General features: G+C 44.1%; 4 protein-coding genes and 2 long non-coding RNA genes across 20 annotated transcripts; 4 read left to right on the top strand and 2 right to left on the bottom strand.

The window, feature by feature from the left end:
* Window positions 1-42,258: 42,258 nt before the first annotated feature.
* Window positions 42,259-55,423, top strand: Znf24 (zinc finger protein 24). 7 transcript variants are annotated; one of them, XM_037197008.1, is made up of 4 exons: window positions 42,259-42,391; window positions 48,746-49,248; window positions 49,937-50,081; window positions 52,960-55,423. In XM_037197008.1, exons 2-4 carry the CDS (start codon window positions 48,829-48,831, stop codon window positions 53,496-53,498), a joined length of 1,104 nt encoding a protein of 367 aa, XP_037052903.1. In that variant the 5' UTR covers window positions 42,259-42,391; window positions 48,746-48,828; the 3' UTR covers window positions 53,499-55,423. The 7 variants fall into 7 exon arrangements, with proteins under 7 accessions (XP_037052903.1, XP_028743515.1, XP_028743519.1 ...); XM_028887682.2 differs by lacking the exon at window positions 42,259-42,391 and adding an exon at window positions 44,669-44,690; XM_028887686.2 differs by lacking the exon at window positions 42,259-42,391 and adding an exon at window positions 45,630-45,718 and having other exon boundaries at window positions 52,963-55,423.
* Window positions 55,424-65,176: 9,753 nt separating this feature from the next.
* Window positions 65,177-91,477, bottom strand: LOC114705695 (zinc finger protein 271). 3 transcript variants are annotated; one of them, XM_028887730.2, is made up of 3 exons: window positions 91,243-91,477; window positions 90,677-90,892; window positions 65,177-69,009 (listed from the first exon to the last, which is right to left on the bottom strand). In XM_028887730.2, exons 2-3 carry the CDS (start codon window positions 90,726-90,728, stop codon window positions 67,310-67,312), a joined length of 1,752 nt encoding a protein of 583 aa, XP_028743563.1. In that variant the 5' UTR covers window positions 90,729-90,892; window positions 91,243-91,477; the 3' UTR covers window positions 65,177-67,309. The 3 variants fall into 3 exon arrangements, with proteins under 3 accessions (XP_028743563.1, XP_028743564.1, XP_028743565.1); XM_028887731.2 differs by having other exon boundaries at window positions 90,677-90,853; XM_028887732.2 differs by lacking the exons at window positions 90,677-90,892; window positions 91,243-91,477 and adding an exon at window positions 89,599-89,634.
* A 2,830-nt stretch (window positions 91,478-94,307) lies between these two features.
* On the top strand, window positions 94,308-109,877 carry Zscan30 (zinc finger and SCAN domain containing 30). 5 transcript variants are annotated; one of them, XM_037197005.1, is made up of 4 exons: window positions 94,308-94,361; window positions 98,564-100,524; window positions 100,796-100,970; window positions 105,549-108,113. In XM_037197005.1, exons 2-4 carry the CDS (start codon window positions 100,111-100,113, stop codon window positions 106,490-106,492), a joined length of 1,533 nt encoding a protein of 510 aa, XP_037052900.1. In that variant the 5' UTR covers window positions 94,308-94,361; window positions 98,564-100,110; the 3' UTR covers window positions 106,493-108,113. The 5 variants fall into 5 exon arrangements, 4 of the variants coding, with proteins under 4 accessions (XP_037052900.1, XP_037052901.1, XP_028743568.1 ...); XM_037197006.1 differs by having other exon boundaries at window positions 94,312-94,361; window positions 100,096-100,524; XM_028887735.2 differs by having other exon boundaries at window positions 94,322-94,361; window positions 100,046-100,524.
* Window positions 109,878-110,941: 1,064 nt separating this feature from the next.
* Window positions 110,942-118,063, bottom strand: Znf397 (zinc finger protein 397). 3 transcript variants are annotated; one of them, XM_037197002.1, is made up of 4 exons: window positions 117,860-118,063; window positions 115,733-116,186; window positions 115,391-115,532; window positions 110,942-112,888 (listed from the first exon to the last, which is right to left on the bottom strand). In XM_037197002.1, exons 2-4 carry the CDS (start codon window positions 116,141-116,143, stop codon window positions 111,858-111,860), a joined length of 1,584 nt encoding a protein of 527 aa, XP_037052897.1. In that variant the 5' UTR covers window positions 116,144-116,186; window positions 117,860-118,063; the 3' UTR covers window positions 110,942-111,857. The 3 variants fall into 3 exon arrangements, with proteins under 3 accessions (XP_037052897.1, XP_028743566.1, XP_028743567.1); XM_028887733.2 differs by having other exon boundaries at window positions 117,829-118,062; XM_028887734.2 differs by lacking the exon at window positions 117,860-118,063 and adding an exon at window positions 117,637-117,810.
* Window positions 118,064-118,138: 75 nt separating this feature from the next.
* Window positions 118,139-121,733, top strand: LOC119086247. The gene is made up of 2 exons (XR_005089472.1): window positions 118,139-118,369; window positions 120,977-121,733. It is a non-coding gene; the product is annotated as an uncharacterized LOC119086247 (long non-coding RNA).
* A 3,333-nt stretch (window positions 121,734-125,066) lies between these two features.
* Window positions 125,067-134,839, top strand: LOC119086246. Its single transcript, XR_005089471.1, has 4 exons — window positions 125,067-125,139; window positions 125,298-126,455; window positions 127,056-127,094; window positions 134,775-134,839. It is a non-coding gene; the product is annotated as an uncharacterized LOC119086246 (long non-coding RNA).
* Window positions 134,840-142,609: the final 7,770 nt, after the last annotated feature.

Genomic DNA, 142,609 nt, shown 5'->3' with positions numbered 1-142,609 from the left:
AAATAAATTTGTTAGGGGGAGGATCTGTAACCTGAAAAGGTTTTCTTTCTGTTTAAAATGGTGTCGGACCATTCTATCACCATGTATTTAAAATGGCTGCACTCTCATCATCGACGGTGGAAGACACAGGAAGAGGAATGGCGTCTCAAAGCACCAGAAGAAACAATTGTCCGCCAAATAAATTCATAGCAGCAAACGTAACCTTCAAACACAGTCTCAGATAAAGAAAGAACGAAATATGATATTGCTGACAGTCCTGACTTAACTGCCCCACCAAGCAATTCTAGAAGAAGTCTTTCAGTGTGACAGTCAGCTTGCTGACATTGTAACAGTGCCACCGAGGTGATAACTTACAAGCAGACAAGGTGTTGTGATTGGCAGTTTCCTCCGGGCCTGCCATGACCATGGGCCATCATTGGAGCAGAGGTTGCTGTGGTAACCTTTGATGGTACAGCCATGGCAACCAGAAATGCATAGCAATGCAAAGACAGTGTGGTCTATGTGGTGGTGATGGGACACTATCACTCTCCTTTAGAAGGTGGGGACCCCTTGACCCTTCCTGCCCCTCAGCTGCACATGATCCTGGGGAGCTCTGGAGTAGGGGGAAGTTAACTGAAGGGGGGTCCTGCTGATGTGAGAAGACTCAGTGGGTGAAGTACTTGAAAGCGTGAGGGCCTGGGTTCTGAACCCCAATGTCCACATAAAATCTGGATGTGGCAGCGCAAGTCTCCAAGTGTAGCCCTGGTTTGTTGGAGAACTATTGAGCCTGGGGATGCAGAAATGGTGAGCTTCAGGTGCCATGAGAGACCCTGCCTCAAAAACCAAGGTGGGGAGTGATAGAGGAGGATGCCTGACATCAACCTCTGGCCTCCACCCATGCATGCAGGCATGAATAAATGCAAATGCACATACATGTGCACATACCATACATATGTGCATACATGCACAAAGAAAAAGACCAAAACAGTACAAGATGTGTACGCTAAGAAGTAGAAAATGTTGTGAGAAAAATCAAAGGCCTAAATAAGTAGAGAAACATTTTGTCTATGAGGATTTTAAAAGCACTGGTATTAAAATGGTAGTTAGCGGGCAGTGGTGGCAACATTCACCAGCTCAGGGGGCTGAATCATCAAGGTGTGAATTTGAGGCAAGCATAGGCTACATGGAGAGACCCTGTCTCAAAGCAAAAATGCAGGCACCACTAAAATGTCCTGTAGAGTTAGCAGAGTCCTAATCAAAGTCCTAACAGGGTTCTTGATTCGATTGACAACCCAATCCCAAATGCACATGAAGTGCAAAGGATCTACAATACTAGTTAAAGTGCTTTGTGAGAAGGAAATCAAATTTGGAAGACTCCTTGTAGGTACTCAGGCACTACAGCTGGATGCAGTGGCTTGCACTTGTAATCACAGCGCTTGGGAGGCAAAGGCAGGAGGAGCGTTTTAAGTGGAAGGCCAGCCCGGTCTAAATTCCTTCCCTCATAAAAACAGAACAAAAGAAACTCCAAAGCTGTGCTAACTGAGACAGTGGGGATGTGAACGGAAAGACAGCCATGTAGCTCAATGGAGCATAGAGATCATGCATCCAGGGAAGCATACTGGCCAGTTGACAAGTCAGAAATTGGAATGGCAAGATGGCTGAGCGCTTGACATCAGGCTGAGTTCAAACCTTGGGTTCCCGTGGTAGAAGGAGAGAGAGCTGACTCCCATAACTTGTTCTCAGACTTCACTGAGACGTGTGCATGCCCCAGTCTCTCTCTCACACGCGCAGTTAATTATTTTTAATTAAGAAAGAGATTAACCTGTATATTTATCATCAATTAATTTTTAATAAAATGGTAAGGTAGTTCGGTTGATAAAGATTAGCCTTCCACAAATCGCTGGGAAAATGAAAATTGAATATCCTTAAGTTGGAAAATTCAATTAGACCCCTCAAGATATATATGAACATTGACCCTAAATGTGCCAAGGGCTTAAGAGTAAAAATTGTGAAACATCTAGGAGAAAACACTGCAGAAAAATCTTTGCAATTTGGGATTAAGTATATAATTCTTCAATAGCATTTGAAATGCACATCATAGTACAAGCATAAATAAATAAAAAATAAAAGAAATAAAACCAAGATTTAAACTTTTGCTTTTCAGTCAATCAGCTCAAGAAAGGATCTGAAGATGTAGCCTAGTTAACTAGTTCAGAGTCTTTGTAGCTTGACCAAGACCCCGAGTTTACTCCCTAGTGTACATAAATCAGGCATGGCGGTTCACACCTACAAGCAAAACACTGGGGATGTGGAGACAGGAAGATCCGAATTTCAAGGTCATCTTCATCCTGAGCTACAGGAGACTGAAAAGAAAACAAATAAACAAGCAAGCAAACAAAAAACATATGAAGGCAAACTACAAACTATGAGAGATATTTATAAATTTTGTGCAACAATGAGAAATATTGATAAATCTATGTCATAAGGGATTTGTACCCAAAATATATAAAGATCTGGAGAGCTGCCTCAGTAATTAAGAGCAGTGCCTGCTCTTGCAGAGGACCTGAGTTTGGTTCCCAGCACACACAAGATGGCTCACAACTGCCCGTAAACCCAGCTACAGGGGATCAGTACCTTCTTCCGGCCTGCACACGCTGAATGCACATGGTACACATGTATGTATGAAGGCACACACTCATACACATCTTTTTTAAAAAAAGATCTCTTACAACTTAACAGTTTGTAAGTCAAATAACTCAATCTGAGAATAAGCCAAAGCTTTTCACAGGGGTTTCACTAATGGTGATATTCAAATGACTAGAGAAGTGTGCGGCAGCATACAAGTCTGAATGTTCAGAACATCTAGGGGTTGGCTCAACAGGTGGCGGGAGCTGGGGGTAGGGTTGTCTTGCTGTCCTAGAATCTGTGATGCCTGAGTCAAATCTCTGAGCAGCCAATGGGGTAGGAACAGCATTAGTGGACTACATTCACTGCTGGTAGCCATGACGTTCTGTCTTTTTCAGAGCATATTGTCGCCATGTCATTGGAACCTCATTCACAGAGTGGATAAACTTGTTCTCAAGACCGCCCTTCCCTGGCCACCTGACTGCCTCTTTACATCCCTCTCATAGCCTACCAATCCCCTGAGTGGCAGTGGCCCAGCCTTTGCCTGCCGTTCCTGGGAAGTTGAGTTGTACCCGGTTGGAACTGAATATTTCCATTCTTCTGATCTAGTTCTGTGAAATGAAAAGCTGTGTCCTGTCACCCTGTCATGTCTTACAGAGGAAAGAAAAGAGAGAGAAGTGAAAACGTTTTCCACAACATTTACGAGCAGTCCATAGCTGGGACTCGTAAAAGGCAGCACACAGCCACAGGAGCCAAGAATGAGAGGGAAGTGTGGTTTTCTGAGCTTTGCTGAATAGGAGGAATTTCTCTTGTGGAGCAACTTGCTTGGAACTAGAGAGAAGTGCAGCTGAGACATGTGATTCTCATTACCAGCTACAGCCTTTCAGACAGGACACAGAAATAATTGGACACATTTCTATTTTAATTGTTACTCTTCGGCTTTTAAAGAAATGACCAGTGGAAACCTGCAAGCCACTACAAAGCTCCATTTCAGAGTCCCTGGATTTTGGCCTGGCATGGGTCTCCTTCAGCAGGGCCATGGTCACAAGCCACAATTGCTGCTTGCGGTTACAGTCCTAAAAATTTCACCCAAACAAAGATGAACCCATCAATCTCTCTGTGTGTCTCTGGCCTTTCCATTTCTCTCCTTGCCTGTTACATTTATCCTTTTAGGGTACATAAAAACTTTTATATTTCCCCAACATCTCCCCAAACAAGAAAACAGGGACAGGAGCCTCATGATGGATGAGGGTAGAGTACAGAGCACACACAGTATTCCGTTTTTGTGACTGCTCAGTGTCCAGAATGGCTCTCCATCCTGTCTAGAGTTCCAGGCTCAGGAACAGTCATGAATCTTGAAAAGTGAGTCAAATCAGGACACAGGCCCCCGTGAAGCCCAACAGCAGAGATGAGACCCTATTGCTGAACCTCACTGGATCCAGGTGCCTCCCTTTCTTCCTGTCAGTGGTAACAAGGATGCAGGCGTAGTTCCACATGTCAATCACAGCAGCCGAGGGCATCCCTTTGGTTTCTAGGAACTGTGACTCAGGTAAGACCATATCCTTGGCTTCAACGTAGCAAAGAATGTCAGAGTGAGCCAGTGTGAATTAGAGATGGGGTTCGTTAAAAGAAACAGAACTGGTGAAGGGACCCCAGACACCCATGAGCTCCTCCCTGTCTCCGGACTCCCTAAAGACAGCCTACACAGGGCAAGAGCTGAGCTAGCTTTTCTTCAGAAGTCAAGTGAATAAACAGTAGGTGCCCAGTCTGTGTGAGAGGCACAATCTCCAGTAGACAATAGGAGTTGAGATGAGAGAGGCATGCGCCCCAGCGTTGGGCTTGCATCCACTCACCCCGCAATCACATGGCGTCTTCACTCACTCCACTTCCACAGTTCCTCAAGAAGTCATCTTCGCTCATGTCTAGTTTCGTTTCTGCTGTTGTGAAAGACTGACCAAAAGCAATGTAGAGGAGGAAATGGGTGATTTGGGTTACAATTCCAGAAAACAGCCCAGCCTTTTGAGGAATTCGAGGCAGGGACTCGGGCAGCTCTTCCTATCACATCCACATGTGGGGACCAGAGAGCAGCAGCCGCATCTGAGCAGTCTGCTCTCGCTCTCAGTCAGCTCTCTGCACTCTTACACAGCTCAGAGCCCAGCTCAGGGAGTGGTGACCCCACATTTAGTGTGGGGTTTCCTACCTCAACTAAAAGTCAAGACAACCCCCACAGACCAGCTATAGGACGACCTCATCTAGGCTGTCCTTCATTCAAACTCTCCTCTGGGTGATTCAAGATTGTGGCAAGTTGATATTTAAAACTAGCCACCACAGTATGGAAATAGAACACTTTTTAGATGGTTCCCTTATGTAAATAAAAGCATGAAGCACGCGTGGACACACTCCTACACATCAAGACACAAACAGCGAAGCATTGCTAGGCAGTAAAACAAAATACCAAGATTTAAATTGGCTTTTTTTGCATTTATTTGATGTGTGTATGTGTGTGTGTGTGTGTGTGTGTGTGTGTGTGTGTGTGTGTGTGTGTGTGTTTATGGAGGTCAGAGGACAGCTTGTAGAAGTCAGTTCTCTCTTTCTACCGTGTGGGTCCTGGGAATCAAACCCAGATCCTCAAGGCTTGGCAGCACGTGCCTCTACCACTGAACCACTTTACCAGCCCCAAATACTAAGATTGTGTCACATTAATAACACAGCTATTATATACTGTAGAAATGCAAGAGTGGGGAATATCAGAGGGATAGTGTCGGGAAATGATTTCCAAATTAGCCATGACATCAAGAAGGTTCGGCAAATGGAGAAGCAGCAGCAAGTGTAGATGACTGTGGGTGAGTAGATGTCAGTTACGGCTGCAAATGGGCGGTCTTTGAGCAAACAAACCCTGGCTTACAAAAAGTCGTTTCATGCTTAGGAATGACTCCTGAGATCTGTGCGTGATCCATCCAACAAGTGTGTCTGCTGCTGCTTCGTCCTTTCGCTTGTCTTCCTTCCAGATATCCCACAACACTGGGGAATGGCAAATTTCATGTGTTCGGAGTTATTAGGAGAGATCTGAAAGAAGGGACGGGGTTGTGGTAGACAGAACTCTAAAGATGTTCACAACCTAACCTCTGGAACATGAGACTCTCAGTGAGTTCCTCATTCTTCTTGTTGCACTGGGAAAATACAGGACAGAAGCCACTTGGGAAAGAGAATCTTTATTTTAGCTCACACTTTAAGGAACTACAGTCCATGGTGACAGGAAAGACTTTGGTACAGACTGGGAAGGCGTGATGACAAGGAAGGCATGGTGACAGACAGGAAAGGTGTGGTGACAGGCAGCTCCATGACAATGCAAGAGTATAAAGTGACCGGTCACACTGTGATGTCAGTCAGGAGGCAAGGAGAGACTGGGGTGAGAGGCGGAGCCTAGCTGTAAACCTCAAGACCGTCACCCAAGTAACCTACTTCCTTCAGCCATGCTTCATGCCCTAAAGTTTCCACAGCCTTCCTGAAAGGGCTATTAGGAAGGTAAGACTGTGTAGACAGAAGAAATGCTTACACACATAATTAATAGTTTAGGTAGAGGAGATGTTACATATATTAAATAAGAACACAGGGCCATAGAAGAAGCAATTAAAAAAACAAAAAAACAGGAGAACTCTCTAATGAATTCTAATGAATTAAAAATACAGTAGGAGAAACTAAAGATTCAACAGTGCTTCAGGAAATAAGGTCAGAAAGGTCTTTAGGAAGTACAAAAGGAAACTGGCAGACCGACTGACAGACGACAGGAGGAAGGGAAAGAACAGAAAGTTAGCAGTTATGGGCCTGGTGAGACAAAGGTGCTGGCCAGTAACCGATGACCCGAGTTTCAGCCCCAGGACTCACTCAGTGGAGGAGAAAACCAGCTCCCATGAGTTGTCCTCTAACCTGGACGCATGCGCTGTGGATGAACCCAACTGTGAACGCATGCGGGGAGGAAGGCAGGACAGCAGCAACCAGTGGGAGAGCTTCTGGCCACCAGTGTCTGCACAAGTGAAATCTTAAAGGAAAGGCAAGAGATGGAGAAACTTGAATCCTAGACATTAGATACATAAAGAAAACAAAACCAAGGGAAACCATTCCATTAATGAAAATATCTTTAAAAAAAACCTCTCTTCTTTAATTAATTTTTTTCATACAATATATTTTGACCACATTCTTTTTCCCTCCCCCAACTCTTTCCAGATACTCCGTGACTCCCTATCTACCCAAGTTCATAATCTCCTTCTCTCTATAAAAAAATCAAAACAAACAAAAACCCCAATAAGACGAAAAAAGAAGAAAAAAAGACAGTGAAAGCAAAACAAAAAGTGCACACACACACTCACACACACACACAGTGTGGAGCCCGTTTCTGTTGGCCAACTGGTCCTGTGCGCAGGACTTGGCCTAGAGTGCAGCTGGTATACTCGGTGACACCCCATCGGGAGAAACTGATACTTCCTTTCCCGGTAGGTCAATTACACATAGCTTCTTGGTTAGGACTGTGACTTTGTGGCAACTCCCCCTTCTTGTGCTGGGATTTTGTGTGGTCTTGCACATGCTGTCACAGTCTCTGTGAGTTCATAGTGCATCAATCCTGTTATGTCTGGAAGATACTGTTTCCTTGGAGTCATTCACCATCTCGGGCTCTTACAATCTTTCTGCCTCTTCTTCCATATAGGCCCCTGGGTCTTCAGGGGAGGGTTTGATGAAGATATAATGCTAATGGCTCCCAGGTTTCTCATTCTCTGCACATTGCCCAGGTGTGGATCTCTGTGTTAATTACCACCTACTAGAAGAAGACACTTCTCTGATGGGGGTTGAGCAATGCTCTCACCTATGGGTATGGCAGTATGTCATTAAGAGTCATTTTAGCCAGTGGCGGCGGCGGTGGCGGCGGCGGCGGCGGCGGCAGCACACGCCTTTAATCCCAGCACTCAAGAGGCAGAGGCAGGCAGATCTTTGTGAGTTCAAAGCCAGCCTGGTCTACAGAGTGAGTTCCAGGAAAGGCACAAAGCTACACAGAGAAACCCTGTCTCGAAAAACTAAAAGAGAGAGAGAGAGAGAGAGAGAGAGAGAGAGAGAGAGAGAGAGAGAGAGAGAGAGTCATTTTATTGCTATGTTCCTTTAGCAGAATAGTAGTAGTTTTTCCCCTAGGTCCATAACCTGTTTAGCCTCAGGTTCTTGGCCAAGTTAGCAGCATTAGGCATGGATTTCATGTTCTGGAGTGGGCCTTAAATCTACGCAGAAGAAGGTGGTTTCTCCCACAACATTTGTACCACTGTTGCGCCAATCTATCTTGCAGGCCATTCACTGCTGTAGGTTGAAGGATTTGTAGCTTGGTGATACTGATGATTACCTTTCTCTTCTGGTAGTGCGCAGAATACCTTCGAGCATCGTGAAAGCTGGTCAGTATGAGTGAAGCTTCTAGCCGGGCACCAGCTTGTTTTTCCACGTTTTTTGATGACATAAGAAAGTGATATCTTCAGCACTAGGGCCTCACCATCAGGTTGTGGGGAGTAGCCAACAGGCTTGGAAATTGCTTGTACTGTTTCTGGGGGGTGTCTATGGGAATCTTTGGCCAAAGACTCAACAAGGTGTAACCCACTCCTGACTCTGAAAGTTACTTGGGGGTGTAAGATGTCCAGTTGATGCATTGCCCACCCACTCCAATTATGTGGTGACTCCATTTAATTTTCTTTTTTATATGTTTCTATTTTAGAAAGCTTCTACAGTGGTAGGTTTTCATATGGGTTCCTTCCTTCCTTCCTTCTTTCTTTTTCTTTTCTTTTGGTTTGTTTTTGAGACAGGAAGTCACTCTGTAGACCAGGCTGGACTTGAGCTCACAGAGATCTGCCTACCTCTGTCTCCTGAGTGCTGGGATTAAAGGCGTGCACCACCATGCCTGGCTTCCATATGGGTTCCAAAAGGCCTCTAGTATTGGTTGCTCTCCCCACATTCTTTCCTTTACTCTTCTCTCCCATCCACTTCCTTATTTAATCTTTGTATTCTAGTTTCTCCCTAGTCTCTACATAACACTATACTCTATTTCCCCTTGCTTGGAAGTTTTCCTCCCCCACCTAACCTGATTCTTTACTAACTACTTAACCCCAGTGATTATTCTGATTGAAGCACAGATACCTGAAGCTTAAAAAAATAATATATAGAATATTTGTCTTTTGGGTCTGGGTTACCTCACTCAAGATGACTGTTTCTAGCTTTATCCATCTATATACAAATTTCAATTTTTTTAACAGCCGAATAATATCCCATTGAGTAAATGTGCCACATTTTGTTATTCATTCATCAGTTGATGGACATCTAGGCTGTTTCCAGTTTCTGCCTATTGTGAACAGAGAAGCAATGAATATGGATGAGCAAGCATCCCCACAGGGATGTGTAGAGTCCTTTTGGGTATATGCCCAAGAGTGGTATAGCTCAATTTTCTGGTAGGCTGTTTTTCAACTTTTTAAGGAACTTCCACACTGATTTCCACAGTGTCTAACCAGTTTGCACTCCCAGCAGCAGTGAATAAGTGTCCCCTCCCCTGAGTCCTCCCCAGCAGGTGCTCTCATTTCTTTCCTTGGTCTTAGTCATCTCAGGGTAAGATGAAATCTCAAAGTAGTTTTAATTTGCATTTCCTTGATGTCTGAAAACCTTGAACATTTTAGAAGTGTTTCTCAGCCTTTTGTGTTTCATCTTTTGAGAACTTTGTTTAGTTCTGTACTGTATTTTTTTTAAATTGGGTTATTTGCTTTCTTGATGTTCAGGGTTTTTTTTTCTTTATATATTCTAGAAACTAACCCTCTATCAGATGCATAATTGATAAAGTTTTTCCCATCCTGTAGGCTGCAGCTTTGCTCGAATGATGGTGTCTTTGTCGTACAGAAGCTTTTTAGCTTTGTGACATCCCATGTATTAATTGTTGGCCAACACAGACCACAGCTTTGGCAGGACCACAGACCCAGGCATTGCCTTCGTCAGCAGCTTGGGGCCAATGTCACAGTGGCCCTGGGTGGCAGCATAGGCATCCAGATCAGTATGGGCCCAGTGGCAGCATGGCTCTCAAACACCAACCTGGTCTCAGGAGGCAGCAGCTCAGACCCCAGACATCCACAGGGTCTTTGATGGTAGGTAACAGGTGCCACTGATATCAACACAGACTCTGGCTGCTATAGCACCATGGATCCAGACATGGCCCTTGGCAGCAGCCTGGGCCCTGACATCACATGGTCCCAGGTGACAGCATTGGCCACTCAGATCAGCATGACCCCTGCAGTGACATGGCCCTTGGACACTAACATGGATACAGGTAGTGGCCCCGGGCATCCATGTGGCCTTTGGTGGCAACATGGGCCATGGACATCGACACAGACCCTGGCTGAAGCAGGACCCATACATGGTCCTTGGCAGCAGCCTGGGCCCAGACATCATCATGGTCCTGGGTGGCAGTGCAGACCACCCACATCAGCTTCTTCCTCACCGCCTTTGCCTCCTCAATCACACCTCTCTTCACAGCACACGACCCTCTCCTCTTCTCTTTCTCTCCCATTTCTCCACCATATAATTGCTCGTTCTAATTGTGCCCAGTGGGTCTATGGGTGTCCTCCACCTCCCCAGACCAAGCAGGGCCGGGTGGGCCCCAGATCCTGTTTTCTAATCCTATCTGTTAGTGTCTTTTTACTGGAGAATTGAGATCATTAATATTAGTGTCTACTAATTCCTGTTACTTTCTTGTGGTGCTATGGGTTCCCCACTTCGATCAATTGTTCTGAGATTATTTATTTCTTGTGTCCTCTTAGGGGTGGTGAATCTTCTCTTCAGACTGAAGTTTTCCTTCTAGCACCTTATGTAGAGTTGGATTGCTGTACAGAAATTGCTTAGAATTGCTTTTATCATGAAATGCTTTTCTTTCTCTGCCAATTGCTGGGTATAGTAGTTTGGGCTGGCATCTATGGCTTCTCAGACTTTGTGGAGCATCCATCTAGGCCTTTCTGGCTTCCCGAGTCTCCACTGAAAAGTCAGCTGCTATTCTAATGGGCCTGCTTTATATATGACCTGGTCTTTCTCCCTTCCAGATTTTAATTGCCTTTCCTTGTCCTGTCCATTCAGTGTTTTGATTATCATGGGGAATTTCTTTTCTGGCCCTGCCTATTTGATGTTCTATGAGCTTTTTGTATCATTTATGTTTATCATTTTGTTAAAAATATTTTCTGTGCCTTTGACCTACGTTTCTTCTCCTTTCTCTATACCTATTATTTGTAGGTTTGGTCTTTGGTCTTTTCATAGTGTGCCAGCTTTCTTGGAGTTTGGTTATTTTTTTTTTTTTTTTTAGATTTAGATTTGTCTTTGATTGAGATATCCATTTTTTCTACCTTGTTTTCAAGACCTAACATTCTCTCTTGTTTTTTAATCTGTTGGTGAGGCTTACCTTGGAGGTTTTTTTGTTTGATAGTCTTAAGTTTTTTGTTCCCAGCTTTTTTTCAGCTTGGGTTTTCTTTAGTGATTCTATTTCATTGTTAAATTCTACTTTCGTATCTTGAGTCATATTTATTATTTAATTCTACTCTTTGTATTTTCAAGATCTTCCTGAAAGCATTTATCCTTATCCTCTTTAAGGTCCTTGAACATCTTCATAATTGCACTTTTGAAGTCCTTGCCTTCTGCTCCGGGTCATTTGTTTTCTCCTGCTACACCAGGCTCCTTCCTTTGACGGAGGCGCATGGTCTTGGTCATTCACCTTTGTTTTTTGCACTGGGGTCTAGGCATCTGGACTTAGGGCATTTTAAGTGTTTCTACGTATAGAAATCTGGCCTTGCCTTTTTGGGTGGGTGTTCTCTGGTTCTTTGGCTGCCCACTCTGGGTCCTGTCAAGTGTGGCAGCTGTGAGGACCCTGTTACTGAGCTGTTTTCTGTGGTTTGTCAGGGACTCACAAAGGAGCAAAGATGGTCTAGGAGAAAGGATGGAAGGGGAGGCAGGGGAAACTTGAGTCTGCATTAAGAGGCCCCGTCACAAACATGGTCAGCACAGCAGTGTAGGATTCTTCTGCCCTGTCTCTGGGGAAGGGCCACATATGAACAGACATGGGCATGAACAAGACTCCTTTCTGGAAACAATGTAAGCAAGAAAACATGAAACATATCTTTAATTTTGTATAAATCAGTCAATCTACAGTCCCTTATTCAACAAACTATCTTTCAAAACAGAAGACAAAGCAAAGCTGTTTTTCAAATTAAAATAGAAGGAATCCATCACCAGAAAACTCATATTACAAGAAGCATTTGAGGAAGTCCTGCAGACAGGACAATAACATCGGACAGAGAATTGGATTTCCTCAAAGAAATGAGAGTTAGGAACAGCAATTCTATGAGGAACTAGAAAGATGGTTTTTATATTTTAAATCTCACACAAAGATAATGGGCTGCTTAAAGCAAAAGCAATAACCGTATGTTGTTGGGTTTAGAGGTAAAACCTAAGACAACACTATTACAAAGACCTGGAGGGGAGAGATTCTTGCAAGATATATGGGTAATATAACATAATTTGGTACATTAAAGATGGATACTGTAACCCTAAAGCAAGACAAAAATAATATAACAAAGAGTGACCTTCAATGAAGCAACAGATAAGATGAGATCATAAAATATAATCAGCAGCAAATACGGCAGAAAAGAGGGCAGAGAAACAAAGAACAGGGTACACACAGGAACTAAACGCCAGGATGAACGATTTCAACACAGCTACATCAGTAGTCATGGGCAGTGAGCATGCTCAGATTATCGGGTTGGACTTTTAAAAAGCAGCCCTTGGTTATATGTTACCTGTTAAAAAAATGCAACTTCATTATAAAGACATGTGTGCACTAAGACACGTATAATTATCCATTACCAGATAGCTGAGTCAATTTGATAATGAAGCAAGGAAGGGCAAGTTGTCCTAACAATTACCCATAAATGCTTCAGAAGAGTGGTGTCAATAGAGGGTGGCCGGTACAGGAGCAGGCAGATGGAGATGACGAGTGTACGACACAGAACTGAAATGTGCCTTGGTGTGACTGGAGCTTTATGACCTTTCTAAAAGTGCTCCCACGCTCTGGAAGGAAAGGAGGCATTGTTTCGTAAGTAGACTGCCTTCCATCTGGGTAAAGTGAAGTAAGTTTTACTTGACACTGTGTATAAATGGGAACACTGATCAGATTAAAGAACTAAAAATTGAAGGCAACACTTAAAAATTATAGAAGATTCTGGGGAATTATGAGTGTGTGTGTGTGTGTGTGTGTGTGTGTGTGTGTGTGTGTGTGTGAGCGTGTGCACCCATTTGTGTGTGTGCAGAGGCCAGACAGCACTGGGGTCCTTCTCCATCATGCTCTGCTGTATTCCCTTGAGAGAGGGTCTCTCCCTGAATCCAGAGTCCGCCATTGTTCAGCTCTGCAGAGTGGCCGGATCTCAGAAATCCCCCTGTCCCTGTCTTGCGGTACTAGTGCTACAGGTGTCCATGGCCACACCCAGTTTTTCTGTGGGTTCTGGGCAGCTCTCACAGCACATATGCTCACCCGCCAAGCCACTCCCTCAGCCTGCTGGGGAACAGCCTGGTAAAATTGAACTTGGTAGAAAGTCCATCCTGCAGAAGACCATGACCCCTAAAATGCCGATCACAGAGAAAAAAATTAAGGGTTTCTGCTTTACAAAAGGTGCAGTAGACCGAGTCATTGGACAGTTGACAGAAGATATTTGGGGTGAAGATCTGTGGCAAAAACCTGACAAAGGACCAATATATAGACCCCGAACTGTCCGAGATGACAGCAGCTGGACACCCATTGTTAGTGACATTTACCTTTATGTCCTGAAGTGTCACGGCACAGGTGTCTGGGTTCATGCGATTCCGTGAAAAGAAGACTCAGCGGCACCTTAAGAATGAATCTAGCCTTTCTCAGCCTCTAAGGACTGAAACACTTTCCCTTTGCCCAGGGCATTTTTATTTTTCTCAATATTTACACTTTAGCAAGTTGATTTCCATATGCTCAAAACAACCTGAAAGGAGCTCCCCAAAATACAATGCCAAAGGGCAAATTCCTCAATTGTTCAGGTACCCCAGCTTTCTGGGTTTCCTGAACCAGGTTTTGCACAGGCTTTGTATCCTTGGGAGACTCTCAGACAAGATTCACATAGGGCAATCAGAGAAACCAAAGGTATCGGTTAAACAACAGATGGATTAGGGCTGGCTAGGTGCTGCTCTCTGGAGCCGGGCCAGTGCAGCTCAGCAGGAATACAGCCACACGTTTAAGCTGTTGGAAATTAAAATAATATTTAAAAACCCAGTTCCTCAGTCACATCGTCCACATTTCCAGCACTCTATAACTGCTTGTGGCAGTGTGTGCCATGTTTAAATGTGCAAACGCATTTCCATAACTGTTAGCTGTATGTAACAGAAGTGTTCTACGACATGCAGGGATATTTTATAGAACAAGAAAAAAAAAAGATAAGGAACCCATTAGGACAATGGGCAGTGGACAAAAGAGACCCCGACAGTTAGAAATGCACTCCTATCCCTATAATACTGACTAAGCTGAAAGCTGGGCAACATCCAGTGCTCAGTTTGTAAAAATGAAGCTTCCTGCATTGACAGTAGCAACACGGAATGGTCTGGCTGTTCTGGAAACACTTGTCGCTGTCCACTTCGACTAAATGGGTGTATACACCCGTGGCACTGATGTCCCTTTGTGAATCCCTTTCTTATTGCATACAACCATCAGAAGAAGAGCTCTTACTAAGTTAATAGAGAAAGTTTTTTGTTTCGGTTCATGTGTATTTTGTTTGTTTGCTTGCTTTTTTAAAATTCTTGTGACAGTTTCTTGCATTTATAGAATGAATTTTATTCATCCATTCCGCACTCTTACCTCCTTCTTTCTACCATCGAGGCCTTTCTTCTCCCCAGCAGCTCCCTCTCCCACTTTCCTGTCTTCCTTTTGTATGTGACCCACTAAGTTTAATTCGAGATGCTCGAATAAGTGTGAGCGGAAGGTTATTTACAGGGTAGGCAATACAACAGCAGCTAGACCACTGAAGACAGTGATCTCCCCGTGTAGTACGAATTCCAGCTGGTCTCAGTAATACCAATCCTGAGTCAGATAGAGGGGTAAATGCTGAAAGATCAGAGATGTAAAACAGCCAGTCACCTCTGACCTCTACAATTCCTCAGCCTGAAATAGGGGGGGCTCCTGTCTCCTCCCGCTTTATATTCCTCTCTCTGCCTTATCACTTCCTGTCTTCACCTCCCTAGTGCTAGAATTAAAGGCGTGTGCCTTCCCAAGTACTGGGATCAAAGGCATGAGATCCCAAGTGCTGGGATTAAAGGTGTGTGCCACCACTGCCTAGCTTGTATGGCTAATTAGTGGCTAGCACTCTGATCTCCAGGCAAGCTTTATTTGTCAGAGCACAAACAAAATATCATCACATTCCTACTGCCAGACTGCCCCCCCCCCCCCGCCAAAGTTTAAGAAAGCATTAATCGCTAATAGACCCTCAGGGAGAGATTGGAACTCACAGCTCCTCTCCCACTCCTGATGAAATATTGATGAGCTACAGTCCTATGCAGGTCTTGTGTGGATAACCACCATTGGAGTGAATTACAATGTGCAATGGCTATATCACATCCAGAAGACAACCTTTTGCTCCACATCTTCTAACCCCTGGATCTTCTATTCTTTACACCCTGAGCCTCAGAGAAGATCATATAGATGCCCCATTTATATTATTCTGCCATCACTTATTCCACCATCACATTCTAGCCAGGTTTCTGTATTAACCATCACCCCCCTACAATTAGAAGTTTCTCTGATGAAGGCTGAGTATAGGACTAATCTATAGATATAAACATAAATATCTAGAAGGCAGTTTGATGACCATGACCATTTAACAAAGCAATGGTATTAAGTCCCCTTCCCAGGGTGTATGGCCTCCCAACCACAGGCTCACGACCATCTTTATAGAACTAGGCATGAATTCACTCCTGTGGAGCGGACCTCAAATCCAATCATAAAGCAGTTGTTACATCCATAACAACCCTACCACTATTGCGCCATACGGTACAACCTGCCTGGCAGTTTGGTATTGTGGCTGCAGGATTTACAGCTGGATAAGACTGTGGACAATATTTTCCCCACAGCATCCTACACAGCACCTTCTGATAATATGAAAACTAGCCCATAGGGGAGAAGCTTCTAGCTGGTTTCATTGATTTTTCTGTCCTGTGATAAAAGTCTGCAGCGTTTTCAGCAAAGGCCTTTCCTGTCTAGTTCTGGGGGAGAGCCAAGAGCAATGGCAGTGGCCTGTACGGTTTTGGAGGCCCCTGGGGTCTCCCTAACTGTTGCACTTTTTTTGGTTTGGATACATTGTCTCCCTAAGTAGCCCTGGCTTGCCTTATAGTCACTGGATAGCCTAAGATGTCCTCAAACTCATGATAACCGCCCCCACCTCAGCTTCTTAGGTGCTAGGATTATATGCATGCCCCCACGATGCCCAGTTTATGACTGAAATGTGAAATCACCAAATGCTAAAGCTGAGAAATCCTAAAGAAACTAACTCCTACCCAAACCAAAAATCTTTAGGGAGGTGAACAAAATGGAAACGATTGGGAATATGGGTTTCAGTCTAGTAAACCAGATTTCAGGATCCTAAGAGCACTATTGATGTAACTTGAGACACCCACTAAAGAACACCATGGATTTTTCTTTAAAGACTCGTAAATTATGTAAGGGTGTATACCAGACACATGGGAGCAGTACTGCAGAGGAGCCAAGCCAACAGAAGGGCCCCTCAGAGATGAGGGAAACAAAGCAGTTCAGAGGTCATGTGAGCTGCTGCGGACAGTATGTGAATGCCTGAGGAACATCTGCCCTCATGGTGACCGATGGAGGAAGGCTATGGTGAACAGAAGTTCATGCGTAGAAGGAAGAAAATCAAAGGTCAGCGTGTGGAAGTGACCTTGAAGGGGAACCAACTGGCTTTCTCTTCTCTATGGATGTCTCCTGCTTGCCCCAGAGGCGCAAGTGAAAGTGGAAATGAGGTTCCTGTGACTGGAGTCTTTCAAAATGGCAACTTAATAATACTTCCTCTCGAGGGAGCAAAAGTCCAGTCCAGGCTGAACCCGACATCTGTCTAGGGTTCGAAGCACTCCGAGTAAGGAAAGGAGACATCGTAGGACCAAGCAATACTTTATGAGGAAGTGAGACTGCCTCTGGCTAGGAAATCCCATCAAGGAGCAAGCTGGAGACACTGTGGAAGCTCTTCGATACCCCATTGCCTGTAGATGCAGACTCATCCCCATCTTGCCTCCACTGTCCTTCCCACCCCCCTCCCAGTACCAGGAGCTCCGCCTCCTCCAAGCTGACACACTCAGTGTTCCAGCCATTGGCAAGTTTCCTCTCTTTTGCTGAGAAGCATCTCCCAAAACTCCTTTAGACGCCTGCTCACTGCCCTCCCGCCTCCTGAGACCTTTTCAAACTCTCCGGTCCTTCATGAATACCGCTTATGACCTGCTGGAGCACACACGTCCAGAGTGTTCGTCACTTTGTGTTTTCATTGTTACAGGCATGCTATTGTCTTCCAGAGCCTGTTGTTTCTGCCGAGAAGTCAGCTATGAGTCAGTGGCTTAATTTTTAAATTCTTATCTGTTTATTTGTTATTATTATTATGTGTGTGTGCATAAGTGCCTTGGTGCATTGTAGAGATCAGAGAACAGCATTGGGGAGTCAGTTCTTGCCTTCCACTGTGGGGTGCAGATCGTTATGTTTGTGAACTACGTGCTTTTGCCTTCTGAGGCCCTTGCTGGCCTATGTTTAAATAAAATCTTTTTATGTGCATTGCGTGTGGCGTGTGCTCACAGTGTGTGTTCAGGTGCATGCACGTGTACGTGTGTGCCTGTGTGGAGGCTTGAGGCCAATGCCAATAGTTCTCTCTCTCCATCTTATTCACCCAGGCAAGGACTCCCAACTGAACCCAGAGCTCACTAATACAGTTCCAGGGATCCCCTGCCTCCTCCTTCCAGTTTCTGGGATTACAGGGGACTACCACACCCCACCCAGCATTTACATAGCGCTCTAATGTTTTCTCTAACTTTAAATCAACTATAAACTCTTGAAATGGGGCTTCTGCCTCACCTCATTGCTCCTCATCTCAGATTCCTTCCCATAGTTCCTTTGTGGTTGCGTTTGCTGAGATTTGAGATTCTCTTCTGACCCATCAGATGCTCATTCATTTCTTCCTCAAATGTCTACTCTTCCATATCCACAGTTATTGAATTCATCTTTGATTTTTTTTCAAATAACCCTCATCTTTCGTTCTTTAAAGATCACAACAAGCAATTATTTTAGAGTCAGCTTTTCCCTCTGGATTCCTGCTGGTTTTTAGGCGCTGTGAAGGAGCTGGAGGAAATAATTTGCTTCCCTCATCCCAAGGTCAATGGTTGTGCTGCTCATGTCCAGGTCCCCGAGAACCATTGTTTTCTATGTTTTGTCTGTCCTCCCTGCCTCATGGGGGGGGGGGCTGCTTCCTGTGGGAGGGTAAACATAGTCTCCTTTTTTACCTTGGTTAGGAGCAAAGGTCTACTTTTCTTTTGAAACATAACTTATGTGGGCTGGAGAGATGGCTCAGTCAGAAAAATGCTTGTCACACAAGCGTGAGGACCTGAGTTTGATCCCCAGAACCCGCTTAAAAAGAAAGTCAGGTAGAGGGGGTCACTTACAATCTCAGGCTGGAGAAACAGAGACAGACAGACCCCTGGGGCTCACTGGCCAGCCAGCCTGACCTACTTGGTGAGTGCCTGATAAAAGTGAAAGACCCTATCTCAAAAACAAAAACAACCAAGCAGGCTGGGCTTAGTGATGCATGCTTTTAGTTCCAGCATCCCAGCACTTAGGAAGGCTGAGGCAGGCAGATCCCTGTGAGTTTGAGGCCAGGCTGGTCTACAGAGTGAGTTCTGGGACAGCCAGGACTACTCGGTGAGACCTTGTCTCAAAACAAAAACAAACAAAAACAGAAAACAAAGAATCAACAAGATAAACTGAACCAGAGAAACAATAGCCAATGTCTTCTGGCCTCCAAGGGCATGTGCGCGTGCGCGCGGGCGGGCACACACACACACACACACACACACACACACACACACACATACACACATACACTTTGTGTTTTTTAGCTTGGAGAGTTACATTTATTGTGTTCTAATGTTGGTTAACTCAAATGCTCATTTCCACTTTCTTGGAGACATGGGCATTTCATTATATTTTAACTAAGACAGCGACCACCCCGAAAGTCTCCTTAGTAGATTCTATTGTGCAAGATGTGCCCAATTCTTCTAAGCTCCCCGTCTTTGCCTGTAGTCAGTGCCGGCCAGACTTCAGGGCCTCTTTCCCGGTAGCTGGGGACAACTTTCTGCTGCTGTCCTTAGTCCTCAGATATTGTCACCATAGCTGGCTTCCCCTGAAGCAGGTATGGTCACATGGGCCATGTCCACCCACAGTCACCAGCTGTCTGTCCACAGAAGCCCTGGGCTCTGTACAAACCTTGGGGCTCTGGAAGATTTTGACATACGTTTTAAAACCCAGCCTCGTTATCTTTTGGGTGTTTGTGGATTTCTAAAACCAGTCTGCATTTATCCAAAGCTGTTTCTCCATTTTTCTCCTCTTTCTCTATTCCCACCCCCTGGTCAGCAGTGTTTCCATGATCTCCAGCTTCCTTGCTGCTCAGCCAGACTCTCTGGGGTGTCCACTCCGCCCCATGGGCACCGTGGTATGCCTATGGCCAGTGTCATCAACGGTGTCATTAGAGGCGGACACTTGTGTGAGCCCCTGCCCATAGGCTAACTCGCTGTCACATCGGTGTTGACAAGCTACAGCCAGGAAGCTGCTAAGCCAGAGCAGACTTTCCGTCCTGCTCGAACCTCACCCATCAGAGACACGCCCTCCTGCGGGCATTGCTCCATTCCTCCCTGCCCTCTCTCACAGACTTCTTCTGGAACAGTCTGTGCTTGCTCCCTTCACAGCCTCACACCTGGCCCCATGTTGATCTAGCTTCGGCAGGGCACGCTCAGCCTCCCCGCGCGTCTCCCAGCCCTTCAAGTCTCATCTTGCTTGTAGATGCAGAACCACCCTCTCCTCTTCCTGGGCCTTCTCCATCCTCGGTCTGACCTCTCCCTGCTCGGGTGTTAGTCCGTAGGGCTTTGTCCTGATCCCTTGCAGGGGAACCCACAGCTCCAGTGGCTTTGATGACTGCAGTCTGATGGAGGTATACATCAAAGAAAGAGACAACTTTGTAATCAAGGGAGTATACCAGATCCTGTATTAAACCCCGGGAGGATTTCTGTGGAAGAGAATCAAGCCAGCTGAACAAGAATGGCATGAGGACACACCTGTCGCTCCTGGGCGTGGCATCTGAACGCTGACAAGTCAGTAGTGGCTTGCGTATCCGGAATATGCAAGGCAGGTTCCCACGGTCAGATTAGTATACAACTGGTATTTCATGCAAATGCAGAGTAATCCATCAAATCAGGGAGCTGGATGAGAGCCCACTGTCTCAAAATGCTGAGACCATTCAGATGTATCTGTTGTCACTGACTTTACATGCGTGTCTGTGGACAGTAAGCTGCCCTTCTTCTTCAGCTGCTGGTCTAAACAGTCTCAGCTGGGAATCCTCCTTCCTGCCAAGACTCTACACTCCTTCCCAGCTACGTTTGAAGTCACTTTACCAAGGAACTTATCCACGGTCCCATGTGTGAGCATCCGAGGACTCCTCGTCATTCTCCTGTGACTCTAGTGACTCACGGACAAGCCTTCCCCTACCACTCTGTAGGCTTCTTGAAGGCAGGTCGGGTCCCTCACAGCAGCCATAGAAGCGCTGACCACTGGCCACTGAACGAGTGCCTCTGACAGATAAGCCTGGAGATTCCTGAGGAAGGTGGCAATGCTTGCAAGACGGATGGCAAGACTTGGGGCAGCTCACCCACCAGAGAGGCCTGGTGTGACAACCTGGCAGCCACCGAACTAGGCAGACCATTTCCTGAAGAGAAGAGGCCAGGGGAGAGCGGTCCAGGCTGTCCCTGTCCCGGACTGCACCGCATTCTGCCAACAGACTGGAGGCATCAGCGATGTGAAGACGAGGAGAAGGGGGTGATCCATTTATACAGCTCAAGTAACGGCCCAGGCCAACTCAGAGTGTGGGGAGGAGGCACCTCAGGCTTAACGTTCTGATCGTTCCAGCCATCCAGGTGCCTTTCAGATCTGTTTCTCCTTCCTTCTGCTAGAGCTTCTGGAAACTTCTGTGGCCGCAACTCCTCCTGTGCCCGAGTCTGCTCACCCCCCTTGTTCCACAGCAACGTTTGCACCTGCCCTCCGTATGCCGGCACACCAGCCGCTTTCCCTAAAATCCTTTCTCGGCCATGTTCAGTTCTTTTCTAGATCAATGGTTATAGGCTGTAGCTGGGTCACAAGCCAGTTTTTAGACGCATCCTTTGTTTTGTTTGCGGCAGTACTGGGAACCAAACCCAGGGCCTCGTGGGCCTTGTGCTTATGAGGCGAGCACTCTACCACTGAGCTAAATCCCTGGCAGCGTCCTTTATGTTGTAAAGATACTCTTTTTTTTCTTTCTTTCTCCCTTCCTTCTTTCAAAAAACAAGTCTCTCTGTGGAGCCCAGGCTGGCCTTGAACCCACGATTCTCTATTTTAGGATGTAGCGCTAGCTATCGATCAGCCCAAACTGAGCCAAGTGTCGCTCCCACTGGAAACGCTGCCAGGCTTGGGTGTGTGCCCAGAGAGGTTTTGCTGCCTCCTGCTTGCCGCCGTTCAAAGCGGGAAGGCCGTGGAAGGCCGTGGAAGGCCAGGAGACAGAACTGTCAGAGAGGATGAAGTGGCTATCTGGTCAGGACTTGGCATCAGTGAGGGGCCAGCCTCTCCATCGGGCCCAAAAAACTTGCCCATCGTCAGGCTGCGCAAGATTTTGCTACAAAGTAGAAATGGAGCAGGTAGCTTGTAGCAGCCAGCAGGCTGTCATCCTCAGATCCTGTCAATAACCAGAAATCTGAATGTGAGCAGGTGATACAGACACCTGTGACATGGCTGTGCACCAGTTGCCTACGGCTGTCTCCCCAGATGGTGGCCTCCTATACAACCCATGAACAGAAGAGGCGCCATTGCTCTTTCAACAGAGAGGGACTAAGGACCAAGGTGTTACAATGATGGACTCCCCAGAGGAGGAGGATCCGAGGTAGGGACTCCCAAGAGACCAGAAGCCAGAGCCAGCTCGGGGTCAGAGCCCTCGTCCCCTTGGGGCGTCAGGGACTGGTGCTGAGGAGGAGCCTCGGGCTATCTGCCAAACTGCTGGCAGCGGCCCGCCCAGCCCTCTCCAGGATGGGCAGCTATACAACATAAAGCCCTCGGGGAAGGGGAGTGTGGAAACCTCAGGCTCAGCAGTCACTGGAACAGAGCCAAGGACAGTGCGCCCCTTCTCCTCCGTCTCCTTCTCTACTTTCCCCAGGTTCTTCAGACTGCAGTCTGTAAACCAACACATTTGACAAAAGACCACAAGGAGAGCCCGGGAGAACGTTCTTTTCCCCTGAGGCGGTTTCACCTGAGTTTCACCAAGGAGGAAATAGTGATAATTGTGGTGACAGGCACATGTTTGCAGCAAGCGTGAGACTCGACGGCACCGTGGGTTTCTCAGGACAGTCTGGAGAGCTGACACCAGCATTTCCCGAAAAAGGAAACAGGTTCACTTGCCTGGGGTGGCCTTGGCAGAAAGGGGCAGCCCCAGGGGAAACCACAGCCCATGTGACGCCTGCTCCCTGTGCTATGACTCTGCCCTGCAGACAAGCTTAATGGGAGGAATCTTCTAGAAGCGTGTCGGGGGTCTGAAAGATAGAAAGCTACATGGCTGTGCTTTCTGTTGCTTTGTGGTATCAGACTGACTTTCAAGAATGGGGCCTGAAGAGCAGGCAGCGTAAGAAATGATGGAGGCAAAAAAAGACTGTGTCCACTGTGTCCACTGGGTCCAGGAGGGTTTCCTGGGTCCCAAGGGCCAGACCGCTTTGGGGTCCTCTGACCAGCTGACAGATGCGAGACGAGGGCAGGAAGGACAGCAATCCTGGAGCAGGAGATTCAAAAAAATAAAGGCCCAGAGGGCCATGGTGGCTCAGGCTTTAATCCCAGAAATTTGAGAGGCAGAAGCAGGAGGATTTTTGTGAGTTTGAAGCCAGCCTGGTCTACAAAGTGAGTTGAGTCCCATGACAGCCAGGGCTACATAGTGAGACCCTGTCTTAAAATAGCTTAACAAAACAAAACAAAACAAAAAAAGGCTTAGAGAGCAGAGAGTCTTCAGGGAAAAAATAACAAAGACCAGAAGAGGCATTTGCAGGACCTGGACTAGAGGGAGTCTGGCTTGATCTTTGAGACTCACTCCCACCACACACACACACACACACACACACACACACACACAGAGAGAGAGAGAGAGAGAGAGAGAGAGAGAGAGAGAGAGAGAGAGAGAGAGAGGCAGACAGACAGACACAGAGAGACAGACAGAGGGAGAGAGTGATCATAGGGGAAGGCCTGAGAAACAAACAGATGCCTAAGTAGAAATTTTCCTGAGCACAAAAAATAACCACTGTGTAGAGAGGAGGGCAGAGCACAGCCTGCAGGAGGCCATAAGTTAGGGGAGGGTGGAGGGAGGGCAGGCAGGGAGGGGCATGTGAAGATCACAGAGTGTATGGGAACAGAGCAGACATGTGGGCGAAAAGAAGGTTCTGTTTTGTGTTAGGTGAATTGGGAAGGGGTGTTGAAGGACTTGAAGAGAGAGACCTCAGAGTCTGCCCAGTGTTGGAGGCAGTCTTGGCAAAGAAACCTCATCTCTTTCATCAGCTGCCCACAAGGCTAGTGAGTGATTGCCCACATTCCCACAGCCACCCTGGGCCTTCAACACTCCCCAGACTGGCTTTCTCATGGGCATCTAACTCATCTTTGATGTCTCATCCAAACACACTGCTGATGTGCTACGGAGTCCACATCCCTCTTTAGCTCCCTGTCTCTCTTCCAGCACCGTTAACCCATTGCTTTTGAGACATGTCCTCCAAGTGTGTCCCTTGAAAATCTTTATTCTGGTGTCTTGTGTATGCTAGGCAAGTGCTCTCCCACTGAGCTACACCCTAGGTCCATTGCATCCATCTTCTGTCTGATTACTGTAGACAGGGCTCTGAACTGTCTTGTTCATCGGGGTACCCTTTGTGTGTCCACTGTTTACGTAGGGTTGGGGAGAGGTGAGCCCTTTCCATAGCCATCCTAAGGGTGACAACCAATGCTCCTCCATTAGATGGCTTAGACGGGCGTTGTGGTCTGAGTGTGAAATGTTCTCTGTAGACTCAAGTGTTTGACCCCTTGCTCCCCAGCTGGTGGCTCTCTTTAGGAAGGTCGTTTTCAGGAGGCAGATCCTTGCTGGAGAAAGTGGGTTATTAGAAGCAGGCATTGGATCTTCATAACCTGTTCAAGCTCTCTTTTTCCTGTGTGTAGACGCAATGTGGCCAGCCAGCCTTCTGCTCCACCACGTCCTCCCTGTCTGCTGTCATGGCTGCCCTGCCGTGATGGACTGTATCCCTCTGGAGCTGTAAGCCAAAGTAAACTCTTGAGTTTCTTTTGTTAGGGTGGTTTTATCGCCATAACAAGCAAGTAGCTAAGACTACAGTTAACAAGAGCCGAGAATGATACATTTTGTTCGATCAAAGTTTTATATGACCCAAAAGCCCTCAGAAATGAACACCCAGGACAGATAGAACTATTTTATTAATATTTTTAAAGTGTGTGTGTGTGTGTGTGTGTGTAGTATGTAACTACATTAGTGTGACAGTGTTTCTGGTTTTTGGTTGAGACAGGGTCTCATTTAACCCAGGCTGGCCTGAAACTTGCCAAGTAGCTGAGGCTGGCCCTGATGTTCCTTACGCTACCTTCCAAGTGCTGGATTCCAGGCGGGCACCACCACGGCTGGCTGGCTGGAGCTAGTGGGACAGAGCATGGAAAAGCCCAGAAAAGCTCCTGTTAAAATTCTTCCTGGCCTCCCAGTGCAGCACTACTTCTGCTCGGGCTTACGCCAGGAGCTTCTGGAATACAGGTTCAAGTGGGGAAGGAAGGAAGCAGCCTTTCCAGATTTCATGGCTTGCATTTGAGTGAAGGGCTCCCAGTGTCTACCACCCACCCTGGGCACGAGGGACCCTGGTTTCAAGGATGCAGTCAACTGGAGGGCAGAGGGTGAGGGAAACTGCTTCTGAGAGCTTCCAAACCCCTCCAGCTCCAAGTGCCTCACACGCTCACGTTCCCTGCCTTGAGTGGCATTTGTTCCTCTTCCCGTTAATACTAAAGTGAAGTGATTCATTTTAAACTTGAAAAAAAAAAGATGCTGAGAACAAGAAAATTTCTGGGGGAAAAAAGGTCTAGGAATGTGGTACACATGAGATCTAAGACAGACCCAGTTACAGGAATCGGAAGAATGGGTATGCTGAAAATCAAAGGAAAAAGAGATCAGTGGAGGCGAGGAGCAGCCACCCAAACAGACAGGACCGCTCTGAGGGCGTGAGGATGACATTTCCAGTCAGCGGTGGAAGGAGGTGGTGGTTCAGCACTGGTGTCAGGACGGACGGGCCTTTAGAACGACATGGTGGCTAGGGTCAGTGGTAGAGAGCGCTTGCCTGGCATGCAGGAAGCTCTGGGCCCGGCCTCCCGCACCACAATCAATAAACAGATAAATAAATACATAAACAAAATTGAAAAATGAATAAAAAGCATGTGTTCATGTTTTGTTCTTTATATCAAAGATTATTACAAGGAATTATAAAATGTAGAAAAAATTTTCAACTATGTTTTAATTATGTATAGTGGGAAAGTATTTCCAGGGACTCCAAGTAAACAAGAAACTATAAAGAAAAAGACAGAGACACGAAGACTGAAATAATATCAACCTTTAATTTCATAAGAAATAATACTGAACAGTGGTGGGGGGCGCTGCAGAAACGGCTCAGTGGTTAAAAGTGCTTGTTTATCTTACAGAGGACCCATGCTTGATTCCCGGCGCCCACACGATGGTTCACACCACTATAATTCCAGTTCCAGAGGATCTGATGCCCTTTTCTAGCCTCCACAGGCACCAGGCATACAAGGGATACACAGATATACATGCAGGCAAAAACACTCACACATAAAATAAAAGGAATAAACCGAATTTAAATTCTTTTTTAAAAAACTAAAAAGTAACAGTTTTAGAAGCCAGCCAGCTTCTCCTCCACTGCCTTGCTCTGCCGTGGAGATAACAATTTGGCCACAGTTTTCAAAAAAGAAAAAAAAAAACTTCACAAATTTCAAAATACAAATAAAGACTCTCACAATACATGACAAATGCTGGTTCATGTGTGCATCAGTGTCTTTAAGATTACTGTAACCCACCGGGCGGTGGCGCACTCCTTTAATCCTAGCACTTGGGAGGCAGAGGCAAGTGGATCCCTGAGTTAAAGACCAGCCTGGTCTACAGAGTGAGTTCTGGGACAGCCGGGGCTACACAGAGAAACCCTGTGTTGAAAAACAAACAAGAACAAAAACAAAACAAAACAACAAAAAATAAAAACAAAACAAACAAACACTTTATAATGCAGAGCTAGTAAACAGCTCCTGAACAGACTCAACACCAGTGGGCCGTACACATATGTCGTTATCAGTAGACTTTAACTAAATACAGATGTCACTAAGGAGATAACAACAGCTGTGCATATGTGTGCGCGTGTGCATGTGCATTTGCACACTTTTGAACTCAGAGGCCAGATGCTGGTGACAGCCGTCTTCCTCAGTTGCCCTCCACCCTAGTTGTTGATGCTGGGTCTCTCTCTCTCACACTCCTTCTCTGCACGTGGACTTCAGCGCTTCAGCTAGACTCCCAGAGGTTCAGCTAGAAACCCCAGAGATCCCCCTGCCTCCAGCCCTTACCACTATATAGGCCTGCAGCCCTACATAGCTTCTTATATACGTGTTGGGGACCAAATCCAGTTCCTCAGGCTTGTATGGCAAGCACTTTACCAAGTGAGCCGGCTCCCAAGGCCCACCATCAATTTTTATAGTCAGACTGAAGGCTAATATACAAGAATGCTCATGGTGGCACAGCCTATAAAGGCTAATCATTAATTGATGTGTGACCCCACATCTGGGTGTAGAACTAGACAAACAGAAATGGAATTTGGAACAGATGTGCACTCCCGTGTCCACTGCAGAAACGGTCTCAAAAGCAATCTGAACGTGTAGTAACAGATGAAGGGATGAAGGGAGTGTAGTATATTTGCACCCTGGATGGAAATCCTGCCATGTGCTATAACATGCACGAACCTTAAGTCATCGTGTAAACTAAAATAAGCCAGTCACAGAGTCGGATGCTGTGGGACTCCACGTCAGTGAGGTAAAGTCAAGTCTTAGCACAGTGGTGGCCACCAGAGCTGGGGAGGCTGAAAAAGATGCTTTTGGGGGCCTCCAACATCTGTTGTCTTTTTCTTTCACTGAAATGAGTTTTATCAGTGTATATTAGTTACACATAAGAAAGGGTGCCATTGTACCATCTCATCCATACATACAATGCCCTTTGGTCATTGTGCCCTTCCATAACCCTTTCCTGTCCCACCGACCCCTCCCCTTCCCAATAGCCTCCCATGTACTTCTCTGTCTCCGCCCGAACCTCCAGAAACTCCACCTACGAGAGAAAACATATTTGCTTTTTCTGCCTGGCTTATTGTGCTTAACATGATGATCCCTAGATCAATCCATTTCCCTGCAGGCAGCACAGTTTCTTCACCGCAGAGTACTGCTCGTATTCCTCTGTATCCCGGACAGCAGTCTGCTTTATTCAAGCCATGGTAGAAAGTCCTCCATACTTATTCCTCCAGATGGAGCTCAACAAGCCGGAGTCAGAGCCGGCATTAGACAGCGGCAGTCTACACATCGTTACAACCATAGGTCATTTATCTCCGTAACCGGACGAGTGTGAAAACAGCCACGATTAAACATGTGCGTGCAGATTTCTCTGTTGTAGTCTACCTTTGAATCCTTTGGGTAAATACTTTGAAGAGGTGTAGCTAGAGCATGTGATATTTGGGAATAGCATTTTTCTGAGCCCTAACATTAAGACAACATGCTCACGACAGTCTGTGGTGATACATGCCTTTAATCCCGGCCCTTGGGAGGCAGAGGCAAAGGGATCCCTGTAAATTCTAGGCCAGTCTGGTCTATATAGTGAGTTCCAGGCTAGCCAGGCATACATGGTAAGACCCTGTCACAAAAACAAAACAAATTCACACAAAACAACAACAATTTGTCAAGTCCACCAAAATGGAAGTAGGAGGTAGGTAGAGTGCAGCTTAAGGAATCCAGTTGAAAACTTTCATTCGGTTTCTGCCCTCTAGTGGACAAAAGGACAAATGCGCTGTTTGTCTCGGATCCTGTTCTGTCCTTTTAACTACAGTACATGCGTACTTACTATGGTTCTACAAATATTCTCTACAAGTTAACCGTGTCGGTTTCACTCCTGACATCGCTGCCCTGCGTTTTCAGAACAAGTTCCACCCCTGTATTCTTTCAGCCTCTCAACTCTTCTTCACAGTTCGTATTTCCACTTTAAAGGACCCCCGGAGGACCCCCCTGGGTCCACCGGATAATCCCAGGTGTCCCTTGCCTTAAGGTCAGTTCACTAGCAAGTGTCGTTCTGTCTTCGAGCTTAAAGCGCCACACCCAGAGGTGGACCACACTTTCCATCTTCACAGGTTTGAATTTCATCTTTCAGTTTGTCTCCACAGAACCAGTACAACCTGAAACTGCCTTCAAGTAAGAAATAAGAGGCGGGGGTGGGGGTGGGGGTGGGGATGTGTTGGGGGAGTGGAATGTTTCCTTTGGTCAAAAGTAAAAGTCTTCCCCACAAAGCTCTCTGGATTTTTTTCAATGTGTTCTCGTTGGTAAAATCAAGTCTCTTTGCTAGCCCTGGCTGCTAGTGTGGTTTAAATATGCAAATGTTGGCCAGGTGGTGGTGGTGCACCCTGTAATCCTAGCTCTTGGGGGGCAGAGGCGGGTGGATCTCGGCTTCTTTGCGCCAACACTCACTGGTGTCACCAGAGAGGTCCACTTCTACATTCATGTCAAAGACAATTTTGTTTTGTTTTTTGAGAAAAGGTTTCTCTGTGTAACGGTCCTGGCTGTCCTGGAACTCTCTTTGTAGACCAGGCTGGCCCTGAACTCAGAAATCCACCTGTCTCTGTCTCCTGAGTGCTGGGATTAAAGGCATGTGTCACCACTGCCTGGCAAAGGCAAACTTTTATAACTCAAGAAAAGAACAAAAATGAAGAAATTTCTCAAAAACCTCTCCTTCTTCTTCTTCTTCTTCTTCTTCTTCTTCTTCTTCTTCTTCTTCTTCTTCTTTTTTCTTCTTCTTCTTCTTCTTTTCTTTTGGTTTTTCGAAACAGGGCTTCTCTGTGTAGTTTTGGTGCCTGTCCTGGATCTTGCTCTATAGACCAGGCTGGCCTTGAACTCACAGAGATCTGCCTGGTTCTGCCTCCCAAGTGCTAGGATTAAAGGCGTACACCACTGCCTCCTGTCTTCTTTTTTAACGGAAAAAAAAAAAAAAAAAAAACCTTTCTGTAATAAAAAGTTTTGGCTTTAAAGATTATTTATGCTCTTGGGTTAAAAAAACAATTTGGAAAAACCCTGGATCTTTCTGTCTTCTGAAACAGTACCTGGAGTCGCCGACTTTAGTGGTAGAAAGGGTCCTGGCCACTTGGAACAGTGTCCACTCTCCCCTCTGAGAACATAGATCTTCTTGGGGCGACCGTTCAGTCAGTAAACTACTTGCCACAAAAGCGTGAGGCCCTGTATTTGACCTTCACTTTCAAAACTGGATATGGCAGTGTGTGCTGTAATCTCAGCACTGGGAGGGATGTGGAGCTGGGCAGGTCCCTGGGGCTTGCTAACCAGATGCTCTAGTTTATCTGGGAAGCTCTAGACCATGAGGAACTGTCTCAAAAAAAAAAACAGGAGAGCTGATATGGTACCTGAGGAACAAGGCCTAAGCACCCAACCTCTGGTTTCCACACTCCTGTGCACACACACACACACACACACCAGTTCTGGGAAAAGGGACCAGGAATGTGTGTCCCAGTCAATGAGGGTCTTCAGTAAGGGGTCTGTGGTGTTGAATAAGAATGGCCCCCATATGTCAGGCGGCGGCGGCGGCGGCGGCGGCGGCGGCGGCAGCGCACGCCTTTAATCCCAGCACTCAGGAGGCAGAGGCAGGCAGATCTCTGTGAGTTCGAGGCCAGCCTGGGCTACAGAGTGAGTTCCAGGAAAGGTGCAAAGAAAGCTACACAGAGAAACCCTGACTCAAAAAAACAAAAAACAAAACAACAAAAAGAATGGCCCCCATAGACTCATATATTTGAATGCTAAGGGAGTGGCACTATTTGGAAGGATTAGGAGATGTGGCCTTGGTGGAGGAAGTGTGTCACTGGGGTGGGCTTTGAGGTTTTGAAGGCCCATGCCAGGCCCACTGTTTCTCTTCCTGCTGCCTGTGGGTCAAGATGTAGAACTCTCAGCTCCTTCTCCAGCACCATGTCTGCCTGCATGCTGCCATGTCCCACCATGATGATAATGAACTAAACCTCTGAAACCAGTCCCAATTAAATGTTTTCCTTTATAAGAGTTGCCGTGGTCATGGTGTCTCTTCACGGTAATCGGAACCCTGACTACAGCAGGGCTCTAGCTCATTCCAGCCAGTGCCAAGGGATAGACATCTGGGGACAACTGGCACAGGAACCTCAAGACCCAGGGTAAGACAAAGTACCTGCCATGAGAAGTATGAAGTATGAGCTGGGACGCCCTGCTGCCGATGCTAAGATTGGTCCTTGTCACATATACACAGTCCAAGTTCAAGGAGGCAATAAGAAGTACCATGCCCTAAGAGTGGACGTGGAGAACTTTTCCTGGGTCCCTGAGCGTTGTACTCACAAAACAAGGATCACTGATGTTGTCTACTGCTGTGGATATCACTCTATGTAAATAAAACACTGATGGCCAATGACCAGGCAGGAGGTAGGTGGGACAAGGAGAGAGGAGAATTCTGGGAGGCGGAAGGCTGGGGGAGAGAGACTGCAGCCACCGCCAGGAGAAGAGCATGTAAAGACGCCGGGAAGCCACCAGCCACGTGGCAAGGTATAGATTTATAGAAATGGGTTAATTTAAGATAAAAGAGCAGTTAGCAAGAAGCCTGCCACGGCCATACAGTTTATAAGTGATATAAGCGTCTGAGTGATTATTTTATAAGTGGATTGTGGGACTGCGGGGCTTGGGGAACCTGGAGAGAAGCCCTCCAGCTACAAATGGCGCCCAACGGCTCGAGTTTCCACCTTAAACCTGAGAATATTTAATAACCAATTCTAAACAGAGCCAAAACCAGGTTCCTGCTTCTTGTCTCATATGAGCAGCTAGATGCCGCAAAACGCAGGTTTGAACACTGGCGGGTTCCTGGCGAGTGCGTTTGACCGGCAGTATGGCGGGAATGAGGGTCTGCCAGAGGCACATTATGCTGTGTAGTAGATTTAGTCTTTACTAGTATTTTTTTTAAAAAAAGGTTTCTGGGCTACATGCTGCTTTGATAAAAGCTTAGACCCACTATTTCTGAGACTTGATGACTCCCAGAGCTGGCGGAAAACGTACCACTGCCATGTTGGGAAGCTGAAGTGGGCGGAGCCAGCAGCCACAGCGCTGTTTCAGGCTTAGAAGGATGCAGTTTAAAGCAATAGGCTCACAAAAAGACTGATTCAGATAACATCGTTTACAATGTGTGTAAAATATACGTAGGCTTGAAAGAGACAAAAAATTAATGTAAGAAGACACGTAAAGATGAATATTACACAGACAATCTGGATTGTGTTGTCTTTGGTATTTTTAACTACAAAAAAACATTTGATCAAAAAAGATGTTGAATTAAACCAAAATGTATATTTTAAAGGTACCTTGACTTCAAAATTTGGATATAAGGATATGTTACTTTGGAAAAGAGGTTCTGCTTTGTTTCCACAGAAAGCCAGAGGCTGTGGACTTGTTCCAGATTAAGATACATCAGGTTTCACCAGCCAAGACCCCCTGAAAGGACTCCGATGACACCATGGCCCAGATGATCCAACATCCAGATCGGTTTCAAGGCAACTGGCTCAGACGATACAGCCTCACGGACTACCCATAGGTCTAAAATTTTCTTTGCGTCCCCATAAGATACAGCGCCCCCCTCCAGCAGGAAGTAGTAAGAGATGCTACGCCCAAATTCCCAAATATACCAAGCTGGCTTTAGAGGTGGAATTGGCTCACTCCCCCTCTAAACCCAGACATATTGCTTAAAAAAAAAAAAAATGGTTAAGTGATTCTTGTGTCCCAAATCAGAAGAGCCCTCTGGTGTGGGACAGAGAAAAACCAATATTTTTATTTAAAACAGGTTGATTATAAATGTGATCTCTTTCTAAAAAGAAAAGGGGATATGATATGGATATATAGGATATGGAGATGATAAGATTAAAGGGTAGATTAATGAACCTACTTTTAAAGAATAACTTGTTTAAAATGTTTTACATTGGTATAGATTTTAGTTTATGTTTAAAATGTTTTACATTGGTATAAATTTTAGTTCATTGATACAAACTTAAAGTTAATTTTGTTATACTATATATATATATATATATATTTCTATTCTTGTTTGAGGTATTATGTTTATATAACTCATTTAAAATTGTAATAGATAATTAAAAAATAGATTAATAATTAGTCATCTATGATAATCATATCTGTAGCCATGTTAGTTAAGTCTTCTAGGTATACATAGATATATTTCAGATAGATAGGTAATCTTCAAACACTTCATAGACCTGGAGAATATGGCATTTAAATAACTTAGAATTCTGTTGACGTGAGACACAATTGCTCCTGGCTGCACCAATTTGATCCCGAGAGAATGTTGGGCTTCTAAGACATTTCCATTTGGAAGTTTGTCTTCTTGGCACAAAATGGCCTACTGGGCAAAGAACTGTCCTTGCCTTGATGGCTGACAGTACAAATACAATGCTGTCCTTTCTGGACAAGCGGGACACAAGGAAAGCGACCACTGTACTCTGCCAAGACAGGGTAAGATGGTCTCTTAAAATTCCTGCTTCTAAAAATGGTCTGTCAGATACTCTAGGCCTGTAGCCAATTTGAATGCACCAACAATGCTGAGAAACATTAGGTGACTGTCCAGGCTGCCAGCTGTCTTGGTCTACTCTTGCAAGATTCCCGAAAGTTGCTTGCATCCATCTACCATTTCTCAGGTACCATTATGTTCCTTCTCAGGTCTTTGATGTGGTTGAAGACTAGATAGTCGTAATTTCCTCAGTTATGATAAAAGATAAGTTAGCTATAAAACCTTAAACTCACAAATATAAGATAGATAGGACATCTTCTTTAATATTGTAACTATAATTCTTGCTCGGTAATTGTTTTGTTATATGTAATTTTACCATGTTAAAGTTAAAACCTTCCTTTTTAAAAAAAAGAAGAAAGGGGAAGTGCTGTGGATATCACTCTATGTAAATAAAACACTGATGGCCAATGACCAGGCAGGAGGTAGGTGGGACAAGGAGAGAGGAGAATTCTGGGGAGGCGGAAGGCTGGGGGGAGAGAGACTGCAGCCACCGCCAGGAGAAGAGCATGTAAAGACGCCGGGAAGCCACCAGCCACGTGGCAAGGTATAGATTTATAGAAATGGGTTAATTTAAGATAAAAGAGCAGTTAGCAAGAAGCCTGCCACGGCCATACAGTTTATAAGTGATATAAGCGTCTGAGTGATTATTTTATAAGTGGATTGTGGGACTGCGGGGCTTGGGGAACCTGGAGAGAAGCCCTCCAGCTACAGTCTACAATGCTTCCAATAATGAGCTGGTCCTCAGCAAGACCCTGGTGAGGAACTGCGCTGTGTGCTTATCCACAGCACACCCTACCGACCGGACCTTGGTACGAATCCCACTATGCACTGTTCCTGGGCTGCAAGAAGGGAACCAAGCTGACTTCTGAGGAGGAAGAGATTTTAAACAAACAAACAAACAAAAAATCAAAGAAAATTCAAAAGAAATATGATGGGAGTAAACAGACGGCCCAAATCAGCAGTCTTCTGGAGGAGCAGTTCCGGCAGGGCAAGCTTCCTGCCTGCACTGTCTCAAGCCCAGGCCAGTGTGGCCGAGCAGATGGCTATGGGCTAGAAGGGCAAAGAGCTGGAGTTCTGTCCTAGGAAGATCAAAGCCTGAGAAGGCAAATAAACCATCATTCACAGGTCATGTAATAAAGGTGTTTATTATTCTACAAAAAAAGAAATAAAGAAAGAAAGAAAGAAAGAAAGAAAGAAAGAAAGAAAGAAAGAACAAAAGGAAGGAAGGAAGGAAGAAAGAAAGAAAGAAAGAAAGAAAGAAAGAAAGAAAGAAAGAAAGAAAGAAAGAAAGAAAGAAAGAAAAGTCAGGGCTATAGGCAGAGTGGCCCTGGTGAAGCCCTTTTCAGGCTCCTGGGACACCCCACAATCCTGAGCAAACTTTGCCCCCAAACCCTTCACCCTGCAGGGTTCTGGAAAGGAGGTCAGCCCTTGTCCAGCGGCCAGACCCCTTCTGGTGTGCAGAGGGGCGAGGCTATGAAATGCTGCCCCAGGGTGTTTACTTCTGCAGCACAGCATTGGATTATGTCGCTAGTGTTCATGAATTGACTTCCCAGATAGGAAAGGGAAATCCAGCACTTGGCTAGCTGCTCCTTGGCTAGCTGCTGTGGAAAAGAGAATTTGGAAAATGTAGGCTAATTCCACAGGAGGAGGCTTCGCTTTCCCAGAGGAAGGATGTCTCTTTCTTCCTCGATGTGTAAATTCCGAGAAAGGACTCCATCCAGGTCACAAGCACACCCATGTCACAACCAAGCAGCCCGCTTTGGCAGGGAGAACACCTTGTACTCTGTTAAGCCATATCTTGACGCTTTTAGGTGCTCAGTCTCCTTATCCTAAGATGTAGTAAGTTCTTAACGGAGCACTTCCTGGAAAAGAAAAGTGTGATGGCATGCGTAGCGGCCTTGCACTGACTCTTTTAAGTTACTTGAGGTGCTAAAGTATGTTTCCATTGAGAGGTTTGTTTGATCAGAGGGCTGGGAAGACGGCCTCACCAGCAAAAGGCTGGCTGTGCAAGTGTGAGGTCCCGCGTGCAGACCCCAGTACCTCTGTGAAAAGCCACGCCCAGCAGTTTGCCTCTGTAATTCCAGTCTGAGAGGATGGCGGGGACCCCTGGGCCTGTGGACCAGCCGCTGAGCTCCAGGTCCCGTGAGAGACTGTTTCACCTTCCAAAAACTAGGGTAGGGAGCAACTGAGGAACACTGGCCGCCACATGCCCATGCATGCATATACACACACGCAGGTGCTCCTCCTGTGTACACACACACACACACACACACACACACACACACACACACACACGAATGAACAAACAAAAATGCATCAAATGTTGCCCTTCATAGGCGGCATCTGCGTCCCAGTGAAGGTTTTACATGTTGCCGTTGTGAATGATGGTAAAAACCGAAAACTCACAGTAGCAACTGTTGTCTTCCACTTCCCAGGCAGGCTGTGTGAGGGATTTAGAGAAATCACTCCCTACGGTTGGTCCTCTGGGCTGCAAACCACAGAGGAACAAACCCGGGACAGAGGACAGGAGCTGAGCGGGAACACAGCCTGCTCGGCTCCAGCAAAGCCACTGCCAGCGACCACAGGTCTTTCTGAAATATTCCAGGAAATTTTGCTCTCCAGCTTTCTCTGGCTCTTAGGTAGATCTGAACCTCCTTCCCAAACCCTGCCAACCGGCCTTGAGACCGAAACGCATGTAGAAGGGCAGTCTGGTGCTGTGGTGCGGGAACCAAAATGGAGAGGCTGAAAGTCCCTTTCTAGGAGATACTCAGGAACTGCCACAGCACTGGGGGTTTGTCTATTTACATGTTTGACTCCTTCCCGGCGGTGTGTGTGTGTGTGTGTGTGTGTGTGTGTGTGTGTGTGTGTGTGTGTGTGTGTGTTCCTGGGGTCCACACCGAGGGCCTTCTGCACACGAGGCTTTCATTCTTCCACAGAGCGACACCCCCAGTCTCTGAGCTGCATTCCAACCCGGTTTCTTTTCTCTCATTTGCAACTTGTGAGAGTTTCATATAGTCTGATGACAGATTCATCAAGAGGTATATTTTGCAACAAATTTTCTTTCCATTTGTTTTTTTCCCCTGTTGTTTTTGTGTTTGTTTGTTTGGTTGGTTTTGTTTTTTAAGACAGGGTCTCACCATGCAACTCTTGCTGAAACTCAGAAGACCAAGCTGGCTTCAGACTCAGCGATCCAGGACTATGCCTCCTGAGTGCTGGGATTAAAGGTGTGCACCAACCCATCTGCCTCATTTGCTTCTTAATGGAGTTATTTTTAAAACTATTCTAAGATTTTTTTTTTAAATGTGTATGTGTGTTACTGGTTTGTATGTGCATGCCAACAGAAGTAAAAAAGAGAGAGCATTGACCCCTGAAGCTGGAGTTGCAGGCGCTTGGGAACCACCTGATGTGGCTGATATAGGTGCTAGGAGCTAAATTTGGTCCTCTAGGAGAGCAGCAAGTGCTCTTACCATCAAAACATCTCTCCAGCCCCTTAATGGAGTCCTTCGAGGAGCAGAATAGCATCCTTCCCACCCTGTCGTGGTTCCTCCTTGTCTCCTCTCCAGGAAATCCTTTGCCTAATCTGAGGTCATAAGATTGTTTTTACTTTGTTTTGTTTTTGTTTTTTGCTTGGTGTGGTGGCACAGGCCTTTAATCCCAGCACTCAGGAGGCAGAGGCAGGCAGATCTCTGAGTTCGAGGCCAGCCTGGTCTACAAAGTCAGTTCCAGGATAGCTAGGGCAACATAAAGAAACCCTGCCTTGAAAAACATAACAACAACAAAACCCTGAAAAACAAAAACAAATAAACAAACAAAAAACTAACAACAACAAAAAACCAACCAACTAACCAACCAAAAAAGAGTTTTAGTTTTGGGTCATTCCTGGTGTCTTGGTTTCCTTCCTATCACTGTGTGAAAACTCCAGCCCAGGAGCAGTATGGGGAGGGAAGCTTAGTTCATCTTACAGTTTATATTTATATTCAGTCCATCATGAAGGGAAGTCAAGGCAGGAATATGTGGAATTGGGAGCTGAAACAGAGACCATGGAGGAATGCTGCTTACTGGCTTGCTCCTTACGGGTCATTTGGTTTGATATACAACCAAAAACCATCTGCCTGGAAATGGCACCACCCACAGTGGGCTGGGCCCTTCTACATCGACCATTAATCAAGAAAATAGCCTACAGATTTGCCTATGGGCCAATATTACAAAGGCGTTTTCTCAGTGGCTTGTGACCAGTTGACAGAGAAACCAACCAGCACGTATATATTTGCTGTCCATTGAAAAATAATTTTTATGTAGTGTAAGGAAAGAGTCAACATTCAGTTTCTGAACCAGCATATAGCTCAGATGTTAGATTGTTTGCAGGGGCGGGGGATAAAGAAAAGAAAAGAAAGGTAGGCCAATTCACTTTCTTTTTTTTTTTTTTTTTTTTTTTTTTTGGTTTTTTCGAGACAGGGTTTCTCTGTGTAGCTTTGCGCCTTTCCTGGAGCTCACTTGGTAGCCCAGGCTGGCCTCGAACTCACAGAGATCCGCCTGCCTCTGCCTCCCGAGTGCTGGGATTAAAGGCGTGCACCACCAGCCAATTCACTTTCTAGAAGATTGCCCACTAGGAAACATTTAAAGTTTCCCTTTATAGAGGCCTAACAAGGCCAGAAAAACAGAGACCTGAAATATTAGGAGTCGGTGGAAACCTGCCCTCAGGTCGGGAAGAGGCACAGTCTTTGCACAGAATCACAGGCCAGTTTTGAACAACTGCATGGTTGGGGAAGTTTGAAGGGTTGCGTACGGTTTAAAGAGTCCTCGGACTGGTAGTACTCCCTAGTATCTGGTTAGTAGCACATAAAAGTCTTCCCTAGTGGGTTCCTTCATCCTAACCTCAGATTATTCCTGTGGGCAACTTCACATTTAGCCGAACAACCAGGTACTGTGGCACACACTTGCAGTCCCGGCTGCTCTTAGCCACCAGGTGAGTATCTGCACCTCGGCATACAGTCTTGGTTCACGGGATGGCAGAAAGGCCAGGGTTATACCATGGTATTGAAAGTGGCTGGAAACGCCCCCCAACCCCACCCCGGGAACTTCCAGAAACCTCTAAGGTGCAATGTTAAACCAATACTGCCAGGTAGCTCAGGAAGGTACTGTGCAGCAAAACTGCCTAGAACATACAGGCATCAACTGCCTAGAATACAACAGGCGTCAGTTGCCAGGGAAAGCACATGCTAGGTCCTGAAGGACTTGGCTGTATTTGCTTTATCCAGCCCGCCAATGCGGCCACTCAGTGGACGGCTCTCCTGCGCCCTCCAGTGGCACATTAGAACATTATGTCTTTTGCCACAGATGAGACTTTTGGGGTTCATTTCACTACAAAACGAGCTAAATAAATACGAATTTTAGTAAACTGTTAGTACCCTCCCCCCAATTCTGGTCTGTGTGGGACCTCGTAATGAGACTTTATTTGCAAATGTACTTCTTTTGCTTGTGGGATGAGTCCGACTGCATGGTGCCCTTTAAGAGAAGATGAGAAATTCATTCGTGGCCAGTGAGGAGAGCAGCCCATGTGAGAACAGAGGGAGAGACTGGTGTGCTGCTACAAGCCAGGGACAGACAGGATTGCTGGCAATTACCAGCAGTGCCCAAGGGGGGCCGGAAGTGAGTTCCTTCAGTTTTCAGTCTAGTGTGGCCTTTCACACCTTGATAGTGTAGACTCCCGGCGATTCTCCGAATCATGAGGTAGCATCCTCGAAGTGTTTTAAACCACCTGTACTTTGTGGTAATTTGTTGTGGTAATGTGCCCCAAATACGGCATCATTAAATGTTTATTTGTAGAGGATGAGGAGATAACTCAGTGGGCAAAGTGCTTGCACAGGCTTGAAGACCTGAGTTCTGGTCCCTATCATCCACATAACCCCAGCACTGAGGGGTTGGAGGCAGTCAGATGCCAGGAGCTCCATGGGCAGCCGATCCAGAGCAAAAGGTGAGCTCCTGGTTCAGTGAGAGAACCTGTCTCAAAATAACACACACACACCACCACCACCACCACCTCATAAAAATATTTAGCTGCAGTCTGTGATATCATCTCATCAGACCCATGACTGACAAGAAGCAAGACTTTGTGGAACTGCGCTAAAAACACAAGGTATTAGGACACCCTGAAATGCTAATGCATGTCTCCAGTTCACTGCACATCGCCGTCTTTTAGATGTGTATTTTTAGGATTGTATAAAATGTATATTCTTCATCTCTTCACTTTCAGAGTCACGAAGCCATTATGCTTTTATTATAACATGTCTAATTGCAGCCATTCTCCCAGTCACGAGGCCCTCCCCTCGTGGATTATCGTCCTCACTGACAACTATGAAATACCTAACAATCTCTGTTCAGTTTCAGACTTAACACTTTATCTCCTTTTGATATTACTTTGGGCTCCCATTACCAATAAATAAAATTTCTCATTCACTGGTGTCCAGTTCACACTCATGGTGCCATGGCTAATGGGAAACTGACTCGTTACCCATTTATTCCTCCTGTTCGTGTCCGTATCCATGTGGATCTTATATTTGCATGGATTTCGATAGAGATTAACGTGCCAGCCACCACCCAGGGGACAAAGGGATAGATGGCACAGTGACAAATGTCACATAGCTCAGCCTGACACATACGTATATAGAGAAAGTCATCTTAGGAGAGGCCATAGTTCTTTTGGAGAGAAGGAATGGATGGGGTGGTTAGTTATCCCAGAAATAGAGAACAGGAGAACCAGAGGTGAGGGATGCGTGCAATCTGTTAAAGGTGCCTGCGAAACAAGTAATGGCATTTGGTGTCAGTCGGTTCCGTAGAGAATTCAAGCAAAAGGTCAGACTCGAGATTCACGTTAGACCTCATTAGTCATTAAAGAGACTAATTGTGGCGGAATTGACGAGCTAGCTCCCAGGGAACCCACAGTATGACAGGTGCAGGAACCAAAGGTGCGGTGGGACACACCTGAGGGATTGCAGAACAGGACAATCAGCTGGGTCGGAGTGGTCGGCAGAGGAGCCAAATGAGAGTGGAGAAATACAGACAATGGCTGGAGGGCCTGGGGATGTGTCTCCGGCAGCAGAGAGGCCCAGCATGCATGAAGTAAAGGTGCACTTTTAATTGTGTCTCTGAGGGCGTTTCTAGAGAGAATTGACAGGGTGGATGGTAACTGAGGAGGAACGATCTTTCTGAATGTGTACAGCTCCATCCAGCAGGTGGAGGACCCAGAAGGAATAAAAGAGGGAAAGAGGTCATCCAGCACGCAGAAGCTCCGCTCTTCCTGAGTGGGAGCGTCTGTTGTTGCCGCTGTTACTGCCGGACATCAACCTTAGCTCATCCAGCCTTTCAACACAGACTCAGCCAGTGACAACTGGGAGCTTCCAGATGCTCAGCCCCAGACTGGGGCAGCATCCTGGATCCCCTTTGCTCTGAGGCTGGCTTAGGCTCAGAGGATACCAGGCTCTCTACTTTTCCAAGGTGCCCACGGCCAGTGTGGGACCATGCAGCCTCTGACTGTGCCGTTTATGGATTAGCCAATGGGTTTCAAGCGTCTGACCTCTCTTGTCTCTTTCCTTATTTCCCTCTGCATTCGAATTATCCAGAAGCCCATAAAGTGCCAGCTCCAAGCCCCATGAGCACCGTTGTGGTGTTCAGGAATCCATTCCCCAACCCAGTTGTAAGATGAGAGCGATTGTGGAACTGTCTCCAGCCCCTGGAGCAGGCTGGCGGAGGAGGACACTAAAGACTATGTTGCGTTTAGTCCCAAACTTATTTTTCCACCGCACTCGAAATTTTGAGGATATAGAAACAAATGAGATACATGGTACAGACCGGTTCTTATCATTTTATAAGGCCACTATGTTCTGTGAACAAAAAGGTGTGGGCGTTTGGGTATGTGTCAGACCTCTTCGTTAAAACATGGATATTTGGAGCAGAGCTACATTTAGTGTACAGATGGGACCAGCAAACTGACAAAACCCCCGGCAGCCTCCTGGTTTCTGTGACTTTACAGGAGCCCAGGACTTTAGGGTTTGTTTTCTGTAACTTTGCCTAGTTGTTGACAGAACTCTGAGAAACGACTATGGTTTGATGTGAGCGAGAGGCATGGAACCCTGAACTCAGGAGAGGTCAAGTCCACCCAGTCTATCTTCCGGCTGTACCAAAGCCCAAGCCCGGAGCACTGTCTCCATGGCAACTCCTCACCCATCCGAAGCCTGCCTCCATCCGGGTCCATCCGGGTCCCTCCGGGTCCTCAAGATCCTAAGCAGCATGGAGCCCGCTGTCTCTGGGATTCTCCCATAGACCTGGGCAGGCCCGCGCCACAGCATTGCCCCTCCGGTTTTCTCCTGCACACCCAACCTGCACTTGTCTGGCCTGTGTTCTCTGAGCTCACACAGAGCCTGTGTTGCGTGCTGAGTTGGTTCCCAGCCCGGGAGGCACCCTGGAACCCCCAGGTCCTGTCTCAGGATGGGGTAGCCTCAGCTCCTGGGACCCTGCTCCTTCAGGCCACCATGTGTGTTGGGCCATCTTTTCCAACATCTCGGGGCGGGGGCGGGGGGAAGGTGGGGGAGCTGGGAGCAACTGTGGAAGCACTGATTCCATCAAAAGTGTTGGATTGGCAGTGTGTGTTGAAGGCTTCCCTCCTGTGACTTCCAGAAGCCTGCCTTAGCCTCTACGACCCACCCATAGAGATATCAGCCCCATATTCTCGTTCTGACCTAGCATCAACAGGGTGTGTTGTTGCGGGCCTCAGGCCTCTTACTCTCAGACCCTCTAAGAAGGGGGTCACGTCAGGACTCCAGACTCCACCCAGCCCCTTAGTCCCTGGGAGCCTCATCTTGCTTGTGATAGATTCCTCTTTTACAACATGGTGATAAAAATAACCTCCCAAGGCTTTGTGAGGACTTTAGCAAGTTTTACCAAGCGCTGTAGAGCAGTGTAAAACGTGTCCCCTCTGTCACTGTTTGCAGTCTGCCACGTTGTCGTGTAAAGGGATTTGGTAGCGTAAGCTTTATAAAACCTCAGGCCGGACTCATGTCGCAGCCATATCTCCACTGCTGTGGATAGCATTTGGAGCGGGGTGGGATAAACCACAGGCTACATGGAGAGAGAAAACAGGGCACTGGTAAGATTTGTCTGTCTGTTGTGGCTGAACTTACACTGGTGCATACACTGTCCAATTTTTAAAATTTGATTACTAGTGATTCATAAACTAAAATGGTCTTCCTTTTTATTAGCAAAAGAACGCATGCAGAAACTGCTGCCCTGGGAAATTACTATGTTGCCCGTAACACTACGATTGACATTCTGTTTTACAATTTATTTGATAATATACAGGGCAGGATTTGCCTCTCTCCTTTGATCCCAGTATGCAGCTGCCTTGGGATATACTTGAAGCCAATAATCTGAAAGGAGAAGCATCGCTCATGGAGATGTGCCTGCAGGCCGTACTTGTAATTGAGAAATTCAGATAGAAGGTGAGTCTTCAATAGTAAAGTAATAGTTAAGTAAAAATATTGATGGTCAAAATGATAAATAAAAGACTATAAAAGTAGAATACATTAAGATTGCTTTTTAAAAATGGTCCATCTAACATGGCCTGGAGATAGTTCAGAGGTAGAGCCCTTGCCTACCATGTACAAGGCCCTGGATTGTATGCCCCATAAGTAATAGTTTTAACAGTTACCAGAAGTTGAAAAATACACCCAAGTCTTTTTCCCCATGAGGCCATTTCTTTGGGCTCTCTGAGCCTGCTCCAGGGAGAGCGCTTTTCTCAGTCCTCTCTTGTCCCTGTTCTCTGGAAGGTCCTTTGCAGTCCTGGCTGTTTTCTTATTAACATTTCATCACCATCTTGGGCAAGGCTTTTTCAGAAGTTGGAAATCACTCACATACACGAGTTAATGAGTCTTAGCTCCTTGGTTGTCGTAAGAAAGGGATCTTTGAAAGTGGTTGATACTAAGGACAAGGGCAGTACTTCTGTAGTCTTGTTTCTGATCTTGGTTGGAAGAGGAATTTGTCTTGTTTCCATTTCTATCTTTAGTGTAGTTTAGGAGTGTCTGTAAGGAGATTCCCATACCCTTGGGATTAAGCCCTAAAGCTCTGAGCTATTGCTAGGCAGAATGTCTGCAAAGTTAGCAGAGTAACCAACATGCCTTCCACAAACCCTGGAAGAGCCTGATGGGATTCTCGTAGGAAAGACAGAAGAGGAAGGGCCTGTGGTCTGGCCCCGAGCCTTCACTGGTGCAGCTCTCCAGCCTGGAGAGCTGCCCATGATTCCAGCAGTTTGACCACTGGGATTCACCTGAGTCCAGGAGTCTGTGCCGCTCCAGGAACCGTGTCTTGCTTTAGCTACTTTTCTACTGCTGTGACAAAGCAATAGGACCAGCCAGCTTTTTTGCTGCTGTTTTTCAAGACAGGGTTTCTCTGTCCCAGAACTAGCTCTGTAGACCCAGGCTGACTTCAAATTCATCACCTGCTTCTGTCTCTCGAGTGCTGGGATTAAAGGCAAGTGTCACCACTTCATGATGACCAAGACAATTTATAAAAGAAAGCATTTCATTTGGGGCTTAGGTTTCCAGGGGGTAGTAGAGTCTGTGACCATCATGGCAGGGAGTTTGGCAGCAAACAGGCAGCCATGAGGGTGGGGCAGTAAACTGAGTGCTTACATCTGACCCACAGCAAGAGGTAGAGAGAGAGAGAGAGAGGGAGGGAAGGAGAGGGAGAGGAAGAGGGAGAGAGAGAGAGCATAGGTGTGGGCCACCACTGCCTGACAAGCTTTACTTTTTAGATGTGTGTGTGAATTTGTGTGTGTTGTGTATGTGCCACGTGTGTGAAGCACGGTGGAGATAGAAGAGGTTGCTGGATCCTCTAGAGCTGGTGGTATGTGAGGGGGAAGCTGACCACGGGCTGCTGGACAGCAGTATGAGCTCTTACCAGCGGTCTCTCCAGCCGCAGGGTGCTCCGGTGTGACTAGATCTCTAAGAAGACAAGGGTTACCATTCTGGAAAGAAGTCCTCAGACTAGGGCTGGAAAGGACAGTTTTCTAAAGTGGGTGCCTTCAAAGAAGTGATGTTGTGAGGCAATTCTCACAATGGTACCCATTTACTACTTTAAAAATGACTGAGAATGGAATCAAGAGGCAAAGCAGATCACAAAATATCACATTTTTACATGAGTATGTTGGTTGTTTTTGTTTTTCCAGGATTAATTTGCTGTAAAGTCTCTTAAAGAATCAAGGCAGTATGCTTTGAGTTAGTTCTTAGGAGTCACAGAAGAGCAAAAGGTTGCAGGGAGCAGCCAAGCTGGATCCTGGCTGCAGCCAAACCGGAGAGTGAAAATGCTGGATTAAAGCTGCACAATGGAGGAAGGGGTGAGCAGGGGTTATGGGAAGGTGAGCTCTGGCTGGAATAAAGTGTCTTGCTGTTGGGTCAGAGGCTTGTTTACTGCTCTCATTCACTAACCCAGCAGAGGCTCAGGACGCTGCAGAGGCCCTTTCCTGAATGAGACAATAAGGCAAAGCTTGAGGATCTTTGAAATGTTCTGCAAGGCTTGACCTATGCTTCTAACAGGACTTTCCAAAACAGGGCTCTTTTGTGCCATTTCTGAGACTTGACATGTGACCTAGCAAAGGCCAATGTGACCAGCCTACAATTCATTCATTTACTCAAAGAAAATGTAGAGTTTTCTATGTACCAGCCAGCATCGAGAGACTAGGTGGGAGTACTGTGGTAACCAGGACAGAGACCACCCAACCTTTCCTGGACTTTCAAAGCACAGGTAAGTAATGAGATCACCTCTGAGAGGGAGTACTGTGGTAACCAGGACAGAGACCACCCAACCTTTGCTGGACTTTCAAAGCACAGGTAAGTAATGAGATCACATCTAAGAGTGTCCCTAAGCATATGGGGGCCACTTGGAGGAAAGCGCATTGGCCAGTGAGGCTGAGGCGCCACAATAAGCCTGAGTCATAGTCAGAGGGAACAAGTAGGCAACAGACCATAGACGACCTGCAGGACAATGTGACAAATGTTTAATGTCATAGTTAAGGCATTTGAGGTCCACCGGAGGGTTTAAAATAGGGGAAAGAGGTGGTCTGATTGATGATGCCTGCAGCTGCTTTTTGGCATGAAATAACCAGCATGCATCTATTCTGTAAACTCCCTGTGACAACTAGCCAAGCTTCTTAACTAGTCGCATCTTGTTTCTTGGATAACTTGTCATAATCTTTGTAACGCGGCTCGTGGCAGACAACGGTTTGAGCCACGTTTGAGTGCAAACCTCGCTTGCTACTTACAATGAGCTTTCGGCCCTGAAGCGGGAATAGCAAAAGTTCCTGCACTAGAGGATGTCGGGGGGTGGGGGGGTAAAGAAAATGATTTGCACGCAGAGCGCAGCGATTGTGCCCGGGCACGCCGGCGACGGGCTTTCAGAAATGTTCACTTTCGTGAGTTACTCCAGAGGGTTCCTAGGAGGAGCACGGGACCCCTGCGAAACCGCCGCCCACCTTCCTCTGGCTCCCCTCTCCCTTTGGGGAAGTGGAACCGAGAGCAGCGCCCACTCCGGGCCGAGGCCCCAAGCCAAGCTCAGCTTCAATGCGGCCATTGTCATCAAGCCGCACCTCCCCCCGCCGCTTGCCGCGCGTCCCCATGGCAACTCGGGGCTTCGTCTGCCGCCCCCCCCCATACCCCCGCCCCCCGTCCTGCGGACCGGAAGCCGTGCGCGCCGGGGGCTTGTGGGAAGAGGCTGGAAGCGACGGCGCAGCGTCAGCCCGGGACGGCGAGGCTGCGGCGGGTCCCGAGCCAGAGGTCAGCGGCGTGCGGGGGCAGGGTTCGAGGAGGGGGCGCGGGTCGGGGCGCAGAGGCCGGGCAGCGGCCGGCGTCTCGGGCGTGCGCGGAGAAGGCCGCGGCGGAAGGGCGGCGGCGGGGGCGGCGGCGGCCTGCCGCACTTCGGGGCGTCCGCGGAGCCTCCGGCGCCCGCGTCCTCGCCGGCATGCGCGCCCCTCCCCCACCGGCCGGTTTTGTTCCATTACGAGGCTTTGGCGGCTCGCGGAGGGTTCTGGGAGTCGCTCAAGCCGAGGTGGGATCCGGTGGGTTCTCGCGCACGGCCTTCTGGGGTTTGTAGTCCCTCCGGGCCCCGTCCTGTGTAGTTGGGTGTTCTGGGGCCTCGGCGGCCCTTCGCGGTGAATGCTGGGAAGAGGACGTCGGCCCCCGGAGTTCCTGGGGGCTGCTGGCCGGGCTCGGCGCTGTGAGGCGGGAGGTCGTTGAGGACCGGGGTCCCGCCAAGTGCTTGACGGCGTTCCTCTTCGTCCCACGACCCTGGTGCAGTACAAAATAGAAGAAAAAGCAATTTCTATTACGCGGAAATGCTTGAGCCGTTGACAGGGTCGGGTCCAGGAATAGGAACAGATAGCTAGCTGTTGGGTTTTGCTGCCAGGCCATCACCCGACTCAAGAATATTTAACGGATCTATATGGTCTTTCTGTTTGATACAGCATTTTCTGATTCTTTGTCTTCATCTTGACAGGTTTCAATAAGGTTTTCTTAAGTTTCTGGGTTTTTTTTTTTTTATTGTTGGCTCTGATAAATAAACAGCAGCTGTATTATTCTAGGTTTGGTTTGTTTTGGAGACAAGGTATCTCTGTGTATCCCTGGCTGTCCTGGAACTTGCTCTGTAGACCAGGCTGGCTTCGAATTCGGACATCTGTCGCCTTTGCCTCCCAAGTGCTGGGATTAAAGGCGTGTGCCACCACCGCCAGGCTAAGCTTACTATTCTTAATGTGCTATGAACCGTGGCGCCGGTATGATTTTGCAAATACTAAAAGGATCAGAAAGTAGCTCACAGATTTCCCCAAAGGAAAAGCTAGGGGAAACCACTTAAGGAAAAAGACTGCTGGCCACTGTGAGAAGTTGTGAGTGCTTTTTCCTAATAGAATTCGCTGCAGTTGATGAACTGTACGTTTAAATGCATGTATGGTGTGGTGGATGCCTAAATAACATTTGCATGTTATGTGAAATAGTTTCTTCCCCAGTGTTCTGTGATGTGTTACTCAACAGTGTAAAAGTGAATCTGTGACAAGCTCTTAATAGCCCAGCTGGCTTTGCTATGTAGATGAGGATAATCTTGCTTCTACCCAGGGGCAAGGGTTACAGGTTTAGGACACCATCCCCAGCTCTAATGAACATTTTTCACATACATTTTGTTTAAAGAGTTCCTAAACAACTTAGTATTTTTTAAATTTAAAGAATTGTGTGTGTATGTGTGTGTGTGTGTGTGTGTGTGTGTGTGTGTGTATTCACATTCTGACCGTTAGCTCAGCAGCAGGGCACATGTGCAAGGTGGGAGGGTGGAGTGGGGTGTCGGGGGAGGGGGGCAGTTGACCTGTTTCCTACTTCAGATTTGCAAAAACAAAAAGTGGGGTGGGCTAGGTGGCTCATCGGGGAGGGAGCTTGCTCCAAGCCTGACAACCTGTGCTGGATCCCAGATTCCACATAGCAGAAGGAGGGAACTAACTCCTGCATTTTGTCCTCTGACTTCCACACCTGTGCTGAGATGTACAAACACAAAGTAAATGTCAAAGAATATTTTAAGTATCCTGCAGTTCTGGATATTTAGTTGTTTATTTTATGTATATGTGTACCATGTGTCTGCTGGTGCCTAAGGAGGTCAGAAGAGTGCTTTGTGGTGCTGGGAATCAAATCTGGGTCCTCTGCAAGGGCCACAAACGTTTTTACTTGCTGAACCAATTCTTAAGCCCCAAGGGTTCAGAACATTTGGAGAATACTGTGATAGGGTGATTCTTACATGGGTTTTTAGGTTATCAAATTCCCTTTTGTTGACTATATGTCACAGACCGGCAATCTTTTTCTGGAAAGGGCCAGATAGTAAATATGAAGTTGCTTTAGATCTTAGCTGAAATTGTTGAACCCTGTCAACTCTGCCATTATAGCCTGAACTATGATTAAATTTAATGGTTTATAGACACAAATTTAAAAAATATTGTGGGGCTGGAGAGATGGCTCAGTGCTTAAGAGCACTGGCTGCTCTCCAAGAGGACCCAAGTTCAATTCCCAGCACCCTTTGGCAGCTCCCGACTGTAACTCCAGTTCCAGGAGACCCAACACCCTCACAGAGACACACATGTAGGCAAAAACTAATGAACATAAAATAAATATAAACCATTTTTTAAAATTTAAAATATTTTTTACATTGTGTGTGTGTGTGTGTTTGTAGGCATGCAGATGTCATGTCACACTTGTGGAGGCCAGAGAACAACTTCAGAAGAAGTAAGGTCTCTCCTATGTACATGCTGGTCATTGGACTTGAGTTATCAGGCTTGGAAGCTGGTGCCTCTGCAAACTGACTGACCTTGTTGGTCCTAGACAGACATCATATTTTCCCATCATAAAATGTTTCTATGCTTTTTAGCCATTTAAAATTTTGCACTGCTCTTTCTATGGATAGTGTAATAGGCAGCAGGCTAGATTTGGCTGTAGTCTACTAACTATGGTAGTATTTCAATCAGTGTAGACTGTTGATTGGAATTTTTTAAAAAGTTTTATTTATTATGTACACAATGTTCTGCCTGCATGTATGCCTGCAGGCCAGAAGAGGGCACCAGATCTCATTACAGATGGTTGAGAGCCACCATGTGGTGGCTGGGAACTGAACTCAGGAACTCTGGAAGAGCAGCCAGTGCTCTTAACCACTGAGCCATCTCTCCAGCCCTTGATTGGAATTTTTAATCCAGTAAAAAAAATTATTTTTTTTTCTGCTGCTTTCAAATATCTTGGGGTATTTGGTAATTTATGTGTCTTTTATTTCTTATACCTTAGGAGTACCTTTGAGGAAAACAGAGTATTTCTCTGAGTGACGTCTTTCCTGCCTCTACTGCCTTTTCCTCAAGTATTGTAACAGGATGTCTGCACAGCCGGTGGAAGAAGATTCAATACTTATCATCCCAAATCCAGATGAAGAAGAAAAAGTTCTGAGAGTGAAACTAGAGGAGGATCCTGATGGTGAAGAGGGATCAAGCATTTCCTGGAATCATCTCCCTGACCCGGAGGTTTTCCGACAGCGGTTCAGGCAATTTGGATACCAGGATTCACCAGGTCCCCGAGAGGCTGTGAGCCAGCTCCGAGAACTTTGCCGCCTGTGGCTCAGACCAGAGACACACACGAAGGAACAGATACTGGAGCTGGTAGTGTTGGAGCAGTTTGTTGCCATCCTACCCAAGGAGCTACAGACTTGGGTTCGAGAACATCATCCAGAGAATGGAGAGGAGGCAGTGACCGTTCTAGAGGACTTGGAGAGTGAGCTTGATGATCCCGGACAGCCGGTGAGCAGGCTTGCCTCACTTTAGTCAGAAACACTAACTAACATAGCAGTAGGCACCTGCTGGATTAACTTGCCTAAGTTAAAGTTGTGTCTGGGCTCCCTCCTGGTCACGTGCTACTCTGCAATACCTGTGCTGCTCTGTAGGTGGAATCCTCTTTGGGCTGCCAACCAGCTCCCTAATAAAGACATGGAGACTTATTAATTATGAATGCGCAGCCACCAGCTCCTTTAACTTAATGTCACCTGTTTCTATTCATCTCCGTTTTGCCTCGGGGCTTTTTACCTTTTTTTTTTCATTCTGTATGTCCTACTTTCTGCTTCCTCTGTGTCTGGCTGACTGGCCCCTGGCATCTCTCTGTCATTTCCTTTTCTTCTCCGAGCCTAAGTCCCTCCTCCTACTTATTCTCCCTGCCCAGAAGTTCCACCTACACCTCCTCTCTCATACCTCCTCTCTCGGTGTTGCCCATTCAGCTTTTTATTAGACCAATCAGGTGCCTTAGGCAGGCAAGGTAAAACAGCAACACACCTTTATGTAATTAAACAAATGCAACACATCTGTACATAGTTAAACAAATATTCCATTAACACTGCTCCGCTGTCTAAGACTTTGTAGTGTATTTTTTGTGGCTTCTCTTATGTGTGCTCAGCATCAGAATTCCTTCTCAACCGAACTAAAATCTTGTTTTCAGGTTTCGGTCCGTCGGCGAAAACGGGAAGTGCTTGTAGAGGAGATACCTCAAGAAGACGCTCAGGGATTACCAAGTTCTGAGCTTGATGCTGTAGAGAACCAGCTCAAGTGGGCATCCTGGGAACTCCACTCTCTGAGGCACTGTGGTGAGGACCAGGACACCATGTGGCTTTTTCCCAGAGTGCTTTGCTTGTTCTTTTGGCAAAACACTTTTAAGCTGCTGTTTAGAAATAGCTGTACTGTTAGAGGCTGACCTTTCTCATGGTAGACTCATGGCCTCGGGTGTGTTTACTCCTAGACTTGAGCATCTTTAGCTTTTCTTTGAGCCTGCTTTCATGAAGACTGCTCATATTATGCTCACAACTGCCTTGTTGTGAGCCAGCGCTTGTTTCCTACATGGCACTGCTCATCTGTCGCCTGGTTTATGCTCTTCAGTTTGTAGTCTCCTGTGTCACCATATTCATACAGTGGGCTGCTTTGGAGTCTCCATCAACCTTTTGGTTTTATTTCTCAAGTCTTCCTAAAACTTCAGCTACTTTTGTTTTTTGCTTCAATATTCTACCTACTCTTTTTTTTTTTTTAATTAAGAAACTCCATTTTATTTTTAATTTTATGTGTATGGCTATTTTGCCTTCATTATGTGTCTGTGCAGCATGTGCATGCTGGATGTCTTTGGAAGTCAGAAAAGGGTGTCAAATCCTCTTGGAGCTGTGTGGGTGCTGGGAATTAAACTCAGGTCCTCTGGAAGAGCAGCCAGTGCTCAACCACTGGGCCATAGCTCCAGACCCCTTAAGAAACTTGTAAAAAGATTTTCTTTTAGAAATTCTGTGTGCTTGTGTATGAGGATGTGCATGTGAGTGCAGGTACTCAGAGGTCAAGAGAGACCATTGGATTTCCTGGAGTTATAGGTGGTTAATGAGCTGCCCAGTGAGGTGCAGGGAGCTCAACTTGGCTTTTTGCAAGAGCAGTATGTACTCTTAATCAGAGTCATCTCTCCATCCCTCTAGAAACTTAAATAGAAATAAAAAACAAAAAAACAAACCCAGAAATGATAGGAGGGTAAATTTTTCACTTTTTCTTAAGTGTTTATTCAAACTAGGCTCCCAAGCTATAATATGGTTTAGTACAGAAATATCAAAGTATAATTGGAGTTTGAGAATGCTTCAGGAATCAGTCCTTGAGGTGGGTGGAGATAATGCTATAGCAGTATGCCAAACATTAGGATGTGACCAGGTTTTCTTCCCGTGGGAGGGGTGGCGCTAGAAATCAGAACGGAGGCAGAGGTATATCTGCTCACCCTGTGCTTTTTCCTTCTCGTGGGACATTTTTCAGTGTGATAGTTAGAGAACTATACATGCTCTTAGGAGGTGCATTTTCTGCTATTGGCTTTATTTTAGCAGTCTGACCACTTTCACATTCAGAAAGTTCCATTCATTTCATGTCATGTGTCCCCACTTACCCATCATACTTTCCAAGTATCTAAGCCTCTAACCCCTCGGGCCCCTGGGTCTCCCTCTCCTGCTTTCTTGCTTGACTTACCCTTGTGACATCCATTATTGGCCACTGTTCAGTGCTGCTGCTCACCATGTGTTACCTGTCCACTCTGTATGACTTAAGTTTCAGGAAAATTGTCAGTGAGTTTTGCTCTTACCTCTGGCCGTGGGTAGGCAGTGTTGCTACTTATAAATTGAAGCTTTTGTTTTCTAGACACACCTCACTAAGACTTAAACAGAATCATTTTTTAGCTGCTATGACAAATACCAAATTGGGGCAAGTTTCTTTAACACGGAACCTTTTTTGTGTGTTGAAGTTTCAGGTGCGATGGATGCCTTTAGTTAACACAGGCTGCGCTCAGATTAGCTTCAGCTTTTGTTTGTTTGTTCTGTTTTTTTGAGACTTGGTCTCATTCTTTGGCCCTGACTGGTCTGGAACTGGCCTTGAATTCACAGGCGTCTGCCTTCTGCCTCCTTTGAGTGCCGGGTTACAGGAGTGTGCCACCACGCCCAGTTCTTGGCTTCAGGACTCATATGTTGTGCTTTGAGTCTAGTATTGACTGTGACACACTGACTTACTTCAACAATAACTATTGTTTGACAGATTTTTTTGTTGTTGTACCTTCATTTTGATACAATTCCTTAAAAATCATTTCCTAATGGCCATCATTTTGCTTCCCAAAGTTTCTTTCAGACCTAGCATTTCAGTTTGATTTTCCCCCTTTATTTTATCATGTTTGTCACCTTTTTGACTATGTTCTATTTTAAAAAAAATTTTGTGTATATTACATGTATTTATGTATGTCATTTGTTCAGTTGCCTAAAGAGGTCAGAAGAGGAAATTGAACCCCCTAGACCTGGAGTTATGATGGTTGTGAGCCTCCCAGTGTGGGTGCTGGGAACTGAACTTGGGTCCTGAAAGATCATGTGCTCTTCATGCCTGAGCCATCTCACTAGCCCCTATGTTAAGTTTAGATAAAACCGGCTGGGTGGTTGGTGGTGCATTCAGGAGGCCAAGGCAGGCAGCTCTCTGAGTTTGAGGCCATCCTGGTCTACAGAATGAGTTTCAGGACAGCTAGGGATATCCAGAGACATCCTGTCTCAATAAACCAAAAAAGAAAAAAGAAAAAAAGGTGTAGATAAACCCTTCTGTGTCATTTTGCTATCATGCCGTTAGCTCATTGACATCATAATCTCCTCCCCCCCACACCTTCCCGTTTTTCTTTTTTGAGAATTGTCAACCTTATACATATATCCATAGATGTGTACAGGTTTTGTTGTTGTTGTTTTTAGTTCATGAAAAACTCCTTTTTGCCAGGCATGGTGGTGCATACTTTTAATCCCAACATTTAGGAGGCAGAGGTAGGTGGATCTCTGTGAATCCAAGGTCAACCTAGGCTACATAGTGAGACCTTGTCTCAATAACAACAACAAAAAACAAAAACAGAAAAAAAAAAAATTTTTTTTTCCTTCAAGTTCTTTTCTCTTCAGATAGGAACTGAGTGACATTTGCATTTTCTCTTTATTTCAGAAGATGATGCCAGGACAGAAAATGGAGCCCTGGCTCCAAAGCAGGAGACTGCCTCAGCTGCAGAAGCTCATGATGTTCCTGGCCCTCTTAATATAGGTGTTCCTCAAATCTTTAAATATGGAGAAACCTGTTTTCCCAAGGGCAGATTTGAAAGAAAGAGAAATCCCTCTCGAAAGAAACAGCACATTTGTGACGAATGTGGAAAACACTTCAGCCAGGGCTCAGCCCTTATTCTTCATCAGAGGATCCACAGTGGGGAGAAGCCTTATGGATGTGTCGAGTGTGGAAAAGCCTTCAGCAGAAGTTCCATTCTGGTGCAGCACCAGCGAGTCCACACTGGCGAAAAACCTTACAAGTGTCTTGAGTGTGGGAAAGCCTTTAGCCAGAATTCTGGGCTTATTAACCATCAGCGAATTCACACTGGGGAGAAACCTTATGAATGTGTTCAGTGTGGAAAATCCTATAGTCAAAGTTCAAATCTTTTTAGACATCAGAGAAGACACAATGCAGAAAAACTTTTGAATGTTGTGAAAGTTTAAGAAATTAGGGGAAATAATAAGCACTCAGGTCTTTTTCTTCAGAAATGAAGACAAAATTAAAAACATGAAGTGATATAGAAAAGATTTTTTTTTCCCTGTTGACTGAGAAAATTCATTGGGAAATACGAAAAAAAATCTTCATTCACCATTATTATTGTGAAAGAAATGGTGTTATGCCTAGAAACTGAAATTTTAAATAATTCAGGTGTTAATACCTAAATTTTCCATGTGATGTTTATATTCTCTTTTTCTCCCAAGTAATGAGCTACCTGATTCTTTATCCCTTTCTAACAATTTCCTTTTTCAGACAAATACTTTATTTCTGTGTTGGTCATTGGAATGTTTTGTAAGGATACATACCTTTCTATTTTAAAGACAACATAGGAATTGTAAAATCTAAAAGCCCATCTTTAAGCATTTAAAAACATCTTTGGAAATTTAGTTTCCTTTTGTTCGGTTTGAGTATATTTGGGAAAAATAGAAGATAAAGGCTAGCCAAAGCCTCAGTGTTAAGTGAGCCTTAAGATCTCGGATGAGCAATGATGGCGAAACGGCCAAGAGTGAAAGGGAGAAATTATACACTGAAGTGGACCAGTCAAGTGCAGCCATCTTTCTAAAGGAAAACTTACAACCAGACAAGAAGCTGATTTTATCTAATGTGTGGGCATCTTACGAATGAAAGCAGTTTGCCTGTGTAAAGATAGACACTTGTAAAAGTGAAGGTAAATATAACACTAAGGAAGAATTCGTATGAATGCTGGTGTTGAAAAGCAAGTGTAAAATTAAGGCAGTTATATGATGTGGCTTTTAGGGAAAACTCACAAGTTGAACTCATTTTGCCCTCATCGTAGTTAAGGATAGAAAATTCCTTAATGAGAGGGCAACAATATCAGGTTTGCTCTTTTTATTCCTTTGGTACAAAAGGGTTGAACAGCAGGCTAAAACAGCCACGCATTTAGTATTAAACATTTCCACCGACAATGCACTGTGCTAGGTACTGTAAGCCTACTCTAAGTAGGGAGGCATTTGTTCCACTGTAAGTCATAGGGGTTCCCCATCAGCATTCCCAGGTCACCTCTGAGATTCCCAGAGTTGTAGTTCTCTAACACGTGTGTTGTGTTTAGAGGGAGAGACGTCAGCTCAGAAGGCTAGCTAGCTAGCTAGTCAGTTCTTAGCACTTTTCAGAGGTGAGTTCAGGACACGCTCTTCTAGTTTGAACATTTTCAATCTTAGACCCCAATGTAATTTCGAGTAGCATTGCAGTTATAACTACAAGTTAAGTTGAATGGACTGTTCTACTTTAACAATAAACAACTAGGCTATTAATAACTAGTTTATTAACTGTCAGAATTTATTGAATTTTTTTAATTTACAGTCTTAACACATTTTTTAAAAAACATATTAAAAGTAATACATTTTATTAGTAGGATTCTGTATGCCGTGGCTAAGAATCCAAGTACTGTGATTCTACTGTTTAATGGAAAACTCTGGAAGTTAAAAGCATTGAGTGTAAGAAGAGGTTTTTGTTTTTGTTTTTGTTTTTATGTAAGACAGGCATCATTACATGGGAAATGATCCATGGGAGTACAAATATTTCTAGCGATTTGGGTTATATCTGGTGCTTGGTCAAATTTTAAAATGAAAGTGAGATTTTTTGCGTGAGCCTATTGAAAAACAGTAATAAATGCAATGCCAACTGATGAAGTAAGGCAGAATGAAGCTTGTTCGTAGATTTCTGATAACAATTATAAGAAATGTGCTTTATAGATTAAGATTTATTGAAGTATAAATATGTAGTATGCTATAATGTATTTTTAAGTTATACAAGAAAATGTAGGGACTTTGGTTTGGGTCTTTTCTGTGGCGGAGAGGAAACACATTACTGTCAATAAAGCTGTAAGCTTCTCTGCTCTAAGATACAGTCACCCGGAATTGCTGTACTTGTTATTTATGGCTGGCTCTCTCCAGTAGGTGTTTGAGGTGGCACATTTGAATGACTGCTGGGGTGACAGAGTTCTTATTTCAGAGTAACCTCTCAGGGTGGAATGCCAGACTTAACAGTTTTAGGGCCCAAACTGTTCGGTCATTTGAAAGCACAGAAGAGGTGGTACTAGAGTTGGCAAATATGTGTTGTCTTGCCAGCTCTGACACCTGTGTATCTGTTGGGAAGGAAGCTCAGACAAGGGGCTGGTCTAAAATCCCTCATGGTATACAGGAAAAGGAAGCAGTGGGTTTTATACTTAATTGACTCTGGCTAGTCGTAAGTTCCCACTAGACATTAATTTACAGTAACAGTGATTGCTGACTTCAGACCTGTCCCCACACAGAACATCATCATTTGGGGGTACCCAGTCTAAAGGTGCCAAGCAGTGGCCTAACCAGTACCTTTCTGGTTAGCAGACGAGCAGTTGTGTGAAGGCATGCATACCAACTGGCCCAACAGGCTGTTTAGTAGTTTTATATATTCACAGATGTTTGACCATTAGCAGCCTGTCTTACATCTGTGTGACCTTGGGGGGAGGTTACCTGTACTGAAAAAAATGTGCATGCTAAGCATTCAATTGAAATAATTAATCTCATCCAGATTTGTGGACTAGAAAAACAAGACCCAGTGATCTTGGAACTTGGGACTTGGAACTTAGATCTTGTGACTTGGAAATAAATGGCCAGTTAGAACTAAAACACACCTAGTTCTGTGGATTCCTGAGGCTGGGTTTTTTTGTTTGTACTGTCAGGAGTGATGGTGTTAGCCGGGTGGTGGTGGCTCACACCTTTAATCCCAGCACTTGGGAGGCAGAGGCAGGCGGATCTCTGTGAGTTCGAGGCCAGTCTGGTCTACAGAGTGAGTTCCAGGACAGCCAGGACTACACACAGAAACCTGTCTCGGGGAAAAAAAAAGAAAAAGATGAGCATTCAAATCCTGTTTAGTAGCAGTACATCTTTTGTTGAATGAACTTAAAAGTTATTATATATACCTATATAATTTGAAATTTTCACAATGCAGAAACAAAAGATAAAAAAAGACATCAGATTTAGCCAGAAATAGTGGTAATCTGGTTTATTGTCCTTCCAAATTTAGCTCTATACATGTTTAAACAAACATCTTTTAAAATAACAGTCTTGGGTTGAGTATAGGTACCAACTATCATGCTTTACTATGCTTTAATCCTCAGCAAACCTGAGGTAGGTAGTATCTCCACTGTACATCTACTGTAGTGAGGCTGCTTTCCCTCCCCACACTGATGTGGACATTTTCCATAGTTACCTAGTATTCCATTGCATTATTACACTCATGGTCCATCTACCCAGCCCCATACTGATGGGTTCATAGGTTCTTCATACATAACAGATTGACATTTCATAAACATCTTACTACCCATGTAGTTGTCCCCATAACACAGATAACTAGGAGTGGATTCATTGGGTCAGGGAGTATGTATTTTGACACTTTTGAGGATGTAGTTGTAAAAGCTAGACTAATTTTATAACTCCTTTATAGTAAGAATGCTCGTTTGCCTGCACTCCTCAGTGCTGCATCCTGAAAAGGTGTTGCTCATCCTACAGGCCAGTTCTGTTTTTTTTATTTTTTATTTGTTTGTGCCTTTATTAGTAAGAAGGAAGTTTTTTTTGTTTTTTGTTTTTTTTGTTCATTGGCTGTTTTTATGTCCTGTTCTGGTCTTGTTCATTTCTTTTCTTTCTAATATGAAAGTATAAATGACTGCAGTTAACATCATATGAAACTGAAGATAGACAAATGTGAGAGACCATTTTCCCCAGGTCAGTTCCACTTTCCACTTTACATTCTAGTACAGTTTGTACACATTTCTATGTGAATATACAGAAATGTGGACACCTTTTAAATAAACAGGATTATATGTGAATTTTAAGACATCTTCGTCTTACGTATTCTGGTCTTTAAATTCCTGGATGGTTGGCTGTAAAGCATTTGCTGTCCGACACATCTGTAACATCTTCAACTTTGCAAAGTGCTCATTTCCCTACCTAGCCTTACCTACACTTGATAGTCCTTATCTGTTTGGGACAAGGAGAGAGAAAAGAGAAACCTTCCTTATTTGTATTTCCCTGATGAATAGTGAAGTTCTTTTTGCGTTTATTGATCATTTATAATCCTGAGGATTGTTTGTTCACAGCTTCTTTTGCCTTTGTATTGGGTTATGTGTGGGTATCTGTTTGTTCAGCATCCCTTCCCTCATTTATGGTAACAGTATCCTTATTTATTGTGGTTAACCCATTCCATATGGCTTTGGTGAGCACATGACCAGGCCTAGCCTCCTGAGCCACACTGGCCCCAGTGATTAGAGAGTGGGCATGTAATTTGAAGCAGGCTAAGAAGAGTGTTCAACAGAACTGCAACTACTGGAAAGAAGGCTTTGGAGCTACTGGAGACCCAAGGATGATGTGAGCCTGCATTTTTACTGTATGGAGAAAGTCTCTGAGGAGAAACTCAGAGGCTAGCAGAGATGGTGAGAAAACTAAGTTCTGATACCATTTTTCTGGAGGCCCTAGATCCAGTTGTGCCTAAAGCCTGCCCTACCTCTGGACTTTAAAGTTTTGTGAGCCAATAAAGTCCCTTTCTTGTTTAAGATAATTGTATTTGGCTTCTGTCCTGATTAATATAGGGTATTTGTATTTTCTTATTGATTTGTAGAAAGCCTTTGTAGTTTTAAATTCTAGATTCATGCATTATATAAGTTAATAAAGTCAGCAATGGCCTTTTATGATTTGGGCTCTGTCAACCTCTGCCATGTGTTCCTTTACTATCCTCCCCTCCCCAATTCACACACCATTCCCATACTTGACATTCAAACGTTACTTAGTGCTGGCTTCTGTGTCTGAACATTGCCTCCAACAGTACTCTTCTCTCCAGATTCATGTGGGTCCAGGTGTGTTATACTGCTGACTCTGTTAGTTAGGGCTTCCAGTGCTGTGATAAGATACCATGACCAAAAGCAACTTGGGAGGAAAGAGGTTATTTCTTCTTACAACTCTCAGGTTACTTGAGTTCCTGCCCTGACTTGACTTCTGTCTCTAGTTAAGTCAGGGCAGGAACTCCAGACAAACACTTGAAGGCAAGAACTGATGGAAAGGCCATGGAGGAATGCTGCTTTTTGGCTTGTACCTAATAGCTTCTTGAACCTGCTTTCTTACAGCACCCAGGACCACCAGCCCAGGGGTGGCACTACCTGCAGTAAACTGGACCCTCCCCCATCAGTCGTCAGTCCAGAAAATGCACCACATGCTTGCCCACAGGCCAGTATGGTGAGGGCACTTTTTCAGTTGAGACTTCCTCTTCTGAAGTGACTCTAGCTTGTATCACATTGACAACCAGCACACTGATGTACCTGGCTAACATCGCTTTTAGGGCACTGCCTTCAAACTTCTACTGCATGTGGTCCTTGGAGCCCTTCACAATTACCTTTACCCAACATAGGTTTTGGGGGAGGGGCATTTTATTCTAGGTCCATGATCTTGAAGCTGTACAAGCCCAATACCTAATTTGGGGGAAAGAAACTTAAGCAAGTCTACGGGGGGTATTTTCTTGATTGTTTTTAATGTGGAAGGGCACAGCCAATTGTGAGCAGCGTTGTCCCTGGTCTGGTGGTCCTGGATGATCTAAGAATGGGAGGCTGAGCAAGCAGTGAGTAAGCCAGTAAGCAGCACTCCTCCATGGTCTCTGCAGCAGTTCCTGCCTCGGGGTTCCTGCCCAGTTTGAGTTCCTTCCATGAAAACTATGATGTGGAAGTCTAAGCAGAATAGACTGTTTGCTCCTAAATTGCTTTTGGTCATGTGTTTTATCACAGCAGTAGAAACCCTGATACATATATGTGTGTGTACATATAAACTGTGTGTGTGTGTGTGTGTGTGTTTTACACACAGTATATATGTGGTGGTTTGAAAGAAAATGCCCCCATAGGGAGTGGCATTATTAGGATGTGTGGCCTTGTTGGAGTAAGTGGCCTTGCTGGAGGAAGTGTGTCACTGAGGGGGTGGATTTTGAGGTCTCCTATGCTCAAACTATGCCCAGTGCAACAGTTCACTTTCTGTTGCCTGTGGATTGTTATAGAACTCTTGAATCCTCTAGCACCACGTCTACTTACATGCTGCCTTGTCCTGCCATGATAAGGGACTAAACCTCTGAAACTGTAAGCCACTGAGTTAAATGTTTTCCTTTGTAAGAGCTGCTGTGGTCATGGTGTCTCTTCACAGCAACAGAAATCCTAAGAACATATGTATATGGTATCATACAGATGATGACTATAGTGTTAGGACACTTTATTTTGGGTTCATTTTTAATTTTTATCTGTTTTCTACTGTATATCCTCCATAAGAAAACATATAAAGATGTGGTCCTGATGGATACCTTTAATCCCAGCAGATCTCTTGCATTTTAAGCCAGCTTGGTCTACACAGGGAGACTCTGTACCAAACAACAGAAGTTGCCAAACCATAAAGAAGCATTTAAGAATTCAACTGGGTGGTCTTTGTTTTCCACACCAGGCTTCGCCATCATGTCGCTCCTTTGCCTACAACCTCTCAGTCTTCTAGTGCATTCAGAAGAAAAGTCCCAATTCAGCCATGGCTAACTAGGTCTTCCTGCTGCGCTTCCATTTATCTCTGGCCCCACATAGGACTCCCTGTGTCCATTCTGCTTCAGCCACCGTGGCCCTCTTGCCTCTTGCCATTTCCTAAGTAAATCAAGCATTGCTTTCAGGGGTTGCTGTCCTCGTGTATCTTAAACTAAGTTTCTCAATGAAACCTTCCCTGGCTAACTTGTGTAAATTGTATTATTGTTCCTTGAAAAAAAATACACATGCATACGCACAACTGTAACATAGATTTAGAAAGAAAAGCAACCCTACGTGTCCATATGTTGGCTTGTTATTTTTCCTTCACTTTAGATCAGCTGACTGCTTCTATCTAAAGTTAACCTTACCACTGTGTTGTTTTTGGTCTTTGGTTCTTTAGCTCTTTTGAGAGACCTGCCACCCAGCTACCAGATAAATACACATGGAGGCTTATTATTTTTATAAATGACCAGCCTTAGCTTGGCTTGTTTCTTGCTGGCTTTCCTTAACTTTAAATTAACCTTTTGCCCCTGGGCTTTTTCCTTTTCTTACTTCTGTATATCTTATTTTCACTTTTACTCTGTGGCTGGTTATGTGGCTGGGTGACTGGCCCCTAGCATCCTCCTCTCCTTGTTCTCTTGCTCTTCTTTTCCTCCAAGATTTCTCCTATTTATTCTCTCTGCCTGCCAGCCCTGCCTATCCTTTCTGTACCCAGCTATCAGCCATTCAGCTCTTTATTAGTCCAATCAGGTGTTTTAGACAGATGAAGTAACACAGCTTCACAGAGTAAAACAAATGCAACATAAAAGAATGCAACACACCTTTGCATCATTAAATGTTCCACAGCATAAAAAAATATAACACATCTTAAAATAATGTTCCACAATGCCACTGGACCCAGGTTCTCTCCTACCTGCTCACCTTTCAAAATACCAAATATTCTTCTCTTTGATATTTCTTAGCATATAAATATGCTGGCTTTTACTCAAAAACTTCTGTATCAAAGTGGAGTTGGGGGATCAGGTCTAACCTGCCTGAACTAGTGGAGAAGGCACATTAGAAGCAAAGCTGGTGAGACTGGAGACAAATCAGGTAGACATCAGGTGTTTGTCATTACTGGATTTCCCAGACCACCACCTGGGGAAGGGAGGAGCCAAGTTTAGTAGTCTCCCTACATGGAAAAAGTGAACTTGCTCAGAAAGAGGACATGAGTTCTCCAGAAGATTCTGCCCAGGTATTTGAATAATTATGGGCACACATGAAACAATCCAAAAACTCAAGGTAGAGGACCACTAGAACTCACAAGGACAAAATCCACCTTATAATCCTCAGGGCATTCTCTGGTGGTTTTTAAGAGCGATTTTGCCTGGAGGGAGATAGAGCAGTGTCTGAACACAGTTTTGTCACATCAGGTTTAGGGGGCCACAGAGGCTTCCTAGTAAGACCTTACTCAAGGTCAGAGAATCTGAGCTTGCTTTTGATAGACCCACAACACATCCCCATGGTTGTGCATGTCTGGTGGACTAGACACTTCTGCCTAGACAGTTCCAGGTCAAAATAGCCATTTCCGGGTCAAGGTGTCTCTCGTGACCAGGACCCTGTGGCTTTGCATGGTTGTGTAAGAGTGCGCAATGCAACCATGTGATCTGCACATGCGTGGAGTAGCCACATCGACCTGTGTATGCGTGTGCCACCCAGCCTTCATAAGCCGGCGCCATATTCGTGGCTTCCTCTTTCTTCTTTTCCACACATGTGTCTCTCCGCAGGCCTGAGCACTCCTCTGTCTCTTTCATCTTAATAAAACTCTTGTTAGTGGATTCTGTCGTGTTTCCTGACATTTCCTTGCAGGGTAAGAGCGCCACTAAATAACAGCTTTACCCAACAGGGCTGCATAATAGGATGATTTGGCCAAGGGCATGGTTACGAAGTGTTTTGAAGGGGCTACATTTGGCTGTACATTGTGCTTTGATCTTGAAAGGGGGAAGTCTTTGCCTCTCTGCTTGGTATTGATGTAACTAACCATCTTATTAAATAAGAAACACAGAAACAATGTAAAGGAGAAAGCCGAGAGGTCAGAGCTCAGAGCTAAAATCTCACCCTTCCTCCTGCTGTCCCAGCTTCGCGAAAAGAGACCTACTTCCTGTCGGTTCGTTTTTTTTATAGTATGTTGTTCTGCCTTCTCATTGGTTGTAAACCCAAACACATGACTGCCTCGTCACTGTCTGAATGTACAGCCCCCTAGGTCTTAAAGGCATATGTCTCCAATGCTGGCTATATCCCTGAACACACAGAGATCTTATGGGATTAAAGGCGTGTGCCACCACCGCCACACTCTTGCTATGGCTCTAATAGCTCTGACCCCCAGACAACTTTATTTATTAACATACAATCAAAATAATAATTCAGTACAATTAGATTACCACCACAGCTTGGTAGTGTATAAAAAGCCCATTAGAATAAATCTCAAGGCATCTGGGTATTGACCCAGGGCCCTCCCGAAGCTATCCTGTGTCTCTGCCTTTCTTGTCATTTCTGTCTATATTTCTATCTAATACTTCCTTATTCCTCTCTCCTCCCCTCAAGAACCCTTTGACAGGTGGGAGCTGAACTCCCACAACCAGGGAATATGTCCACTACTGGCATCTACTGGGTAAAGGCCAGAGAGGCAGCTAAACTGTACAATGCTTAACTGTATTAGCCACAAATGGCTTGTAGTGATGTTGAAGAAGTTTGGGGTTAAAGTACCAGGAAGTCTTAAGTCCAGAAAAGAACCCTAAATTAAATGTGCCTTGAACAAAACTTAAGAGCTAAGACTTGGATAAAAATAAACAAGTCCCAGAACAATTAAGATATTTAGCAGCCCACGAGACACTAGAAAGCCTGGTGTGGTGGCACATCCCATCACTCGGGAAGCAGATTCAGGAGGATCCGAAGTTGAAGGCTGACCTAGGCTATGTGCTAAGACCATGTAACAAACTATGTTTGGCATACATTAAAGAAGTTTACCATCTACCACCTGCCCTACTTGTTTTGGCCAACTTGACCCATGCTAGAGTTATCTTGGAAAGCAGAACTTCACGTGAGAAAATGCCTCCATCTGGGTTGCCTGTCGGCAAGTCTGTTGGGCATATTTTTGGTTAATGACTGATATGGGTGGGCCTAGCACAAAGTGGGCAGTGCCACGCCTGGGCAGGTGGTCCCGGGTGCTATAAAAAAAGCAGGCTCAGCAAGCCAGTAATTAGTGTTCTGAGATGGCTTTTGTTTGAGTTTCTACCCTGGTTTTCCTCAGTGATGGCGTGTGGCTTAAGAGTTGTAAGGTGAAATAAACCCCTTCCTCCTCAAGTTGCTTTTGGCCATGTCTTATCACAGCAATAGGAACCCTAAGACACATCAATGAATAAATAAAATATGAAGTTAAAAATACCTTGGTGGGAGTATAGCTCAATGGCAAGGTGCATGCCCAGCATATAAAAGTCCAAGGTTATGATGGCATGGACCTAGGAGAGCTGGCTCTGCCCCTTGCCTGAGGAGGGCAGTCCAAGTGGCCCAGACTGACCAGCTCAGCTACCACCCAGACCCATATGCTGGGTCTTGGGTTGGCCTACCCTGTCTATGATTTGCTGGGGTGTGTGAAGGGACTGGTCCTGAGGAATGATAACTGCAGGATTTCCATGACTCGGGCAACAGCAGGATATCCAAGAGGAATTTTGGTGAGGGGCCTTTTGGCGATGGTGTGCCAGGGGCCTTGAACCAGAACAATGACTCATTGCAATGAACATTTTGTGGGTGGCGCTGATTGGACAAAAGGGTACACCACAGCTCCTGATGCCACTAGGATGAATGAAGAAGATGGAGGAGTGAGGTGGTGTGTGTGTGTGTGTGTGTGTGTGTGTGTGTGTGTGTGTGTGTGCAAGTGTGCCATGGCGGAGGTCAGAGGACAGCTTGTGGTAGAATTATCACAGAGTCCTCAGGTGAAGTCTCAGTCCCCCAAGACTGCTCCCTCCAACTTTAGCCAAAGATTGCATATCTGTTTTCTTCACTGGTGCTTTGGGCTGAATATATGTCAGAAGTTTCTACAAACCCATCCATGGGTTTGATCATTTGCTGCAATGATTTTACCAAACTGAGGGTAACAGTTTATTTACTAGATTAGTGGTTATTAAAATAAGAGCACAACCCAAGATGTCAGAAGAGCTGCATGTGACAAGGTGTTTTAGAAGGAGCAGATCTTTCATCTACAGGAGTGCCAGCTTTAGTTTCAACAACCTGGATGCCCTGAATCCTGTCCTTCAGGCTTTTCTAAAGGTTCCTTACATATATATTAGCAAATCATTGGCCACTGGTAATTGAACTTTATTCTCAGAGGTCAAGTTGGGGGGGATTGGGACTGAGTTTTAGTTCTCTATCGATTGGCTCCCCTGGCAACCAGCTCCAATGGTTCTAAGGTCTTCCCAAAATTACTTCATTGACAAATTTTTGTGGAGCTAAAGAGGGTCTGTTGTAACAAGACAAAATTGTTCTTTAAAAACATTTTTAAAAGCCTGTATAAGTTGCTTTGTCTGCCTGTATGCCATGTGTGCCCAGTGCCTTTAGAGGTAAGAAGAAGGTATTGAATCCCCTGGAACTGGAGTTACAGAGAGTCATGAGTTGCCATGTGGGTGCTGAAATTTGAACCCACGTCCTCTGCAAGAGCAGCCAGTGTTCTTAACTTCTGAGTCATCTCTTCAGATCCTGTCTTAATTGGTTTTTCTTTAACTTAGGGAAGTCAAAGGGTTTTAGAAATTACATGTCAGAGATGACAGTCAATTATAGTTGCTTGCATGGTGTGGCTTTCTGAAGTTTTAATTAACTTGTTAAGCTTGTTCTTAAAATATAAATGAGAAATTCTAGAAATAATTCAATTTACGAGCCATATGAACCTTGAACCTTCTGCACATCCTCCAGGACGTGAATCGTTGCCTGTATTATCTTCCCCATTAGTCACTTGGTGGCTGTCTGGGCCTTCAGCTTCAGTCTCCATACTCTCGTTGCTTATGTTCAAATAATCCTTACTTTCCTGAACAGTGGCCCCAAGATGAAGAGTAGTCATGCTGGCAATTAAGACAGGTCGAAGAGAAGACAGTATTATTATTACCTGTACCAGAAAGAGTGGAAAGTTTTCATTTAAGGGAAGAGAAAAATCGGAGGATGTTACAGTCTACAGTAAGAATAAATCTTCGTGAAATTGTGAAGGGGAAAATTTATTATTATTCTGACATTTCAAAATGCAAGTAATAGCCATGTGTGCAGTAAGCGCTAAAGCAACGGAATGGCGTTAGGGATGCAGTGCTGACCACGTGACACGGAGGGCCCGTGTCTTCCGAAATGCACAGCCACCGCAGTGAGAGACTTCTGCTCTGGCTGTACAGCATGTTTGTAGCCGATGCTGCTGCCACTCTTTAGCTGCTTCAGTTGTCGCCATACCCACGAAGGGCCCTTCCCCTGCTCACAAACCACAACTGCATAAAGCCTGCAGCTGCTCAACGGGACACCCCGAACATATGGGAGTCCATTCCTTTTGCCTACACAATCTGCCGCTCCTCTCATCCTGCCATCAGCCATGCACTGCTGCAGCGTAAGTACTGATGGCATCTCTGCTGGATGGTTTTGCACATTTATGATTCTGGGGTGGAGCAGGCTGGCTGGTTTCCTTAGAACTGTTGCCACCGAGAATGGCTGGTAACCAGTGCTGGGAATGTCTAGCTCCATCTGTTAGAAAAATTGCACGAACTGCTGGTATCTGATAGTTCTGGCTGTGAGAACAGCAGCGAAGACACTAACACTAGGATCCGAGTCACTGGCACTCAAAGTTGGAGCTGTTAATTAGGAACTGAGAACCTCTATTACAAAAGGTGATGCACTTTGCCTATCTGTAGTCTATCTGAATTTAGCAAGACTATCAGCTGATTGATAAAGTTCTATGCCTTGGGACATATCCCCCATGGATACCATGGAACTACTGTATTTACAGTACCACAATACCACAGTTCCATTTTTGTTCAGTTGATGGTAAAATAGTCACATGATTCATTAAAATAATTTTTTTCATGTGTTCAGAGGCTGTGAAGTGATTTCAGACCTCATAACAGAAAGTTAAACTAGTATGGCTGTGCCCACCACAGGGACTCCTGCTCACTAGGAAAACCCAAACTAGACCACTGCCAACAAATTACTGCAACAAAGGGACGTGGGGTTACACAGGGAATTTACAGACACTCAGGGTGAGCACAGGACACAACTCTCCATCTTTCAGAGACTAGGTGTGATGTCAGTATTAATACCATTTTAATTACAGGATTTAAGGTTTCCCTACGTTCTCTGAAATAATTTCTGATATACAGTTGGTAATTGAGACTGAGTAAAAATTTGGGCTTCTAGGAGAGATATGAATATATTTCCCTCAGAATTTTGATTGAGACTTTCCACATTGATTTTTTTTTAAAAAATGGTAAGTTCTGCATTAATGCCTTATATATTTTTTATAATGATATCTCTGTGAATTGACTCAATAAAAGATTTCTCTTAGGTTATAGCAAAGGTAAGAGTTTCTATTTTTTTGTCTACTGATTCATTTTTTAAGATTATGAACAATGAAGGTTTTCACACAATTTCCAGAGCCCCTTAGAATTTTCTTAATATTAGTAATTCTGAGCTCAAAGTTAAATTCTTATAAAATTAATTTTTCCAGTACTTTTTGAATGGAGCATGGGTTGGACATTGATTAAAACCTTTTTCATGGTCATTATAGCATTGGTAAGATTTTTGTTCTAGTATGGTACCAGAATTTGTGCACTCCAGGTTTTCCCACATTTATCACCTTTATGCAGTCTTCCTCCTCAGAATGGATCTTTCCTTTTTCTTTCTTTCTCCCTTTCTTTTCCTTCCTTCCTATTTCTCTTTGTCCCTCCCAGGCAGGGTTTCTCTGTGTAGCTATTGCTGTCCTGGAGCTTGCTCTGTAGATCTGGCTAGCCTCGAATTCAGAAATCCTCCTGACTTTGCCTCTCAGGTGCTGAGATTAAAGGCATGCACTATCACCACCTGGCTAGGATGGATTTTCTCAAAGTACCAATATCAGATTTGTTAAAACATCTGCTACCCTGACCATGAGGGTAGAGCTTCTCTTCTATCTGCATCCTCGGATGTTCAGTAACAATGGTCACAGTGCTGAAGGGTTTCCCACAAGCATCATATTTGTAGGTTTTCACCAGTGTGGATTCTTTGATGGTTAACGAGATCAGAGCGCCTACTAAAGCTTTTGCCACATTGAACACATGGGTATGGTTTCTCTCCAGTATGGATTCTCTGATGAAGGGTTAGAGCTGAGCACTGACTGAAAGCCTTCCCACACACATTACATTTATATGGTTTCTCTCCAGTGTGGATTCTCTGGTGTTTTGTAAGGTCTGAATTCTGACTGAAACTTCTAGTGCACTGTGTACATGCATATGGTTTTTCTCCCGTGTGGATTCTGTGGTGAAGGATAAGGTCAGAACTCTGACTGAAGGCTTTGTCACAGCTGTCACAGTGGTAGGGCTTGTCACCAGAATGTATTCTCTGATGTTTAGTGAGATCTGAACTTTGACTAAAACTTTTACTGCACAGATTACATGTATATGGTTTTTCTCCAGTATGTGTCCTTTGATGCTTTATGAGATCTGGACGGCGACTAAAACTTTTAGAACAACCACTGCAAGGATATGGTTTTTCTCCAGTGTGGATTCTCTGGTGCAGAATAAGGTTGGAACTCTGACTAAAAGTTTTACCACATTCGTCACATTCATAGGGCTTCTCCCCAGTATGGGTTCTATAATGTTTAATAAGATCTGACCTTCTACTAAACATTCTACTACACTGACTACATGGATAAGGCTTCTCTCCAGTGTGAATTCGTTGATGATTAATAAGATCTGAAAGCCTACTGAAGGTTTTGATACACTGATTACATAGATAGGGTTTCTCTCCGGTATGAATTCTTTGATGCAGAATAAGAACTGAGCTCTGATTAAAAGCCTTTCCACATTCATTGCATTTATATGGTTTCTCTCCAGTGTGAATCCTTCTGTGTTTAATAAGGTCTGAATTCTGACTAAAACTTTTGTTACACTGACCACATGAATATGGCTTCTCCCCAGTATGGATTCTCTTGTGTAGAATAAGATCGGAGCTCTGACTGAAGGCTTTCCCACAAACGTCACACTTATATGGTTTCTCCCCAGTGTGGATTCTTTGATGTTTTATAAGATCAGAACTCTGACTGAAATGTTTGTTACACTGGTTACACATATAGGGCTTCTCCCCAGTGTGGATTCTCTGATGTTTAACCATGTCTGAGCGCTGGCTAAAGCTTTTAGTACAATGACTGCATTGATAGGGTTTTTCTCCTGTATGGATTCTCTGATGTATAATAAGATCTGAGCTCTGACTGAAGGCTTTCCCACATTCATCACATTTGTAAGGTTTTTCACCAGTGTGGATTCTTTGATGTTTAATAAGGTCTGAGCTCCTACTGAAACTTTTAATACACCAATTACAAGGGTAGGGTTTCTCTCCAGTATGAATCCTCTGATGCAGAACCAGGGCTGAGCTTATACGAAAGGCCTTCCCACACTCATCACATTCATAAGCTTTCTCCCAGTGAATTCTCTGGTGCCTAACAAGACCTGTATTCCAAGCAAAGCTTTGGCCACATTCATTACAGTTATACTGTCTTCTTTTTAAGAGGTTCTGGTCATTCAATTCATCCCCCAATTCCCAGAATTCTTTGCCTTTGGAATTCTGGAGAGCATCCTCCTGGAGGCTGCAAGATTCTTCAGTCAGTGTTTCGATGTTTCCTGTCATCTCCTCCTCTGAAACTGGCTCTCCAATCTTGATCTTAGTCTCACCATCTGGAACAGTAAACAAAATCCAAATGCAAAATGTGCTCCATGTTGTAAGAAAGTCCCAGATGACACAACTCAGTATTTATCTATAGATATTACAATAAGAGGGGAGGAGATGGCACAAGGTGGCCCTCGTGGTTAAGGTAATGGACTGCAAATGAGACAGGAGGCTTCCCAACATCTAGAAACACTGAAGAAAACCATGAAGAATCAACAAGTAATGGATCACACTTTTGTAGAAAGGATTTATCAGATACAAAGGTATGATTTTCACAAAAGACCTAGAAAAACTGAAATTGATTCACTATGATAATAAAAGTGTGATTAGATTAGAGCTAACAATTTATTAATACACTTAAAGCAAACAATATAAAAAATGTAAGAAAGGGCAGTTGGTTGGGTTTTATCTAGCAATGCTCAGGAATTTAGGCTAAAAGTAAGGCACTAAAGAAAAATAATGAACGAGAAATAAAAACCCTTCAATTCCTTTACATCTGCCTTTAAGAAACAGTAAAACACTGTTATTACATGCAAAGAAATGCACTGTACTCTAAACACGTTTACAAAAAAGTCCCAAGCAGGATCAATTCCAGTACAGCAATCAGTTGAAAACTGAATTTGATATAACAACATCTATCTATTGCAAAATAACTGATACTTTTTATTATCTTCTCCAGCTGGAACTATAGTCGTCATCACAAACAACAAGAGGGCAGAGAAGTAAGATGGCCAAGTTGTTTTGACTTTTGCAAACTGCATGTATTAATGAGAGTAACAAGAAATCGATTTTCACACCAAGACCGGTTTCATTTTTTTAGGTGTGTGCCAGTACACTTAAAAATGTATGTGTGTTTTGTTTGTGTGTTCATGCCATGTGTGTATAAGTGTCCTCCGAAGCCAGAGGAGGGCGTCAGATGTTCTGGAGCTGGAGTTATAGGGAGCTGTGAACTGTCCCACAAGGGGGCTGGGAACTGAACTTGGGTCCTCTAGAACAGTGGTTTTGAGCCTTCCGAATGCTGTGACCTTTAATACAGTTCCTCATGTTGTGGTGATCCCAACCATAAAATTATTTTATTGCTACATCATAACTAATTTTGCCACTGTTATGAACTATAATGCAAATATCTGATATGTGATCCAAGGGGTCACAACCCACAGGTTGAGAACTCCTGTTTTAGGAGACCAGCAAGTACTCTTAATCACTGAGCCATTCATCTTCAGCCTCCAAAGACAGATTTAAAACATGAAGGGCATAATCATAAATATTTAGACTGAAGTTTGGTGCCAGGTCAATTTAGTTAAACCACAACAGTCAAGTCCTCCCTTAGGGTCTATTCCCCAGCCATGGGTTCTTAACTGGGTCTGACAGTATCAGGCATGTATCTCCCCTGCCAAGCAGGCATCAAATCTAATCCGCCAGTGCTTGTTTGCCCTCAGAACAGCTGTGCTGCTGTTGTACCAGCGGCTCCATCCTGCTTGGCAATTAGCACTGTGGCTTGGAGGTTCACAGCAAAGTGAGGCCCTGATCAAGACCTCATCTCCAGGTTACACAGCACCTCCAGGCACCATGGAAGCTAGCCCGTAGTAAGGACGCCTCCAGCTCATTTTCAGCTTGCTTTCTGGCAACCAAAGGCATGCTGCCTCTGGCAGTAGGATTTGTTTTCTTATAGGATCTTAATTCTGGTGAGCAACCAAGAGGAATGGCAAAAGTCTGTGTAGCTTGTGGAATCTCTGGGGCCTCCCTGGCCAAGTACTCACAAGAAGGTATTCCTTCCATACCTGGAATTGGAATTTTTGTTTGATAAACAATGGCCTCTAGGAATAGCATTATCCAGCCATCCAGGACATCTAGACGATTCCATCTAACTATTTTCTTTTGTTCATTTGTTTGTTTGTTTTGGTCTTTGAGTCAGGGTTTCTCTGTTTAACAGCCCTGGCTGTCCTGGAACACACTTTGTAGACTAGGCTGGCCTCCAACTCACAGAGATCCACCTGCCTCTGCCTCCTGAGTACTGGGATTAAAAGCGTGGACCACCCTGCCCGGCTACTAACTATTTTTTAACTTAGCTGTTTTGAAACCAGCTTATAAAGTACTGAGTTTCCATATGACTTTGTCGTGTAGCCTTCACACTGGTTAACCTGTGCTCCCAAACCCTTCATTTCCTGTACCCCTGCACCTCCGTTCCTGCTTGACTTCGTCAATGCCCAATGCCCCCCCCACTTTAATGCCCATAAATAAGTGGTACTCTCATCCTTAACCAGAGAAGCTTCTCTGTGCAGAGGATGGCAATGAATACAGAAACTCAGGGCTGTTCAGGTGCTTAGAATGGACAGTTCAGTTCTCAGTCATAAGCAGGACCTTCGTGCCACTCCCTTTAAAGCACAGAGAATACTGGGGAGGAAAAGAATAGAAAGGATGAAGGAGCTAGAAGAGATGTGAAATTCTATTTTAGGGTATAACATAGCCATGAAAAACATGATCTCATGGTAGCTGTGGCTGCCTGTACTGGGTTTGCACAAGGTAGAGCCTGTCAGAAGCTAATTCCAGATCAGGGAGAAGCTCATAGGACCCTACTCTACCTGCTGAACTACTGCTGACTGATGGAATATGGAGGGACAGTCATTGCCTTCAGGTGTGCACCAGCGAGCCCACCAGGATCCAGTGAATGAGCCACCAGGATCCAGTGAATGAGCCACCAGGACCCAGTGAATGAGCCACCAGGACCCAGTGAATGACCCACCAGGATCCAGTGAATGAGCCACCAGGATCCAGTGAATGATCCAAACCTGTTGACACACAGACGATCCTGGCTAAAATCATACAAAGCAAACAAACAGGAATGAAAGTGGGAAAGGGACTTGTAGGCAGGAAGGGGAGAACAGGGGTTGCATAAAGATAAGGGGTGGGGTAAGAGGAACAGGATGTACTATATACATTATGAGACTGTCAAAGCACAAATTTCATCAGCAAACCTTCATCAACAAAAATTTAAGGTCAACACTGAACTGCTATAGCACAAGCAGATACCTTTAAATCCCCACTGTCACACAGTGGCACACAGGTCCTTTTTATACCACCACATGGAACTCTGTTTCCACATTTTACCCCAAAATTTGGAGGTGTACAACTGAATGAGCAATACTATAATTTACTAATTAAGCTTCTAACTTATGGAGAGGAGGCAGAAGGATCAAGGGTTCAAGATCACTTTTAGCTATTGCGTTTGAAAGGGTGAGTCATGCCTGCTTGGTGCTAAGAGTGCACATATTAAATGACATGTTGTGGGGTTTTAGTGGTGGCTTTTAGCATACTAGGGACTGAACCAGGACTTTTCACCTCAGGCAAGTGCCCTATCATTGAGTTACACCCCAGATCTTCGGCTTTCTTTCAAGTTACAGAGCATATTTTCTTCTTTTTTTTTTTTTTTTTTTTTTTTTTTGGTTTTTGGTTTTTCGAGACAGGGTTTCTCTGTGTAGCTTTGTGCCTTTCCTGGAACTCACTTGGTAGCCCAGGCTGGCCTCGAACTCACAGAGATCCGCCTGGCTCTGCCTCCCGAGTGCTGGGATTAAAGGCGTGCGCCACCACCGCCCGGCATATTTTCCTCTTTTAAAGCATGAAATGTATTTACCCTCCCAAAAATAACACATTGAATGATATGGAGAATAAATGACCAGTTCCTTATCTATAGCACAACTTATCAGTTCCATCAAAAGTTTGGACTCTGGAATGTAGTGAAGTTCTTCAGTCCCCTTTACCATTTGCTGACTTTCAATGTGCTTTTGAGTGAGTCCGTCCAGGTCCTTTCCACACATTGAAGTTGTCTTCCAAATCCTCATTGTGCCAACTGAAGATGCCCAGCCTATCGCAGCTCTAGGGCCTCACCAGGCTCCACCCTGGCACCTGAAGGCATAGATCTTCCCACACATACACTGGCAGAGTTACGTTGACAGAAAAAGGCTGCCCATGAACAGTAACCAATGGCACAAACAATTCAGTTTGGTTCATTAGAAGGCCATCATTTGTCTTGTTCTTATTAAGAGCCCTTCAGGTGACTGCCGGAGCTGTGGATTCAAGGCAAGCATGTTTAGAAGGGCCATCACTTCCACATGTCAAGGGTTGAGTTCTAAGAGTCCACGGCAAACCAGCATTTGGACAGCTGAACTGGAAAGCTGCTTGAGTTCACAGACCACAGCAAGCACAGTGATTGCCTAACTATCTCATTCACACACTGAAGTCCTTAGCTCCCAAGTCCTTGGTATAAACGTGACCCCACTTGTCAGAGAAAATTCTTCAGAAGTAACTCCTCCGGAGCCTCTTTAGTAGGAATTCTCCCGATTCCTCAGTCAGCTTATCAGGACCCAATCTTCTTAGGGCTGAACTCTAAAGAGCCTGTCCCCTCAGTGCTGAACTCTTCAGAGTGACTTCCAGAACCTGCTCTTCCCCATCTGACCCTTCAGGACCACCTCAGCACTGACCTCCTCAGCACCAATACCTCAGAACTAACAACTCACAAGGCTAAATTCTTCAATGTGAACCCCGGCAGGAGTCTGCAGTGTGACTGACCCCCAGCAGGAGTCTGCAGTGTGGCCCCCAGCAGGAGTCTGCAGTGTGGCCCCCAGCAGGAGTCTGCAGTGTGGCCCCCGGCAGGAGTCTGCAGTGTGACCCCCGGCAGGACTCTGCAGTGTGGCCCCCGGCAGGAGTCTGCAGTGTGACCCCCGGCAGGAGTCTGCAGTGTGGCCCCCGGCAGGAGTCTGCAGTGTGATCCCCAGCAGGAGTCTGCAGTGTGGCCCCCAGCAGGACTCTGCAGTGTGAACCCCAGCAGGAGTCTGCAGTGTGATCCCCAGCAGGAGTCTGCAGTGTGGCCCCCAGCAGGACTCTGCAGTGTGGCCCCCGGCAGGAGTCTCCAGTGTGACCCCCCAGCAGGACTCTGCAGTGTGAACCCCAGCAGGAGTCTCCAGTGTGGCCCCCGGCAGGACTCTGCAGTGTGAACCCCAGCAGGAGTCTCCAGTGTGACCCCCGGCAGGAGTCTCCAGTGTGGCCCCCAGCAGGAGTCTCCAGTGTGGCCCCCAGCAGGAGTCTCCAGTGTGGCCCCCGGCAGGAGTCTCCAGTGTGACCCCCGGCAGGAGTCTGCAGTGTGGCCCCCGGCAGGAGTCTCCAGTGTGGCCCCCGGCAGGAGTCTCCAGTGTGGCCCCCGGCAGGAGTCTCCAGTGTGGCCCCCGGCAGGAGTCTCCAGTGTGACCCCCCAGCAGGACTCTGCAGTGTGAACCCCAGCAGGAGTCTGCAGTGTGGCCCCCGGCAGGAGTCTGCAGTGTGGCCCCCGGCAGGAGTCTGCAGTGTGGCCCCTGGCAGGACTCTGCAGTGTGACCCCCGGCAGGAGTCTGCAGTGTGACCCCCCAGTAGAACTAGCAGTGGTCTCAACTCTTCGGGAACTTTTCAAAGCCTGGCTCGTAGCACTAAATGCTTCAGCACCTGGATCCTCAGCGAGAACTGTCTGGGAGTGACCTTCAATTCTGTACTGTTCCGTATGTAAAACACCAGACCCTATGTTTATAGATATTAGGCTAGTTAACCTCCATCCAAGCCAAGCTGCCCAAATGCTAGCAATTCACCTGATTTCTACCCCTAGTGATCATAAATTTTCCCCTCTTTATGCAGTACAGGTATATGCCCAGGCAGGTGGGAACTTCCATATACTCAGGATGCATTACAATTACTTGTTACAAGAGGTGAGTCTGAGGCTAACCACTAGTTAGTGGCGACTGCAACACATCTGGAGCACCACTGGAGCGTTCAGCACCTGCCTCCTCAGCACAGAACCTTCATCTAGCTATCTCCAGGCAACTGGAGGGTGCTAAGAACTATTAAAATGGGCTGAAAACCACTATTAGTGTCAGGGGCAAGTTTTTACATTTATTTTCCTATGAACAAGACAAGATGTTGGCACCCATCCCCCAGACTGCCCTGGCTAACTTGAGTAAAAAGACTATCAGACCAACAGCCAGCTGGATCACCCTTATGCCATACTCAGCCATCTAGAACACCCCATGGACATTGTGAAAATAACAGGGAGATCTCACCAGGGCTGTCTAAAGAAGTTTTGGCCAAAGGTTTACCACAATACTCAGTGCATTCATTCTCTCTCTCTCTCTCTCTCTCTCTCTCTCTCTCTCTCTCTCTCTCTCTCTCTCTCTCTCTCTCTGTACAAGAGCACCACATCACATCAATGTCTCAATGTATTCTAAATGACTCTGCAACCATTTCCATCTAGGCCAAGAGGAGGGTGCATTTGCCCTGGTGGTCTAGGAGAGATGCCTAGTGCTAAAAAACAAGGCTGAACCAGTAACTGCTTTTGCTCCTAAGACAAAAGGCTGTGCTGGTCCAAACAAATAGCTACAATTGATCCAACTGGGGGAAAAAAAAGATTGGCTTAAACACTCCTCTTTAACTAAGCAAGCCACCAGAGACTTTTTTTCTGCTACTCGAAGGATGTTGTAACACTAGGATTTACTCAAGTATCCTTTCCTGCTGGTGGCAGGCCGGTTGCTCAAGGGCAAGGAAGCCGGCTTTCTGAAGCAGCTACGACACAGCTGTGGCCAGGGCGGAAGCTGGGCAATGGAGTGGAGAGCAAGAGAGGACAGAGCTGAGGTGGACGGACAACAGGCTGTGAGGAGCAAGAGAAAGGCAATTACAGGCTTTAGCTGCTGGAAGAGTTTGAGAGAGTTGCCATGTTGGGGCCCAGGAAGAACCAAAGGCCCTGTGGATGGAACAGGAGTGTTGGACTTTGTTCCCTGCCAGGGTCCTGATTGGCACGGCCAGCAATGGACCCATCTTAAGGTTCTGGGGGGGTCCAAGGCCTGGGCCTGGGGCTTGACAGTTTCACCGTAAAGGGGTGGCCAAATGTTCCAGACACTGAGATGTGAAATGCCCTGCTTACAGTATCAGTATGTACCCTGCAAAGAGGAACCAGAGGTTCCCAGTAATTCTGCTGTCTGATGAACTTTACTAATTTATTGTTTGCTCCCCCATCTGAGGACACTAATAAACGTGATGGCTTGGGTGATCAGCATTGCATCTCTCCTGACCCCAGTGTTTAAGACTTCCTTTCATCCCTGGTCTCCCCATCTGGAGTCCCAGCATGAACCCAGGAAGAACCACTGGTCCAGTCCACTATCAGGTCTTTGGGGCCTAAGGTTTAAGGGGTGTAGGACCACCAGGTGTGAAGGGCTCAATGTGCAAGGCCCCGCACAAACACTGTAATGGAAGCGGCTGTCGTTCGCTGCCTGTTCTACTTGTCTGCTGCCTGCTGCTCAGGGGTGCCGCACACTAAGGGGGTCATGGCTGCCAGAGAGCAGCACCTGGTGACTTCTCCTTACCTACTGATGAGATTTTCTGGGTTGTGCCAAAGGACCTCCGGCCAACTGGTAATTTGGAGAGCTTTCTTTGACTATTGTCCTAGTTTAGTTTCTGTTGCTAAAATATCTTACTAACAAGCTACTTAGGAAAGAAAGTACTTAGTTTATTTCAAAATTCCAGATTATTAGACATCATTGTGGGGAAGCCACAGTGGCGGGAGGTTGAAGCAGTTCGTCACAGCACATCTACAGTTCAGAGCAGAGGGATTTGAGTTGTGGACGGATGGCGGGCTGCTTGCTTGTGCTCAGCTTGACCTCTCCACTTTTATATAATTCAGGACCCTCTGCCTGGGAAATGCTGCTGCCCACTGTGGTTTGGATCTTCCCACATCTATTAACTTAATAAAGACAATCCCAACAGTCATGCTCACAGGCCAACCCAATATACACAACCCCACAACTGTAACCGAGACTCTTCTCAGTTAATGTAGGCAGTATTAAGTTGACACCTAAAGCCAACCATCACAAATATGATTCCTGAATTTGGCCTGCCACCACCTCCCCACTGCTGACTCACTAACAGGCAAAAAGTAGAAAAATATTTATTGCTCAATTGACCATACACTTGGGTCAACATATGTATTATTTATTCCTATTAATTGCCTTGAATTCTGGAGCCTCTAACAACCTTTTCTAAAAGGCCATGTTTGTATCAGTATCTCATCTATGCCATTTGTGTTGATTAATTTTTTGTCAACTCGACACAAGCTATAGTCATTTGGGAAGAAGGAACCTAAATTGAGACAAATTGCTTCCATCAGAGGGCCAGTACACACACACACACAAAAATCTATGGGGCATTTTCTTGGTTAATGATTGATGTGGGAGGGCCTAGCCCAACGTGGAAGAGGTGCCACACCTGGGTGGGTGACCATGGGTGGAATAAGAAAGCAATCTGAACAAGCCATGAATAGCAAGCCAGTAAGCAGCATTCCTCTATGGTTCTGCTTCAGTTCCTGCCTCCAGATTCCTGCCTTGAGTTGATGCTCTGATTTCTGTTCATGATAGACTATAAACTGTAAGCTGAAATAAATCCTTTCTGCTCCAAGTTGCTTTAGGTCATGGGGTTTATCAAGCAATACCCCACTCCTGGTACCAATTTCTGCAGTAGTTAGCTGTTGCTAGAATGCTGTGATAAAACATATACACACACAAAATGAATAAATGATGAATTGAAAATTATTTTGTAAATGGTATATATGAGCAATATCAAAACATTACTTGCAATGGCTGGAGCATTGTAGCATTCATAGAACCACGTTTAAGAAAAGATGTGATAATAGAGAATTAAAAAAAACAAAGTCATTATAATATAAAACTAGACACAGATGGTGAAAAAAGTTTTTAAAAAAAATCAAAGAAAATAAAAAAGTATGCATATTTAAATCTAAACATATCAACTTTTATATGTAAACTACTCCAACAAAAATAATTTTCCTTGAGAATATTAGTGTTTTTAAATTTAAGCTCAGTATTTTATACACAGAAAAATACATACATCTACTTATATATGGACAGCTATATACAATTTAAATAAATGAAACTAAACTTCCATTTAGTTTAAGAAAAACAAAATTGCCAGAAATTTTTTTAGAATTCGCAGCATGCTTTCTTTCTTTTTTTTTTTTAAACTTTTTTTCTTTTATTTTACAATAATATTCAGTTCTACATAACAGCCACAGATTCCCTTGTTCTCCCCCTTCCTGCCCCCCTCCCCTTTCCCCCAGCCCACCCCCCATTCCCACCACCTCCAGATCAAGGCCACCCCCGAGGACTGAGATTGACCTGATAGACTCAGTCCAGGCTCGCAGCATGCTTTCTGTTCCTGTCTTCCTCCAACCTCTTCCTCTACCTATTTTAGTAATGTGTACGCTGAACTTTGTGTTTATCCTGAGCTTTTGTTGAAATATTTACTAAATGTCTGTATTTAAAAAAAATGTTGTTTGGTTTTCCATGTATAATGAAATTAATTGTGTTCCTTTCTACCATTATTCATATGTTGAAGTTTTTAATTCTCAATATGAAAGGTATTTAGAAATGAGGCCCTTAATGAGGTCAAATAAGGTCATGGGGTAGGGTTCTAATCCAACAGAACTGATGTATATGTACAAAAGGAAGAGACACCAGGGATGAAGACACACAGAAAAGACATGTGTGGGGAAGCCAGAGGATAAATTACAGAAGGTAGCTGGTTCTCTTCTTCTACCATGCGGGTTCTGGGGTTCAAACTCAGGTTGGCAGGATGGGTGCTAAGTGTTTTTACCCTCTGAGCCATCTCAGGGTACCCTAAAATGACTAAATAAATTGTAGGTTTGCTATTTTTGTTTTTGAGATATGCTGTAGCCCAGGTTAGCCTGCAACTCATGACAAAATCCTCCTGTCCCAACTCTTGAATGTTGAGAAGACAGATATTGGCTACTACATCTGGTTCTACACACCCCCTCCTTATTATTTTTGTTTGTTTGAGACATAGTCCTGTAATATAACCTTGGCTGCCCTTGAAATCACTTTGTAGATGAAGATGGCTTTGGACTCATGGTAGTCTACCTGCCTCTGGCTCATCAGTACTGGGATTACAGGTATATGCTTCCATACTTAGCTAGGTTGCTACCTTTGAGTCAAACTTGACTTTAGTCCAAGGACAACTATGGCATTAGAGGCGATGGTAAAGATGCTACATGGGAGATTTCTAAGAGAGCTACAGTGGAGTAGTGCCATATATGCTTCTGCTGATAAGGGTTTTCTAAATGAAAAGCAAACTCTGCATTACTATTTAATAGGCACCAGTGGAGACTTCTTGATCACAGAATACTAAATGGCTACACCGTTATAAACTGCTTGTTTTATACTAGATGGTTTTGACCTCCTAAATCTAAAATTGAGCAAACCAGCATTCCATTGTAAAAGCAAATCCACAAGTAAATTCTACATACAAGTGATTTCAGAAAAGGTTTACAGACCGGCCTGAAAACATTCACTCATGTTCCCGGAACTCAGGGATGGTCTCAGACACTGGTGAAAGCAAATTCCCTCACAGACAGAACTTTAGAAATAAAACTGCTGCCTACTATTTATGAAAGGAAATAGTCTAGTATGTAAGTCTAGATTGATTCATGGCTAATGACAAGTCACTTATCAAATACATGAAAAGAACGAGATTGGAATACTAGAAAGAAACAAGAATTCTGGGAGAAACACTGGGATAGACCTCATGATATATAAATATATAAATATATTTGCGTTCTTTGTACATGTTCACCAAAGGGCATCCGGCAAAGAAGTTGTTTGTGGTGATATTTTGTTTGTGTTCTAATGAATAAAGCTTGGCTGGAGATCAGAGTGTGGAGCTAGCCATGAGTTAACCATAGAAACCAGGCAGTGGTAGCACACAACTTTAATTCCAGCACTTGGGATCTCATGCCTTTGATTCCAGTACTTGGGAGGCACACACCTTTAATCCCAGCACTAGGGAGCTGGAGACAGGAAGTGATATGGTTGGGTGGAGAGAGGAATATAAGGCGGGAGGAGACAGTACCTCACCCTTTTCGGCTGAGGAGTTGGCAAGGTAAGAGGTGGCTAAGGCTTGCTCCTTTATCTCTCTGATCTTTCAGCATTTACCCTGATATCTGGCTCTGGGTTTTTATTATTAAGACCAATTAGAATTTGTGCTACATCTGGCATTCAACTTTTGGGGCACAAATTCACAAAAAAGCCACTTGCCTGTGGCTTTGCAGCCACTATCACAGGCTGGAGCTGTATGCAGTCAGAGTCACTACTTTGCTTGCTAAGGTTTTCCTTTCTTTTCCTCAAGCCTCTGAGTGAGTTGGGATTTTTCTGTTGCAGCCTATCTGCAGCAAACCAAAGAAGTTAGCCACTTTTGCATGTTTCCCTGTGCAGAAGGCTGGATCTTTGGCTTCTTCTCTCCTAATGGGTTGTGAGCTTTCCCTGGACCACTCCTCAGGCTGCTGCCACACTAGGTAGCTGCCTTGGGCTTCTATTGTTCTAGGCAGAACAGTCATCCTCACACTTCATCGTTATATGAATTGTCATTGTTGGCATATTTGGTGAGACAATTGGGAATTCTTAAAGGGAGGAATTAGTTAAAAAAAGAGAGTTTTTTTCCCCCATATTAAAAAATGGGAAACACTACTACAATGGAGGGAGTTAGGTCTCTGTATGATAATACACTGCACGGTTTGAAAATGGAGCAATTAAATGAGAAGATAATTAATTAGATGGGATTTACATAATGTCAATTATAAATATTACCTGTTTGTTCACTTTTGTTTTATCTTTAAAAAATGTTGGTTAATGTAAGTACCAAGATGAAAGTTTTAGAAAAACTTATTAAAACAGATCATAGAGATGTTCAGACCCAGATAGAGGAATTTAAAGGAGAACCAATCTCAACATTGAATTATAAGGTTAGAGAGGAGCAGCCTAAGGTTTTCAAATATCCAACCTTTAATTTATCCAATAACCTTACAGGAATTGCCAAATGATAGATATCCCCAGGGCTGTATAAGGGCTGAATGGACTCCTGTGCAAATGTTAGATTTGAGGAGATTCAAGGAAGCGATAGTTTCATATGGCATGCATTCACCTTTTATGAAAGCAGATGTTAAACTTGTGGTCAGCTTGTAATAGAATTATCCCTCAAGACTGTAGAGACTTTGTTACAGCAGTCATGGAGCCTGGTCTTCAGTTACAGTGTAGGACCTGGAGGAAAGATGAGGCTAAGACCATTGAATAACGAAGTAGGGCTAGAGGTATTGAAATCTCCCAAGACCTACTTCTTGGAGAGGGAGATTATGTCAATATAGAAAGGCAATCTCTATATGATGGCCACACCCTTGGTTTATGCTGTGAAGCATCCTTGAATGTTTGGGACAGAACTGAAGTATTAGGAAATAAAACTGAGTCATTTACTAAAGTAATACAGGGCCCAAAAGAAACCTTCACTGATTTTTTACAGAGATTGACTTCAGCAGTAAATAGAATGATACCAAATTCAAAAGCTAGACAAATAATAATTGAATCTCTGGATTTTGAAAATGCTAATGGACAATGCAAAAGGGTAATCAGGCCATTAAAGGCAAGATCATCAGCCTCAGAGAAATGGATCCAAGATACAGTCAATATCAAATTTCATAATCATGATGATGCTTGGATAGGAGAGGTGATTTCCAGAGGTTTGAAGAAAAATTGAAATGTCAGGTGTTTTAGCAATGGTAAACAAGGTCACCTAAACAGAGATTGTAAACAGGTGTTCCTAGAAACAATGTTTTTTTCTAAGACTAATCCCAACAGAATGCCCCATCCCTTCTGGATTATGCAGAAGTTATGGCAAAAGCAGGCATTGGACTAATGAATGTAGAACAACAAGGGACAGACAAGGTAACCCTTTGCCATCGGGAAACACCTGGAGGGGGGCTCTTGCAGGTCCCCATATCAAATTTGGTTCGATAATTTCCTGTCACCATGGAGGAAACTACTTCCCAGAGGAATTAAAGAACTTAATGCCTATTATAAGAAACCATACTACTCTGGATCATAGAACAGCTATAGAAGAGAGAACAAAAAATTCAGGATAAACAATAAGGCAAATATTTTGGCAAACTTCTATAAATGAACAAAGACTAAAATTAAAAATACGAATAAATGACATTGTCATTGAAGGTCTTGTAGACACAGGGGCAGATGTAACAATAATTGCACCAGAATCCTGGCATCCAAATTGGCCTCTTCAGGAGACAAATGTTCAGCTTTTAGGGATTGGAATATTATCTCAGGTACAGTAGCACAAGATGGGTCGACTGTATAGGGCCAAAAGGACATAGAGGAAAATTAAAGCCATATGTGGCTAACATGGCAATGAATTTATGGGGATGTGATTTGTTACAGCAATGGAAGACCCAGATTAACATTCCTGCAATCTCAGAAACAAAGCATAAATTAATGGATGTTTCTGGGAAAAATATTAGAAGGTATTATAAAGAACAGTCACCAACCACTCAGGTTGTACAAGAACAGGGCACAACAGCTGCTGATCTTTCAAAGAAACCAACAGCCCTATCTTTAAAATGGTTAACAGACAAGCCTGTATGGGTTCAGCAATGGCCTTTAACAACAGAGAAACTGCAGGCTTTAAAACAGCTGGTACAGGAGCTGCTAAATGCTCAGCATATTGAAGAATCAACCAGTCCTTGGAATTCTCCTGTATTTGTTATTAAAAAGAAATCTGGAAAATGGACAATGGTAACAGAGCTAAGAGCTGTTAATAAGGTGATTCAGCCAATGGGCTCTCTACAGTATGGAATTCCTTTGCCTTCTCTGTTACCTAAAGGGGCCTTTTATAGTTATTGATTTAAAAGACTGTTTCTTCATTATACCTTTACAGCAAAAAGACAGAGAAAATTTGCCTTTACAGTGCCTACTTATAATAACTCTCAGCCTGTTAAGAGATATCAATGGAAAGCTTTCCCACAGGGAATGTTAAATAGCCACCCTATACCAATATTTTATATGATAGCTATTGGAAATAATATGTAAGCAATTTCCTCAATCCATAGTTTACCATTACATGGACAACATCTTACTAGCTGATTCAAATGTAGATACCTTAGAAAGAATTTTAGAAGTAAAGAAAATTTTGCCTTGTTGGGGATTACAAATTGCTCCTGAAAAAATATATAAAGAGGAGATCCTACTAATTACTTGGGATATAAAATAGGTCCACAAAAATTAGACCCCAAAAGGTGGAAATTAGAAGAAATCAATTGCAGACTCTTAATTACTTTCAAAGATTTCTAAGAGACAGTGCCCATTGTCTATGGCTCACTATTGGAGTAAAAAAAATACAGAACTTAGTAATTTGTTTCAAACCTTATAAGGTGATACGTACTTTAAAAGGTCAAGAGAATTATCACTGAAGCAGAGAGAGAATTAGCCTTGGTGGAAAAAAATTACTGGTTATTTTACATTCTACACATTCTCCTACAGGAATATTAATGCAGAGGGAAGATATTATTTTAGAATGGATCTTTTTACCACATGAATAGAATAAAAAATTAAAAACTTATGTGGAAAATGTCTCTGAGTTGATTCTAAAAGGAAAATTGACACTTTGTCAATTATCAGGAATAGACCCAGCAGAGAATGTAGTGCCTTTTACTAATGATGAAACTGACAAATTATGGTAGAAAGTGAACCTTGGCAAAGAATTTGCAGTAATATTTTGGGGGAGATTAACAACAAATATCCCCAAAGTGAAAGAATTAAATTTATAAAGAGAACTGATTAGATTCTTCCTCATATTGTACAGGGAACTCCCAATTTCTGGAGTCCCTACATTTTATACTGATCCAAAAAAATCAGGATAGGCAGGTTATAAATCAGGACACAAAGTGGCTCAAAGTCCTTATGATTCTGTCCAGAAGTCAGAATTATATGCTATTCTGATGGTATTAACAGATTTTACAGAAACTCTTAACATACTCACTCTCAGTATGTAAAAAGAGTTGTTTTACACATTGAAACTGCTGAATTTATTTCTGATGAGTCAGAATTAACTTTGTTGTTTATTCAGTTACAAGATATAGTCAGGAATAAGAATAATCCCATATATATAACACACATCCAATCCCATATGGGTCTGCCAGGCCCTCTAGCACAAGACAATGATGAAACTGATCAACTGTTGATAGGAAATGTGCTGAAGGCCTCAGAATTTCATTAAAAACACAATGTCAATAGCAAGGGTTTGAAAAAGGATTTTTCCATTACTTGGCAACAAGCCAAGGAACATCCTGCTTCACTGAAAAGTCTGTCAGATATGCCAGGGCTGTAAGCCAAAGATGGATGCCCCAACATTGCAGAGGAATCTTGGGTGACTCTCCAGTCATCTAGCTATTTCTGTCATTTCTCACATTTTTTGGAAGTTCCTTGCTTGCATTCCTGCTAACTCAGGTAATATTATTTCCTTCCTGGTCTCTGATGGAATTGAAGACTTTAGAGTTATAGTTTTCCTTGTTATCAGATTCAGAAAAGAAATTCACTAACGAGGTGTAAAGTGTATAAGGTTGAGAGACATTAAAAGATAGTTTTGGTTATGCAAAGTTAGAATAGAAAGTGAATTAGGTACGACCTTTTGGACTCACCAAGATAGAATAGATATGAAGTATTTTCTTTGAATTTGTCAATTGCTAATGGACTAGACATTGTTGATGTATTTACTGCCTGTATATATTGTATATAGTTATTGTATTTATTGTATATAGTTTTTCTTATATTAGTTATAATATTTTAGACAAAAAAGGTGAAATATGATATCTTGTTTGTGCTCTAACAAATAAACCTTGACTAGAGATCAGAGCGTGGAGCTATTCACTAGTTAACCATAGAAGCCAGGCAGTGGTGGCACACACCCTTAATCCCAGCGCTTAGGATCTCATGCCTTTGATTCCAGTACTTAGGAGGCACAGTCCTTTAATCCAAGTATTAGGGAGGTGGAGACAGAAAGTGATATGGCTTGACAGACAGAGGACTATAAGGCAGGAGGAGACAAGAGCTCAGTCTCTTTCAGACTGATGAGTAGTTGAGGTAAGAGGTAGCTGTAGCTTGTTCCTTTGTCTCTCTGATCTTTCAGCATTTACTCTGGTATCTGGCTCCAGGTTTTTATTATTAAAACCAACTAGAATTTCCTGGCACAGCCACTCAACTAGAAGACAAGAACACCCACAGCACAATGTCAATCAGCCTCTATTCTATGCTGCCATGGTTAATTCAAGTACAGAATTGTCACGGTGGTCAGGATGAAGGTTATATATAGTGACAAACATATGGATCTCCTCTCTCCAAGGTGGACATGCCTATTATCAATTCTATATGCTTGAATATTCAACAACCAGAGTCAACAGTACATAGCAACTAAGGTAATGCTTCTGAGATAGGGATCAGTCAGTATGTACTGGAGGAAGATTCATTGCATGGGACCAGTTTTGTCATGAAGATGGCAGAAATTTGCTTTCAAAGGATTAAATTCATAGTGTAGACACAAATTTGTACTTATTTATGGACATTCTGTTTGTTACCATGCTATCCTATATAATACTACCTCCAAAAAAGTAATATTATAGGAAAGGAAGAATGGCAGTGCGCTCACATACTTGTAGCTCACAGATCTTATGTATGTTCCCTCATCCAGAAGAATGCAGACTTGGGATTATGATGGAGTGATCTAAAGGCTAAGTTAGGGGAGCTGTCATAGAGGAGACACCATGTGCCCTGAGCCAAAGGACAAAAAAAAGCTCATCAATTTTTAATGATCAAAATACATATGCAGTTATAGGAACCAAGAGTGGAGGAGCTGTTTTCTTCGTTACTGTTACTATTGCTATGATGAAACACCATGACCAAAAGCAAGTCAGAGAAGAAAGGGTTTATTTGGCTTACAGATCCAGAGACACAGTCCATTGAGGGAAGCCAAGGCAGGAACTCATACAGGGCAGGAACCTGGAGGAGGAGCTGATGCCGAGGTCATGGAGGGGTGCTGCTAACTGGCTTGCTCATCATGGCTTGCTCAGCCTGCTTTCTTATAGCAGCCAGGACCACCAGCCCAGGAGTGGCACCCACAATGAGCTGGGCCCTCCCCATCAATCACTAATTAAGAAAATGCCCTACAGGCTTGCCTACAGCCCAATCTTATGGAGGCATTTTCTCAATTGAGGTTCTCTCCTCTCAGATGACTTTAATGTGTCAAGTTAACATAAACCTAGTCAGCACAGGAGCTATGAGAATGCTTCCTCCTATATATGAAAAAATATATATGTACGTACATATATATATGTATGTGTACACACACATATATATAGAGAGAGAGCGTGTGTGTGTGTGTGTGTGTGTGTGTGTGTGTGTGTGTATGTGCGCGCACGCGTGCGCACCATGGTGTACTTGGTGCTTGTGGAGGCCAGAGAACAACCTATAGGAGTCAGTTCTCTTCTCCCATACATGTGGGTCCACTCAGGTCATCAGGCTTGGCAGTACATACCTTAACCTGCTGAGCCATCTCACTGTTCCCCATTATATACGTAACAATACATTTAGGCTACTTTTGCTTCCTATCCCCAATTCTAGGCCTTGGTAAGTCTGAAGTTATAGCACTCAATGGAGAGATGCTTCTACTGCGGAATAAGGTCATGATTGCTGGTAAATTTGCCTCTTGGCCATTTCATACTGTAGAACTTGTGGTCAGAATGAATGGTCCCAATTCCAAGGAATAAGTTGCTACTGTATGCCATGAGCAAGAACTCTAGAGAATTCTTTGGGGTACCTCTTCTCTCAAGTCTAATTTTAGGGCCAAACAATAGTACTCTGAAGAGCCTGTAGGATAGTGCCCTGCCAAAGACTTAAATAATGTAAGAAATCAAGTTTATATTATAAACTAAAGAACTCTGAGCTATAACTAAGGATTTAAGGCTACAGCTATGCATTAACTTAATTGTAAAAGTTGATAACATGGGAAATCCAAGGCAAGTAAAGTTGGTTGTTATATTATTCTCTTAAAGACAGGTTAAACAGGCTGAATACACAATAGGATAGCAGTCTTAAGTGACCTCAAGGTATTATTATTAGCTCTGGCTGTGAGGTCCAGCAAAAGTTCCAGTCTCTTAGAATGTAAGAGATATTTTAATAATATTGCATCACCACATGTGGGGGATTATCTTGATTAATCAGCATATAGAAAGGAGAAAGCGAGTTGAAGACCAGCATTCACCCTTCTCTACTTCTTGGCTGCATGCACAATGTGACCAAATGCCTCAAGTTCCTGATGCGGTGAGTTTTCCACCATGGTGGACTGTAATCCTGAGCTGTGAGCCAGAATAAATCTTTTCTCCCTTTAGTTGCACTTGTCAGGGGATTTTGTCACGGCAATGGGAAAAATTAACTAATGTATTCTATACTTTACAAATGGACTTCAACTTGTCTTAGCTAGGGTTACTTTTGCCTTGATGAAACGCCATAACCAAAGCAACTCGGGGAGCAAAGGGTTTATTTCACTCAATTCCATATAACAGTTCATCATCAAAAGAAGTGAGGGCAGGAACTAAAGCAGGGCAGGAACTTGGAGGCAGGAGCTGCTGCAGCGGCTGTAGGCTGCTTACGGGCTGGCTCCACCCCGCTGCTGCTGCTGCTGCTGCTGCTGCTCTTGGTGGTCACCCCAATGGTCCCGGGGTCTCTGCTGCAGCTGGGCTGCACTTTCGCCAATCGCCTTCCAGGCTCTCTTTGTGGAGTGAAGCCTCGACTTCTTTGCATGACTCCTTGGTTCTGGGTTTTCAACTGCCTCTGAGGCCACACCTTCACCAATGGCCTCTCCTGACCTCTCACAGTGCCAAGCCTCAGCGGTTCTCCATGACCCCTTCATGCCTTCAAAACCAGTACCACCTGGGTGATGTTTACATTTCCAAGTTCAGCTGCCAGCACAAGGTACAACTTTGGCTGCTTCTGGAACGCAGCTTCTGTGTGCTGACCCCAAGGAAACACTTACCAGAAGATTTCATCTCAATGATGCTGGTCTTTTCTTAATCACTGCTAATTTCTTAGCTCCGGCTAACCAGCATCAATTGTCCCAGTAAAGCAAAGGTTTCTGTAGTAGTTTGAATTGAATTGGTCCCCATAAACTCATAGCGGGCGGCACTGTGAGGAGGTGTTGCTTTGTTGTCGTGGGTATAGCCTTGCTAGAGGAAACATGTCACTGTGTGTGTTGGAGGGTGGGCTTTGAGGTTTCCTATGCTCAAGACACCACCCAGTGTTGGAGACCAGTTCCTGTTGCCTTCTGATCAACACGTAGCACTCTCGGCTACTTTTCCTGCCCTGCTTTAGTTCCTGCCCTCACTACTTTTGATGATGAACTCCAGCACTATGTCTGCCCGCATGCTCGCTCTGTAGACCAGGTTGGCCTCGAACTCAGAGATCCACCTGCTTCTGTCTCCCGAGTGCTGGGATTAAAGGCCTGCTCCACCACCACCCGATTCCATGGCTGACTCTTCAGTTCCAGCTGCTCAGAATGACAGAATCTTAATTCAAAAAAGCAAATGGCTATGATAGTCTTTAAACTTCCCTCTGAAACTTCACAAGCCAGGCCTCTATCTTCTGCCTTGCCCTCAACATCCTTAATCTTCCAAGCTCCTACAGAAGAGCTCACCAAGCACTGAACACTGAATGGCTTTTCTTGCACAAAGTTCCAAAGTCCTTACACAATCCTCCATGAAACATGGTGAGGTCTGTCACAGCAATACCCCACTATCCTGCACACAAGTACCCTGCATGGGTGGACAATGTTTTCCCAAGAAGACATGGGTAAGTAAATGAAAATCTTAGTGCCAGTCATGGGATACCCTCCTGTGAGTTATTATCAGGTCCCCCCACAAAACAACACAGGCCATTGCCATTGCTCCTGGCTGCCCACCGGAACTAAATGGTTAAGACTCTATTAGACTGAACACATTCTGGTCGCAGGACATAGAGAAAACAAGCGGGAACTAACCTGAAAATTTTCTCCCTGCAGGCTAGATTTCATAGTGCTTGAAAGTGCTATGCAGGCCACTGGGAGAGAAAATCCATCAATGGTATTACCCAGCTGCAAACACTGCGTGCTATAATACGGACTGTGGTGGCTTGGATGAGAATGGCCCCTATAGGCACACAGATTTGAATGCTTGGTCCCCAGTTGATGGGATTGTTTGGGAAGGATTAGGAGGTGTGTCTTTGTTGGAGAAGGTATGTCACTGGGGGTGGTGGACTTCGAGGTTTTAAAAGCCCATACCATTCCCAGTTAGCTCTCTCTGCCTTGTGGTTATGTCTCAAGATGTGAGCTCTGTGATACTGTTCCAGCATCATACCTGCCGGCCTGCTGCCATACTCACATGCTGGTCATGGATGTTAACTTTCTGAAACTGTAAGTAAGCCTCCAATAAATAACTCTTCTCTATAATGCCTTGTCCATGAAATCTTAGCACAGCAATAGAAAATTAAGACCCTGACCAGCCAGGCAAGATGTGCTCACATGTACAATAATGGCACAAAGATCATGGGGGAGTTTTAGTTACTGTTCTATTGCTAGGAAGAGACACCATGACCATGGTAACTCTTATAAAAGAAAGCATTTAATTGGGGCTTGCTTACAGTTTCAGAGGGTCAGTCCACTGTCATCATGGTGGGTAGCAGGGTGGCATGCAGGCAGACATGGTGCTGGAGAAGTAGCTGAGAGTTCTACATCTGGATCTGCAGGCAGCAGGAGGAGAAAGACACTGGACCTGACTCGGGCTTTTGAAACCTCAAAGTCCACCCCTAGTGACACACTTCCTCCAACAAGGCCGTACCTCCTGATCCTTCTCAAGCAGTGCCACTTCCTAATGACTAAGCATTCAGATATATGAGCCTATCAAGGCTATTCTTATTCAAACCATCACAAGGAGTAATAACTGCTTTTGGATTGGATTTCAGCCTGATTCACAGGAGATAATTCATGCCCAGCACTGTAAATCTGGTTAAAAGTCATAGGCCCTAGTGGAGAACCCATTAGTGACATCTTGCTAAATGGACACACTGTCAAATCGCCTGCTAAACATTTATGTTTATACACCTATTTAGTGCTGCCCTCATCCTTGGCCAGAGAAGCTTCTTTCTGCAGTGATTAGCAGTTAATGCAGACACGACATTGTACTCTTTGTAGCTATGATTATCCGCACAAGATCAAGCCAATAAGATATGTCAACATTCCTACAGGCAGCTTACAAAAGAAGAAGAAGAAGAAGAAGGAGAAGGAGAAGGAGAAGGAGAAGGAGAAGGAGAAGGAGACGGAGACGGAGACGGAGAAGGAGAAGGAGAAGGAGAAGGAGAAGGAGAAGGAGAAGGAGAAGGAGAAGGAGAAGGAGAAGGAGAAGGAGAAGGAGAAGGAGAAGAAGAAGAAGAAGAAGAAGAAGAAGAGATGATATGAAGCGGGGAGCATGTCTGGGTAACTGGTAAAGGGAGTTGGGGTGAATGTGATCAAAATGCATCATTTATATGTATAAAATTGTCAAAAAAATTAATAAAAGATAATCTATTTTTTTAAAGAGGCAACTAAATAAAAATTGGATTGCTAGAATTCAAACCAAAGCCGTATGACTTTGCGTGGAGCACCGAAGACATGGTGTTGCTTACCCGAGAGGGTGTGGGCAATGGAGATTACTAGTATCACATGCAATGCACTGTTCCTCACCTGATAGAAGGTGATGATGCTCTTGAGAGTCACAACTGAATTGGATCTCCATGGGGCACAACTGGACACCTCAGGAAACAACTGGAGAATTACCATTTCTTCTGTAAGATCCTCTTGTCCACATAACGATCTGAAGCCTGCAGGCAAGGTCGTAGCCCCGAGTTCAGATGGGAACCACTGTGCAGAGGAGAGATGTCCTTCCTGAGACTAGGGCTTCTAGATACGGGAAAAAAAGTGAAGGAGAAAAAGCTTATTCAGCTTCCATGTGCTTTTCCTCTTGGTGAAAGCTTCCTTTCTGATCGTCCAGGAAGTGGGAATTAACCCTCTCCAACACAGTTCCCCTTACAAGATGAGAGGTGTTCAAACAAGACTGGAGATCAATAATACTAAACTAGAGGTCTAACTGGAGCAATAATGCCGGTGTGTGTGTGTGTGTGTGTGTGTGTGTGTGTGTGTGTGTGTGTGTGTGTGTGTGTGGTGTGTGTGTGTGTGTGTGTGTGTGTTAGTATTTGCACTAGAAATTACGATTGTGTTATTCTCTGTCTTCCTTCACTTTTAACACTTACAAGTCAGGTATCTCTTTTCCAGCTGCGCAGGCTGATTACTGGGGGTTCACCCACTTCGCGGTTCCACTAGCACCCCAACATTTCGGACGTTCATGCAGTTGAACCGAAGGCCCCGTGAGCACAGGCTAGCTGTGCACAGAACACCAAGCCATGAACCCACTTGCTGTCCGTGGCCAAGAAGCCACGCTGACCCTCCAATGCTGGAGAAACTGCCTGTCAAACATCACCACCCACAGTCGTGTCCCCCCCCCCCACCTTCCGGACGCTCCCTCGGCCGCTCTAGGAATCTGGGAGGATCACAGCTCTATGATGCATCATCAAACCGGCGCAGGGAGATTAGGAGCCAGGGCAGTTCTGGAAAGCGGCTCCTCCCAGCTATCGCCAAAGACACTTGCTTGGCCCAAAGCTCATCCTTTGCTGCGGTTTACTGGTTCTTGAGGTGAATGTCAAAATCCATCATCTTTCGGAAAAACTCTCAGGACCGGGTATTTTCCTGACCAGATTGACTCCCTTGACTCGTTTCTCTGCGCATCTGCCTCTGTCCACCCCCCTCCCCAGCACTTAATCACTTTCCCAAGTGAACTTCCTAAGTTTATTCCTCTTTTTTCCCTCCCTCTCTCCTCCCTGCCATCCATCCATGCAGGCACATGAATATGCTAGTTAAACATTCTACTACTGAACTATATCCCCCGCTGACTTTTACATAGCCCCCCCCACCCCACCCCACTTGTTTTAGTTAGGGTTTCTATTGCTGCGATGGAACACCATGACCAAAAAGCAAGTTGAGGAGGAAAGGATTTATTTGGTTTACTCTTCCATATCGCTTTTCATCATCAGAGGAAGTCTGCACAGGAACTCAAACACAGCAGGATCCTGGAGGCAGGAGCTGAAGCAGAAACCATAGAGGGGTGCTGCTTGCTGGCTTGCTTCTCAGGGCTTCTCCAGTCTGCTTTCTGAACACAGGACACCACCAGCCCAGGGAAGGCACCACGCACCATGGACTGGGTGCTTCCCTCTCAATCACTAAGTAGAAAATGCCCTACAGTTGAATCTTATGGAGGCCTTTCCTCAGTTAAGGTTCCCTCCTCTCAGATAACTAGTTTGTGTGTCAAGTTGCCAAAAGCCTAGCCACTGCCCTCCCTCCCCCACTTACCAAGCCAAAGCCCAGGCCTTGGATTTTCAGTGCTTCTGTCTGAGCCTAGTGTTGCTGGGATTCCAGATGTCTCGCTAGACTGACTCATTTCGTACTCTCTCTCTCTCTCTTAAAAAACGGCATTATTTATTTAGTGCGTATGTGTCTTTGCACATGCTATAACATAGCATGGAGGTCAGAGGAAAAATTGCATTAATTGGCTGTCTCCTTCCATTTTGTTGAGTCCCAGGAATTGAATTCAGGTCATGAGCTGTGGCAGCAAGTGCCTTTATCCACTAAGCCAACCCTGCAGTCCTCTTGTGTGGCGGTGCATTTTGTTTTGTTTTTTTGTTTTTGTTTTTGTTTTGTGAGATAGGGTCTAGCTGACCTGGAACTCACTGTGCAACCCAGGTTGTCCTTGAACTCCTGCCTTAGGTTCCTGAGTGATGAGATTTTAGGTGTGCATTACTACCACCCCCCTTTGTCATCATGAAATGGCTTTCCTTATTGATACAGCATCAATGTTCAACCACAGAAGCAACAACAGTAATAGCATGTATGTGTTGCATGTATATACTTAGGGAAATTGACTTATACAAACACAGGAGCTGGTCAGGTAGTCCTGTAATGCTCATGTGGCTGTGAGTCTAATGCTGGAACCTGATATGGATCAGGCAGAAAGGAACATAGGAGCAATGTGGAAGAAAGCCTCGTCAAGCTAGGAGCCACAGTGTTAAGTTGAAATTCACAATCATGGAATGAAAACCTGGGTTAACATTATTATTGTCGGTTTTTTTTTTTTTGAGAAAGGGTCTCTATTATGTAGCTCTGACTGTTCTAGAACTCATTATATAGACCAGAACTCCCAGAGATCCACCTGCCTCTGCCTCCTAAATGCTGAGACTAAAGGTGTGTGCCACCATGCCTCCCTAACTGGAATTTTCTTAGGACTATGTGAATTTATTTATTCAATAACTATTTCTGTATTAGATACTGTGCTACAACACAGTACAGCATTTAGAATGGCCTTCGAAAACCTGAGCCCTCTGCTTGGAGATTCATGGAGAAGTGAGGAGATGTATGCAGAATCATGTGTCATGACTGCGAGATTACACACTGTACAAAGCTCAGTGTATAACAGAACCAGAGCCAGAGAAAACAGCAAGAACATTGTCTGTTCTTTTTGTTGTTTGTAATCACATTTTTTCCCCTATTCTTTCTAGTTTTTGGAGACTTAGTTTCTCTGTGTAACAGTCCTGGCTGTCCCAGAACTCACTTTGTAGACCAGGCTGGCTCAAACTCACAGAGATCCACCTGCTTCTGCCTCCCAAGTGCTGGGTTTAAGAGTGTTGTGCCTCCATGGCGGGCTGTAATCTTGTTTTTAAGAAAACAAGTGATGCATATAAATGACTAGCTTTGTTGGAAGGCCTGTATGTAGTTCACTATCTGAGTCCTGAAAGAACATTCTGAAAGGTATTTCAGAACCTGTTTAAGTATTGTATGAGGCTCAAGACTTAAATTTTGATTTAATCCTTTTTTTTTTTTTTTTTTTTTTTTGGCATTCAGGAAAGCCGTATGCCTCAAAACAATGACCTTAATAAAGTTGAGAAATAATCATTATCAACGGGGGTCCTTTGCGGCCAGATCAATTTGAGAGAAAAGTACACATTATTTTAATTATCAATAGCTTCATGTGGCCAATAGTGTCCATATTGGATAGCACGGATACTGAACACACCTTGAAAACCTCTTCCACGCAGTGACTTGATTCAGCTCTCAAGATCTGGTTCACTGTAATCTTTGATTGCAATTTTATCATCTATTCAGTCACTCCCTTTCCCCAGCAAGCCCCCCAAAGAGCGCAGCAGCCACAGAATAGTAGTCCTCCGGGGTTCCTAGAGGGGCATGCTCATCCCCACTTCCGGGGGGCGTGCTTCTAGTGGCTTCCCCGCTTTCCCAGGGCGGTTCGGGCAACCTTCGGAGCGAGGTGAGTGCCAGGGGGCAGCCAGTCGGCTTCGATGCCTTCCAGACCCCACTGGTCGGGCGGCGAGCCTCCCATATACCCTCTCCCCTCCCCATCGCCCCGCGTCCGTCTCGGGGGAGCCTGGAACCGTGCCGGGGCCACTTGGTAGGTCCGCGGGTCGCCTATCTCTCAGCTGGTGCCTCGGCTTGTGGCTTGCACTGATTGCGATTCCACTGACGGGCGCCTCCTGTGTGTCGGTCGGTGCAGGCAGGCTCTTTCCTGCGAACAAAGCTCGTTCCAGGGCCGGATCTCAGTCATGCTCTTGGCTTACCTTTTTTGTAAACACTCTGAGAGCACCAACCTTTCTGTAGGTTATCGTTTTAAAATCTGACACAGGATCTCACTAGTTGCCCAGGATGGCCCCGGACTCACTCTAGCCCAGGCTGACCTTGAATTTGAACTCCTGCCTCGGCCTCCCAAGTAGCTGAGCTGGCAGCCCTGCCTGTGTTACCAGGTCTGGCTCTGTGTAATTTGTATCCACTCTTAGATACATGTGTGTGCTTCTGTTTAATACACGCCCCTCCCTGCTGTTAAATTCCGTAATGGCAATGTCTTGATAACTGCTTAGCTCCCGATATAATGTCTGCACACAGTAAATATTAACAAATCTGTGAAAAACAGGCCCTCTTCTGATGAGCACTTTGACTCTGTGAGTAATGGAGGCATTTCAGCAGAGGAGTCATCCAAGAGTGTGGACCCTGGAGGCGGACCTATAATCCCAGCACGCAGGTGGTGGAGGCAGGAGGATCAGATTGTTAAAGGCCAGCTCAGAGTATGAGCCCCTGGTTCAAATAATGAAACCAAACCAGAATCAACAGTGGCAGTCCATATTACCCCCCAAGCCACACAAGGTGGGACAACTTGCATATATTGTTTCTCTTCAAACAGTTGAACTTACACTATAGCATCTGTGAAGACAGAGTGAATTGGGGCATTAAAATGGATTGACAATGCTGGGATCGACTACAAAGGCTCAGTGTATTGTTAATTATTAAATGATCAGCAGTAACATTCTGACACATAATAACATTTCAGGGCAGATGCAGTAATAGTAACAGCCTGCCTCCGCCAGTGGAGGATTGCCCAGACGTGTCCTGGGGGTTTCCTCTTGGTTAGAATGATGGCTAGTTAACAGAGGGGGGCTTGCACCCCAGTTCAGTGCCTCCCACCTCTCCATTGCCCTTCACCATTTGCTGGGTAACACTTAAGCCCAGGTTTTCTGATCAAAGCAGTTACTGTCTATCCTCAGGGACAACTTGCTTCTTCAGATTTGTGTCCTAAGGCCCAGGAGTGGGGCCCTGAAACCCTGGAATGCCTCTCTCTAGACTTGCCTTCTGTGAGAGGACGGGAAGGAGAGTCAAGGCCCCCAGCTTGCTCTTATTGAATGTCCTTTGGAAGTGGCAAAAGCACATTGCGTGTTTGCTTGTTTGCGTCCCTTCAGCGCACTCTTGGAGTCGACGATTTCCCTGCTTGTTTGGTGCTGACCTTGAAGGGGTCAGAATTGGAAAGTGATGGTCTGGAGGGTAAGAGCCTGACTGAGAACTTGGACTGAGGGGATTCTGAGTTGCTTACTGCTGTGGAAACTGGGAAGCGCTGAGTGTGAAAGCATGGGAATAAAAAGGTGTGTTTAACACACCAAGCAGCACCAGGCCCCCCTAGAACCTCCTGTTACTTTATTGGCTCTTCCCAGGAGAGGGAATGGGACGGCAGAAAAGTTCAGCTGCTGAGTAAAATCTCACCGTGATGACCTGACAGGTTATGATTGTCTGACTCCGACACTGGCGCTTTTTGTGAGCTACATCACTTACCCGAGGTCTGCTAAATGCTGTAGAAATGTTTTCCAGTTGTACTAGGTACCCGACAGTGTTGACCAGTGCTTCTTTGAAATGCTTGTGTAGTCATGGACAGGACCAGTAGTTCCATTAGGTGTGTGTATTAATTTATGTACTTATTTATGTGTGTCTGTGTGCATTTCTGTGCACCGTGTGCATTCTGGTCCCTGGAACTGGAGTTACAGGTGGTTGTGAGCCACTATATGGGTGCTGGGAACTGAGCCTGGGTTCTCTGTAAGAGCAGTAAGTGTGCTTAACCACTGAACCATCTCCAGCTAACCCTCCCCACCCAGGAAAGTGGTTTTTTTTTTTTTTCTTTTCTTTTTGACAAAAAGTGAAGTGCTTGGAGGGAAATGCAGTTCCCTTTAACCTCGGCTCTTACAACCCCTTGACTGAGAGTTCTCAGCACTGACATGTCTCAGCATCCTTGGTGGACTGTGTCACAGATGGAGTTATTGGGATCTGATTTAGGGGCATCTGACTAAGCTAGAAGTCATCCCACTCACATACCGAGTGAGTGGGATGAGTACATTAAAAGAGGGCTTCCTGAGAGGTTTTTGTGTTAAAAATCCGAGCCAGAGGCACATGGAGGGAACAGATGTAGCATTCTTACTAATTGTAGATCCAGCTGACAGCCAGAATTGATGGCTAACTAGTGAGTGATGCATTGTGGAAACCCGGTCTGGCCCATAACATTTTTTTTTTAAAGATTCATTTATTTTTTATTCATGTACATGTTCTGTGTACTAAGTGTTTGCAGAGCCCTTGGAAGCCAAAAGTGGGCATTGGATCTTCTGGAACTGAAGTTACAGTCTGCTGCCAGCTGGATCTACTAGTAGGTACTGGACTTGATTCCAGATCCTTTGGAGGAGCAGCCAGTGCTCTTAACCCCTAAGCCATTGGTCCTGTCTCCCAAGAACAGTCTTGATAGCACATTACAATCATATTAAGTATCAAAAGTCAAAAATAATAGCTGACCCTGATCAGTAAACACCGCTGTGAGCAAAAGTTGGTCAGAGGAATAGAATCATCTTTTCGATTTGTGAAGACCACACTGATTACAATGTGGGTAACAGACTGGTGGGGACTGAGGGAGTTGGGCAAACCAGGTGGTAAGGTGTGTGGTTTGACACACAGAATAGTCAAATCCGGTGATGGCTGGATTTGGAAGGGCAGACTCTAGAGGGAGGGAATAAGCCAGTAGGGCTTAATGTGAAGGAAGGGGTTAGAGAGGACTGTTAGAGATGTGTTGGTTACTGGCCACAGAGCCAGATGGATATTCCTGTCTACTGAAGACAGCCCCCGTTCACTCCCCGCAAGGCACAGTTTTTCTGCCTAGCCCTGGCTGTCCTGGAACTCTTTCTGTAGACCAGGCTGGCCTTGAACTCACAGAGATTTGCCTGCCTCTGCCTCCTGTACTGGGATTAAAGGCTTGCACCACCACCTCCCAGCCTGAATATAGGTTTAAGCTGGCAAGAATCATGAATTGGTTACCTCGTGATCTTATGAGATATTCCATGAGATATAATATTATGATTTATGCTGTATCTAAAGTCCTCTTGAGAGTTTCAAGAGAATTCATGATGAGAATGAGCAACTATAGGCAGCCAGGTCTAGAGATCAGGTGATGGATAGTAGCAGAAAGTGGGGGTGTGGAAGTCTTGAGGGATGTGGAGAGGGCCAGTAAAAGGAAGTGCTAGGACTGATTTTATGGGCGGCACTGGAAAGGAACTGGAGGAGCAGAATCAATGCTTTATGATTATAAATAAATTCCCTCAGCCACACAAGCCTGAAAGATAAGTTGTTCGGGCACAGTATTTATAATAAAATTGAGTGAGGGCTGATGAGGTGGCTCAGGGCTTATATTGCTCTTGCAGAGGACCTGAGTTCACTTTCTAGCATTTATGTTGTCTGGCTCACAACTGCCTGTAATTCCAGCTCCAGGGAATCAAATATCCTTTCCTAGCCTCTGTGGGCACTGCGTGCATGAGTGCAAACCCATACATAGATGCACATCCATATATATAATTAAAAATAGATCATACATAGACACACACATATAATTAAAAATAGATCATGAAAAAGAAATTTTAAAAATTGAGTAATATCATGACACTGGAATTGAAAAGCTAGAGATGTAACAGACCGATGATCACTAAGTGAAGAACACACATCCGTGTGCAGCCCTGGCACATGCTGTGACATGCCATGAACGGATGTGATGGCATGGCACATATCATGTTTCCCTCTTTGTTTACATTTTAGTTTATTTTGGGGGTGTGTGTATAGGTGAGAGGAAAACATCCAAGGATTCTCCTTTACTCTCTGTTCCAGGTCATCAGGCTTGGTGGCAAGTGTCTACTGTGCCATCTTGTCCTTCCATTCCGCACCCCTCCCCCACAGGTATCACTATGTAGCCCTGAAACTTCTTAAATCCTGACTGATTTAGTAAGAACAAAAGTAATTATTTAGTATTTCTCTCATACTAAAATTGAAGAGTTTGGGAGGTGTTTAAGAGGCATGGATGGCTGTTTCGTTCTGTTCGGTTTTCTCTTACTATCATCCATTAGTGTTCCAGGGTCTGGCATAGACTCTTAAGCCTGGGTGCATAGAAATACCTGGGACATTTACTAAAGCCATATTCCTGGAGATTCTGACTGAATCTGTCATAGGGTCCATCCTCCATGGCTAAGTGAGCGATAAGTGAAGGTGACAGCCATTAGTTTGCTGTCCCTAAACCACCATCGGCTTCTTCAGTGGGCCATGTCCTCTCACAGCCATTGTGTCATTCAGATCAGGTTCCTGAGATTTCTCCTACAGGCAGCTCTCCCTGCCTCTTCCGGTCCCTCTCTCTCTGGTCTTAGTCAGTGGTCTTTTTCTTGTGTTTACCTTCCTTTGATTTATCATGCTTTTTGCCTGTTTTTTCCCCCCACATTGAACTAAGAGACCCTGGGAAGAGAACTTTTAATGTGAGACTTCTGCTTAGCAGTCTGTATAGCACACAGTCAATTTTTAAGTATTTGTGAAATAATGAAAGAAGGGAAGCCATGACTCTTTTTTATGCTGTGACTTACAGTCAGTCAAATGATCTCTCCAAACATTTTGCCATTACTAATTGGCAAGAATAACCAAGACTGGTCTGGGCAGTCAGTTCTGGAATAAAAACAGCCAGTGACTGAGCATCAGGTAATCCTAGGTTCACATTCTGACAAGTTTGGGGACTTGGGCAAATTCAAGATGCTTGACTTCTTCATCTGTAAAACATGGGGCTGACATTTCCTGCACAATGGTATCACTGAGACTCAATAAAATAGCTCTTGTAAGCTGGCTAGCCCATAGCAAGTGTTACATTTTGAGTTCCTGTCTTTGGGAGACTCCATGGCATGACAGAGCTAAATACTTGCAGAGTCCAGCTCTGCTGTTTATTAGCTGTGTGCCTTTGGGCATATTATGATGCTCAGAAGCCTCGTTTGGAGCATGGACAAAAACACAATTGTCCTTATGGGGCACTATTTTATCATCCCTAATGCTATCCCTAACGTCATTACTAAAGGTGGCATGATTTTAGCTATACTAAAATTTTGTCGCATGTTCTGAAAACAATCTTGAATTATCTATGGATTATCATTTGTATGGCAGTTCCCTTTTAGTTTGTTTTCTACACAGGCACTGTAAGCAGTGAGCTGAGTTCCGTAGTTCTGCAGGTCAGTCCCCCAGCCCCCAGTGGTATACACCCAGGTGGCCATCCTTCATAAACGTGTATATACATTCTGAACACATGCTTTCCCTGTGTAACCCGAGCACTGTCCACCTCAGGGGCTCTTTGGATCCACCTCCTCTCTGCCTCAGCTAGGTAGTCTTTTCAGATTGTCTTGCCCAGGATGTTCAGAGAGGCCACAGCCTTGGCCTGTCATGCTCCAAAAGGACAAAATGGACTCAGCGTTGTGAAAGCTGAAGAAGAAAATGTCTGGCGGCGGCGGCGGCGGGACTTCAGTCTTCAGGGAAAGCTGCAGAGTCAGGAGGTTTTCCGCCAGCAGTTTAGACAGTTTGGCTACTCTGACTTCGCTGGGCCCCGGGAGGCCCTGGACCACCTGCAGAAGCTTTGCCAGCAGTGGCTGAGGCCAGAGGAGCACTCCAAGGAGCAGATCCTGGAGCTGCTGGTGCTGGAGCAGTTTGTGGCCATCCTGCCTGTGGAGCTGCAGGCCTGGGTGCAGGAGCACAGACCTGGAAACGGAGAGGAGGCTGTTACTCTGCTGGAGGAGCTGGAGAGAGAATTTGATGAACCTAAACAACAGGTAAGGTTCATCAGGGTTTGTGTTGGTTTTGATCTGTTGTGGCTAATAGAGAGCCATTATGAGTACCATCGCCTCAGTGCTCCGGGAACTTAACCAGTTTCCTGTCTCTTGGTAAATGAATTATTCACCCATTAATTCAAGTCAGGGGGTCTGTAGTGCTTTTCTTTTTTCTCTAGTCATCTGAAGAGTTTTCTGGTTCTTTTGTCCATTGCTGTAGGGCGTTTCTCCTGTAGTCCATCCTCAGTCACAGTGCTGGTACTTGTTACTCTAGGACACAGCTCATGGCCATGAGATGATCTGCAGAGAAATGACACTCATGGGAACACAGAAGTCTCCAAGTAGCCCACTGCAGTCCCTGGAGAACCACTGCAGGAGTGAAGCCCAGGAGCCCCAGGGTTTCCAGGAGCGAGATGAGGCAACCCTACTATTTAGGGTTGAGGAAGGAGGTGAGGACTATCACATGTGCCAAGACTTTCTTAATGGCTGTCACCTGTACCGTCACTAAGTCGTGTGGGAAATCCTGCTGACTTTGGCTCAGCCTACAACCTGAATTTCAATGTAATTTTTTACACTTGGATTAAGAATTAAAAGTCTTTCATAAGATTTTCGAATGTGCCAGGTGGTGGTGTACAAGCTGGGTGGTGGGGCACACACCTTTAATCCTAGCACATGGAAGGCAGAAGGAGGCTGATCTCTGTGAGTTCGAGGCCAGTCTAGTCTACAGAGTGAGTTCCAGGACAGCTAGGGCAGTTACACAGAGAAACCCTGTCTCGTAAAAAACCAAACCAAACCAAACCAAAAAACCCAAAAAGAAAGAAAAGGTCTTTGGTGCCATATTCCAAGACTGATACTGTTGTTTTAAAGTATTTTGTCATTCTGACAATGCAGTTTCTAAGAGTGACAAGAATAGTGTATCAGTAACTAAAGTCTCATAATAACTTGGAAAAGGGAAAACTTAATATTCAAAATTGTCAGCTGCAAGCTAGATGTTGTGGCATACACCTATAATACCAGTACTGACTTGAAAGGCTGAGAGGTAGGAGGCTGCATGTTGCAGGCCAGCCTGGACAGCATAACATGATGGTCTCAAGAAGAAAAGTAGCAAGGCATTGACCACTATAGTATCACTAAAAGTCAAACTCTAGAACGTACAGGGCTAAGGTGGAAAGTCCTCAGAAGAACAAGTATGCAAGAGGTGCCATGTTTCATCTGCTCCTGCTAGGGCTGAGATCATGCTATTGTTAGAGACAATATCGTAGCAGATGGAAGTGGAGAGATGTGCTTTGAAATGCTCAGTAGGCTAGATTCAGTAGAAGCCACCTTAGAGGACTAAAAGCCTGCCAGAAAATTTAACTTAGCATAGAATTTGCTGGGAAGCTGTCAAGGTGGACAGTTTCTTTGAAATTTATTGGAACATGTGTGGTTGGGTGTCCTGCATGCTGTAGGAATGAACACAAAGCTCTTCTTCTCCACTGTTCTTCCAACTCTCTCAACTGATAAAATGTATGTGCTAGCATAATGCCAGTATTATAGATAGGACAGTGATAAATTTGAAGTAAGGAGGCAATAAGTTCAAAGTATCACAGGTGCCCAGGGTTAGCGCCAAAAGGACTTTAAGTTATTGACAACATCTCTGTGGACAGCAGCCACATCAGTTTATTAACCTGTTGTTAAATCTAACTGCTTCTGACTTCATTTTCACCAAGCAATCTTGTTACAGTCCCAGGAAGCTTAACTATATTAAGTCAAGCCTATGTAATTTACATTATTAATAGAGTTATACTGTATAGTTACAAGTGTTTGGCTAGTATGAGTCCACCTTAAGAGGTAAATCTGTTCATTGTATGTTGATATAATTAGGTATAAGGGTACAGAAGCCTGAAGGCCTAACCTTGGCAGTTCACCAAAGGGATCATATCAGTTATCTACTGAGGTTTCTTTAGAAACACCCACTGAACCTTACTCTACTTACCTACTCTGATACTACCCTCTTAAATACCCTGTGTATTAAGCAGTAAGCATATTAAAATGCATTTTAAAATGATCTTATATTGCCTTACAGGGGACTATCTATTAATACATAATAATAGCTAAATGTCTGTATTAGAGGTGTTTTTGTTTTGCTGTTTTGTTTTGCTGAGGATTTTCTTTTATTTTTTCGAAACAGGGTTTCTCTGTGTAGCCTTGGCTATTCTGGAACTCACTCTGTAGACTAGGCTGGCCTTGAACTCAGATTCACCTGCATCTACCTCCCAAGTGCTGGGATTAAAGGCATGTACCACCACAGCATGGCATCTGTATTAGACTTTAATCAGTATAATGAGAAACCTGAAACAATGAATACTATAAAGAAAAAAGTGGTTTATTAGCTCATGCATCACTAAGTTTCAAGCTGTGTTACTTTCACTGGCTCGTTTCTGGTTAGGGCCCTTTCTGTAACATCATATCATAATGTTGGTTGTGAGAGTACAGACAGACGTGCTCACATAAAAGCAGGAAGCAGAGATAGGCTTTTAGAACAATCCTTGCAAGAACTAACGAGTTTCATGAGAAACATCCCAATCCTTTTTGAGGGTGTTGCAGCTGATTGGGATCTCCTACTAGGCCTGCCCTCTTAAAGGCTCCATCAGTTGCTACATGATTGTACTGGGGACCAAGCGCCCAAACGATAAGCCTTAGAGACCAAATAGCATGAAAACCATAACAATGTCTAAATCTTTTATAGTACCCCTCCCCCCACCTTTTTTTCTGTCTCTATTACTGTTTTTTTCAGACAGCCTTGCTACATAGCCTTCACTGTCCCAAACCTGATACTCAATATGTAGACAAAGCCTGTGTCTCTGCCTCCTGAGTGTATTGGGATTAAAAGGTGCATGCCACACCTGGCCCTCTGCTTAGTTTTATTAAGATCTTGACAGTTCTAACTACCTTTATAGGTTGAAGCTCTAGCTCTTATCTTAGTACCTTAGGATGTGACTATACTTTTGGACATGACATTACTGTGTTCCTTATCCATTATGCCTGCTGTCTTTTTGGGAACAGGAAAAAAAATCTTGCTTTTCTGATTTATGCATCTAAGGTCAAACTTTCTCTGGTTACACCATTTCACTTCATGTAGTATTTTTTGTTGTTGTTGTTGTTGTTTTCAAGACAGCATCTCACTATGTAGCTCTGGCTGTCTTGGAACTTACTGCGTAGACCAGACTGACCTGGAACTCACAGAAATCGACCTGTCTCTGCTTCCTGAATACTGGGATTAAAGGTGTGCACCACTATGCCCAACAAGTGCACTACTTTTATGCCTTTATTATATACTAGTGTTTTGTTGGGTGTTTTATTTATATATACTTTTTGAGACAGGGTTTTAGTATGTAACCCTGGCTGACTTGGAACTCAGTATGTAGACAAGACTGGCCTCAAACTCAAAGATCTATCTAGTTGTCTTTGTCTCCTGAGTGCTGGGATTTAAGTTGTGTGCCACCACCTAGCCATTTTCCATAACTTTTAAAGATAAACACAACCTTGAATAAGTTGTCACTATAACTAATGATTTAACTTTCTGAAATCCAAGAAGAGTACAAATTTCACTGTTCAGGTCTTATCTTTGCTGTCTCTAATTTCTCATAAGAAATGATAGAAAAAGAAGCCAGCTTGCTCTCAGCTTTTGTTAGACATTCAGGATAATGCTGTATTGTTTTCAAGGTGTTGTGAAACTTGCATCTGAGAAATACTTATTTTTATGTAAAAGCACTGCTTTTCCAAAGATGAATTAAAATAAGTTTTAAATTATTTTTTGTCTCAGTGCAACTACAGCTCTGATTCCAAAAAGACATGCAGGTAACTTGGGGAAAGACCTTAAAATTTGAAGTTTGCCGTCATCTTTAATCTTGACCACCAAGTAGTAATCCTATCGTTTCCCATAGCTCTTGAAAGCTTCTGTTTCCTGATTGGTAAACTGCAGTTTTAGAGAATTTTCGAAGAAATAAAAATAATTTAACAGTTCAGACTTTACCCTTAAAATATTAAAATAATTTAATAAGTATTAAAATAATTCAATGTATATTAACTGTCTCTAGTAGTTCCTGCTTAGAGATACTAGAAATTTAGAAATAAAAGGGCGTGCTGTAGGATAGCTGGATCTGCCCTTAGGCAGTTGTCTGTATCCATTTTGAGCATTTATATTTGTGCGGTGAATTACTAATACTTCCACCTGACCCAGAATGAGGAAGGAACCCAGAGTATTTCTTTCTAAATGCTTTGTCTTTCTCTACTGCTTATATTTATTTGCCCTATTTGGAATCTGCCAGAATTTGCAAATGCTGTCTTGCTCTTTCCTGCCCACCTCCCTGTGTCTAATACTTATCCCCCAAACACTGTATGGTATCATGTACTCTTCTACTTTGTTAGATGTAATGCTGATCTACAACTCTTAAGACATCTTATTCCTGGTTCTGTATCACCTCTTCTCCTTTCTCATATTATCTAATCTAGTACCGTTTCTGTCCTTTCTGGTTTATGATTGGTAATACTGTTTGTCACTTCTAAGTATTGTTTTCTTGTTCACTACTCAATGTCTCCAATACTTATGTTCATTGTCCATTTTACTCTCCTATATTGGGAAGCTAATTGTCATTTCCCCACCCATATCCCTTTCCCAGTCCTGGAGATCAAACCCAGGGCTTTGTGTTTGCAAGCACTCTGTCACTGGGCTGTATCTAGCCCCCCCTTTTTTAATGTGCATGAGTGTTTGCCTGCAGTATGCATATGAACTACCTGCATACCTGGTCCCCACAGAGGCCAGAAGAGGGTGTTGGATCTCCTGGAACTGGAGTTAGAGATGGTTATGAGCTACCAGGTGGGTACAGGGAACTGAACCAGGGTCCTCTGCAAGAAGAGAATGCTCTCTCAAATCACCAAGCCATCTCTCGAGACCCAGCATTTCCCAGTTTCCTTTGGTTTGTTGTTCCTCCTATAACTTTTTTAACATGAGAAAAAAAAATGACACAGCCTGTTCACATTTTTAGATAGCAAGATGGTGGCTGACAAAGTATTGACAGCAAAGCAAGAAATTGTTGAATGTGTTCCAGCAGTGGCCGTGGCATCTCCAGGAAGACTTCCTAGGGCAGCTTCTCCAGTACAGACAGCTGAACAAACTCTGCAGTATCTGGACACCAATGAGAAGCAAAGAGGAAGTGATACAAGCAACAAAATGAGTCCACTTTCTTCCCAGGAAAGCTATCTCAGTCTGGCAGCCTTTACCAAGAAACCCTCCACAGAACAGAGCACCTTCGAGTGTAATGAAGGGGAAGGACTTCTCAGTCTAAACTTACATGGTACTACACAGCCCAGAACGACCACAGGGAAACTGCTCTATGAGTGCTTGGATTGTGGGAAAGCTTTCTGCCATAGGTCAAAGCTGATTAGACATCAAAGAAGTCATACTGGAGAGAGACCTTATGCATGTAAAGAATGTGGAAAAGCCTTTGGTTTCAGAACAGATCTTGTCAGACATCAGAGAATTCACAGTGGTGAAAAACCCTACAAATGTTCTGACTGTGGAAAAGCTTTCAGGGGCAGCTCAGGGCTTATTAGGCACAGGAGAATTCATACTGGAGAGAAACCTTATGGTTGTGATGAATGTGGGAAAGCCTTCAGCCAGAGCTCTACTCTTATTCAGCATAAGAAGATTCACAGTGGAGACAAAGGCTATGAATGTACTGAATGTGGTAAGGCTTTTAGGAGAAGTTCTGTTCTTATGGAACATCAAAGAATCCATACTGGTGAGAAACCTTATGAATGTAATGAATGTGAAAAATCCTTTAATCAAAGCTCAGCACTCACCCAGCACCAGAGAACCCACTCTGGGGAAAAACCTTATGGATGTTATGAATGTAAGAAAATATTTAGGCACAGGTCAGGCCTTATGCAGCATCAGAGAACACACACCAGAGTTCAACTCTGTGGGTAAGAGTTGTGTAATTGTGAAAGGCAGGGAATTCACTTTGAAGGTTAGACTCCACAAAAAAATAGAAGTTTCCTGACTGTAGGACTTGTGTCTCTCCAGCCTAGTTCAGTTCTGTAAAAAAATCCACACAAAAATGCTTCTATATCTAGATCTTGTCAATGAAGAATGGTGAAAAGACTGACCCATTTCTGAATGAGGACTCTCACCAATCTGCTCTTCATCCCATTCTTCACTACAGATGAGCTGTCTTTGAGCACCTTCATGTAAGTCCATGACTGAGACACAGATCCTGCAAGATCTCTTTGTAAGGTGGCAAAGATCACTGTTCAGCAAAGTGTTTGTGTCTGATGGGAGTAGGCATGTTTTAAGAGTTACTGAACTCTGAAATGTTGAATTGAGGCTATGAAATGTCATGTCCTGAATCAGTTTAATATCTGAGGGATGGAAGCTCTTTCTGCCTGCCCCCTTGCCAGTTCTTTCCACCCGGAGTTTCCTGTTGCAGTCTGCACCCTTATTTGGTACCTCCTGGGCTTAACCACTGGAAGAACAGACTTGGTCACTGCACTCTCAAAATAAAGGGCTCATGGATATACAGATTTATTGGACAAGTTATTACGGTGGGAGTATGGCAATAACTGCCAGATAAATCAGTGTTCTGTTGGAAGACATTTCAGAGATGCTTTACCTGATCTACGAGGTAACTAAAGATTTCCTGGGTGTGATATGTCATTGGAGACCTAAGATACAGAAGTTGCCTGGCTATTGGCAGAACAGAAGCAGAGTTTTTCATACGTACATGGCATGATGAGAAGAGAGGGTCTGGAGACATTCCTGTTGCTTGACTTCAATTCCTGCTCAAGTTTTCTTTGACCCCAGTTCAGAAGCCAGGTGGGTTTCTTTTCCTGTTTGTAGTAGACTGAGTTGGATACCTTGTTTCAGGTCATAAGACCTATATGATCTAGATGTATTCAGAATTAGCATGGACAAAGAAACCCCTGTGTTTGGAAAGTCATACATGTATACCAAGGAAATAGCATAAATTGGAAGCTGAGGGACACTGAAGTCTGGAGTCTCCCTTAGCATTAGGTTTGCAGATGATAAGCCACTTGAGGGAAGTACATATTGAATCAATCTTTCAGACTCTACAAAAACTTCCTTGATTTAAATTTGGCAGTTTTAGTTAACCCACAATCACTGAAGGTAATTTTTACTTAGGAAAATGCAGAATTGGCGAGAATAGCTATTGTGAATAGGGGAGGTAGGACTGGATGTGGTTTTCGCTTCCAAAGGTTGTACAGTTATCATTTAAGCTCTAACTTAAAGGGATAATTCAAATGGACAGTGAATTGCCTTTTCTTATAGATGACAAGTGAATGAATCAATGTTTTAAATATCATTTAACCCTTTTTCTAATTGTGAGTGTTGAGAAATATAAATCATCAATAGTCCTATTACCCATAGCAAAACTAACTTCCTATTAGTGTTTTTCCGTAATCCTAATACTTTTGGGAAAAATCTTTAGTATAATTTTTGCTATTTTTAATACTTATATGTTCAGTATGCACTCCAGTTGCTTAGTATCAGTATGTAATGGAATGTATTGTAATAAAACTGAAATTTTAAAGTTTTGCTTTTAAATCATTCAGGTAAAGGAACAGAACATGAGTGTAGTTGGACTGGAGGGTGGGAAGAGTGTGGAAAAAAGGTAGGTAGCATACTTAGTTTCTAGTTCCTCGGTTAAATAAACAGCACCAGGAAGCTATGACAGCCAGACTTTTAAGGTTGAGTTGTTGGAGCATTGGAATGAAAGTAAGAAACTTTTAAATTCCTGTACATACTAAATCCACCAAGATATCCTCCCTCCTCAATCCTAAGTGCTGAGAAAGACCTTGGGAATGACTACTTTTAAATTATGTGCATGTGAATGCAAATACCTACAGAGGCCAGAAGAGGGCACTGGATCCCCCTGAAGTGGAGTTACAGGGAGTAAACCACTCAATGTGGTTGCTGGGAATGGAACTCTGGTCCCATACAAAAGCAGTACCTGCTCTGAGCCATCTCTCTAGTCCCATGTTTTGAGTAATCTTGAGACAGGGCTTCATATGAAGCCTAGGCTGGCCCAGGAGATGGGACTTTCTTCTTCAGTTGTTCACAAACAGAAGTAGGTTTTTGGGTCACTGTCAAATGACTGACTCAGTCCTCTCTCAGTGTTAGTTGCAGGCTGTGGAAATGAGGGAGAAAGACAGGTATGAAGCTGATTTAAGACCCATGTGAGGCAAGCACTGCTTCAGACTGCCACTGGAGCAAGAGGAAGAAAAGCACAGAGCAGAGAGAAGGACATTAGTTATTTCCTCTCTGAAAAGGCTGTTGAAACTGACCATAAGATCATCTTTAGCTCCTTTAACATGAGCCTATAGCTGTGAGCTAACAACTTGTTTATGCCTGTTGAATTCATGGAAAAGCACTCATGACGGAAGTTCTCAGCCACAAATCTTCATGCAGCCAACTTGCACAGGAATTTAGAATCTGAAGGGGATTCTTCTAATACTATAAAGTAGGTATGTCTGCATTGATTTCATCAACAATGAAAGACCAGAGTTAAGTTAGTTAAGACTTGGGAAAGGGATGTCCTAGAAGGCAAGGGCTTATTTTCACACCTATTTTGGGCCTTTGTTTACTACCTGCTCTGCCTAGGGCTGGGGAATCTAGGGATTAAGCTTGAGGCCTTAAACATGGTAAACTTATGCTTTACAACTGAACTGTATTCTCTTGCCCCTTCCTCTACAAACAGTATTAGATTTTGCAGTAAAACTTGAACTATAAAAACAACACACTACCTGTAACTTCATCACCCAGGAGTAACCAGTATAACATCTTGACATATATTTCCATTATTTTTAATGCATAATGTTTTACACGGATCATGTTGTATATATTGTGTATTTAATATATCATGAATGTTTAACATGTTTTAACAGCTTGTAAGGATGCACATTCAGGGGTTCTTAAGTGTATTTCTGGGTAGAATGTCAAATTCCAAAGCAGTGCTTAAGGCTTCTGGCCAGAGATATGTATTCACAGACCATTAGCAGCAAGAGAGTCCTAATTTGCTCGAATCCTTGTTAATTTTACATGGAAAACAAATACCACCTTCACCCCTATTCCAATATGACTATAACTTGTAAGACTGGACATATATGTATTGTTCACAGACACATCTGTGATTTAAATGTTAATGGGACTTTTTCATGGATAGTAGTAAAGTGCTTCCAGAATAGAGTTCTGAGTTAAAATTCTGACCTTTTAGCTATGATAGCCTCCATTTCCTATGTGTAAAATATGATTTGTACTAATGACTAACACATACATAAAGCCCTTGGCAAATAACCATTACATTTCCTTCTGATCTATGTAAAGAGCTCTACGGTATTTCTCCCTTTTCTAACATCTACTTAACGTCTACATTAGACATTTAGTTCATTATTTTTATTAGTTAGTACATACTCACCTATAAATGTCCAAGACAGCATTACTTTTGTATCTTCATAATAATTATTTTTCTGTGTTTCTACATAGATTTGATTTTGGTAAGGTATGTTATTTCTTCCAGACCACTAGGTCTTTGAATTGACTTTTTCTCCACAGTATTTTTGAGATGGGTCCCATCATGTAGCTCACACTGACCAGGAATGCCTCATCCTTTTGTCCCACTGTTCAGAGTGCAGGGATAACGGGCTTCTTGAGTTGATCAGCTTTCCGTCTTGCACTGCACCAGCCTTACAACACTCTTCCTGATGGGTTCCTCAGAAGAGGGAAAGACCTGACGAAATTACCCCTTTCTGTTGTTACTTCTCTAGCATCGTCCTTAAAATTTTCAAGATACTAATACATATTGCGGACATAAGACAAAGTATGTGCAAGGCATCTGGAGAAAACGCCAAAAACCAGAAACTGACAATGTTTTGAGCACCTGAGCAAGGCAATTGTGCTCAGGTAGAGAAATCATAATGGAGCAGCCTTAGAAAGTTGCTATGGCATCTTCTAACATAGCAACTCCAATACTGTCTAACGAACCCAGAGTCTACACCTAGGCTGTCTCTTACATACTGCACTCCTACCACTCTCCCTGTAGATGTTTAAACACTGTCTCAGGCTGTACCAGGAAACCACTTACTAGCCCATTCCATTAGGCCACATTACCAAGACAAAGCTTTTCCTGGTGCTGTGACCAAGGATTCTATCTAGGCTTTTATCTATTAGAAACTTCTTCATAGGCTCATATGCACTTCTTGAGAGTCTGGCTGTAGTCATACTTCTCACAGATGTGATGCTAATTCTGAACTCAATAGGCAGTGTTCCATGTTTTGTTCCTGGTGTTAAAAACAAAACAAAAAAATTGCTTCCTTTATTATAACCTGGCCTTCCTTCCTGATTAACTCCTCATTCTTTATATCATTTTAGTTTCCTTTATCCAAAGTTCTTGGACAAGAGGGAAATGGGGAAAGTTCCAGGCAGTGGTGGCGCACGCCTTTAATCCGAGCACTTGGGATGCAGAGGCAGGCACATTTCTGTGAGTTCAAGGCCAGAATGAGTACCAGGACAGCCAAGGCTATACAGAGAAACCCTGTCTCAAACCCAAACCACTCCCAAAGGTTGTAATAGACTGACCATACTAAAGTGTCATTACCTGACTGGTAATTGCTGTTAGAATACCGTAGAAATGATCTTTTGTCATTACATTTCTAGTCCCTGGTACAAGGCAGGTATTAAAAAAAACAGGACTGAGCACTTTCCTAGCTTGTGCCACCCTAAGTTCAATACCCAGCACAGAAGTGGGGAACGGACAGGGCCCCCAGCTTGTATAAACTAATTTGTATCTTTTTCTTCTCAAGCTCACTTCATTTTGGGCCTATCTTGGGATCAAATCACTGATGAAACTGTTTCCTCATTTTACTTGTTGACTAGCTACCACTGAGTAAAAACTTTAGTTTCTTAAAGCAGTTTCTCATGCCATCCATATTATCTCACAAACCTGGTACAAACAATCAGATGTAGTGACAGACAGAATGAAGCCTTTTCCATGACATTCTCATAGAAAATAAGATCTCACTATTACATTACTTTTTTTTTTTTTTCCTGAGTATTCCTAATGTTAAGAGCATAGCTCAAAGTAATGGCCTTATATCTTGTGGTAAATCACAGCAAGTTTCAAAGAAAATTTGCACTGCATTGGGAAGTGCTACACAAAGCAAGTTAGATTGACTAAAGACCATTTGTTTTTAAAACTACCTTTATGGAATCTTGCTCCAAAGTCAACCTTCTGGCTAATACAGAGGAAAATATACTATTTACCAGTCATTGTATTAAGTTACTTAACAGCATGGACTCTCTGATGGCGCATCAACACTGATCTGTGCCTAAAAGCCTTCCCACATTCATTACATATATAAGCTTCATCCCCAGAATGGATTCTCTGGTGCTGAACAAGGGCTGAGCTCCTTTTGAAGGTTTTGCCACAGTCATTACATTGATATGGTTCCTCTCCACTGTGAATTCTCTGATGTCTTATGAGGTTCGAATTCAGACTGAAGGCTTTCCCACACTCACTACATTCATAGGGTTTCTCTCCACTGTGTATCCTCTGATGGGTAATCAGCTCTGAGCTCTGCTTGAAGGCTTTCCCACATTCATTGCATTCATAGGGCCTCTCTCCTGTATGGATTCGCTGATGTCTAATAAGCTTGGAGCTCTGGCTAAAGGTTTTCCCACATTCATTGCACTCATAGGGCTTCTCCCCAGTGTGAATTCTCTGATGTATAATTAGATAAGAACTCTGACTGAATGCTTTGCCACACTCATTACATTTGCAAGCTTTCTCACCTGTATGAATTTTCCGATGTCTAGTGAGGGCTGAGCTCTGGTTGAAGGCTTTTCCACACTCATTACATTCATATGCTTTTTCACCACTATGGATTTTCTGATGAATAATGAGATATGACCTCAAGCTAAAGGCCTTCCCACACTGATTACATTTATAGGGCTTTTCTCCAGTATGGATTCTCTGATGTTGTGTGAGAGAGAAATGCTGTTTAAAGCTATGCCCACATACATCACATCTGTAAGGTCTATCTTCTGGAGAAACTTTCTGACATGTGACAGAGTTTGTACTTAGGATTAAGCATCTTTGAGATTCATCGCGATGGTCTCTTTTTGCTAAGGATTTGTGTGTGAAGATCACGTGACTAAAAGTACCCCTGTGGAGAGGAGGGGGACTTCTTTGCTGCCACTCTAAATTGCTCTTGTGCTCACTAACACCTCTAAGTGAAGGATCCCAAGACAGTCCTGGAGACTTTTCTTCTGAAATGTCCTCATTTGCTGTTGTTTCATTATTCTTTGAATCTGAAATAGTAAAAGCAAACCAAAGTAAAATTAGTAAACCCCAGGATTTACATTTCCTCAGTTCCTCTCAAGTCTTTCCATGTTCCACAGGCTAGCCTGCTACTCTGGTCTCAAGGGATTCTTCCTACCCATCTTTCCAAGTAGTTGGGATTATATGTAATCTCCACTATGGCTAACTTAGTCACTTTTTATGTAAGGGAAAATAGAAGGGCCTACTTAGAAAGATGTCACCTGGGATCTTTTCTCTTTCCCAATGCTAAAGCCTACATCTTCCTTTTGACTTTCATCTTTTCTTTAAGACTTCAACTGATCAATTGCTCACTACTTTTCTATTATTTTCAATCTCTTTCCAAGTTGACTTCCTATAACGGTTAGTTTTTAATTATCAGTTCAACACAATCTAGAATCACTTGGGAAGAATGTCTCAGTGATACTGTCTAGATCAGGGTGGCTTGTGGGCTTGTGGGGGGACGGGGACGGGGACGGGGACGACTGTCTTATGTTAATTGATGTGAAAAGGCCCAGCACATTGTGGACTGTATCATTTCTAGATATGGGTCCTGGATTGTATAGAGTGGAGAAAATGAGTGTAGTAGTAGGCATGTGTGTTTTTATCCTTTCTCTGCTCTTTACTGTGGATGTGACTAGTTGCTTCAAGTCCTTGCTGCCGTGACTGTCCTTCAATAATGAAATACAATCTATAATCATGAGGTAAAATAAACCATTTTCCCCTTAAGATGCTTTTGCCAGGGTATTTTATCATAGAAACCCAAAACAAACCAAGGCAATCCCACTTACAGCTCAAGTCACTCCCTCCCTCCTTAAAAAGCAAGCTCCTTGCCTATGTATCTGTTGAGCAACCTTACATTCACAGTACATTTCTTGAGATGGTTTGTCTGGAGTCATTCCCATTCTGCAGTCTGGTTTCTAGTTTACCTTCCTCTTGAATTCTGCTACTTCTACCCACAGTAGTCTTGTTAGGGTTACAATTTTTTAACTGTACATAATTGAATGGGTACTTCTTGGATCTTTTTCTAGCATGATACTGAGACACAGACCTTCCATTGTTCTGTTTTTCTTCTTGACATAGGGTTTCACTCTGCAGACTAGGCTGGCCTCGAACTTAGGGCAATCCTACAGCCACTCAAAGGCTGGATTAAAATGTGAGACACTACATGTGACCCTCCTTTTCTCCGTGTTGTTTTAGCTTTTCCTTTTGGATTTCAGGGCTAGTAACTAAAAAAAACTATGTTCCTTCAGAGTCTACCCTGGGTTTCATGTATCTCAACTGTTGAAACTCTACCTTAGATTTCAGTTACTGCTTATATTTAAGCTATGTCTTTTCAGATCTTCAAGTCTACCTTGAGACTGTCATATTGGATTTTTGCTTGTATGTGTACCCAAATGTACCATACCAAATACATCAGATTTTTTTTCTTTTTTATGAACAGCACCATTATTAGCCAAGCTGTTCAAGACTGAAACTTGATCACATTCAGACTATTCTCTTTCACGAACTGCTTTTAATGATGACCATCTACTGCAATGCACTTTCAATGCTGAGAAATAGGATTCAGCTTTAATCTTCTCTCTGCCCCAGAGTAACACAGATTTCCTCATTCACTGTAGCCTCTTGGATTCCAAGTCTCTAATAAGCGTCTAATCTTGCCTTTCTCCAATCACGTCTATACTATCCAGCTGAGTTCTAAACCACAACTCCAATAGTGCCGTTTTCTTATTCATTACTCTTCAACTGCACCCTTTACATGGAGGATGTGAATTAGTGGGACATAAAGGCTTTAACAACTAGGCTTCATTTTCTCCTTTAGTTTTTCTTTCATTATGCCTTCCCTTACCAATTCTCCAGTCAAACTGAAGAACTTACCATTTCCATAATGGTTTGTATTCCCTCACCTTCACTACCTATTTACCTTGCTTTCTCCTACTAACAGTCAAATACGGTGCCACAGGGGTCAGTAAAGGGTGTTGGATCTAGAGTTACAGTTGTGAGCTGCCGTGTGGGAGCTGGGAATTGAACCAAGGTCCTCTGCAAGAGCAGCCAATGCTCTTAACCACTGAGCCCCCTCCACCTCTCCTGGAATCTCATACTAGGTTGGGTGTCATTCTCTGTGCTGCTGCAGAACCCACAGCGCCTACTTGTAGTCCGTAATTTACTGCACCAGGGTGCATCTGCCTTCCTCTGTGAACCACTCATGAAGGCCTGAAAGTTCCTTGAAGATGGAAGCGTACCTACTGTGGGATTGGCCATTTCTAGCGCTCTTCCATGTTATAAAACGCTGAAGGGAATGAATGACAGGGAACCCCATACAAGGGAGGATGACTGCAATTCAGAAGGATCATGGGATACAAAGCTGCTCAAGTGAGGTCCTCTGGCTTTAATGCAAGTGATGTTCACATGCAACAAGTTTATAAATGCAAGTCCACATCTTCAGAACCAGAGGCCTCACTTACGTAAATTTGAAGATAAGTTTCTATTCCTACCACTTTTAGAGGAAAAGCAAGGTTTCCAGGATTTCAGCTGTGTCTTCAAAGGCCGGACTTGGATGCTTGTTGAGTCTTGGGATGCTTTGAGATACGTTAAATCTTTCCATGACACTGATGGTCCTTGTGGACTATCTGGGACCTGGAACCAGAAAATAGGATTAGTAAAAATCTCAAACAGGTAAATGAAGCCACTGCCAGAGGTGAAGAATGGGTGGTGGAGATAGGTATGTGCTATTGTTATATTAAGGTTGTGGCTCCTCAGAGACATTTTAACCAGATAAGATACTACATAATCTAGTCTGCATTTTTTGTTTCAACAACACATATCTCTGTTCCCACCTGCTGCGCTGGATCATCAAACTCTTTCTCCAAATCCTCCAGCAGATTCACAGCTTCCTCACCACTTCTTGGGCCATGTTGTTGAACCCATGTCCTCAGCTCCTCGGGTAAGATGCTCAGGAACTGCTCCAGAACCAGCAGTTCTAGAATCTGCTCCTTTGTGTGCAACTCTGGCATTAGCCACTGATAGCAGAGTTCCTGGAGTCGACCCAGAGCCTCTCGGGGCCCAGGTGTTTCATGGTAGCAAAACTTCCTGAACTGCTGGCGAAACAATTCTTGGCAAGACTGGGTACTCCCATTCTGTTTACATTTCTCACTCCAAGAAAAACTATCTTCTATTTTTACTAGTATTAATTCTTCTTCTTGATCCTGAGGTTTTAACGTTGAAATTGCTCTGGATTCCATAGCCATCCAAAAACCTTAGTACAACTGGGTTTTGTGCTTGGGGAGGATCCTACAAGATATGGAAACATTATTAACCTACAGCATTGAAAGAAAAATCTCCAAAACCTTGTGACATTGAAAGGAATCAGGCGTAAGAATAAATAAGTTGACACAATTTTAAGATCATACCCCCTACTGTGTAAAATTCTACCACTAATTACCAAAACATTTTAGAAGTGTAAGAATGCAATATTAATATGAATTACATAGTGAGATTATTTCCTTTTCAACTATGTTTCAGTCCTGATTAAATTCTTTACTCCAGCCAGGCGGTGGTGGCGCACGCCTTTAATCCCCATACTTGGGAGGCAGAGGCAGGTGGACCTCTGTGAGTTCGAGGCCAGCCTGGGCTACAGAGCGAGTTCCAGGACAGGCACCAAAGCTACACAGAGAAAGCCTGTCTTGAACTCTCTCCCTCCGCCTCCCCCCCCCAAAAAAAAAGAAAGAAAAATTCTTTACTCCATATGTAAACCAGAACTTTCTTCAGTGCTGGAATGAACTCAGGGCCTTACACAAACACCAAACACTTTCACTTTGCTACTAAGCTGCATCCTTGGCTTCCTTTGACAGTGCTGGGACTGGAACTCAGGCCCTTCACCATATTAGACAAGCATTCTACTCCTGGGCTACAACCCCAGCCACAGAAAAATTTTAATAAAATACAGGCTGCAGATTCAGAAATCCAAAGGTAATAATACTTTGGCAGATTTTTTTCCCCTGGTTTTTTGAGACAGGGTCTATGTAGTCCTGGAACCTGCTGTGTAGATTAGGTGGCCTTGAACTCACAGATACCCTCCTGCCTCTGCCATGCTACTATTAAGGCATATAACACCATGCCCAGCTTTTGGTAGACTATAATGCAGGCTTAATTTTTTTAGTTATTGTTTATTAGAGCAGGTAGTGTTGGTCTACATTTAAGGTAGTAACATTTTTAAAACTCACACTAAACATGAATTTGTTGAAATAAAACATTGCTGTATATTTGCCATTTGGTCCCACTAGTATACTGAGTTTTACAACAAATGTGGAGGCACTTACTGTGTGTGGGCTTTTGTTCTGAGCCAATATTATAGAAAGGTTTGGTTTATGAATGAATTTAGTGAGGAATTCAGTAACGGTAAAATACTTAGCTTGGGTTAAAAAGAAGCATGCTATTAGGGACGATAAGTCAACTTAAACTCTCAAAAGCTGGAGTATTCTAAATTTAATTGCATTTAATTGAAATATGGTAGTAATCACGTACTAGCTTTGGGGGACACAGAACAAACACGACCTGATGTTTGGAGGGGTATATGCAGAGGCCTGGGTGCCCCTCCATTAGTGTTGAAACCCGGCCCTAAGCTCCCAAGGCTGAGCGCAGGATGAGAAGCTCCCCACTGCCTGGGGCCGAGGCAGCGACAGCATCCTGTGTCCCCGATTACACATTAACCGAGCCCCGCTCCCTACCAGCGAAATCTGACCCCGTCCAGAAGCGCAAAGTCAGCTCCCTTCCCTGCTCTAACGGAGCAGGGCCACCCATTAACCAAGCCTGCGTCCCGGCGGCGCTGCAACTCTCCTTCGCCCCTCCCCACACCTCGGTTCCGTGACAGGGGACCCCACGCGCCGACGACAGCGCCGCTCCCTGCACAGCTAACAACACACCCGCCACCAACCTGTCTTCCTCGGCAGCCCCGCGGCACGCACCCGCTTTAGCTTCCGGGTGAAAGCACGGCGTCGGCGCGTGCCTCGAAGGGCACCACCGGGCCGTCCAGCGGGAAGCCGGGGGGTTGGGGAACTCGCCGGGACGTGCCACCCGCTCCCCTCCGACCGAGCGCCGGCCCAGGAGCCGCCGGGCTGTGCACACACACACACGCACACACACACATACATGCACCAGCCACAAAGACCCGCGGCGCCTCCCCGCCCCTTCCGCCCGCGCGCACGCGCCTGCCTCCGTCCGCCCCGCCCCTTCCGCTCGCGCACACGACCCTCCGCCCCTCCCACGTGGGGTCTTCCTCCCGCCTCCGCCCTCGAGCTCCATTGTCGCGTCTGCCCCTTCTCACTCCCCTGGTTTTCCAGTTCCCTATTCAGATTTTCCCGTCGTGACAGCTGTTTTCCGTGACCTCCGACAAGAGTAAACCTACGCGTGAATGCACCGAGCAGGAAGTAGCGGTCCCTCGAGCTGCCCCAGGTGCTGGGCGCGGCAGCCGCCTGGTCAGTCCCCTGTGTGCACCAAGTCACTGCCCAAAGCCCAGCTGCGGTGACTCGGGCGCCAGACACGCCTTTAAAGTCGGGTTTCCTGTTTTTGTTTTGTTTTGTTTTGTTTTTTTAAGTATCTGTTGTCCATGTGTATAAATGTTTTCCCTGCGTGTATATGTACACCATGCATTGCGGGCAGAGGCCAGAGGAGGGCGTGGAATCCCCCGGGACTGGAAAGCACATCGGTACTGGGAACCCAACCTTGGCCCTCTGCAAGAGCAGCAAGTGCTCTTCACCTCTGAGCTATCTTCCCCAGCCCATCTGTCCTCGTTTTAAAATATTTACCTTTATTATTTTTATGTATGTGTGTGTGTGTGTGTGTGTGTGTGTGTGTGTGTGTGTGTGTGTGTCTTCGTTTATATGGCATGTGTGTGCAGTGCCCACGGAGATCAGACGAGGGTGTTGGGTCCCTTGAAACTGGAGTTACAGGTAATGTGAGCCCCCATGTGGGCGCTGGGAATGGATCTTAGTTCTCTGGAAGAATAGTAAATGTTCTTAACAGGTCCATTTCTCCAGTCCCAGCTTGTCTCTTTTTAAAAGTTAAAGTACTTTACTTTGTGAAATATCTTGTATTTGTTAAGGACGTCAGATATTTTTCACAAATAGTTTTCCATTTATTTGTAACTTTTTAAAAAATGTTAATTAAAAAGAGGGTAACAAGGTGATAACAGAAATAAGTTCTCTTTTGTGAACTAGCACTTAAATCAGATATTTGGAAACAATGTCCATTAGGCTCTAGATCTATTAATAACTCAATAATCATAGATATTGTGAAATAATAGCAATCTTAAAATAGCAAATAGGTAAGTTTGAGCAAAACTTCCCGGAAAGAAGCTATACCTTACATTAACCTTTGCAAGGCTGATTAACTAGAACTTAAGTGACTTGGAGAGTTTGGGATGTTGCAAGTCCAGAGCCAAATTATCTAGGCCATCTTTAGCCCTCTCAACAGCCGTTTATTACTTCCCTGTGTATCTGACCTAATAGCTCTGTGACCTTAGGTAAATCATTTGGAATGTATTAGTTGTCTATTGAAAAGTATTAACTGTTATCAGACAGCATCTGAAGCCTATTGCTGAGATTTCTCAACTGGGCTATCACCTGATTCTGGGGTCTCCACCAATGTATTTAAAAAGTGTCTTGATGTTCACGACTTTCTTTGTTCTGTTACTATAAGGATTTCATGAAACTGCTTGCATGTTGGGCCATCTAATTTGGGATGGCCTAAATCTGTGTTCCCTGGCCATGACTACTCATATTTGACTCCCAAATAAACTCTTATCCCCTTTGTGTTTTTCTGTCAAAATAATACTCCTTGGTGTTTGTTGTCTATTGTTGGATAACAGACCACTCTAAAGGCTTAGACATTACAGCAAATGTTTTGTTGCTTACAATTCCATGGCAAGGAATTCAACAGTGTTTAGCCGAGATTGCCAGGCCTTGCCTTATGAGATGCCAGCTCTGGTGCTTGAGCCAGGGTTGGAAGTTCGAAGTGACTTCACTTATACTCCTGAACTTGATGCTTGCTACCTTTCTGCTAGCGCAACCTGCTGTTCCCACTCAGGAATCTCACCCCGTATTTAGTCTCATCCATCATTTAGATGGTCAGCATGAACGTTCTTCCACAGTAGCTGGCTTCCATAGAGTGAAAGAGAAAGAAAAACCTAGACTTGGAACCAGCATTATATCACCTCTGCTGAACTTTGTTGATAGAGAGATACATTCATGGGATGGTTACCAGATTCCTCCTCTGACTTGGAGCAGCAGCTTGAGCATAAGAGGAATGTTTGCCAGTTATTTTTGCTTCAAACCTATTGCATATTCTTATACTGAGAAGCTGTTGTTTAGGTATGGAAACAGCTGAAAGGCAAGGCTATGTTATCATCTGTAAGACTTTCAGTTGCTGTAATGGAACCTTACTAAGTGTCCTTATGTTAAGTCCCCTCTATGTTTGGCCTAGATAGCTATGTGCATGAAGCCATTCCCCAGGGTTGATGGATTTCATGTCCTGACAATGTCGATAAGTCTCGAGATGTCTGCCTGTTTAAGGTCTGCCATCTATGGACTGGGTTGTTCTCTAGTCAGGTTTCCTTTTCTGACCCCCAAGTGGTGCTCACAGGTCCAGGTGACAGATGGTGTCTGAAGCAGGAAAAGGGCACACTGCTTTCTTCTGTTTCAAGGCCAAGGAAACCCTCTCATCAAGCAGATTTTTCTCCTTGTGTCTCATTAAATAAAATTGCTGTAATTGCTTATGCTTAGGCAATGGGTGTAGGGAAGGGCCTCTGTGATAGGTTTAAGCCAGTTAAGATTTATACCCCAGCACTGAGGAGGGAGCTGGCCTCTTCTGAAGAACACAGATCTCCTGGTAAGGGTCCGTGAAATTCAGATTATGTGTGAAAAGTAGAGGCGTGGGATAAATAGATGGATGTTGTATGGGCAACAGTAACATTCATTTCAATGGGCATCAGATTCCTGAGTATATAAGATGAAACACTAGGAAAAATGTCAGGCTCATATCAAGATGGTACCTAGCCCATCTGTTTCTTGCCCTCTATGTTGTAGGCTCCTCTGCCACGCCTTCCCCACCATGGTGGATTGAACTCTTTGAAACCTGCTCTATTTCTGATTAGATTCCTGATTCGAAATATGGAATGTGCTGGAAAACCACAGAAGAGAGCAGTGGCTAAAGTTGCCACTGAACTGGAAGTTCTAATGTTCAAGTTGAAGACCCTTTGAATCACTGGCGTGCCCTGCTGGAGTTCAGTGGCGCAAGAGGGAAACTCTTCACACTGTAGGCCCAGGACACAAGAAGGTACCTGGAAAAGAGCAACACAACAAAACTCTGACTCTTTCCCATGGAAATGTCTTCCTGGATTTTCTGACCATTCAACATCCCTTCCAAAGAAAAGTTCCAACTTTCTCTTTTCTACGTCTTTCCCCTTGTGTAGGTCACAAACATTGTTTGTGAGGTATTATATTCAACTGGGATGAACATCGTGTAATAAGAGAAAAAGGCAATGGGTCACATATCTTAAAAATACACAACAATTATTTAGTTGCAAAAGATATAGACTAGTTATTCAGAACCAACATCCAGATTTGGGGTATCAGCTAAATTGACACATGAAGCCTTTTTCAAAAAATTCTCCTTTATATCAACCTCATTTAGTGTTTACTGTTCTCAATTATGCTAGTGCCTTCAAAGGTCCTTCCCCACATCATCTTCCATACACAGGGACTTCGTCAATATGAAATCTTTATCTCATGAACTATTGAACACAGGGTGGGGAATAAAATATAATTCTTTTGGTTTCCAGTATCAGTTACTCTTGTGTCATTGTGACCAAAAACGCATGCAGAGACAAGTTAAAGAGGAATTTGTTTGGGCTCATAGCTGTGATGGTTTCTGTCTGCTGTAGTGGGAAAGGCGTGGGGGAGTGGCTTCGTCTGTGGTCATGGTAACAGCAAGGCAGGGGCAGCTGTTGACATCACTGTGGGTCAGGAAGCAGAGAATGGCGGGAACTGGGGTCTGGGTTAATAACCTCCAGGGGTCTCCACCCACTGAGTCAGCTCAGCAGCCCACAAGATGACTCCTACTATCGGGTAGTTTGGGAACTGGGATGTGATAGCTAGGGTGGAGACCTCTGGGCCACATGTTTTTACTTGGAAGTTTTCTCTGTTCTCTAGGCAGTACTGTCTAGATTGTTTAAGTGTTAGGCATAATAGCAGGAACTAAACCTGAAAAAAAATCTCTCTCTCTCCCCTTGTCTTCACAGACCTTATCATCTGTTGTAATTCCCACTCTGAATTTCTAGGCATTGAAGCCATGGGCCAGTGCATCGTGTGTGTGTGTGGGGGGGGGGGGGGGGGGGGGGGGAGACACCAGCCAGGAAGAACCTGTTATTTCCATTGAGTAAAGAATTAAGCACTGGGAAAAATGGCGACTTGGTTGGTGACTTGATGGTGGCAGAGACATTATGTGTGTGGTTTTACATTTCAGTGAGAAATTAAACCCCGTGACCATTCAAACGCAGCCAGATCTTCTTTCCTTAAGTTTGGAACATCTGTATTTATTGTCCCATGACTGTTGTCAGGTTTCCTAGGTTGATTTAACATATGCTGTCCAAGTCCCCTTGGAAAGGGAGGATGCTAGAGCATGACATTGAATTTTAGCTTCCTGTGCCCTCCCCCATGACTGAACACAGGAATATTTCAACTTTCTCATGGCCTTTTAAAAAAGCCAAATGTACCATTGGAAAATAATTTGTTTCTCTGATGTCACTGGATACCGATAGTATTTGACTGCTGTTTGAACTAAGTTGAAATTTACTTCTTAGGTCAAAGCAGGAACTATAACTCATTGGTTTTGTTTGATTTTTAGTAATGAATTAAAGAACACGGGTTTTTATGGTTCATAGATGAATGCAGTTTAACCTAGTACTTTAAAAGAGATATTAAAACACTCTACTTGTTTTTGTTTTTGTTTTTTGTATCAGTGTCTTGCCGTGTCTCCAGATGCCTTACTGTATAGTCCAAGCTGGCCTTAAACTTTCTCATGGAAAATTGAACCCATTGGCCAAAGAAAGCTGACCAGATTCCGTTTCCTTCGGGCCTTAGCTGGCAGCACAGTCTGCTTGGCACCTTCTCCCTGTCTTTGATTCAGGTGCACAGGTTGGCTTTGAGGGAGACCTGGGACTTCTGATCATCTCCTCTCTGCCTTCTGAGCACTGGGGTGACATGTGTGCCTCGCCACACCATTCATGTGGTGCTGGTGGCCGAACCCATGGCTTTGTGCATGCCCTCTGCCAACCGAGTGCAGCTTTGCCCTGAAGCTTTAAGTGGCATTTTATCCAGTGCTTATTACCTCTTTAGAAGCCAAAATGACCACATCTTTGCTCATTCTAAATGTGCTGCACATTTAAAGTCTTTTGAAAAAGAGTGCATTGATGTATTGGATTCCTTTAAGGCTGTGGTTTCACTGTAAAGTATGATTTTTGGAAATGATGGGAGCATGGGGATCAAAAATACCTACTTACTTTACTGTTAGCTTGATGCAGTTCTGTCTCTTCTTCCCTGAACTGAGCACTTGAACACAATGAGTTTTCAATATCGACCTGCCCAAACTCTGGCATTTTCCCCTGGTGACGGCCATTTGAGGTTCCAAGGCACTAGTTTTCTCCACCATGTCCTCTACCCTCTTGCCTCCAGCTAGCTTCTCTGTATAGCCTTTTATCCAGGCTTCTGCCAAGTGTGGCTTCAGAATTCTTATCTCTCCCCATTCCTTCTCTGAAGGAATAACTTTGCTCTTTTACTGATAAATAAATCTCAAATTCATATTTTATCTCTGACTTGTCTACCATGCTACAAATATTTTTGACCCTTTAAATATTTTGTGTGTGTCAGATTGTGTGTGTGTGTGTGTGTGTGTGTGTGTGTGTGTGTGTGTGTGTGCAAGGCAGCCAGGAGAGGGTGCTGGATCCTTTGGAGCTAGAGTTACAGGTGTTTGTGAGTGATATGGGTGCAGGGACCTGAACTTGGGTCCTTAGGACAGAGTAGCAAGTGCCCTTAACTGCTGGCTTTCTCTCCAGTCCTCCAATTTAAAAAATGTTTTTATTAGCATATATTAATTATATGTAATAATGGGATTCATTATGACATTTTCAGAGTAGGTGTAAACTGTTGAGATCACATTTGCCGCCTTCTCCACCTCTCTGCCAACACTTGACTTACATCTGTTTCCCCAGGAGCTTCTAAAGCACTTAGAAGAAAGTACTTAGAAACTACTTATGACTTCTAAAAAGCTTTCCTCAAAGGCAAACCTAAATTAAAGGGCGACCTGTGGTTCAGTTAATCACCCCACCCCCCTGGCATTCACATGTCTCTGCAGAGTCCTGCAGGACAGTCTAATAGTGAGAAGGAAGCTGCCTTTAGGTACGCTTTGGGGGGAAGTATGTTCCTGAGGTCGCTCTGAGCTCTTGTGACTTCTACAGCTCTATATAAGGCCCGACACTTGCAGGAACCCTGCTTTAGATACACGCAGCTGTAAACCAAAGTTGATTTCTTTTCTCAGGAAAAGAAACTCCGGGAGGCCATGTGAATCTGTGCACAGTCATTGCTCCTTTGTTCCTGCGTCTCCTAGTTTTAACTTCTGCTGTGCTGGCTGCGGCAGGTTTTAGCAATTATCCTTAAGGGATCATTTTTATTACCATTTCAGTCCCGTTCTTTGGTAAATTTCCTTTGTTCAGTTTATTTGTGCACCAAGTCCATATCTTCCGTCCCATCCTTACATTTACCAAATCTCTAGAGCACACAGAGTACAGAAAACTCGGCCGAGTAGTTCATCCCTCAATATCTTAGTGAGTTGTGTACTAGATGGGGAGTGACGCTAAGTGGCTGTGCGTCTGTGGCTGGGTCACTATAGGGCACGGGCTGGGCCTGTGGACAGGGGTATTTCACCAAGGCTTCAGGTTTCGTGTGAGATACCAAACCCAAACCTGGCTTATACTCTATTTATTGCCTGACACATTTCTAAACTTAGGGATCACTACCTTATAATCTCAAATAAGTATCAATAAACTTTCAGCAATTTAGTAACAGAATTGATACATGATATGTTGTTTTCTGTTGATAATAGCCTTGAAGAAAGAAAAAAGAAAAATACTAATTTTCTGCATGCAACTACACCCATTAACATAAATACTACTAACTACACTGCAATTCAACAGGTAACGAAGATCTTTGGTCCGTTAATTTCTTCATTCTTTGCTCATTTCACTCTACCCATCCCTTTGCCTTCACTCTGGAGACTGTCTCTAAACCCAGATTGTATTTATTTATTAATTTTTAATGTTTGTGTCTCCGTGTATATGTGCCATGTGTTCAGGAAACCCTTGAAGGCCAAGAGAGGCATCAGGTCCCCTGGAGCTGGAGTTACAGGTGGTTGAGAGTTGCCTGGTGTGGGTGCTGGGCACTGAACAAATGTCCTCTGGAAGAGCAGTAGGTGCTCTGCACAGTGAGCTGTCCCTGCAGCCCCAAGATGGTCTTTAATAACCTCCCTGCTCTTCCTTACTGAAGACAAGACTAAGCTGACAAGTCATCAGTTTACTTTTGTGTTTTCAATTTCTAACTGGTCATTCCATTTGCTGGGAAACCTGCACAGGAAAGTAAGCACTCAAATGAAAATGGTTTGGAAAGCATGCCAGGAACTCTCGAAGGTTTAATTCAAGGGTGCTGTTACCTAATGGTTTGTAGGCAAGCATGTCAGCCTGGAAGAATAAAACCAATTAGGGAGGTATACATATTAGTACATTTTGCTACTGACCAAATCAAATCCAACCAAATAGACAACTAATTGTATGTCTGTTTTAAAATCTAGTTACCTAAAATTATAGTTTCATTATTCTGAGAAAAGATTACATGTCAGTAGCATAGGTGTGATGCATGGTGTGAGGATATTGTCAGTCTGAACAGAAGGGCCCTTCCCAGAGATGAATTCTTTGGCAAAAATGGAGGATTTACATGTCCACAGGATCAGTAAGTTAACCAACTTAAAATCCCCTAGTTTTTGTAGCTGTATGATTTCATTACAATCAGTAGTTATCTGTGTTAGCAGGTAACGGGTTAGCCTTGAAAATGGTACACATACACCAAATGTTAATCATGTGTATTGGCTTGAAAGTTCATTAAGTATGCAGATAATGAGGTTCCAGATTCCTTGAACTTTCTCCTTCCCTCCCGCCCTCCCTTTGTCCCTGCTTCCTTCCTTTTTCCCCTGAGGTCTTCTTCCCTGTTAGCAAAGAGGTGATAATTAGTAACAGTGGATCCAGTTGTCTATTGGTTGAACCCACCCCACGATCCCTGCTGCTTTGAAAACAGTCAGCGGGAGCCAGAAGCTCTTTGTTTACGTACTTTTCAGAGGAGGGAGTTAATGGGGGCGGTTCTGAAAACCGAGGAGGTGGCGCACAGCAATCTGGTGACATTTCGCTGGAGCATGCTGCCACCTCCTGGCCACACAAGGCAGGGCCTCTTCATAAGATGGCAGGTAGTGCCTACAGTGTATTATGTAGTGTCTCATTTCCACAGCATAACATCTTCTGGACACAGAAATTTAGATTTCTTTTGTGTGTGTCAGATGTCATACAATATTCAAATTAAAAGGGAAAAAGCATATCGTATTCGAAGGCACCAACTCATCTGCAATAATTTCTATATCTTGAACACAGAGATGATGGAAAGAGTTGACTTTTAAACAAAAACAAAACTAGCCTTGGAGAGCTTCACTATGATGTTACAGTGACACTCTTCTTAAAAATTTTATTGAAAATAAAACCGGGTGGTGGTGGTGGTGGTGGTGGTGGTGGCGGCGGCGGCGGCGGCGGCGGCGGCGGCGGCGGCGGCGGCGCACGCTTTTAATCTCAGCACTCGGGAGGCAGAGCCAGGAGGATCTCTGTGAGTTCGAGGCCAGCCTGGTCTACAGAGTAAGATCCAGGACAGGCACCAAGACTACATAGGGAAACCCTCTCTTGAAAACCCCTCCCCCCCAAAAAAAATCTTGAAAATAGATCCCCCGACGCCAATATATATTCTAACTATGGTTTTCTCTCCCCTTCCCCATTTCTGTCTCTTGTTGGAAAACAAACAGCTGGGGCCCTGGAGAATGGCTCATCGGTTAAGAACACTGGTAAGAGTACTGGCTGCTCTTTGAGAGGACCCAGGTTCAATTCCCAGCACCCCCACATGGCAGCTCACACCTGTTCCAACACCCTCACACACATACGTGTAGGCAAAACACTAATGCACATATAAATAAATAAATAGATGGGTAAATAAATAAAAGCCAAACAGCTACCCAAGGGAAAATAATAAAAGGAAATAAATAAGATAAAACAAAACAAACTGATCAGAATAGTACCAAACAAACAGAAGCGGGCCAAGAAAAAGCAGAAGAAACCCATGGCAATGCAGACACATATGTTTGCATCCACAGGAGTTCCATTAAACACAAAACCAGAAGCCACAATATATATGCTAAGGACTACAGGGATGCCCTTCCCATTCAGTTTTTCTTACTAGCTTCGTAAACTGACCATTTTTTCCTTCTCTGAGACAGGGTTTCTCTGGGTAGCCCTGACTCCTGGAACTCAATATATGGATCAAGCTGGCCTCGAACTCACAGAGATCCTCCTGCTTCTGCCTCCTGAGTGCTGGGATTAAAGGCATGCGCCACCAGGCCCAGCTTATAAACTGACATTTACTTGACAGAATATACAAAAACAAAATAAATTCAGGCTAAATGAAGCTGTTGGATATCTGAAGAGTCACTGATACATAAAATATGTGCTGTAACTTTTCATTTTTCGGTACTTTATTAAGTAAAAAAATGTACTAAGCACCAATGAGCCAGATACACTACTCAGTTCTGTGACATCAGAGTAAATAAAAGACACGGAGCTCTGTGCAGAAAGCCATTAGCGGGTGAGACAGGGGCAGCAACAGAATTCCAGTGCACAGGAGAAGGTGCAGTATACAGAGACACCGAGGGGCATGGATGAGACACTCCCAACCTGAGATGGGATTATGGAGAATGAAACAGACTGGCCTCTAGCAGACAGACTTAATTTTATATATTCTACATATCCGTTATAAAGCTTCCCTCCTTCATCTCCTGAGGAAAAAAAATCCTCAAATTTAAAGCTGTGTGTGGCTTCTCCCCATATTTCCAATGTTTCAATGTCAGTAGTTTACTATGGAAGCTTAGACAGACGTCAGGAGGTCAGGAGTGGCTCTGAAAACCCCCCTGAAATCAACATTCAGCAAGCATCTTAGCAATGATCACTCTTGATTTTCATAACGGCTCATTATAATCACCCCATTCCTAATCTTATAATTTAGGTTAATGTTCTGTAAAAATAATTGCCTCCTCAAATTGATTTTCATTTTCATGGGCCTATCAAGTTTGGAGAATATAATTCCCTTCTGCCCTTAAATATTTAATTTAAAATGAGAGCCCAAGTTTGCAGCCTGTAAAGAATAAATAAATAAAGGAATGAGCAAATGGGCCAGCACAGCACTCATACAGTACATGTAGGTACAAGCTGCTGGGATATTTGTGCCGCTGCAGCAACCGGCAGACCCTTGGTCTGTTTTGGTAGGCATCTGTCTCCTGCGGAAGTCACTTGCTCTCCCCTGCCAGCCTTCCATGTCCATTTTCTTAGATCTTGTGTCCCTGTCGTATCACGTGGCATTGGCAAGCCTCAGAGTCCCATTGTTCTGGCTGTTCGTAGTCACTCAGTGAGGGGTGATTGAAGCACCCTCTTGTCCTCCTCTGACTCACCTTGGTAGATGTTGACGTTGACGGTCTGCTGGTTGGTCATGAGCTCCTGCCAGCCTTTCCAGTCACACTGCCCTTGAGGTTGTTGCTGCTCTTAGGCCTCACGGGGTCTGATGGCTGCTTATCATCCAACAATCTTTGTTTGCACAGCCACATGACCGGCTCTCACCTCTTTGGCAGAGAGCTGACCCTATCCCAGCTACCCACACGTCTCTGAAATCTTTGATGGTTACCTCATCTCTAGGGCTTTGTCTGTGGGGTGACAAAGTGGTCTCCTTTCTTGTTAAAACCCACCTTTACCATGAAGTCTGATACAATGAGCTGCATTAGAAGTAAGAATAAAGGAAAGGGCCGCAGTGCCCGAGTCAGGATCCTCAAGGCAGGGTGGCTTGGGGAGCCGGTCAGCCTGCCCCCCTGCCCTCTTACCCAGTCTGCTTGGTTGTCTTGTCCCAGGAGTAAGTCTCTGCTTCTCATCCTCACAGCTTCAACGCTGACATTTCTTCTTATCCCTCATAACCCTTCACACTGTATCATCATGAGCAGATCAATCCAGTCAGGGATTAATAGCTTAGTGGGTTTCGTGGAGGGGGAATTTTGTTATATATAAGATTGAACTGGCTTTCTTTCTGTTTCCTGGCTTCCATGGACTGAACAGCCCTCTTCGGCATGCATAGCTGTCATGTTGTGCCCCCTCTCTGTATGCCTAGGGCAGTATGAACGAGTGACTGTGGACCATGATCTCTAGAATCATAAACTCAAATGATCTTTCCTCCTCTTCCTCAGGTGTTTGGTCACAGTGATGGAGAGCTAAGTTACCCAGTGAGTCTAAAATTTACCATCACCACCCCATGACTATCCAATTTGTTCTGTACCACTTATCAAATAGTTCATCTTTCCCCTATTAATTTCAGGTGATACCCTATCCATATACTGCATCCGCATACACTTGTGTTATTTATTTGTATTTATTTATGCTGGTAGTATTGAGGATTGAGCTTTGGGCCTTATGCATGCTGGGCAAGCACTCTGCTCCTGGGCCATGTCCCCAGCCCTGTGTCCTTTATTTCTTGGCTTTCTACTCTGTTCTACTCCTTTGGTTTTGCCTAGTTATACACATGCAAACACATGCAAGGCTTCTTAACAGGCATTTTGATTATTAAATATTAATGTGATTTTTTTTGTCTGTCTGATGAATAGCAAGGTTGTAAACACCTTGTGCTTTGGAAGTAATATTTTGATTCTCAAGGTAAGGTCAGATTAAAGTGAGATGCCAGGGCTGCCTCTGTCTACCTTGAATATGTTCCATGTCTGTTCTTTTGTGTTCATATTGTAGTCTAGAGTTTTCTTATGTAAGCTTAAAATGTCCTAACAGCTATGTATGCTTGGTCTAGACCACAGAAAGCTACAGATAAAGGTAGGCAAGTGAACATGTGATCCTCCTGCCTCAGTTTCCTGAGTACTTAAAACAGCAACAACAACAACAAAACCCCTCAAAACCAACCAACCAAACAAACAAAAAACCAAAAACAACCCTCCCCCCAACCCAAAACAACAACAAAAAACTCTGCCAATATAGTTGATTTTCTTCTCCTCCCCCTTTATTTATTTACTTTTGTTTGGGTTTATGATACTTCTGAGTTGATTCCTTTTTTTCTCCAAGTCTGGTATTTATGGATACACACACACACACACACACACACACACACACACACACACACACACACACACACGATTTTAGTTTACTTTGCAGGAAGAATTTGTTTACCTCACCTTGTTCTGAGACCAGAAACTCATGGAGTAGCTTTAATTATGTCATGATGTTTGTGTTCAGATTTAGAAAACAGGGCCTCTAGGAGCTGCCAACTTACAGTGACTTTTTTTCTTTTCTTTCGAGTGTTCTACAGTTATCACTAGTGGTATTATAATTTTATGTCCTGAAGTCACAAGAAAATGTCAAGGACAAAGATTAAGATATCAGATGCAAAATGCAAATGTATTTCTGGGGAATATAAAGCAACTCCTTTACTCAAAGAGAAAAATAAAAGAGAACATAACAATAAATAGCCTGTAAGTAAGACCAGCTAAGGCCAGTCAGGGCCGTTCACACCTGTAATCAAGGGCACCGGGGAAACTGAAGCAGAAAGATCAGGAGTTCAAGGCCAGCCTGGGCTACATAGAGACCACCCACTGTAGCCACTCTAGGACTGATTCATTTCTGGGAGCTTAATAATAAAATATTCCTTTGTGAAAGGAACAGACCTCACAGTCCATTGGATTGGAGCTTTATTCCAAATTTACACATGCAGAGTTTCAGGGAGACATGCACTCATGGTTCTATCCAAGTTCCATCATGTGTTTTAGTGCGGGCATGACAGCCTGAGTTACAGACTGAGTTACAGCCCGAGCTACGGCTGCCTTTGTTAGTGGGTAAGCAAGTGCCAGACTCCAGCTGTCTCAGAGCTGGCAGAGTGGCAAGGAGACCAAATACAACTAGATTCCTTAAAGAAGGAAGACAAGACATCCCAGCCTGAGCTGTTTTCTGTAAGTTTTAAACTTCAGTTTAATCCAGGCCAGCCAAAATGATTCTACCCAAGAGTTATGATCACATTCCTCCTTTGGAGAGCAACCACTACGGGACTGTTGGCATTCACATCAAATCCTCCAGAAAAAAAAAAAAAAAATCCTTCTTGTGGCCTCCTGCCTCCTAACTCTGACTTCTTTTTCTTGTTGACATATTTATAACGTTATTTGGAAAAAGGAGACTAAGTTTTCATTTCTAAATCTCCAATTTAGAATTATTTTTCAGTAAAAATGAATCTGAGAAAAGTCATATTTGGTAAAGCCAGAATTTTAGGAGGTTCATCATGGGGAACCATATATATATATTTTAAGCCAGAGAAAGAAAATACAAAACAAAAACAAACCCAATAGATGATGGTAGTACCCTTAGACTGACTTTAAAAACCACCATTTTCTCAGCAAATTGAGGCCAGCCTGAGCTGCACTGGGAGGTCCAGGCCAGTTTGGGTTATATAGTGAGACCGTCTCTCTCAAACAAACAAGCCCAACCCCAAACCAAACAATTCCCAACAACTTTCTATTTATTTAAATAGCTCTTGGGTTGTAACTTCATGAAAAACAGATACATTGAGTAACGCCTTCCTGTTTCTCTGTCTAGTTTCCATAGATGTTATGTGAAAGAGACAATATTTAAAGATGTATTTATTCTATCTCATCTACCTTGTTAGAAACAGCTATTTCTTTTACATCTCTTCCTATTTTATATGCTGATCTCTTACAACTTAATAAACACTTTGTACAACACTCACATTTAGTATGTGCCTGAATGCTTGGTGTGTGTGTGTGTGTGTGCGCGTGTGCGCGCGCACGCGGTGTGCTTGTGAATGCCAGAGGACAACTTGTCGGAGTCACCAGACAGTTGTCAGGCTTGGCAGCGCTCTGATTTGTGAAGTTTTCTAGGAAGGCTCTCAAAGCTGATTAGGGCAGCGCACGCTGTAAATTGGGAACTACATGAAAAGAACCTCCCATTAGTGCCGGGTGCCCACCTCTGGGTCTGCCCTGAATCTCACATCTGTGGCCATTTAACTTCGACACATTTTTATGAATATTGATTTAAGTCACTCATTGAGAATGATCAAATGAGGAACAGTTGCTTCTGATTTTTTTCTTTCTTTCTTTCTTTTTGATGTGACCCGTGGAAGATGGAAGGGGCTTTTCCTCTTCTGTTCTGCTTTTCTGAGTCCGGAAATAGAGTAAGTTAGCATGCCATCTGAAGGAGTGTGGCTGGCTGCTCTGTGCTTGCCTGCTGTAAACACGAGGCCTTATGAATTATGGAGGCCACTTCTGGTAGGAGGAAAACTTGACTCTGAACAAAATCACTGGGGTCCAGCCATCCAGAGTTCTCTAGGGAACAGCTTAAACTAAATACCTTCTCTGCTCCGGTCATCAATCTAAATAAAAAACTGTCTGTTCATTAAACAGCAAGGGGCCATCTGCTTGCTGAATCATGTGTCTTTTGCCTTTCGGCTGGTTATCACTGTCTAGACACCTCTTTACTAATTAGAATAAACTTGAATAAATAAAGGTTGGTTAAATAAAGGCTAATTTTATCTGGAGTCGAGTATGGGTTATTCCATTTGGTTAAACAATCTGAGAGGAAATAAGCCAAATTTAGCATTATTTTAAAGTTTACGGGCTATTTAGAATCTGGATTGACATTTGACTTTTGCTGAGAACCTTTGAGCACTCCCAAATGAATTGTTTTATGTTCTTGGCTTGGCTTGGTAGAGGGGATGGGTGCATTCACAATTCACTGTTTAATTTTAGAGTCTGCCAGTATTGCTTCTTTATTAAGGAATATGTGTATGTTGTAAGGGATCCAGCTAGAAGACAGGCTGATGGTTAGGTACCAGTGTTGACACTGTTGTACGTGACCAAGTGTGCAGTGGCCTCAAGACTGAAAGGGGACAAAGGCAGCTATAGGAGGATGTGGTGTGACAGGGCGCAGGGACGGGCTGATCTCAAGACAAAACCAGGGGTGCATCACTGTCTGCTTCCCTGGGTCCGGGTAGGACAGACGGAGCAAAGCCAGCCTGCTCCCACCTCACTCCTCCACCTCACTCCTTCACGGCGTCAGTTTGTCCTCAAGGCTTAAGCTTTAAATTTGGCAAATCAAAATTTTTGACAGCAGAGGTGCAGAAGTAAAGCTACGTATAAATGATTTGGAAGAGGCTTTTTTCTCTCTTTTTTTCTATTTGTTTCTTCTAGTTTTAGGCAGTGGTTCCACCCAGGGAGCTCTATGGAGCCTGAGAATAGGAAGTTGGGTATCATGGCAACCATTCCAACATCTGGGGAGCCTGGAGTGGGACAGTATAAATGGAGGCCTGGGACTGTTCCAAGGTTTAGTCCTCTCAAGCAAGGACCATGTGTGTATCCTGTGGGGACCATGTGTGTATCCTGTGGGGACCAAGTCTGCCATCCTTCCATGCTGCCCTATGTGCCCTGACACCCAGGGGGGAGACCATATGTGTCCAGAACTGGGCTTAGGCCCACACAGAGAATTCTAAGACCACTGGGATCGGAGCATGTTCTAGGGTGGAGGTGCCTCTCACCCTGAAGAGGACACCTTCACAGTGACAGGAGGAACAGATACAGGGCCCTAGGAAGGCCTCTGCATTTGGTATAGAAACGGGTAATTGGGAAGACTTAACCCAACAGAAGAGAGACTGAGCATGTCCCTTGGATAAGTCATAATTAATGCCTCTACCTGGGAGGCTATAAAGTGGTTTTCAGCCTTCCTAATGCTGGACCCTTTAATACAGTTCTTCATGTTGTGGTGACCCCAACAATAAAATTATTTTCATTACTACTTTATAACTGTAATTTTACTACTGTTATGAATTGTAATGTAAATATCTGTGTTTTCTGATGATCTTAGGTGACCCCTGTGAAGGGTCTTTCTACCCCCAGTTTGAGAACCACTGCTCTAGAGCAATATGGAAATGTTTACTGTGTGCAGTATCTGCCATGAAATAACCAGGCTGCTAAGGATCTGTGCCAAGGACTTTATCCGCTAATGTTCTGGCATATCTGCACTGAAATGTAACTTCTAGAATGTTGCTGCAGCTTTGTTTACCACAGTAAAAATTATTTGGTATTCTGTAGGGACTGAGTAAATAAATTATAGTATGTTCATGTGTGGAGATACCGCATGCTTGACAGGATGTAATGATACCAGTGCGAGATCCTCCATGAGAAGTACTTTAAGTGAAAAAGAGAAATTTGTATACAATGTATGTCTACTGGATTAAAAAAAAATTAAGAACTTTGTAGACACGGAAAACTAAGACTCCCAAGATGGCAAATGACTGTAGGACCTGCTGCCTATTTCTCACAGCGACACTTCTGAAGTGCCAAGTGTCTGCTCAGATCAGCGTGCCTGTTGATTCCTGTTCTATTACTTGGATTCTAATACTTTATTTCTTCGGTTTCTTGCTTATAATCACACAGATAAGTTACTACCACAGATGAAAAGGAAATGATCCTAGACTGACTACATTTCACTCCGGGCACAGGCAAGTTGTTTAAATTGTAGCCTCATTAATTAGCATCTAAACTCACTTTTAATTGTGGCTTAACTCCTGAAAATACGATTCACTGAAATTGGAGAAATTCCCTTGATTTATGCGTAGCATTTTCATATGCCCTTTGCAATGCCTTATTCAAATTAGTAAGTAATCAAATTGCCAAGTTATGTTTATATAACTTGGAGTTCTAATTAGTTTAGGATGTAGCTCATTTATGTGACGCTGCATTACAAGCCAAAAGGAGTGTTGTAATTTTTAATTAAATGGTTCAGATCGTAGAGCTACTGAATTTTTTTTACTTTTTTTTTTTTTTTAATTTGAAATCTCCCTGTTTACTCTAGAGGACCAGATTCTGTACGTCTGTTCCTTGAACTTTGCTATTCCTCCGCCAGCATTATATGACTGAAGATGGTGGAAGTTGGATGTGTGTGGAGGAGGGGGGTGGATATTTTGTAGGCAGAGCTCTTGACGGATTTGAAAATTGTTTATCTTTCTCTGTAAAGTTTGGCAAGCTGCAGAGTAGGGTATGAACAACCTGGGCTTTGACGTTAGGCCAGGATTAGAATCTTGATGCACTAATTAGTTACTTTATGTGACTCACTAGGTGTGTCTATTGGAAATTCAACTTTCTAACCTGCAGTTGGCTCACTTGTAGAGGAGGGAAACAATAAGAGCAAATACCTCAAGGATTTGGACACGATCTGGCATTGATGTTTTTCCAGTTTGGCCTTTAATGTGGGACTTTACACTGAGTACCCAACACTGTCACAGTATCATTCAAAAAAATCACATTTCCTAGATAACTTCTTTTCATTATTTGTTGTTGTTTGATACAAGGTAATGCAGCCAAGGCTGGCCTTGAACTTGCTATGTAGCTGAGGATGACTTTAAAGTTCATATCCTCTTGCCTCCACCTCCCTGACGCTGGGATTGCAGGCATGAGCCACCACACCTGGCTCTAGATGACTTCTTAATAACGCGTTCGTGGCCCTGAGGGAAGTGGTGGTAGTTATGATTAATATGCATTGTATCCTCGTGTCCTGGCTAGTTTTATGTTAATTTGACATAAGATAGAATCATCTGAAAGGAAGGAGCCTCAACTGAGAAAATGCCTCCATAAGAGCCAGCTGTGGGGCATTTTCTGTGGTGCCATCCCTGGGTTGGTGGTCCTGGGTTCTAGAAGAAAGCAAGCTGAACAAGCCATGAAGAGCAAACCAGTGAGCAGCACCCCTCCATGGCCTCTACTCTGCTCCATCCTCCAGGATCCTGCCCTTTTTGAGTACCTGTCCTGACTTCCTTCAATGATGGACTACAATGTGAAAGTTAACCCTTTCCTCCCCCAACTTGCTTTTGGTTATGGTGTTTCATCACAGCAATAGAAACCGTAACTAAGGCAGCATGTATGAAACTTTCAATAAATAAATAAATACATTATAAAATTAAAAGCATAGGTCACAAAATAGTTGACTATAGTAAAGAATATTTTATGATTTGACACTTTCTCTTACTCTACATATCTTTGTCTTAGGGTTTCTATCGCTGTGAAGAGACACCATGGCCATTTCAACTCTTTTTTTTTTTTTTTTTTTTTTTTTTTTGGTTTTTCGAGACAGGGTTTCTCTGTGTGGCTTTGTGCCTTTCCTGGAACTCGCTTTGTAGGCCAGGCTGGCCTCAAACTCACAGAGATCCGCCTGCCTCTGCCTCCCGAGTGCTGGGATTAAAGGCGTGTGCCACCACCGCCCGGCTCATGTCAACTCTTATAAAGGACAACATTCAATTGTGGTGGCTCACTTATAGTTCAGATGTTCAGTCAATTATCATCATGGCAGCCTGCAGGCAGACATTGTGCTGGAGAAATAGTTGAGAGTACTACATCTTGCAGGCAACAGGAAGTGGTCTCAGATACTGGGTGGTATCTTGAGTATATGTGAGCCCTCAAAGTCCACCTCCACGGTGACACACTTCCTTCAACAAGGCCACACCTACTCCAAGGCCACACCTCCCAATAGTGCCACTCCCTTTTTGGAGCCATTTTCTTTCAAACACCACAATCCGTATGCCTGCTGTATAGTAATAATGATGTATATTCACTAGTGTATCCTAAGCACAAGGATCCTTACAAATGATTAAACATAGTTTAAGTCATACAATTTTAGCTTTAAGCATTATTATTATTAAAGGTCTTCATTGATGGTGATGATGATGATGATGATGAGTCTGATATGTGTGGGGATGCACACACGCCATGGCATGGGTGTGGAGGTCAGAGGATGGCTTTGTGCGGCTGGTCCTCCTCTTCCACCTTTACTTGGGTTCAGGAATGGAGCTCAGGTTGTGACGCTTACATGACAAATGCTTTGCCTGCTGAACTGTCTGACCCAGGATTTTTAGAACCGCTTAAAAGTCAGAAATCCAAAATCACAATAAAAATCTGAAATCCAATTGGTTGGGTTTCCTTCTGGGAACAGGCAAAAGTTCTATAGTTTCATCTTTAATCCACCTTCTGGGGGACTCTTCCTTTTGGTGAGTACTTAGCTTAGCTTTCTCCCGCTAACCCTCTCAGCCTTCTCTTCTGACCTATCTCCATTTCTTTCCCAAATCCAATCCCCAGAAACACTTTCCACCAGGGCCCCCAGTGTCACCCTAGGCTGGGACTCAGGGCTCAGTGATCTGTGTGGAAGACAGAGAGATCGGAAGAGCCAGAGGTGACGGCTGACCCCAAGGAAACAGCGCCTTCCAGACACGACAGGATTGGTGCACAGGTGGAGTTACAGAGACTAGCAGCATACACAGGACCTGCACAGCCAAGTCCGACGGGTCCAGAGCTGAGAGGGTGAACTGGACATGAGCTCCCACCCTAACCAAGGCACCTACTTGCAAATCTCCAGGGAAGTCTCACTGGGTATGTATATTAGCCACACTTCAGGGCAGGCCCCATGTTCAGGAGTAGTGAATTGAACTCAGTGGTATTTTTGTAGACTTTTTGTCTCATGTTGCTTTGTTTGGACATTTTTTTCTCTTATTGGTCTTCTGCTTACATTTTTTGTGGTTGTGTGTGTGTGTGTGTGTGTGTGTGTGTGTGTGTGTGTTTTAAAGAGAGAGAAAGGGCATGGAGTTGGGTGATTGGGGAGGATCTGGGAAGAGTTGGGGGAAGGGAAAACCATGACCAGAATATATTGTTAATTTTTTTTTTCCCCTCAGGATCCATCCCTGGTGCATGAGCTGGCTTTTTGGAGCCCCCTACCTATGGGGGGACACCTTGCACAGCCTTGATGTAGGGGAGGGACTTGGACCTGCCTCAGCTGAATGTACCAGGCTCTGCTGACTCCCCATGGGAGGCCTTACCTTGTTAGAGGAGGGAATGGAGGATGGGTTGTGGGAGGGGGAAAGGCTGGAGGGGTGGGAGGAGGGAAGAGAGGGGGATCTGTGATTGGTATATAAAATGAAAAAAATTCCTTAATGAAAAAATTTTAAAAAATATTTTCTATAAAAAATCATCTTTAGGGACTGAAGAAATGGTTCAGCAGTTCAAAGGACTGGCTGCTCCCCTAGAGGACCTGGGTTCAATTCCTAGAACCTGTGTGGCAGCTCATAGCTGTCTGTAACTCCAATTCCAGGGACTCTGACACCCTCACACAGACATATATGTAAGCAAAACACCAATGCACATAAATAAAAATAAATCAGAAATATATATATAATTATATATATAATCTTTTAAAAAATCATCTGAAAAAAGAAAACAAAGCTTAGGTTCTTTACTGCCACCGTTTGAGGCTGCTATTCATATCTGGCTTCTTCTAAGTGTTCCCATTATGTCTTTTTGGTCAGCTCCTTTTCTGGAGTGTTTCTATGCTAGGAAAACTGACTGCACCTTACATTATATGGACATAATGCACAAGTCAAGACTCTTTCAATGCGAGGGAAGTGTGGTGGCGGTAGAAAGGCAGCACCGTCTCTTTGAGCTTGATGGGGAAAGGCCCTCCCTCCCATCCTGACCATCATTGTGGAAGATGGGATCTATAGCATGAAAGTCCACTGTGAGTCATTCCACCACACCATGATGTTTCTTAACAGTCAAAAACACAAGCAAAGGATAAAAGAGGGCTTGTACTCATTTCTACAGAGCAATGGCTAGCAATATTAGTGTGTGGATGAAAAGGCATCCGAGTGATCAGGAAAACACCATCTAAGCTGGCAGCATCTACAGTGTTAGACATGCGGCATGTGCATTTTATTTCGTGGTGGCGGGCCCATAACATTTCATTCCCGGTGGCATCTGCAACCAAAATGATGTAAAGAACCAGTATATCTAAATTTAATATTATGAAGAAGTGATTTTCAAAAGAAGATAAGTTTAAAGAGACAGAGATAGCTTATGAGAATACATCTGTCATTTTGTGCTCAGCTGCTTCATCTTCATGGTGAAGAGCAGTTGACTCATGATCACCACCCTGTCCATTGGTAACTTAATGTCTACGGTTCCAATTCCACTTCTGTGCAGTGGAGATAACAACACGCACCACACAGGGTGGCTGTGGGGATAATACTAGAAGAATGGAATTATTGGTGTAAAGCATAGATTATCTAAATAGAGCTAACAGTATTACACTTGATTCATGGGTGCTTCTGAGGGATGATAAAGCTTAGTTATGATTTGGATATGAAATACTTCCCTCATGCTTATGTGTTTGAACACTTGGTCCATAGGTGGCGGTGCTGTTTTTGGAGGTTGCAGCACCTTCTGGGCGCGAGGCAGGCTGGCAGATGTTGGGGCCAGAGGGTTATAGCTAGCCTTGGTTCCACAGAGTGTGAACAAGCGACCCCAGAACTGCCTCTGCTGCATCTTCCACCCACCATATCTTCTGTCCTACCAGGGTCGATCGGATCCTCTCAGACAGAAATAAGTACTTCTCCCATTCAGTTGCTTCTTGTCAGGCAATTAGTCATAGAGATGGGGGAAAAAAAACTAACACAAGTTTCACATACCTTAAAACTTAAGATAGTGTTAGCTAGGCTGATATCGACAAAAGCAAGGCAATGCTACAGAGAAAACGACAACAAGGGGTAAGTTTGTTTTAAGTGAATTTGCATCAAGACACAAGGCGGAACTGTGAGGAGAGAGCAGCTCTGGGTGTCCAAAACAGCTCTGCAGGCCCGTGGAGGCTTGGTGGAGAAGTGGTGTGGAAGCTGCCCTCTAGGTCCACGGAGGCACAGTGGATCAGGGCTGAGGGACACCTGCAAGAAGTAGCCAGTTCTCCTGCAGAAGCTCTTCAGGAGAAGGAGTCAGATGCTCCCGCGTTTAATTCTCCAAATGACGTCTTCAGGGGCGTCCCTGCTGCTGGCAAAGCCACTTTTTACCATGCCTTACTTACCACAGTAACGAGCACACCTGTGCTGAAAATGCACGAACCTGTGATGGGGAGGAGCAGGTGGGAAGGAGGGGTAACCGAAAATGTTGCGGAGGTCCTGTTGCTCATATGGCAGTCACAGAGAGCACACACAGACGGAAGAGAGAGTCCTTGGCCTCTTTCAAATGAAGTTGTTAGTCAAAAGAAGGGAGGACTTCCCCACTCAAAGTTTTCCAAACAGAGACTACAATGAGAAAGCATTTCAAACAACACTCAACAGTCTCCAGAACTTGGACCTAGAAATCACTATTAATGAATTAGCTATTTTCTTAGTGAAACAGCTATACTTCCAGCACAGAGCCAAGCACATAATAGGGCCCCCATGTTTCTCTTCTATCTTTTCATGTTTACTCATTCAATAAACACTTCAGAGCTTGCGGCTGGAGACACCACACACTGTGGTCACAAGACACAGAGAAATCTGGTTGGTACTGACCAGGAAGCTTCCTCCTTGCTGGTGCTGTGTAGGCACTCTCTCCTGTGTGTGTGTGTGTGTGTGTGTGTGTGTGTGTGTGTGTTCAACAGTAGTATCTAGCTGTGTGAGCCCTGGGAGCTACAATAATGACCGATATGCAAAGATATGGAGTGTGAGTGCAATGGCGGCATGAGGTTATGGGGGCAACAAACCACTTTTACAAATTTGATTGAAGATCCGTATCACAAGAGGGAGTATTACTGTAAATCTGGCCCTAAACCCATGGACCGCTCACCGACCCCAAGGGTGAACCTCCCGCTGCTATTTTGCTGAAAGAACATAGTAGCAAACTGCTCTCTAAATTTGTATCGGTACTGATAGATTGGTGCAGCTCTCAATCCTCATTAGGGAAGTTTTCGTTTGTTTGTTTGTTTGTTTGTTTGTTTTTGGTGCAGTGGGTGGTAATTTATGGAGAACTCACAACTAATCAAAGTCCAGAGAATAATTGTCATTGGTGTGCTCAACTGCAAATGGGACATTCATGTCATACCCTCCCCCCAAGAAGGCTCAGTGACCACTGCAAAAGTGCCAGAAATCAGGGAGGACTAGAGGGAAACAGTATTTTCTGGACATGACAGGGTTGCTGTAGTATGAACTCACATCAGCTGTGATTGCCTGCATAAGACCTACACACGATCGAGCATGGAATGGGAAAAGGCTCATGAGGCTCCACTCCTGAGGAGCAATTGATAGTTGATAACTTCAGGGGTAGGAGAGTAAGTTTTCTTTAAGGGTGTGGTGCTGTGGGATGTTCTGTATGACAAATGTGTTAATAAATAAAACACTGATTGGCCAATAGCCAGGCAAGAAGTATAGGCAGGACTAACAGAGAGGAGAATTGAGGAAACAGGAAGGGAAGGGAAAGACTGCCTGCAGCCACTGCCAGGACAAAGAAGATGTAAGGTACCAGTAAGCCATGAGCCACGTGGCAAAGTATAGATTAATAGAAATGGGCTAAATATAAGAGTAAGAGCTAGACAATGATAGGCCTGAGCTAATGGCCAAACAGTTTAAATAATATAAGTGTCTGTATGTTTATTTTATAAATGGGCTAAGGGACTGCCAGGGCTTGGTGGGACCCGGAGAGAAAACTCCAGCTACAAATGGTGCCCAATGTGGGGCAAGAGTTTCCACCTAAAACCTAAAAAAAAAAAAAAAAAAAAAAAAAAGATTCTAAAACGGAACTAAAAACAGCTTCCTAGTTGTTTCTCTCGTTAGTGGCAGCCTTGTGGGTTTGAGCTACTATATGGCGGGTTCATGGCATGCGTGTGGTCTTAACCTACACTATGTTACACAGAGGTGTCTCCAAGCTGTGCACTATGCTGTCTGTTGGATATAGTTTTTGCTAGTTAAAAAAAAAAAAAAAAAAAAAAAGAGGTTTCTGGGCTACACGCTGCTTTGATAGAACTGCTTCTGATTGTTGATGGTACACATGGCTCCAAACCCAGAGCTGGAGGTAAACTGTACTATCGCCATGTTGGGAAGCTGAGGTGGGTGGAGCCACCAGCCACAGTGGCCATTTTGGTCGTACAAATGCTATAGTTTAAAACAACAGTTACACAATAAGACAGATTCAGATGAAATAGTTTACAATATATAAAAATGTACGTAGGCTTAAAAGAAAAATATATGTATACAGTTATATAAAAAATACATAGTTTTTAAAAATAGTCTTTAAAGAAACAGTAAAGGTAGTATAAAAAATTAGCCATGTAAAGATGGATATTACACAGAGAATCTGGATTGTGTTGTCTTTGAGATTTTTAACTACAAAAAAACATTTGATCATAAAAGCTGTTGAGTTAAACCAATATAGATATTTTAAAGGTACCTTGACTTCAAAATTTGGATGTAAGGATATGTTGCTTTGGA

This window comes from Peromyscus leucopus, chromosome 19 (genome assembly GCF_004664715.2).
Source record: "Peromyscus leucopus breed LL Stock chromosome 19, UCI_PerLeu_2.1, whole genome shotgun sequence".
Classification (NCBI taxonomy): domain Eukaryota; kingdom Metazoa; phylum Chordata; class Mammalia; order Rodentia; family Cricetidae; genus Peromyscus; species Peromyscus leucopus.
This window is presented reverse-complemented; position numbering and strand designations above follow the sequence as displayed.

Coding starts and splice junctions, on each gene's coding strand:
- LOC114705695 (XM_028887730.2), bottom strand. CDS start 90,728: ATGGAGATCCAATTCAGTTGTGACTCTCAAGAGCATCATCACCTTCTA. Junction 69,010..90,676: donor GCATCATCACCTTCTATCAG/GTGAGGAACAGT, acceptor TTACTGTTCCAG/ATGGTGAGACTAAGATCAAG.
- Zscan30 (XM_037197005.1), top strand. CDS start 100,111: ATGTTCAGAGAGGCCACAGCCTTGGCCTGTCATGCTCCAAAAGGACAA. Junction 100,525..100,795: donor TTGATGAACCTAAACAACAG/GTAAGGTTCATC, acceptor TTGTTACTCTAG/GACACAGCTCATGGCCATGA. Junction 100,971..105,548: donor ATTTAGGGTTGAGGAAGGAG/GTGAGGACTATC, acceptor TCACATTTTTAG/ATAGCAAGATGGTGGCTGAC.
- Znf397 (XM_037197002.1), bottom strand. CDS start 116,143: ATGGCTATGGAATCCAGAGCAATTTCAACGTTAAAACCTCAGGATCAA. Junction 115,533..115,732: donor TTGATGATCCAGCGCAGCAG/GTGGGAACAGAG, acceptor TTCTGGTTCCAG/GTCCCAGATAGTCCACAAGG. Junction 112,889..115,390: donor TTGCTTTTCCTCTAAAAGTG/GTAGGAATAGAA, acceptor TTACTATTTCAG/ATTCAAAGAATAATGAAACA.
- Znf24 (XM_037197008.1), top strand. CDS start 48,829: ATGTCTGCACAGCCGGTGGAAGAAGATTCAATACTTATCATCCCAAAT. Junction 49,249..49,936: donor TTGATGATCCCGGACAGCCG/GTGAGCAGGCTT, acceptor TCTTGTTTTCAG/GTTTCGGTCCGTCGGCGAAA. Junction 50,082..52,959: donor CCACTCTCTGAGGCACTGTG/GTGAGGACCAGG, acceptor TCTTTATTTCAG/AAGATGATGCCAGGACAGAA.